Source organism: Myotis nattereri (genome assembly GCF_964212035.1).
Source record: "Myotis nattereri genome assembly, chromosome: 7".
Taxonomy (NCBI): Eukaryota; Metazoa; Chordata; class Mammalia; order Chiroptera; family Vespertilionidae; genus Myotis; species Myotis nattereri.
The window spans coordinates 30,943,427-31,080,055 of record NC_138082.1 but is presented as its reverse complement, the minus strand read 5'-3'; the positions used below and the strand labels follow the sequence as shown (position 1 = coordinate 31,080,055).

The window sequence follows — 136,629 nt, the reverse complement described above, 5'->3', positions numbered from 1 at the left end:
CTGGGGGAGAGCCATGAGTGACTCTTGGGGCACCAGGCCCACTCTGCAATGACTGAGCTGGACACAGGCAGGAAGGGATATGCTGCTTGCCGACTACAGCCCCAGGACCCTTCTCCCTGGGTGGCTGCTCTCCCCACCCTGGAGGTAAGTGGCTGAGGCCACACCATGCGGTTCCCCCAACACCAGACCCCTCTCGGCCCCAACCAGCCCGTTTCAGTGCTTCTGGTCAACCTTATCAAGAAGGGCCATGAGGGAGCTCACCAGCCCCTGCATGCCCCCACCTAACCCCACTCCCTGTAACAACCTCACTATCAGCTCTGGCCTTGCCCTCCGTGGGAATGTGCTGTTAGCTCAAACCTCCTCCACTCTGCACCCCCCCGCCCCCCAACAGTCCAGGGAACATCTTTCTTGACTCCGGCCCTGTGGCCTCTCCTCTCCTCCTGGCACTCACCTCCCTCTGAGGCCCTTCAAGGGGTCCTTGTGTACCCACCAGCCAAGAACAAGGAACAAGCTGTGTCTTCAGAAATCTCTGGCAACTTGGCCCCGACAGGCCCTCCGATGGGAATGGGAACAGGAAGTTTCACGGCAGAAAAAACCCAATCCCCTTTTATTGAGAAAACAGTTAATTCCTCACTCTTTCCCAGGTGACTTTACCCCGAGATACGAGGTGACATCCTTCTGCACCCACCCCAAGGACCCCTGACCCTGGGCAGGGCGGCCCACAAGGGACACGCCCTGCCTTCACAGGAGCAGATGCTGGTCTGTCCGGCCCTGGAGCAGCAGGGTTCTGGCGGGGGCTGTGCCAGGCACCGGGGTGCCCTGGGCGTGGGTCAGGGTGGCCCAGGGAGGAGTTGTCCTGCTGGAATGAGGGAAGGGAGGAACACCGCCATATCCTGAGGCCTGGCGCCTTCCTCCTTCAAATTCTTCATAAATAGAACTTCACAGTGATAGAGGTATGTTCACTTCCAGGGTCAAACCGGCTGGTGTCCACCAGGGAGTCAGACCTCAGTGGGGCCGCAGGAGGGCACGTGGCTGGGGCTGGTTGGGCAGCACCGTGACTTGGGGGGCAGAGCCCTGCGTCAGGGGTGGGGGCTGCTGCCATCCGGAGGTTCTGAGGATTGCTGAGGTAGTCAGAGGGGTAGGTTCTTCCAGGCAGGGGCAGGTCGGGGCATCACAGGACGCAGCCAGGACTGAAGCCACCTGGGAGAAGAGGGGGCTGAACAGCCAACTCCAGGCAGGTCTGGCGGGGAGAGGGTGTGCCCAGGGGGTTCTGAGGCTCTGTCTCCAGGAGACCAAGGAGCACGGAGTGGGTGTGGGGGGACTGTGAGCCTGCACAGGGTTGAGCTTCTCCTGAAAAGGTTGCTTGGGTCCTCAGGGAGACTGAGGCATTTCACAGGAGAAGAACCTTCTGTGAATCAAGAGGGCAGCCACGGAGCCATCAGGGCCTGGCCTCGCCCAGGTACCTGAGCATGGGGTTCCTTCAGATGCCACCACGGCCTCCCACCGGGTCAGAGGGAGTGAGGCAATGAACCCAGTTACGAGGGCTGCCAGCAGCCTCGCTCCCCAGAGGACCTTCTCCAGGCTGGGCCGTTCCAAGCGTTCCTGCGCCCCAGCTCCGCTTTCTGGAGAGTGTCCACACAGGGAGGCCCCCGGCTACCTGTGCCCCCCACACCCAGGAGCACACAAGGCCCAGATCCAGACTCTCCACTGCCCTGCAGGGGACCAAGGCTCCATCCGCCCTGGCATTGCAGCTCCAGCTGATGCTGGTGGTCCGGCCGGGGTCAGAGCACCTGGAGCTTGCGGGAGCAGGTGAGGTTGCCGTGCACCAGCCCCCACATGGCCAGCAGCTCAGAGGGCAGCAGCTTGTGCACGACCAGCATGGAGCGGAAAAAGCAGGGCTCCTTGTTCATGCGGCTGTTGCGGTTCCGCGAGATGCCGAACGTCTTGAAGCCCGCATGGGCCACGGGCCGCACACCCAGCACCTCCAGGCACATGCCCAGGAAGACGTCATCGATGGGGTAAAGCTCCACAGTGTCACAGGCGTGGTGCAGGCGCCGGGCCAGGCCTCCGGCCATCAGGAAGCCGCCTCCACCGGCGTAGGGAGGGTAGCTGGCCTTGCTGTACAGGGCCCCAGGGATGTAGTACTTGTTGTCTTTCTTGCGGATGGGCCGAGCGTGCTGCAGGACGTCACCCACAAACAGGTCTTCCTCTGGCCGCCGGTCAGCCAGAAATTCCAGCAGGTTGGTGGGGTTGACGAAGACATCATCATCGCCCTTAAAGATGAAGCGGACATTGGGACAGAAGATGTCAAGCCACTTGAGAAAGTGGATCTCCTTGAGGGTCAGGTTGAAGAAGCTGTCAAGAAAGTCCCACTGGAGGATGTCGCCATAGAGGCGGTCCTCATAGGCCAGCAGCTGCTGGTAGTGGGCACGCTCCTCCTGCTTGGAGGCTGTGCCCAGCAGGAAGAGGGTGCGCCTGGCACCTTGGCCCCTGCCCACCGACTCCTGCTCCAGGCCCCAGGTCTGGCGGATGGCCTCCCGGCGGTCATGTTGCGTGATGACGGACTTGACGACCACCAGCAGGTAGACGTCACCGTTGCACTTTTCCGGGTGGTTCAGCAGCATGGGGAAGTATCGGCAATGGCGATAGAGCAGAAACTGCTGGAAGTGTGGCTCCAGGCCCTGGAACCAGGACTGGTGGGTCAAGTTGATATTGGCTGAGCAGTTAGTGGTGGCCACGTCCCAGGTCTGAGGGCCCCGTGAGGCCATGAGCACGGGGGAGACCAAATCCTTCGATCTCTTCCAGAAGTCATTGGGGTTCACCAGATGTCCACTTGGTTTCTGGGCCTTCTGTGGCCCTAGAGTGGGTGGTGGGGGTTCTTGCAGAAACTGGCTGGGGGTCAGACTACGCTGGAATACAGCTATGGCCACGAGCAGGGCTAGGGACAGACACACACTCTTGTAGACAATTCTCTTCCTGGAGGTGGGGGGAGGGGGGAAACAGAGAAAAAGATGAATCCCCATGACCCTCGCAGCAGCCCTGGTGTGTAACTATAGTCCCAGATGGGGCAACGGGTCCTGGGTGTGGGTCGGAGGAGGATTCTGCTTCCTCTCCCACCCTGACTTCCCTCCTCCAAGACAAGGAGCCGCACGGCATAGAGCCTAAGAAGAGCACCTGTGGAGCCAGGCTGCCCCGTCACTTACAAGCTAAATGACTTCGACGGGGTTCCCTTAACCTCACCAAACCGTGATTTCTTCTTCCCTGAAACGAGGACAGCGTGGATTGGAGTTCTAGCTAAAGTGCCGGGCAGGGCAGTGTGTGTGCAGTCAGGGATTGGCGGTTCTACAGGGACTCCTCTGGTGGAGACCTTTACCCTGTTCCCCGCCCGCAGCAAGGCACCTCCATCCATCACTTTCAATTTCCTGGGCAGACTCTGTGCACCATTCCGTGACCCATGGGGAGGGGTGGAGGCGGACCTGCTCTCCGCCTGGAAGCTCTATACTATGGGGGGGCTTGGGGGAGCAGGCTCTAATGGGACCGAAGAAGCCCGTCCCTCTTCCCTCCAACCCATGCACCTGACCCAACAAAAATCAGACAGCCCAGGGCATCTAGCCTGACCATCGCCCCCTAAGCCCCTAGTCTGGCCCCCACTTCCCTTAACACCACACTAGGAGAGATGCTATGCTGCCCTGGGAGGGGAGCACATTCGGACCCCCACCTTCCAAGGACCCTGCTTGCCCAGGAACCCTATCCCACCCATTTCAGAAGCAGAAATTAGAGTGCTGCCAGGAAGGCTGGACTCGGCGCCCTCTTTCTTCGGCTCACACTCTGGGGGTGGCCAGGCCACCTGCTCTGGTCTCTCCTGTGGAGACAGGGGTGACACCTTCCCATGTGGTCCCAAGGTTTCCTGTGCCTGGAGTGAAAGGAGGACTGGGTCACCTCAGGTACTGGGTTGGGGGTGTGTGACCTAAGACTGACCCTGGGAGGGTGGAGGAGCAGAGTGCTTGGTTCTCCAGCCCAGGGGGCTTCGAGGAAGCCCCTCAAACCCCAGGAGGGTCACCCCAGGGGAGAGGGATGCGGCAAGGCCCCTCCACCACAGGGCGGTTTCACCTGCACCGTCCCTCGGTTTGTAGGAAAAAGTCCTTCGGGGGAGAGGAGGGGAGGGGGAGGAAGGGAGAAGCGCGCGGGCCGGAGGAAGGCGAGCCATTGGGGGTGGAGGACGAGGGTCGCCCCAGATGCAGGAGGCCCTCGCGGGTAGGGCTGAGCGCACGGGCTCGAAGTCCCCCGCCGCCGACCGGCGGGTCCAGGCGCCGCGCACCGTCGGGCATCTCCGGCCGCCGCCTCGCGAGCCCGTCTGTCCCGGGGAAACTGCTCCCAGCCCCGGGCACCAGCGCGGCATGTCCCCTGCCCGGAGCCGCCGGGCCACTCTGCCGTCCCTTCCCTCCGGCCCCCGGGAGAGGGGAAGCCCGGCGTTCCCGCCCCCCAGCCCGACGGCCCCCGGTCCCCACTCACCCCAGAGACATGGCGGCCCGGGCCGGGGCGGCGGCGGAGTGAGCGCGGGTCGCTGCGCCGGGCTCGCAGCTCGGGGACGGCAGGCGGGGACAGGGCCGGGGCCGCGCCCCCACCCGGACATTTCCCTCCCGGCGGCCGGAGGAGGGGCCGAGAGGGGCGGCGGCCCAGGTGCGTTAACCCCTTCGGCGCCGCCGATCCTCCGTGCCCGCCGCGCGCCCCGCCCGCCACGCTGCGGCCGGGCGAGCATCACCCCCCGTTTCTCGGAGGCGGAACCCGAGGCTGCGGAGCGCGCAGAGTCGCCCGAGGTCACTCGGTCCGACCGTGGGCGGCTGAGTCGGGACTTCGCCCCGGGTATGCGCTTTCCCCCCGTGGAGCTTCCCAGGAGTCGCCAACCCGTCTGGATGCGTGGGAACCTGGACGCCAGCCATCCATCCCTAACCTCCCGCAGCCGGGGCGCCGGGGTCGGGGGCAAGCCCCTCTGGCTCCATTGGACTTTTCCTTGGCGGGAGGCAGAGGCAGACCAGGGCTCGGGACCTTCTCCGCACCCCCAGGCAGCAGCTCCTCCGAGCCTGCGCCCTCCCTCCGCGGGGAGCTCCCCTGCTCCCCTGTCCGCCCCGCTCAGCCGCCTTCTTTTTTCATCCATCAGCAAACATTTCACTCAAAACCTTTTTGTCCCCAAGCCTTTATTACTCTGTTTGTGGGTGTGCCAGGCCCGCTCCTCCTAGGGACGGGCTGCACCGAACAGACTTGGAGGGGCCTTCTTGGCTCCGCCGGGCCTGGAACGATGGGTGGCCCCATCCAGGGGACTTCCAGTATCCTCTCACAGGTAAAACGCCCTCTGCCCTGCTCTCCCAGATGCCTGTGCTAGTCCTGCTCCATGCTGAGGTCCCATCACGGAGCATATGGTAGGACCTTGAAAAATGCGGGTAGAGCTAAGCGGAAGCATTTCACAGTCCAGTAAATAGCAGCTAACATTCATCATGCAGTTAAAACATGCCAAGCACAATTCCAGGCTGCTGCTCAGCTGACTCACGTAACCCTAGCAGCGTATACTATTGTTATTCCCACGTTACAGAGGAGGAAATGGAGGTTCCAAGAGGGGAAGCTCAGTAGGCCGGGTTCCATAATTAATAAGCAAACCCAGGAGGCCGCCTGGCTCCGGAAGCAGGCTCTGGGACCTTGTCTTAGGGGCAGCAATGACAGGGAGCTGCTTTGAAGCTGGGACCCAGGCCCCCGAAGCCCTATGAGCCTTGGACTTAAGGCTCAAGGGCCCTTTGGAGAGGGTGGAAAAATCCAAAGTGCAATAGAATTTTCATGGATGTTGTGAGCTCCAATCAAGGAATGCGAAGGGGCTTCCAGGAGGAATTCCACAGGAAAACCCTGGGACCAGCACCTTCCCACTCATAATCCCACTGACCACTTGTCCCAGGGGCACCAGGGACTTCACTGCCCGGTTTCTGGGTTCTCCCCATTCAACCCCTGCAAGTGTGACCTTGAGGGAGGGATAGGGCCAGGCCTGGCTGGGGACAGCCCACCCTACCTCAGCACTGACCTTTCACCCAGAAGCTGTGGGGTCTCCTCAGGTCCTGGTGAGGGGCAGACACAGCTATTCCCTGGGAAGGGGTTTTGAGCCCAGGTTTGGGGACCAGAGGGGAGAGCTCTGTACTTTTTGGCTCTCACTAGGGCAGTGATGGCGAACCTATGACACACGTGTCAGAGGTGACACGCGAACTCATTTTTTTGGTTGGTTTTTCTTTGTTAAATGGAATTTAAATATATAAAATAAATATCAAAAATATAAATCTTTGTTTTACTATGGTTGCAAATATCAAAAAACTTCTATATGTGACACGGCACCAGAGTTAAGTTAGGGTTTTTCAAAATGCTGACACGCTGAGCTCAAAAGGTTCGCCATCACTGCAGTAGGGGCTGGTGGCCTGTCCCCTTGAGACTCAGTTCCCTGTGAGCACCAGTTACATGAGATACGCAGATCAGCATCTCCTACGTGGTGGCATCGCGGCAGGCTGGCTGCTATTAATATTATTATTGTTAATATTAATAACCCAACCCACAAGGCCAAAGAACCCAACAGGGCTCAGGGAGGTGGTGATGGGGGGAGTCGCCCAAGGTCAACTGGGTGTTTGTCAGTGGAATCCGGTTCATTGAGAGGAACAGTTTGTCATCATGGGTTCATTTCGTCTGTGCCTAGCTGGAACTCAGACTGGGGAATGGATGACAATTAATTACTCAGCCCCTGACAGGGTTGGGGGTGGAGGATGTGCGACAGGGCTAGGCCCAGTCAACTTTCAGTCAGTCTGACCAGCGGCTCCCTTTGGGCAGAGCCCTGGCAGATTCCTGCTGATTGTCTCAAACCACAGCTCGGGTGGTTGAGCAGGGCCAATGGGAAGGGGGAGATCAGTCTGTGGATGGAAACTGTCCCACCCCACAACCCCACTGTGTCTGTTCTGCTCTGAGTGTTTTGTTCTCTCACTGCAGACAGAGGGGTGCATGTGATACCATGTTTCCCCAGTATATTCAGTCGCACCCTCAAAAGCCCTGTGATCAGAGAGCAAAGGAGTGTCCCTCTCTCAGTTCCCCTTTAAAACTCCCCAGTTGCTGAAACCGGTTTGGCTCAGTGGATAGAGCGTCGGCCTGCGGACTGAAAGGTCCCAAGTTCGATTCCGGTCAAGGGCATGTACCTGGCTTGCGGGCACATCCCCGGTGGGGGGTGTGCAGGAGGCAGCTGATCGATGTTTCTCTCTCATCGATGTTTCTAACTATCTCTATCCCTTTCTCTCTGTAAAAAAATCAATAAAATATATTTTAAAAAAAACACAAAAAAAAACCTCCCCAGAGCAGAGCCCACCCCTGACCGGAGCCTGCTGTCAGGGTGGGTGGGGGCATAAGGCACTGTGACAGGCCCATCCTGAGACTAGAGAAGAGAGGTGCTGGGTACAGACCCAGAGTCTAGAGAGAGGTGCCCACTTGTGGACCCGTCTCCAGGGTGCCTGCTTCAGCCACCTCATCCAGCTCACTGGAATCCCATGATGCCCATCAGCTTATTAACCTTCTTTACCAAGACCAGGACTCAGCTTCACCACTCACCAGCGGGCTGACCTTTCCCTGGCTGAGCCGGGACTGAAGGCAGATGGAAGCTACAGAACCAGGAGATCTGGGGGTGTGGGGGGGTAGGGTGGGGATAGGGGGTGGTCTGGTCTATAGCCAAGGAGGGAGGGTGGGGATGGGAGAAGCTAGTTGGGCAGGAGGCAGAAGTTCCAGAGGGTGGTGGTGGTGGAGTAGGTGTCGCTGGGTCCTCTGATCCCCTCAGGTTGAGATTCTGCTTTTGAAAAGGAAACGCAGGGAGGCCTGATGTTGGAGAAGCCCAAGAAGCTCCTCCTCCCTCTCCTTCCCCTGCCCCCTCCCTCTCCTCCTTCCTCTCTTCTCTACACCTCTTTTGCACTTTACTTTCCCTTCCCAACCCCCCTTCCCTCTCCCTCCTCCCCATCCCTGTTCTCACGGCTCTATATCAGCCACCACCCAGGCTCCAGAACCAGTTGGGGCAATCCAGACCCTGCTGGTTCGATGCAATTATAATGAAGTTCACCTGGGACCAAGGACCTGCCTTGCCCTTGGGTGTGGGAGACATCTGATGGGCCAGAGGTTGCTCTTAGTCATTCCTTAACCAGACAATGTGGGGCTGACTTGGGGGAGAGAGAACCAGAAAGCTGGGTGTGAGGAGCCCTGGCACCTTGGAGAGAGACTGCCATCCGCAGAGGCTGGTGCTCAGTGGTGCTGGGCAGTGGCCTCGGTGGAGAGCTGCCCTGAGCAGCAGCCTGCACTCCAGGGCGGCCATGACCAGTGGGTGGGCTACACTTGCACCAGAGGGTCTGTCAACTGGCACCGGAGTGTCAGAAGCCACTCTCTTTAGTGATAAGCATGTCCTTGAAGATGTGTGCCAGGCAAGAAACACTGTACAGGCCCCTCTGCCCGAGCCTGAGCAACTCAGCAGAGCAGTGCCCTGGGCCCAGGACTCTCCCTAGTTGGTCCAGGACACCCCATTCAATGATCTGATTGGAGGGTTAGCCAGCCTTGGACTATTATATCCTTGAATTCGCCCAGAGAGACGCTTTTGGGACAGAGAGTGGGGTTCCCCAGGGCTCCTGGGCAGTGGTGGGAGGTCTGTTTTGTGCTTCTTGCTAATAGGTGCTATAAGTAGGGGAGCATTGATTTCACTGTAATATACCATGTGGCAAGGAGGTGTGGGGTGCGGCCTAGCATTTCCACCCACCTCTGGTCCTTGGAGGCCACCCATATCCACTGCAGAGAACCTGACCCTTTCTGCAGGGCCCCCTGGGAGGGACTGCCCAGGCACAGTGGAGGGGAGAAGGAAGGAGTAAGGTGGTGGTGGGGAGGAGCAGCACTCAAAGGAGGAAAAGGGCCAAGGAGGAGCTAGCAGAGAGGTTCGGGGACGGGGAAGAGCTGGGGGGCAGGGAGGACAGGGTTTTCAAAGCATGGGTGGTCTGGTTTGAAGTCTGGGAGGTGCCCTCACCCAATGGCAGATTGGGTCAAAGAGAAGCCCCCATCACAAGGGGTGAGAGGCTGGGGGGAAGTTAAAAGAGTCTCCCTTCAGGATTTGCATATGAGCAACACAACTGATACACCCTATTGGCAGAGATCCCAAGTGCTCTTCTGTGGGCAAATCCTGATCGAGCCAAGACTGACCCAGCAACCAAGAAGGTGACATTGCCCTAACCAGTAGGATATTTCAAAATAAAAATTGCAGGGCTGCCTGCGGAGAGTCTGTTGGAACCTGGGAGGTTGTATTTTTCCAGTTTCCCAGATGATTCTGATGTACAGGCAGGTTTGGGAAAGACTGGCACCGTGCCCTCCAATTCCAGCTCCCTTGGTCAGCCATGGGCAAGGGCCAGCAGAGGGACACTTCCTCCTGTGAGCCTGGGGAGAGGGACAACAGAATGGGGAGGCAGCTCTGGAGGAAATTGGAGGCAGAGAGGGGGAGAGTTGAGGAATTCACTTTTCCTAGTGAAGCAAGTGGCAGTTGAGGAAGCAGAGGCGTCTAGGTGTTTAAAGAGTGGGAAAGGGTGGGACAGCAAGAGGTGTCAGGGCATTCCTGTACATCCTGGAGACCCAGGCCTGTGGCTGAGGCAGGGTGTCCTGGTGTCTCTGGGTGTGAGTGACAAAAACCCAACTCAAAGTAGCTCAAGCGAAGGAATTTATTTGCTTGTGTGATGGGAAACCCCGGTCCCTTGCTCTCTCTTGTCCTCTCCCCACAACCCACCTCCCTGTACAGTTCACCTACCTGTTTATTTGTTTAAAACAAATTTTTTTAAAACAATTTTTTTTCAATCCTCACATGAGGATATTTCTTTTCATTGATCTTAGAGAGAGAAAGGGAGAGAGAGAGAAGCATTGATGTGAGAGAGAAACATCAATTGGTTGCCCTGACCGAGGATCAAACCTGAAACCAGGGTATGTGCCTTGACTGGGAATTGATCCCGCCACCTTTTGGTGCAGGGGACAATGCTCTAACCGACTGAGCCACACCAGCCAGGGCAGTTCACCCACCTCCTGCCTCTCTCCTGAACCCACAGGCTTCTTCCATGAGGACTAGGAGAAAGGCAGGCTTGCAGATGGCCTCAGGTGTTTATCACTCTATCTTGAGGACCCCAGAAGAAAGGGGTTTTCCCCCTTCCCAACCTCCATATATAAAATTCCAGGGAAGGACTCTTATTGGTCTTGCTTTAGTCTCATGCCCAGACCTGGACCAATGATCATGTCTAGGGGAGTTGGGGTAGTGTGATTGGCCAGGCCTGAGTCATGTGTCTCCTACTGTGGTTGTGTTATCGGTGAAAGTGTAATTCTTGCAATGCTGTGAGGAAAAGAATTTCCTGAGACTTGCATGGGAGGAAGAGTAATATTTATTCAGTGGAAATAAACTCCTGGGTTTCCAATGTTCCATTTCCCTCCCTCCCGCCATGGAAAAAGTCCAAACGTGTCTTCAGCAGGGCCAGAATAAAAGCCGCTGCCCATCGTTTCTGCTCCATATTAAAGTCCAGTCTAGTCCAGCGCCTGCATGTGGAGTCCGCATGGCCATGGGTCATGTGGCTGCTAAGGCCACATGGCTGTGGAGTGAGAACACGTGAATCCACGAATGGGCAAGTTAGGGTCACAGAGCAAGAGAGGGCAAGAGAGAGGAAACTGAAGAGTTAAAAAAGTTATTATTATTTTATTGATTTCAGAGAGGAGGGGAGAGAGAAAGAGAGAAACATCAATGATGAGAGAGAACCATTGATCAGCTGCCTCCTGCATACTCCATGCTGGAGATCAAGCCTGCAACCCGGGCATATGCCATGACCGGGAATTGAACCATGACCTTCTGGTTCATAGGTTGATGCTCAACCACTAAGCCACGTAGCTGGGCTCTTTGGGGGTTTAACCAGGAGCTTCTTCAAACTAACCAATGAACTTTCCACGATTTCACACTTCTGATGGGGTGCACCTTCTAGCCAATCCATTATTCTCCAAGCTAGACTGATAGGCAAGCACCTCCCTTGTGCCACCCGAATTCTACTGCGCACTTGCCTATCTCTGCCTTCTCCCCCCAATAATGCAGTACCTGCGGGGGGGTGGGGGGGAGAGGGAGGGTGCTAGTCCCATTAGAGGAACAATGCTGTGTGAAGCTGTAGCTTCCTGGTGAAGCTTCCCAGGTGACCATGGTTACAATGTCTGACTTTGCTTTCTTGCCTTTATTAATATTAAGTAGCTAATTACAACGATAACAGTTGGGGCAAGGTCCTGGGAGGAGCAGCCCCACATGATCTGCCTGGAAGGGGGCAGATCCCTCAGAGGAAGCAGGGGAGCCCTGCCTGCTTGATTTTAAAATCAATTTTTTAAAAATTTGGAAATAAAGAGAGCAAGGGAAGAGATGCCAGCCAGTCCTCCTGCTCAGCCAAGCCTCTTGGACTCTTAAATCACCCTCCCACACAGACCCTCTGAGACAGAGCCCTGGGAGGAAGAAGAAAGGAGTGGTGGCTGTGTGGGAAACGTCTCCACACGTTTTCCTGACAAGGAGCCCCAGGCTGAGAGGAGCCCCAGGCTAGCTAGTGGAGGGGGGGCTATCTGGCCCCCTTTCTGTGCCTAAGTTCCCACTGGCTGATCTGGGACAGCCAATTCACCCAGGACTTTGAGGTGTGGGAGCCAGTCGGGCAGGGCTGGAGCTGCACATCAGAAAAGAGAAGCCAGGGTTCCAAAGGCCAGGGAACCACGTCTGTGGGCTTGGAGGAAGCTGGGTGGAGAAGCTAGGCAGGAGTGGAAGGAGCGCTCCCCAAGCGCTGCCTTGGACTCACACAGACACACTCTCTCACAGACACACAGAGAGGAGAGACAAACACACACTCACACAGAGCCACACAGGTGTGCAAGTGACACAGACATAGGCCACATAGGCCCAGGCACTTAAATCCATACCCAGGGACAGACATACACACAGACAAGCTCACATTCAGAGACACATACAACACTCAGACACACGTAGGTCAGACACACCCAGACACGTCTACACAGAAGCACGCATATTCAAGGGAGATACACACATACACTCACAGTCATACACACATGCACACAAGAGACATGCACACCCAGTGAGAAGCGCGCACACACACACACACATACACATTTCCAGAGAAATGCACACGCGCACCTAGACACACCCAGAAACACAGATACTCATCACACACACAGACACATCCAGAGAGACAAACACCTTCACACACACACACACACACACACACACACACCCCTACGGCCTTTCCCAGGGGGGAGGGGCTCCTCTCAACCACCAGCTCATCTGCTACTGGTAAAACCCTGCGTGGTGGGCCCTTGGGAACTTGGGAATGGGCTCGGGACCAGGCAGACCCCTATTGCATCCATGAGTGGCCTCTTTGATCTGTTCCTGGTCCTCAAGCCTGTGTCCACCCCTGCTTCCAGGAGCTTTGGGCACTTCCCCACACCCACACCTACCCCCACCCCTATGCTAGCCACCTTGGCTTTCTCCTCCCATTCATCAAGATCCCAGCTTCCTTCTGCTCAAATGCACTCCCCACTTCTAAGTTGAATGAACTCCTGCTCATCTTTCAAAACCCACCTCAAATGTCCCCACCTCTGGAGTAGGTGCTCCCTCCCCTGGCTGGCATCATGTCTGTCCCTCCTCTGCTGGTCCCACCACCCTGCGCACAACCCGGGGGCAGGGACAGGCCTTTCCTCGTTCCTGGCATCACAGGGGAGGGGAGGCGCCGGTGCCTGTCTTTAAATAGCCCAGGGAATGAATTACCAGCATTGGCTGCCTGGAGGAGACCCGGCAGGGAGGAAGGCAGTCTGAACTTGGCCACATTCAGAAGATGACTGGGTGTGCCCACCTCAGGGAGCCTTGGGCGGCCTAGACAGATTTGCAAAGCCCCGGCCCCACCCCCAGAACACGCGTTCAAACTCACACTGACACGCATTCACATGAGGGTGGGCATTGTGCCCCCGCGGCGTCCCGGACAGCTGGGCTGCCCCTCTCTCCCCAGGCCACCAGTGACTCACATCTCCGCCCTCCAGGCGGCTGGCTTGGGCACACACAGCCTCCTTTCAGCCCCTGGGCCTCAAACACTAGCTTAGTCTTCCTTCCCCGTGCCTCCCCCTCCCCGGTGAGCCAGCAGGGCCTCCCAGCCTGGCAGCTTGGCCCACGGGGAGGCCATGCAGAGGCCTCCTTCCTCTGCGGCGCACAGGGCTCCTGTCTCTCGTCACCTGGCTCTTGTCCAAGCCAGCCCTGAATGGCCGCCTTTTCATGGCCCGGAGGCTGGCCAGGTGCATTCTGGGCAGCCCCGCTCCCACCAGTGCCGAGGGACAGCTGTCGCCATGGTGCTGCTACCACCGAGGGGACAGAGCCGCAGGGGCCAGTGAGACTCAGAGTCCCCAGTCCCTCCCCGGCTCTAGTCTAGGGCCTCCTCAGTCCCATAGAGACTCTTCTCACATACCTTTCTGTCTGCTTCCCCACAGGCTCTCGGCAGCCTGGCTAGGTGAGGATTTTATTATTCCCATTTTCTGGAGGAGACAACTGACGCCCAGGGAAAGGTCAGCCCGCTGGTGAGTGGTGAAGCTGAGTCCTGGTCGTGGTAAAGAAGGTTAATAAGCTGATGGGCCTCATGGGACTCCAGTGAGCTGGATGAGGTGGCTGAAGCAGGCACCCTGGAGACGGGTCCACAAGTGGGCACCTCTCTCTAGACTCTGGGTCTGTACCCAGCACCTCTCTTCTCTAGTCTCAGGCTGGGCCTGTCACAGTGCCTTATGCCCCCACCCACCCTGACAGCAGGCTCCGGTCAGGGGTGGGCTCTGCTCTGGGGAGTTTTAAAGAGGAACTGAGAGAGGGACACTCCTTTGCTCTCTGATCACAGGGCCTTTGAGGGTGCGACTGAATATACTGGGGAAACATGGTATCACATGCACCCCTCTGTCTGCAGTGAGAGAACAAAACACTCAGAGCAGAACAGAAACTGAAAGAGCCGGAGCCTGGCTTAGAGGCCCTGAGGTTGGCCAAATAGGGCCCGTCTCAAAAACATGTGCACGGCCTCACCCCTAGGACCTGTGGCTGTGTGAGGTTGTGGCCAAAAGGGGTGCAGATGTAATTAAGGTTACAGACCTTACACTAGGGTGGTGAGCCTGATTGTCCAGGGCCCCAATCTGATCACAAGAGCCCTCGAAAGCAGAGAATCCTCTGTGGCTGGAAGCAGCCGAGGTGCAGCAAAAGGGACAGTTGGAGACATTCCAGGCCTGGGAGGGATTTGATGAGCCTTTACTGGCTCTAAAGTATAGGGACCCACTCATGGCCCAGAGACCAGACGGAGGCCTCTGGGAGGTAAGGGCCACCTCCAGTGATGGCCAGCGAGGACACGGGCCTCAGTCCTGCAATCACACGGAACTGGATTCTGCCCACAGTCCGAGTGAGCGTGGAAGCAGTCTCCCGGGGCCACCCCAGAAGAACACAGCTGGCCAACATCTGAGCTGAACCTTGTAAAATCCTGAGTGGAGAAACTGGCTGAGCCAGCTCGGATGTCTGACCTGCGGAAGTCGGAGAGAATGAATCTGAGTTGTTTCCAGCTGCTAAGTAGGCCCGAGAACTGGTGCCACCTGCTTCTCTTGATTTGGTTACAGGCACCAGTAATTTGTTGTTGGTTTTTGTCATCCACGACCAGAGACCCCCACTGATGCATTGTTTTTATGAGACCTTCATTGTTTCCCAAACAGCCTGCTCTCCTAGGTGGTAGAAGATGAGACACCCAGAAATTGGGGTGGCCACCACCCAACAGGCTGGGGCACAGCAACTGGTGACAGAGGGACAGGCCCTCTGGAACCCGAGCCTTCGAAAGTTTGACGCAGTTCTTCCAGAAGGCTCAGGGGCACTTCCTCACCAAACTGGATCCCTCCCGTCCCCCAAGTAGGGCTGAGGTCCCTGGGGAGAGAGCCATTGCCTGGGGGTCAGGGAGAAGCAACGGGTCCTGTGGTGGCTTGGTCAAATCTTGTGAAGGTTGGCAGGGTCAAAGGACATGGGGGTTCCAGTCCCAGATGTAGGGGTGATGTGTCTGTTCCCTGTGTGGTTAGTGGTGATGGTTTCACAGGTGTCTACATATACCAAGCTTGAGCAGCGTGGACACTGAGACACATACAGTGCACTGTCTGTCAGTGGTGCCTCACCCAAGCTGTTAAAAAGAAGAACAAAAGGATGGCTGTGACACAGGCTCCCTGAGGGACTTTGTGGTTTGTGGGGAAGGCACAGCCAGGAGGCACTCCAGAGTGTGGGGAGCTCAGGAGGGAGCCCTGAATTGAGACCCAAAGCCCTGGGGCTCCGGATGTGGTGGGGCCGCTCATAGAAATGCAGATTCCAGCCCTGGCCAGTTGTTCAGTGGTTAGAGCATCTTCCTGCAGACCAAAGGGTCTCGGGCTCAATTCCCAGCCAAGGGCATGTACCTCCGTTGCAGGTTTGGTCTGTGGCCTTGGTTGGGTGTGCGCGCGAGGCAACCCATCAATATATCTCTCTCACATCAATGTTTCTCTCTCTCTCCACTTCTTCCTCCCTTCTACTCTCTCTCTAAAGATCAATGGAATCCTATCCTTAGATGAGGATTTTTAAAAAAAGAAATGCAGGTTCCAGGCCCCTGCCCTGCCCAGTTGGCTCCTGCACATTTAGGTTTGAGCATGTGTCCCCTGGACAGGACCCTGTGGAGAGCACCCGGGCCTCCTGCCCTCTCGGAGTTTTTTTTTTTTTTTTAATTAAATCTTTATTATACAGATTATTACATTTGTTCCTCTTTTTCCCCCATAACTCCCCTCCTCCCAGTTCCCGCCCCACCCTCTGCCCTCACTCCCCACCCACTGTCCTCATCCATAGGTGCACGAGTTTTGTACAGTCTCTTCCCGCATTCCCTGATTCTATTATAATCCAGTTCATTCTGTTCATCAGATTATTTATTCACTTGATTCTTAGATTCACTTGTTGATAGATGCATATTTGTTGTTCATAATTTGTACCTTTACCTTTCTCTTCTTCCTCTTTTTAAAGGATACCTTTCAGCATTTCATATAATACTGGTTTGGTGGTGATGAACTCCTTTAGCTTTTCCTTATCTGTGAAGCTCTTTATCTGACCTTCCGTTCTGAATGATAGCTTTGCTGGATAACGTAATCTTGGTTGTAGGTTCTTGGCACTCATCACTTTGAATATTTCTTGCCACTCCCTTCTGGCCTGCAAAGTTTCTGTTGAGAAATCAGCTGACAGTCGTATGGGTATTCCCTTGTAGGTAACTGAGTTTCTTTCTCTTGCTGCTTTTAAGATTCTCTCTTTGTCTTTTGGTCTTGGCATTTTAATTATGATGTGTCTTGGTGTGGTCCTCTTTGGATTCCTTTTGTTTGGGGTTCTCTGCGCTTCTTGGACCTGTAAGTCTATTTCTTTCACCAGGTGGGGGAAGTTTTCTGTCATTATTTCTTCAAATAGGTTTTCAATATCTTGCTCTCTCTCATCTTCTGGCACCCCTATAATTCTGATGTCAGTACGCTTGAAGCTGTCCCAGAGGCTCCTTACACTATCTTTGTATTTTCGGATTCTTTTTTCATTTTTGTTTTCCAGTTGGGTGTTTTTTGCTTCTTCGCATTTCAAATCTTTGACTTGATTCTTGCACTCCTCTGGTCTGCTGTTGGGAATCTGTAAAATATTCTTTATTTCAGTCAGTGTATGCTTAATTTCTAGTTGGTCCTTTATCACAACATCGAGGGTCTCATTAGATTTCTTGAGGATCTCACTATATTTATCGGCAGTTTTTAGAAAATTATTGAAAGACCTTAAAAGTGTGATTTTGAGCTCTATATCTTCCATTTCTGACCTTTACGTCCTGTTTCTTTGTCTCCGCATTTTCTTATGTTTTCGTGGTGCACCCCCTAGTGGTCTTTGTGCGCAGTCTTGTTGTAGTTAAGCCTTGATTGTTGTAATACTAGAGGGGATTTGAGCTCCAGACCAAGTGGCTGTGAGAATCAGTTGTGTCTGCAGTGAGAGAACTTCTGTCCTCTGGGGAGGTGCTAATCTAGCCTTTGCCTGAGGCTATCCCACAAATGCCTCTGCGCAGGGCTTGGGCGGGGTGGGTCCCAGGGGATCAACAGGGTGGGCTGAGCGAGCAGTTATGGCTGCTCTCAGTCCCATACCGGGGGCTCTGCCTCTCAGAGTCCCAGCAACCGCTGCAAACCTCGGAGAGAAAGCTGCCTTCGAGTTCCGACTGAAGCCAGACAGTCCCGCTTCTCCTGTTTGAGTCTGGGTCCCTAGAGACTTGCCCAGATCTGGAGCTCAGTGTCTGAGACTCCCTCCCGATTGAAAACGACAACCTGAAAACGACAACCGCGCCCTCCGCCGCCAGCCACCTCCGCACCTTAGTATTTGACTTCAGCACTGCGCCTCCTCTGAGTCTCGGTATGCTATTCTCTTTCCTCCTAGTTGTAGAACTTGCACTCAGCCAGCCTTCCTGTGGTTCTGGATGATGTCTATTCCGTCTTTTAGTTATATTTTTGAAGTGGTTGTTCGAGGCAGCAAACTCCAGTGTTAACCTATGCCGCCATCTTGGTTCTCTCGGAGTTCTGAATCACAGCTTGGTCTTAGCTTGAGGCTGGCTTTAGGGGTGGGCAAACTTTTTGACTCGAGGGCCACAATGGGTTCTTAAACTGGACTCAGAAGAAGGAGCTGCGGCCGTGTTTCCCGACGTTGCCATGTTAACACTGCTGCTGGTGAAGGAGCGGAGGGGAGAGCAAGAGAACCCTCCGCTCTTTTGGCTCCGCGGGCCAGATAGAACAGCCGAACAGGCCGTAGTTTGCCCATGGCTGCTAGACCCAGGATGCCATCTCTCTTCTGAGAGTTCATGGAGCCAGAGGTACCAGGACAGAGAGGGGACTGGGCCAGGAGGCCTCTCCCTGCTCTCTACTGGATTTTCTGGTCACTGGAACATTGGCAGCAGCCCCCACAGATGAGAGAGGAGGGGCTGGACAGAAGTGGGTCAGTGTGGGGATGAGATGAGGGGCAGGAAGGGACAGGGGGGCATTTTAGAGCCAGGGGACCCAGGATTCTAGAGAGTAGGACCCAGGATCTCTCTCTCCTGAACATGGGAGGTCACTGCCAGTGTGGGGAGCCTCTGGTTAAAGATGCTGAAGAATCAACAAAGGAGAGAAAACACCCAGTCCTGGCTTTGATGCTGTAACAGCAGAAGACGACCAGGGTGTGTGTGAGTGAGGCCCAGCCCCTGCCCCTGCTGGAAGACAGCTTGGGAAGAAGGGAGGGCACCAGGGACTCACCCAGGGACCAAAGGGTCAAAGTAGGGAGGAGGGGAGGGGGCCTCCTGGCTCTTGCTCCTCTCTCCTTCCCAGTGCCTATGGCTCCATAAACTCCAGGGTGCAGAGGGGACAGGCCAGAGTGGTCCTAGATGGGGTACAAAGGCAGTCAGGGCATTTCAAGCCCACTGTCCCCCGCCCAGGCTACAGTCCTGGGGCCTCACCTTCTGGCACCAAGCTTTCTTGCATTTCAGCCCTGGGCCAGACCGAGTTTCTGAGAAGTTGTATTTAATGGCAATATGACCTGGAACTTTTTGGTTCAGTTTGCCTGGCCTGCTGCTGCTCCTGCCTTATGGTGACCTTAGAATCCTCCCATGGACCTTGACCCTCACGACTGAGGCTGTGGAGCGGGTCTGGTCCCCCAGGAGACCATGACCGTGGCACTCTGGCATCACCGTCGGTCCTACCGGAGACTCTGCGTGGCCACCATCCCTGCCTCGCTTCCTGCCGACTGGGACGTGGCTACTGGCAGCCAGCATTTTAGTTTCGCCATCTGAGAATGGTGATAGTGTCCCCACTTCACGCCCTGGCACCTTTTAAAGAAAGTGCAGTTGATTACAATATTATATTCGTTTCAGGTGACTCTACTCCCCTTTGGCCCCACTCTTCTTGCCTTTGGCTCAGGCACTATATCCAGGCTCTATCAGCCCGGCCTTCTGCAAATAAACCAGGGTTTCCAGCAAACCCAGGTCGTCATCACTCTGGACTCGTAGGTCACTAGCGAGAGCTGTGACGGCAGCCAGGAGCAGCGCCACTCCCTTCAGCCCGTGGGGCCGGTGTGTTTCCGGGCCACACACAGAGAGAAGTGTGAGCAGCAGCGTGCCAAGTGGGAAGGTGTCCAGGAAGATTCCATTAACCATCTGGTCCTCCATTATCACGCAGCCCAGGGAGAAAGGCTGCAAGTTAGTTCCTGTTAGGTGACAACCCAGAAGTGAAATGATGCTGGCACTTTAGGCCAAAGCCGGAGATCTGCGGACATGTAGAAACAGATGTGGGCAGAGGCTGCCAGAGTAGCTGACGGTCCACTACCCATTCCTCCCTTTGGGCCCACACCATCCCCAGCACAGTCCCTGGCTGCCTCAGACTGCACCTCCTTACACACTCCTGCACACAGCAGATATAAGTGACCTCCAGGACACAAACAATGGTAAATGTAATAAGATAATTGAGTACTTATTACCTTTGTTTTTAATAGAATTAATTTCATTGTAAGTTTATGTAATTTGAGTTTTGGTAATGGCTGTTTAACACCAGAAAGTGTAGTGCCAGCCACAGCTGGCTCAGCACACCTGCTCTGCCCAGGTCCCAGGGAAGGGCCTGGTGGCCCCCAGCTCCCAGGGCTTCTCCAGACCACTGCTCCCTGGCCGTTGCTCCAGCCTCCCTTCTTAGAGCTCATGCCATCAACATGTCCCCTCTTTCTTCTCTAGGACCCCCCACCCCCAGTGCCTTCAGCATCCACTGGCCACCTCAGCTTTTCCTGTGAGTAACTAATTTCTCTCTTCCACTGTCCCCTAAGGTCTTTCACCCAGGACTCTACTTAACAAATATTAATATAGCAAAATCACAACACCCCACACCCCAGCTCAGGGCAGCCCCACGGGATGTTAGTTGGACTAAATGAAGATAGGGAGGTTATGCCCCAGTGGAAAAACCACCTGAAAGATTTGGTTCTGAGAAGTGAGTATGTTCTGAACACCTTCCATGTGGTAGGTTGTTTTGGTCATGCTCCAGTCTTGTCAGTTTCCCTGTATCCTGTCCATCTGTATAGACCTTGGCCTTGGTCATGTGACCTGCTTTGGCCAGTGGGAGAGCAGTAACATGATGTGAGTGGAGACTTGAATAGCACTTGGGCTTGACCTCTCTTATGCAGTGGGGCTCTGAGGCCGCCATGGGCACGAGCCCACACTAGCTTGCTGGAGGATGAGGCCGCCCTGGGCACAAGCCCACGCTAGCTTGCTGGAGGATGAGACCGCCCTGGGCACGAGCCCACGCTAGCTTGCTGGAGGATGAGACCACCATGGGCACGAGCCCACGCTAGCTTGCTGGAGGATGAGAGGCCTCATGGAGAAGAACCCAGGACCCACCAACAGCCACCGCCAGCCACGAGTGAGGCCCTTGCCTGTCCTCTGACCACAGAGGCACGTCTGGGTTCGGCCAAGCCCAACTGCCGATCTGAGCCCAGGCTCCACTGCTGACCCACACAATTATAAAGCTGGTCAATTGTTTTTAGCCACTAAGTTTTGGGGGTAGTTTATGTGCAAAAGTGAACGGAATCACTCCTAGCACAACTTAGCACTGACGGTGTCTGAAGAGGTGAAGATAGGTAGCCCTCCTCCTGACCCCCCACCTATCGGCACACTGGAGGGAGCAGGAAGAGCCCCCAGAGCCAGGCAGGGCAGGAGGCATGGGGAGCATTCACCTTGCACACAAAATGAAAGGGGGTGCCTGCAAACTCAGCAGTCAAGTTAAATATTTTAATGCACTATTAAAAAAAAATCAAATCAGTAAACTCTGGCCGTGGGCTGGCTGCCTATTTTTATAATAAAAGTTTTATTGGAACCGGGGCTTGGATTAGGGTTTGGCAAAACGAGGTAGGGTCATACAGGTGCAGGGTCACATCTTGTTTTTATTTAAAAGTTTAATATTTTATCATGGATTTTTTTTTTATTGCTTAAAGTATTACAAAGGGTATTACATATGTGTCCTCCCCCCCCCCCCCCCCCCTTGACAGTCCCCTAGCCTCCCCTACCCGCCAGTGTCTTATGTCCATTGGTTATGCTTGTATGCATGCATACAAGTCCTTCGGTTGATCTCTTACCCCCCTCCCTCCTGCCCCCCAACCCTCCCCGGCCTTCCCGCTGCAGTTTGACAATCTGTTTGAGGCAGCTCTGCCTCTATATCTATTATTGTTCAAAAGTTTATAATGGTCTCTATTATCCATGAATGACTGAGATCATGTGGTATTTTTCCTTCATTGACTGGCTTATTTCACTTAGCATAATGCTTGTCATGGATTTTTTTGTATCATTCTTATTTATTTGTGCATTTGTTTTTTATTTTTATTTATTTTTTTTAAATATATTTTATTATTTTCTTACAGAGAGGAAGGGAGAGAGAGAGTTAGAAACATCGATGAGAGAGAAATATCGATCAGCTGCCTCCTGCACACCTCCTACTGGGGATGTGCCCGCAACCGAGGTACATGCCCTTGACCGGAATCGAACCTGGGACCTTTCAGTCTGCAGGCCGACGCTCTATCCACTGAGCCAAACCGGTTACGGCTGTGCATTTGTTTTTTATTTAGCTATTTTGATTTGGGCTAAATCCTTCCCAATTTGCTGAGTGACCCCTGGTATCGGACTGGATCTCAAATCTCTACCTGTTATAGTCTCACCCAGGATTATAACAGAAGCTATTTCTGTCTGCTCTGAATGAAGCAAATGAGATCAATCCCTGCTCAGGAGACATTAGGGGCCAGTAGCCGGCCTTCCTGAATGCTGAGGAGTACGTTGCTGATATTTTACAGTCTCCTCTGGCTGTCAGCCTTGGTGGGAGGTGTGTGTCTGTATGAGGACTCTCCGGGTGTGGCTCAGCAGCTGGGCACTATTTACTTTCCCAGAAGAACCAGCCAGCCACACCTATGAGCTCAGTGTAGTTTGACCTAAGTAGGATACTCCCCTCATCTCTAAAAGACAATCTCTTATTTTCTCGAAATGGCCAGACATTTACAAATCAGACTTTAGGTCATCCGAAGGGAGGGAGTAACAGCCTTCACCCCGGGGGGACACTGGGCGGGAAGGATGACTCCCACTCCCTTGGGGCTGCTGGAGTCAGCAGCTCCCACTGGAAGGCGGGGAAAGGCCGTGCCAGTCGGTGGCACCCCAGGAATCTGAGCGGGTGGATTCACTGGGGAGAGCGGGAAAGATGTTTTCCATTGCGTGCAACGGTTCACCACAAAGTGATTCCACTTCCAGGACTCAGTCTGGGCTTTTCCGGTCTGCTCATATCAACAACACCTGAGATAAGCATTTGTGTTTTCTCTTTCTGTCTCCTCAGGTCAAGTCCAAAGTCCAGAGAACGCCTGGAGGGTGGCATTTCTGAGAAGGCAGGAGTGTTCTCCACGGCTTCTTCCCCAGGAAGAGGGGCTCACACATTTCCAGAGACTCGAGATGTGACTGTGGGGCCAGCCACACTACCCCGAAGTTCTATCATGCCCAGCCTGTGCCACTGCCAAGAACTCACGAGATTAACCCAGGGTCCCGACTGCTGACAAGTTTGTAGTCACCTCATGGGTCACCTGGCCTCTTGTCTGCTCCCCCGAGGAGTCAGACGGTCACTGAAAAATGCAATGCTTATCCTTTACTTACGTCCAGTGAGACAACAATGTCCCCACTAAAGGGCCTGGCCAGGGCAGATGGAGAGCCTGGGGGGAACACGTGATTGTATTCACACACACACACACACACACACACACACATACACCATCTAACTACTGACAAATTTATTTCAATATTTCTATTTTAGGAGAGGTCAGACCCTGCTCTTAGCTTGGGTACCATTTCCCATACCCGGCCTTGCTGGCTCTGCAGGGGAATTTCCTTCCTTTGTCCTAATATGTGAGCTCTGATGTCACAGGGCCTTCCCGGTGGGAACCTGTCACTTTGCTAGTAGAACCGCTTGTGGTTCTGGTCTTAGAGGTAAGGAGACAGGCCAACTGGCCAACCCTTGGAGCCTTCAAACGGCGTGTGCAGAAGCACAGGGCTGCTCTGGATCAGCCACCTTCCGAGTCCCAGATGGGAACAAACCTATTCTTACCAGGTTTTAGAAGAGGAGGAGAATATCAAGTCTGCTGGTCAGGCATATGGCTTGGGAATGAATTTCTCTGAGTCTAAATCGCTGCTGTTTCCTTGTAGTTGGTCTGGGTGAGGACAGCCAGTTTCTGCCAAGGCTACGGCCTGGCTCCAGCTGGGTCTCAGGCGCCTCCACACAAGCTCCGAGGTGGACCTGCTCGCTGATCTGACTCATGCTGTCTACCCAGTGATGTGCCTGCGAAGCCCTCTCCTCTGTGTGAGCAGGACGACCAGGGAAGGACGACAGGGCCTCCCCAGCCCTCCTCGTCTGGCTGAGCCAGGAGCAGAAACGGAGCCTGGGTCACGGGGCTGTGGGAGGCCTGCTTTTGGGCTGGCTGGAGAGCGGTCCTCCCCTCAGTTCCCCAAGCTACAGCGGCTCATAGACAACTGTCTCTTCACATCTGTCATCTGCGGATGCTGGCGGGCGGAGCCGGGAAGCTGGCTGGTCCTGCAGAGGCTCGGTGAGCTGGGAAGAAACCAGCCTCACTTCCTGAGAGATTGGCTGCCTGGAGGAGAAAGCCAGAGCGAGCTGCCAGCACCAGTCCGTACAGAGCCCCTCTGTCCCAGACAAGTCCCTCTTTCAACTGACTCTGCGCAAACAAAATAGAGGCCTTCCTCCCGCTCACCTGCTCTGCGGCCGGGGCATGACTTGCTTGGCCACACTCTTTCCTCCCAGGAAGCTGGCTGCAGGCTGCTCGGTGCGGGGGCTCAGTGAGTTTTGCTGGTAAACGCTCATGTGTTTGCTGAGGTCACAGGTCATAAATCTCACTGCTCACTGAGCTCTCCACACCGGCCAGCCCATCAGCTACATGTTGTTCTCACGTAACATCCGTAACCTCCGCAGGGCTCCTGGCTGGGGCAGCCTGGCTGGGCAGGTTAGAGGCCTGCCTGCCTCTCCTGGCCGGGCTGCCCAGCATTGGCTGGTGCTTTCTCTGTGAGGAAGCAGCCTGACCTGCCCCTCGGGTGGGGAGCGGGGCTGGGGCTCTGCGGTGTGTTCCCAGCAGACAGGCTTCCCAGTCGTGGCCCCTGAACCACAGAACCAGTTGGCCAGAGGGCCCAGGGCCATGTCAGGAAGGCTGTGGGGCGGGGAGGGCTGGAGCAGAGCAGTCACAGGAATGAGCGTGTCCTGAGGATGCCTGGCTTTGAGCTGCCTGATATTCTTTTGTTCTGCTCCTTTTCTGTTTTCCCTTATTTTCAGTAAAGCTCTTTAGAAAGGTCCAGGCTCAGTTGGGGAGCTGGGGTGTGTGTGTGTGTGTGTGTGTGTGTGTGTGTGTGTGTGTGCAGTCACTGGCCAAGGCTGGGAGGGAGCAGAGAGAGGGAAACGTGGTCTTTACAGTGAGCACAGGGCAGGAGGGGGGATCCCAGGGACAGTCCCTCAGTCCCTCCCCAGGCCTGTCTTCCAGGAGGCAGGCTGCCTCCCACCAGAGGCAGGTCCGGGTTTCAGGCTGAGCACAGGAAGCCCCGCAGAGCGGGGATCTGATCTCTGAGAGGCGCGGCCTGGAGGGTCTCACTCCATTAGCTTGTGCATGAGCCCCTCAGGCCAAAGGCAGTTTCTTAAATGGAGAGACCAATGCAAAGCAGGTCCTGCGGGCAGGGCCCTTCTCCATGGGAAAGGAGACCCTCACGGGGAGGACTTACTCTGCAGGCCCCTCGTGGAGGACGATGCAGTGGAGGACGCAGTGTAGGTAGGCCGGCTGGCCTGCTGGGGGCCACGTGAGGAGAACTGAGGGGCCAGGGCTGACGCCTTGGCCTTGGGTGGGTTCAGGTCCAGGATCTCCGGGGTACAGGGGGTCCGGGGCTTGCAGGCAAAGGCTGACGAAAATTCCCTAGAACGAAATGTGCAAGCTAGAGTCAAAGTTACTGCTGGTAGGGAGTCTCAGGAGGAAGGACTCCCGCTCTGAACATAGAAGCCAGGCGGGCAGTGCCCTGGATATGGGGAGGGGGTGGGTAGAGCAGGGCACCCAGAGGCTTAAGTCCCTGTCCCCTTGGAGCTCACATTCTAGGGGAGGAGATAATGAAAAGAAATACATGCTCAGGAGGAGATAAGTGGGGAATGGGTAGCCGGGGAGAGAATGAAGTGTGAGGGAAGGTGTGGTTGGCAGAAAAATGGTAGCAAAGATGTCCAGGCCGAATCCCTGGATGTCACATGACAAATGGGAATTGAGATTGCTAATCTGTTGACTTTAAAATAGGGAGTTACCCTGGACTTTTGGGGTGGGCCAAAAACCACAGGGGTACATAAAAGTGGGAGAGAGAAGTCAGGGAAAAGGTATGACCATGGAGAAAGGGACGGAGATGCTGAAGGTGGAGGAGGGGCCACGAGCCAGAGGGGCCACGAGCCAGAGCAGACAGGAGCCAGAACAGGCAGAAAAGAGAATCTCCCTGAGAACTACAGAAAGGAGCCTGTCCTGAGGACATCTTGATTGCAGCCCAGTGAGATCTATCTGGGTCGGGCTTCTAGCCCACAGAACTGTAAGATAATAAATGCGTGGTGTTCAGGTCACTACATCTGTGGCAATTTGTTATAGGAACAACAGAAAGCAAATTTTAGATAGGATGATCAGGGACAGCCTCTCTGAGAAAGTGACCTTAAACGATCCTGTGAGGCAGGCATTATCACCCCATTTTTCAGATGTAGAAACTGAGGCTCCAAGGTCACACACATAACAAGCAGTGGGGAGGCCAAGATCTGAACCCAGTGGGGCCTAAGACCCGGAAGTTCTCCTGACGCCCTCTGGGTCCCAGCCTGATGGACCGGCTGTGCAGACTGTTGGCCAGTCTTGGAATGGAGTCTTCCTTCCCTCCAGCCCACAGCCACCGCCACTCCATGCTGTGAGAGAAGAAGTCTTGGGAGTGGGATCCTGCCTCTGTGACCTCCCAGCTACGTGGCTGGGGTTGGGATACGATTCCCCCACCCAGCCCTTTGCTCTTTGGCTGTCATTGACCTGAATACACGCTCACCTCTTGCTCCCACCTTGAATTCTGCAGCCCTTGTTATCTATGTGCCCATTTTCCTGACTATAACTCTGAAGGCTAGAGTCCCAGGCTGTCACCCAGGGTTGTTGTCACCGTTGAATAAGCAGCTCCCAGCATGCAACAGAGGCTCAGAAACTGCAGGTCCATTTTTCCTACTCTACGTGGACACCTCCGGCTGGGGGCTGCACACAGTTGGCACAGAGCAGGCAGCTGTGGAGCTTGGCAGGTGAGGGTGCCCAGGCCAGAACAGGGAGATGATGACATTTTTACATGCCTCCCTCCCTTTCTATTTTTACATTGAGAATATGTTACTTTAATAATCAGAAAACTTAAATATCTCAAAGTCTCCAAATTCAAATTTAGGAAAAGATTGGCATGAAGACTGCCCATAGTTCAGGCAAGAAATCTTCCACACCAGGCTGAAGAGGAGAGGGGCGATTTAGCCCTACTACGTGTTTTAGACTTTAAGATAATTTTTTCTTTCAAAAGAAAATTTACTTTTATATCATCCTTCATATTATCCCCCGAATATTTCCCACAGCATACCATTCCCACTGGTGCATGTTTTCACAGAGCTGTAGTCACACTTCTATGCTATTCTGTATTACTCCAGTTTGGAGCCTTATTCCATTCTCTCTCCATGGCTCTGAGTAGCCTCTATCATAACTATTTTCATAATTATCTTCAAGGTCCACCATTTCTTACTTCTTTTCAGTCAGGTCAAGTTTCTAAACTTTCTAACTCTCTCTCTCTCTCTCTCTCTCTCTCTCTCTCTCTATATATATATATATATATATATATATATATATATATATATATATATATAAATGTTTCCACCTGGCTATAAGCAAGTCGTGTTCCTGGGCTGAAGAAACTGCAAGAAGGCTAGTTGCTAGGGAGAGGAAGCCGGGTGTTGCTATGTGATGTCATTACCTGGACAGACACTTAGCATATTAGCCTTTTATATATAGATGGCCTGTCGCTAGGGAATGGAAGCTGGGCATTGCCACATGACATCATTACCTGGCGCCACAGCCACTGTTTCTGGACTGGGCTGAGCAGTGGGTTGTATTTTGCCCCATGGGGTCTCAGTAGCATTGGCTGTGATTTGGTGGGCTGCTGCTCTGGGGTGGTGGCGGGGCCTGTGTCCCACTTGGGGGAAGCCAAGTGTTGCTTTGTGGGCACCAGCTCCTGCATTGAGCATCTGCCCCCTGGTAGTCAGTGTGCATCATAGAGACCAGTCAGATGGTGGGAGGGACACTTAGCATATTAGCCTTTTGTATAGATAGATGGTTGTGAGCCTTTTTATCTGATTGATGTACTGTAATTCATTAAGCCTCTTCCCTGACGGTTTGCTTTCCTTTCATTCGTTGCTAATGCGTGTGTGCTAAGAGCTGTGCTGGGTGCTGGGGATGAAAGATCAACCAGGCCCGGTTCCTGCTCCTGGGAGTTCACGGAGCCTGTTTGATCCATGAGCAAAGACTGTAAGACAGTGAGACCAGTTGCATCGCTGATGCTTTCTTACCCACTATTATTTGACTCAAATGAGTTTTTTCCTATTTAGCTATTTTAATCTCAATACTTCTATCATTGTTTTAGCAGTTATTTTTAAGTTGTGGTGATAACCATCATGACCATTTTTAAATGTAGCCCTACTACATTTTAAGAAGAAACAACTGAGAGAAACTATTAAAAGCAACAAGGTGAACACTGGAAGCTATTCCAGGTAGTGGGAATGGCAGAGGGGTAGCCTGAGTTGCCTGGGATGTCCCATCACGTGGTCACAGGCCCGGAACGGTCATCCTGGATCACAGGAGCTAGCTATGCAGACTCAGGATGGCTGGCCAGCTTTGCCAAATGGGGCCTTGAAGCTGATGGGCAGTAATGTCAAGTTTGCAGGGTTGGGGGCAGCTGAAGTGAGCTGGCAAGAAGTAGAGAGAGAGCAGCAGGGCTCAGGACTCTATAATCTCCCCATCCCAGGGCAACCAGAAAAGGGCCCTAGCCTTTAGCTGAGCAATTTGGTAATGTGTATCAAAACCCTTTTGTGTGGGTTAATTTTATGTGTCAACCTGGCTGGGCCATGGCACCCCGATAGTTATTCAAATGTTATTTCTGAATGTTTCTGTGCAGGTGTTTTTGGATGAGATTAAGATTTAACTAAGTGGACTTTATAAATAAAGTAGATTGCCCTCCATAATATGGGTGGGCCTCATCCAATCAGCTGAAGGCCTGAGTAGGAAAAAACTGAACTTCCCTGATCAGGAAGGAATTCTGTCATCAGATGGCCTTTGGACTCGAATTTCAGCTCTTCCCCAAGTCTCCAGCCTGCTGGCCCACCCTGAAAATTTTGGACTTGTCAAGACTCTACAGTTCCTTAAAGTAAATCATGTGAGCCAATGCCTTAAAGCAGTGGTTCTCAACCTGTGGGTCACGACCCCTTTGGCAGTCGAACGACCCTTTCACAGGGGTTGCCTAAGACCCCTAAGTCCTACATATCAGATATTTACATTACGATTCATAACAATAGCAACATTACAGTTATGAAGTAGCAACGAAAATAATTTTATGAAAGAAAAAAAAAAGAAAATAATTTTATGGTTGGGTCACAACATGAAGAACTGTATTTAAAGGGCCAGAAGGTTGAGACCCACTGCCTTAAAGTAAAGCTCTCCTCTCTTTCTCTCTCTATATATACACACATATCCTGTTGGCTCTGTTTCTCTGGAGAACCCTGACTAATACACCTTAAAAGCCAGCCTCAGCTGACTGATGTTTCTCTCATCGATGTTTCTTTCTCTCCTCCCTTCCCCTCTCTCTAAAAAATCAATAATAACATATTTAACCTCAGAGGGAAGGCAAGGGAGGAAGGGGGGGGGGGAAGTAAGAGATAAACTACCATAACTGGTTTGGCTAAGTGAATAGAGCATTGGCCCACTGACTGAAGAGTCCTGGGTTTGATTCTGGTCAAGGGCATGTACCTTGGTTGTGGGCTCAATCCCCATTAGGGGGCGAGCAGGAGGCAGCTGATGTTTCTCATCTGTGTTTCTAACTCTCTAACCCTCTCCCTTATCTCTGTAAAAAATCAATAAAAAAATATTTTAAGAAAAGAGATCAACCAAAGGACTTGTATGCATGCATGTAAGCATAATCAATGGACACAGACAGTAGGGGGGTGAGGGCATGTGCTGGGGCGGGGTGGGGGGGTGGGTGGGGGGGTGGGAGTGGCCGGGGAGAGGTCAATGGGGGAAAAAGGAGACATATGTAATACTTTCAACAAAAAAGAATTTAAATGAAAAAACAATTTTCTAAGAAGCTTTTGCTTCATTGGATTTGACATGTTAAAAAATATATTTAAAAAACAAACAAACAAACAAACACAACAAAAGCCAGCCTCCTCTTTGACCTAGAACATGACCTTTGTTTGGCTGGGTAGTGATGCTGGGGAAAGAGCACCCTCAGACAGGGCTCCCTCTGGCTGCCTCTCCCACTAGCATTGGAGAAAGTGGCCTTCCGCAAAGCACTAGGGAGCCACCCCTTGGCTTGCCAGAGCGTCCCCCCCACCCCCCCAGGTTCTCCACACCACCCTGGGGCTGCTGCAGGAGGGGCAATGTTGTCTGAGGATGCTGGCCACTGTCACTAAACTCTTCAGGAGCGATGGCGGCAGGGCCGTCTGGGGAGGACATGGTGGAACATAGGGGCTGATGGTTGTTGGTAAGGGTCAGCCTGGCTCCCATTCCCTGCAGAATGGTGAGCTCAGCAGCCTGGGCAGCCAGGAAATGGTGATGGTTTGGCGGGAGATGAGGACAGATTAGGGCAGAGCAGAAAAAGCAGGTGGAAAAGAAGTTCAGGACAGCTGTCACCTATGACTTAGAAAAAGTAATTTGCTGCAGGATCACATGGTGCTGGGTACTGGGAAAAATGTAAATTGCAACCTGGGGTGAGTTCTGTGTAAATTGGGAGGGGCCCTGAAGGATAGGTAACTATTAGCTGAGAGGCCCAGCCCCCTTATATGGTCTCTGCTTATCAATAGGAACATGGCGCTGGAAGGAAGAGCAATAAAAGGCCCCTGGAGATACTATTCTGCCTGTGTTTGGAATGCTGCTGAGTCATAATCCCCACACAGAGGATCCCGTGTCCCTGCACTTCTCTGGAACCTCCCTTTGCATTAAGATGCTCAGGGGATGCCTAAGTGGAGTCTGCTCATGGGGTTCATTAGCAGCTGTGGGTCACTGCTTCCGGTATTCCCTTGGGGCTATAACAAAACCCAGAAACATGTGGGGGCTAGGAGCTGGGGGGAGAACACACCAGGACGTAGGAAAACCTCACGGGGTTTCCAACTCTCCCAGCCTAGTTTCTCTGGCCTCCTAGTTTGCATTTCTTTTGGCTGGATGCACCGTGTATGTGTCATCGCGAGCTGCCATATATCCTTTTGGGACAAATATGAGGGGGAAAAGCATATGTGTAGTATGGACGAAAAAAACAAGAGGGGGCCACATGCTAACCTGACTAGTTCAGGGAAAACCTGCAAAGCGGTTGGGCAAACTTAAAGACCTAAAATAACCACAAAGGATGGTCTGAAAATTAAATATTTGACTAAAAGCAGTTTATAGTGGGTAGTCGTGTATAGTGGCTAGTATTTTCCCTGACAAAGATCAACTTCGATTTTACTTAGCCTATTGTCTTTTTGCATCTAAAATAACATACGTGTGAAATGTCTGGGGAACTTGTAACCCCTTTTTCCGGACCCCTCAGGGCACAAAAATGGAACCAGGGCTTTCCCTCATTGTTATTGTTCTCATGTTAACTACCCTGTACCCATGTATGTAAAAGAAGCATATGTCCATCACTTCACTTTTTATCCAATCCCAGAGGTTCCCCTGCTTTGCTTTCTCCTACCTCCCTAATCTATCACCAATGGATTTCATGTAACCCACTTATGTTTTTTCCTTTTGATGGTAATTTATAAAAACAAGGTATGAACTCACCTTTCTCAGGAGCATTATCCCAATCCATTGAGATTCCGCTTCCTGGCAATTGTTGACAGTTGGGCTCAATTAAACTCACAAAATTCTTTACAGATTTGAATTTTTTTTTTTTTTTGAGGAACTGAATTTTTAATTTTATTTAATTTAAATTAGTTTCAATTTAAGAAATTTAACTGGTACAAAATATGTTTCTGTTAAAAGCAACTTCATTGTTTTGGTGTGACATTTCACTTTATTTTTTATTTTTTATTTATTTTATTTTATTTTTTATTATTATTAGTTAAGGTATTACAAATGTGTCCTCATGCCCCCCATTAACCCCCAACCTCCCCCCCACACACACACTCATGCTCCCATCCCCCTGTTGTCCATGTCCATTGGTTTGGCTTATATACATGTATACAAGTCCTTCGGTTGATCTCTTTCCCTTACCCCCGCCCTCCCCTACTTTCCTTCTGGGTGAATTTTTTTTTTTTTTTTAACCTTAACAGTAGACAGATGAAAAAATATCTTCCCTCCTTCTTTTGTAAATGACAAAATACTTGCAGAATAGTCATTTCCTGTCTGTGGCAGGACAGGATCTCTGTTTGATTCTGCTCCCAGCTGAGGACTGGATTCGAGGAGCCATCCCTCCCCTGTCCTCTGACAGCCTGGAGGGAAGGTCTAGGCAAATGCCCCTCCTGCTTCCCTGGGCTCCTGTCTGTGTGCTGTGCCTCGCCAGCGGGACCAGCAGGCAGCAGGGGGGCTGATGGGTGTTGGGCAAGACCCTGTGCCCATCTGGGCAGGGTGGCCCACCACCTTCCCGAGGGGAGAGCGGGAAACCACGCCCTGCACACGCCAGGGACTGGGCTGACAGATTTCCCGGGAGAGCACCTTGGCTCTTCTCAGGATAAATACCTTAAAAAATAAAAGTATTTTTAAGGCCTGGTTCATAGAATCGCTCCTTCCCTAGCTACTCAATGCGAAGGAGTCTAAGAAGCAAAACAGAAAAAAGAAAAGAAAAGGAAAACGTGGCCACAGGAGGGTGGAGCAGGCAGTGGTGTGGGGTCTGAACCTTCACCCCCGGCTTCCCCAGAGGCAATCCCCCTGGGAGACCTGTGTGGAAGCCACGGGGGTGGGGCTGGGGCTGCAAACATTTAAAACCACCTCAGCAAGCCTCTCATTTACCATGTGCCCACACCCACAGCTCTGAGCGGTTACGCAGCACCACCCAGCCAACTCCTCTTCTGGGGCAGGGGTTGTCCTCACCCTAAAGGCAGAGAAAGAGGAGTTGGGGACACTGAGCCTTGCAGAGAGCCACTATCCCCCCTTCCTCCTCCTGATTCACCCAACAAATAAGTTAAGAGCCGGTTCTAGGCCAGGAGAGGAAACACTGGGACAAACACCCTACACGTAGCTTGTCTTGGAGGACGTGGGAGTCGGTCATGGGCTACATGACCACACGGTGGGCTCCGTGGCCCTGGAATTCGGTGGAGTGACTAGAGTTTGTGGCCAGGAGGAAGAGGTGGGCAGCTGGGGTGCCTGGCGCTCAGGAGATGCTGGGTCTGGGGCTCCTCTCCCTGAGGTCTCCTCGGGTCTGAGAGAAGGGGCCTGTGAGACCACCGAAAGGCCCCATCTATATCCCAAGGACCCCGAGTGACCCACAAAGGCCAGCCTGTGCTCCATGGGTGCAGAGTAAGAGAAACGCCCTTTTCTCTGCCTGGAGGGCTTTGACTTGTTTCAGGAAGCTGACATCTGAGCCAAACCATGCCACTGCCTTCCTTCTCCGTTTTCTCCCCTCCATCCCACCCGTCTCCACAGCCAAGTGCTGAGAGTGGACGCTGTCCTCAAGCTGCCCTGAGTCATGCCCCCACCCCCCACCCCCAATTGTGTTCACCTTACAGTTCTCCCGAGTCCCTGGGCGCGTTTATGAGTTTCTTCTTCTGGGCTGATAACGGACAGTTCTCAGGCGCCAGAGCCCCTCTGCTCTGAGGTGAGCAGGCGGGTGGCTGCGTTCCCAGGGATCTCAGCACCTCGCCTCAGGCCCCAGAAAAGTGCTCCTTCTTCCTTCACCAGAGCCTGGGCCTCGGAGAACACCTCCCTTTCCTACCTGGTGGCTTCTCCGCTGCACAGGGCCCAGGGCACCTCCCTCGGGTGGCTGGGGGCCACGGAGGGGGGCAGGCGAGGCTCTCCCTGATGTCTTCCTGGCAGCCACTCCTCTGGCTTGGCGTCCCTGGAGGCTGGGAGAAGGAGAGAGAGCTCAGTGGACTTCTGTTCTGGAACCTCTTGAGGATGCTCTTTACAGGTCTGGGCGGCAAAGCCAAGAAAAGCACGCACCTAGGCCAGCCCCTGGCTGGTCCCTGCAGTTATGAACAGGGACTTGCTTTTTGTGCAGCTGGGACTTTCTAGGCAGCCCCCTCGACAGGCAGTACCTACAGCCGGGGTGCAGCAGCGCGCTCTGGCCCAAACACACGCAGCACAGGGAAGTGCAGGCCTGTCCGCCCCATGGCCTCCCCAGGTTCCCCTCTGCCTCAGCGAAAAGCCGACGACACATGGAATTCCAACAGGAGCCAGAGACACACTGAAAAATTGTTTTTTTCTGAAATTCAAATTCAACTTGGTGTCCTGTATTTTTACTTGGTAAGTCTGGCAGTCCCAGAGGTGGGGTTTTCTTTATTTTGAGCTGCCCCGGACGCCTGTAGGCCTGAATCCCTAATTCCCAGCTGCAGCCTTAAGCTGACCCTCTGCCAGGGACCAGGCCCGGCTCATCCTGCAGACCTCCATGGGGAAGTGACTGCCCAGGAGGTCTCCTCAGAGCCTGGGGACAGGGACCTGGACCCCTTCTTCTCTGGCCCCACTTCCTCTTCTCTTCCTACAGCCCAAGGGGTCCATGTTCGCTGTCAGAGCTCTGCAGCGAAAAGTCTGGATTCACAGCTTCCAATCTTTTCAGTTTTTTAAAAAATCTCTCTGGTACCTCTGTGATATGGCTTCTGCTTTATCTTAAATGTAGAAAGTCTTTCTGGCAGGTCTCCTCAGCCTGCAAGGGCATATCTCTGACTTCCCAAAAAGGACTGTTTCTGGTATGAAACCCAACGGGTGGCTTTATCTACTGGACAGTCTCCACCAAGCACTGGTCCGGAACTGATCCATGCTTCAGTGGCTGGCTTGTCTGTGCTCTCTGCTTAATGGGCTTAGGAGGAGGAACTAAGCTGAACTCTCCCTAGACCCTCTGTGGTTTTGGTTCAGTCACTAGATAGCAGTCACCCTTCCCTCCACTGTCCGCCACACTGTGGAGGCCTCCGGGGTCTCTCAGTCTGTGAGCGCTGGGAGCTGTGGAGAGAAGGGCAGCTGCCTGTGTGTCCCGAGGCTTCCTGGGACAAGCACTGGTTTCCTTTCTGTTCCTCCATCTCAGACAGGGCTGGGCATGTTTAACTCCAGGGCCCACTGACAAGGCATGTGATGCTGATATTCAAGATAGTCCTGGTCATTGGGGAAATGAGAATAACTTCCCTCGGGCCATATTCTTGGCTTTATTCCTTGGGAATGATTTCCTTCCAGCACCTGGGGTGAGTTCTTTGCTTAAAAAGATTGTACTTCCCCCAGCTGGTGTGGCTCAGTGGTTGAGTGTCACTATGAACCAGGAGGTTACGGTTCTATTCCTGATCAGGGAATATGCCTGGGTTGCGGGCTCAACCCAGGAGGCAGCCGATCAATGATCCTCTCCCATCATCCATGTTTCTATCTCTCTCTCCCTTCCTCTCTGAAATCAATAAAAAAAATATGCTGGCCTTGCATTCAGTTGATCAAGCAGTTTGAGGGTCCCACAGGTTTCTTCTCATGAGTTTTACCTTCGTGTTGACTGATGCATAGGTCTGAAGGGGGTGTCCTGAGCAAATGCCCTGCAGGTCACACTGGTGGGTCCCCACTGGGTCCTGGGTGGGGCGTTAATTCCCAGCCGAGTGAAGGCCAGGAGGCCAGACTCCGCAGCAGGTCATGTGAGCAAGGGGACCTGTGGGGAGTGGCTGGGCGAGGCCAGGATGGGACGGGAGACAAGGTGAGCAAGAGCACAGAGAAGCAGGACTGCGTGGGGAGGGCCAGGAGTCAGGTCCGGGAAGGAATGACACAGACAATGGGGTCAGGTGGCCACCCGGCCCTCGGCCTTCTTCGCTCCTTGCTCATCCGCACAGCACTTGTACTGGCGGAGCCCAGCTGCCGCTCACAGCCAGTCTCAAATTAGCATCCCAAGCACGGAAGCCAGGACTGTCTGCCACCCTCCTCACACAGAGGCTGGTGACAAAAGGAAGAGATGGCTGTGGCCAGGCCAGCGGGAAGCCGACACTGGCCTGGGGACATGGGTCCCGGGTGGCTGTGGCTGGGCAAGCCTGAGAGAGGGTAGGAGGAGGCACGAATCTAGACCAGAAACGGAGAAGGTGCCCACTAAGGGACCCAGGGAAAGCCGTTACCTGGGCTTGGCTTCTCCCAGAGAAGAACTGGGGTGAGTAAAAGGAATTTAAAGGGGAGCTGAAGATGCTGGCCCGAGGCTGAGAGCAGCCTGGCAGAGCGGGTGAGCAGAGGTTGGTAGGCCTAGTCCAGGGGTGGGCAAACTTTTTGACTCGAGGGCCACAATGGGTTCTTAAACTGGACCGGTGGGCCGGAACAAAAGCATGGATGGAGTGTTTGTGTGAACTAATATAAACTCAAAGTAAACATCATTACATAAAAGGGTACGGTCTTTTTTTTTTTTAGTTTTATTCATTTCAAACGGACTGGATCCGGCCCGCGGGCCGTAGTTTGCCCACGGCTGGCTTAGTCTCTGGCAGGTGAAGGGCACACAGGTCAGTGTTCTGGAGTCCACCAAGGTGGGAGGGGAGTTGATGGGCAGAGGGGGAGTCTGAGAAAACAGAAGCAGGTGGAGGTTGGGAGACTCAGACTACGGTCTCAGCGTTCAGAAGGGGCTGACAGGTGCACTCACAGCGTGACTTGGGATGCGCAGTTGTTCCTACTCCAGGCCCCCCATCTGGAGGGGCTGCTGAGCAGCTGCTGCCTCCCCAGGGAGAGGCACTGGGGGGCGACTGGTGATTGCCAAGGCCAAGTCCCTGGTGGGTGCCCACTGTCCTCACCTGAGGCACCAGAATTTGCCAGGGCCTTCACGTTGTCAGGGCTAATATTAATTGTTCTTGAAAACAACAATAATGTCAACATTGCCAATCAGATGCCACTCAGCCCTCTGTCTATGATAACCTCCAATGCCGCCTGGCAGGTAACAGCATGTACGTCTTTCCAAAAGATAGGACCACACCTGCAATCAGTGCAAGACAGAGAGCCACCTTGGTGGTCATTTGGTAAAAGTAGGATGTTACTGATAAATAAGTTACCCTAAATGCAACCTTTTGGAGGTCCAGGCCTATGGAACTTGAAACCATTTTTAACTCAACGGCATCAGATCAAATTGGCAAAAATTGTTACACAGCCTAAAACCTCCACCCGGGCAGCAGAAACCTTTGGATACATTGAGCCCAAAGGCGTATTACTGCTTAAAGCTCTAGTAGAACCCAGTAAAGAACAGATGATCAAAGCTGGCAGAGCCTCTAGCACTGCTCACAGCAGGAGACTCTCCCGCCGAGTCCCCGACAGCCTGCTTCCTTTACGCTCTGGGACTGTCTGCTGCTCCGAACCCGGGCTTGGAAGTGTTTGGATCCAATTGTGGGCAGATGATAAAAGTTCTCAGATGTTTCTCATACTGGAATCTGACCTGCTCCTCTGTTGTTTTTCCTATTTGAATGGAGATTAGGGTCTTATCTGGCTTGCTCATATCCTTTTAATTTCCTCTTGAAAATTAAAGAAAATACTTTGTATGTTTCTGATGCAACGCATATATATTTTTTCTGGCATCTGAAAAATACTTTTTAGAAATCAGCAGCCCCAAAGTGTCCCCACGTGCTGCCCGTGTTATTACATGAAGTCGAAACGCAAGGCTCCGAAGCACCAGGCTCGCCGCCCTTGCAGACTGGAAGGTGGGCCTTGGGCGGGGACTGGAGGCAGCCGTTCCTGGCATGCCGGGATGTCTGGGGGGAAACGGGATGGTCTTCCAGCCTGCAGGAAAAATGAAAAACAGCCATCAAAACAGAAAGCCAGGAGATACTGGACTGCTATCTTGTAGCATCACAAACAAATACAGAAAGTGGAAGTACCTGAAATTCTTTTGTTAATTTGCTATTAGCAGATATTAAGCCTTTTTAGGGGTATTGGTAGAAACTTAAGAAGTACCCTTGCCTTGACCATGTTAGCTCTTATACATTTAGTGATACGTAGCTTAGTATCTTTCTAAGACACAATTCTATCTTTTGGCTTTGAGTGACCTGGGGTATGACATTTCAATCAATTTAAGGAACCAATCTTCTGGTTCGTCCTCTAAGGGTGAAATAGATTAGTGAAGGGATGGGTCCAATCCGAAAAGACGTGACATGTCATGTCAGCCATGACAAGTGGAGTTAGGCAAACACAGGAATCTGCCTAGATCAGCGGTTCTCAACCTGTGGGTCGGGACCCCTTTGGCGGTCAAATGACCCTTTCACAGGGGTCGCCTAAATACATCCTGCATATCAGATATTTACATAATGATTCATAACAGTAGCAACATTACAGTTATGAAGTAGCAACAAAAATAATTTTATGGTTGGGGGTCACAACATGAGGAACTATATTAAAGGGTCGCAGCATTAGAAAGGTTGAGAACCACTGGCCTAGATGGTGTAGGTATGGCCTTCTGTCGGCACCTGGTGGGTGAAGGTGTCTGGCAGATACTCATTCATCCAGCAGACATGTATTAGGTGTCTCAGTACACCAGACCCAGGCCAGGTGTGACAGATGTGAGCGAGCAGGGTGCTCCCAGGCCAGCCTGTATGCACAGCACTCACTCCCCTCAGCAAGGAGACACTAGCCACCAGCTCTAGTGAGGGCTGGGGGTGGGGGGTGGGGGCACATCGAAGCAAGCACATGCCCACCTGTCTTAGGAGTGGGCCCCATGAAATAGTTGTTCTTGAATGTCAATTCCAATAGCAAAGACAAGCAGACACTTAACTGTCCTAAGGGGGCACGAAACGCTGTGTGTGTGTGTGTGTGTGCGCGCGCACGCACGGGTGTACGTGTGCCAGTCCTGAACTCTGACCTGGGGCCAAAAGAGGGAGAATTTACCAGATGTAACACCATGAGCAAGGTGAAGAGGCAAATAAATGACTCACGCTGGGTTGTTACAGAAAGATTTAAGCACCATAAGGATTGGCAGCTGCAGGTACAGGGTGTCCTGGGAGTTTCCAGGGCTGGGGGAGGGGGGTGGGCGTCAATAGAGAGGGACCGTGCCGGCCAGGGTTTGACTAGATTTGATCTCTAAAGGAAACAGGAGCCACAGGAATGGCATTCCATGTCCATGGTTGTGGAGCGGGGACCCAGCAGGGAGGTCCCTTAGGAGGCTCTCCTGGGCAGAGGAGCGCGCTCAGGAGGGCAGAGAGAAGGGCAGAGCAGGAGCATGTGGGAAGGAGAGGGCTCTGCGTCCATGGACGGTTCTAGCTCAGTGTCTGGGTAGTGACACCATTCCCTGAAGCAGGGGGCTCAGAGGACTGTGCCTTCACCCAGGAAACCTGAATCAGGGATGCTGCAGGGACAAGTCTGGGCTGAAATTAGAGATGTGGGTGTCAGCAGCATGGAAACCAGACAAGTGGGGCCTGCAGTACATGGCATTTAGGAGGAAGAGGGTGAGAGTGAGGGACCGCCCACAGTGTCAGCGGACATGGAGGGGGAGGGCTGTCAGCAGTGTTCTGGGGTCAGAACAGGAAGGCCACCGTGGCTGAGGCAGCAATAACTTGCTGAAGTCACTACCAGACCACGTGGGGCTGTGAAGGGAGAGGAGGATGGGCCAGGGAAGTCACCAGAGAGGTGAGGGAGGCAGGGAGATAGCAGTGGCAGTTGGAGGTGAGTTTGAAGAGGGAGCAAAAGAGGCATTAAATGATGGAGCAAAGATCGGACAGTGATGGGAGGAGAAGGAATTCTAGAATCCATGGAGGAGGGAGGCTTGGATCAGAAAAAAACAGGCCAAGGGGGAGGCACGCATCTGACGCTGGGCTGAGGAAGTGTCCCGGATTGCACAGGGACCATTGTATTTGTTTTTATTTTCAACCTTTCTTTTCATGATTATAAAACCAGTGTTTATCATGAAAAGATTAGGAGAAAATATAGAATCTATAATGTTCTGCCCTCCAAATACCTAGACATTTTTGACATCTTTTAAAAAAGGCAGATACAGCCCTAGCCAGTTTGGCTCAGTGGATAGAGCATCGGCCCGCAGACTGAAGGGGCCCAGGTTCCATTCCAGTCAAGGGCATGTACCTCGGTGGCAGGCTCTTCCCGGCTCAGGCCCTGGTCAGGGCGCTTACAGGAGGCAACCAATCAATGTGTTTCTCTCACATTTATGTTTTTCTCTCTCTTCCACTCTTTCTAAAAGATCAGTGGAAAAATATCCTCAGAGGAGGATTAACAACAACAAAAGCAAATACATACCCCCAAAAAACACACACAAAAACTCGGGATCACTGTGAGTGGCCAGTAGGCTAGATCCACACTATTTTTAATTTGCTTTATCATTTCCTAATATATTATGAGGCTCTTCCCATGCATTAAATATTCTTCTAAAACATCATTTTTCAATACTGTTTTGTGTGAATATATAATTTATGTAATCAGCCTCCAACTTTGGCCATTTAGATTATTTTTCATTTTAAAAATAACTAGAGGCCCGATGCACAAAATTCGTGCAAGAGTAGGCCTTTGCAGCCGCAGTGGCTGCCTGGATCCCTCCCTCCCAGATGCATTGGCTGCCTCGTCCGGAAGGTCCTTGGGTCTAATTAGCATATTACGCTTTTATTATTATAGATGTGGCAATAAATACCTTTGTATATATCTCTGTAAAATTCTGACTTCTCAGTATAAAATCCTAGAAGTGGGGTTACTGACTCCAAAAGTACTAGTATTTTGAATGCATACAAAGCACAGTATCAGAGTGCCCCCAAGGTCACTGAGATTCTCGATCTGTCTATGCTCTGGCGGCACTGGGTTCTTGGGGGTGCTGGTGTGTGTGGAGAGTTATATTACTTTTTAAAGAGGCCGACTTAAAGCTCCCGAACGTCCTTTCTGCCACCCCTGCGCCCCGCCACCCCCTCCGACCACACCACATCGGCCAGTTCTCTCCCCTCTAGGCGCTGCTGAGAGCAGGAATCCCATCTCATTTACTGGTGCACCCCCAGCAATCAGCACACCATCTGCACCGAGTGACATGCATGGAGGGTGGTGATGGGCAATTGCTTTGCTATAGTGGGAAGGCCCACTGTTTCAGGAAAATGAGGTTTCTCATTCCTTGCAGGGACCATATCCACCAATCATGGGACAGCCACATGTGCCCCCAGGTATGGAACATGTCTTTTCTTTCTCTCCTGGCTCATAGGTTGATGCTCAACCCACTGAGCCATGCTGACTGGGGCAGGATAAATGCTTTTCAATAGAAACATTTTATTTTGATGTTATAAACATACATCTTACATTGCAGTTTAAGAAAATAAATCCTTTTAGCCCATACTTACACTGGGTACCCATTCCTGTGGCCGCTGGGGGTGACGGGCCTGCGCAGGGGCTCGTCGCCGCCCCACTGCACACCAGCTGGCCCCTTCCGCCTCGTCTTCCCTGTGTTGGTCATGATCTGGTGGAAGGAAAGAGAAAAAGGGGCTGGAGAAAGCATCTTGAAAGCTGACCTAGAAGTAGAACTTACTATACTTAATTCATCAATTTATAGTAGTACGAGGCTTTGCAAATAAAAGAGGATAGATCATGCCATAGATTATTCAAATTTTCTCCTTGTGTTTGCGTATTACACCATTTAGTAATATAAATTAAAAAAAATCAAACCATAAAAAAAAGGAGACAAGCCCTAGCTAGTTTGGCTCAGGGGATAGAGCGTCAGCCTGCAGACTGAAAGGTCCTGGGTTCGATTCCGGTCAAGGGCACAGGCCTGGGTTGCAGGCTTGATCCCCAGTAGGGGGCTACAGGAAGCAGTCAATCAATGGTTCTCTCTCATCATTGATTTTTCTAACTCTCCCTCTCCCTTTCTCTCTGAAATCGATAAACAAAATATTTCTTTTTTAAAAAGGAGACAAAAATAGTTGAATATAGTAATGTCACATCTCTGGAGAGGACCAGCTTTTGAAAGCAAGAAGGGAAAAAAAGACAGATTTACTTTCATGAAAAATTAACGTTTCCACCCTGGCCGGTGTTCTAAGTGGTTAGAGTGCTGTCCCTCCCCAAGGGTTGTGGGTTCAATTCTGGCTCCAGTCGGGGGGAGTGCGGGAGGCAACCACAGCAACAACAAATTTAACATTTCCAAATATAGAGTATATTAAAGATAAGCAACAGACTAAGAAGAAATATTTGCAGCAAATTTAAGTGATTAAAGGTTAAAATTTTCATCAGATAAGGAACTCTTATAGATAAATGGGCAAAGAATTCAAACAGCCAAGGCACAAAACAGAAAATATCACCATAAAATAGAAAAATAATCAATCTTACAAATGAGAAGTGAAGAAATAAAATGAAGTCACCATAGTCAAGCTGCTAAATTACTAAAATCAAGTAAGTCGAGGCCTGAGGAAATGATTCTATTCTTGCTTTAACTAGTCTGGGAACTTGAACTTTGGAACTTGCCAGTCCCGTGTCAATGCCTGGATATAGAACATACCCAGATAACCTTCAGAAGGACCGAGGAAGAATGTGTGAGTACCCAGACCACCTGACATCCAGTTTCCAGACCATGGTCATCTAGAGAATTATCATCTCTGACCAATTCAGAGGCTAAGAATGCAGAACTGATTCTTTCCAAGAATGTACTTGTTGCTGTAAGAGCCCTCAGCTTTTCTTTCTTCTTTGGAACACTGGGTATTGCCTAGTTGTGTTTCTGGTTTGCATACCCTAAGACCCTTGAATAAATCTTTATTATTTATTTCTAGCAGTAGCCTCCTGACTCTTTTTGAGTTTTTCAACACAACTAATTAGAAACTACAATTTTAGCCTTGGCCAGGTGGCTCAGTTGGTCCAAAGGGTCCTGGGTTCAATTCCGGTCAAGGGCATGTACCTTGGTTGCAGGCTCCTCCTAGCCTGGGTCCTGGTCAGGCAGGAGGCAACCAATCAACGTGTCTCTCTCACATTGATGTTTCTCTCTGTCTTTCCCTCTCCCACTCTCTCTAGAAAAATCAATGGAAAAATATCCTCGGGTGAGGATTAACAAAAAACAAAATGTAAGTGGCTGGAAATCTGAGATAACTCTTTTTTTTTATAATTTTTTTTTAATTAAATCTTTATTGTTCAGATTATTACATTTGTTCCTCTTCCCCCCCCCCCGCCCCCCATAACTCCCCTCCTCCCAGTTCCCGCCCCACCCTCCGCTCTCACTCCCCACCCACTGTCCTCTTCCACAGGTGCACGATTTTTGTCCAGTCACTTTCCGCATCTCCCACACCCCTTTCCCCCCCCAAGAATAGTCAGTCCATTCCCTTTCTATGTCCCTGATTCTATTATGATCACCAGATTATTTATTCACTTGATTCTTAGATTCACTTGTTGATAGATGCATATTTGTTGTTCATAATTTGTACCTTTACCTTTTTCTTCTTCTTCCTCTTCTTAAAGGATACCTTTCAGCATTTCATATAATACTGGTTTGGTGGTGATGAACTCCTTTAGCTTTTCCTTATCTGTGAAGCTCTTTATCTGACCTTCCATTCTGAATGATAGCTTTGCTGGATAAAGTAATCTTGGTTGTAGGTTCTTGGTATTCATCACTTTGAATATTTCTTGCCACTCCCTTCTGGCCTGCAAAGTTTCTGTTGAGAAATCAGCTGACAGTCGTATGGGTATTCCCTTGTAGGTAACTGGGTTTCTTTCTCTTGCTGCTTTTAAGATTCTCTCTTTGTCTTTTGCTCTTGGCATTTTAATTATGATGTGTCTTGGTGTGGTCCTCTTTGGATTCCTTTTGTTTGGGGTTCTCTGCGCTTCCTGGACTTGTAAGTCTATTTCTTTCACCAGGTGGGGGAAGTTTTCTGTCATTATTTCTTCAAATAGGTTTTCAATATCTTGCTCTCTCTCATCTTCTGGCACCCCTATAATTCTGATGTTGGTACGCTTGAAGCTGTCCCAGAGGCTCTTTACACTATCTTTGTATTTTCGGATTCTTTTTTCATTTTGCTTTTCCAGTTGGGTGTTTTTTGCTTCTTTGTGTTTTGAATCTTTGACTTGATTCTTGCGCTCCTCTGGTCTGCTGTTGGGTGTCTGTATAATATTCTTTATTTCAGTCAGTGTATGCTTAATTTCTAGTTGGTTCTTTATCATAACATCGAGGGTCTCATTAGATTTCTTGAGGATCTCACTACGTTTATCGGCGGTCTCACCAGTCTTTTCGAGGGCCTTACTAAGTTTATCGGCAGCTTCTAGACAGTTCTTGAGAGACCTTAAAAGTGTGGTTTTGAGCTCTATATCTTCCATTTCTGACATTTGCGTCCTGTTTCTTTGTCTCCGCATTTTTTTATCTTTTCTTGGTGCACCCCCTAGTGGTCTTTGTGCGCAGTCTTGTAGTTAAGCCTTGATTGTTGTTGGTAATACCAGGGGTGATTTGACCTCCAGGCTAACTGGCTATGAGAGTGTCTGCAGCGGGAGAGCTTCTGTGCTGGAGCTCTAGGGCGGTGCTAATCTAGCCTTTGCCTGAGGCTATCCGGCAAATGGCGCTGCGCAGGGCTTGGGCGGGGCGGGTCCCTGGGGATCTACAGGGCAGGCCGGAGCGAGCAGTTATGGCTGCTCTCAGTTCCGTCCCTAGGGGCTCTGCCTCTCAGAGTCCCAGAAACTGCTGCAAACCTCGGAGAGAAAGCTGCCTTCGAGTTCTGACCAGAGCCAGACAGTCCCGCTTCTCCTGTTTGAGTCTGGGTCCCTAGAGACTCGCCAGGATCTGGAGCTCAGAGTCTGAAACTCCCTCCCGATTGAAAACAACAACCGCGCCCTCCGCCGCCAGCCGCTCTGCGCTCGCACTCCGCACCTGAGTATTTCACTTCAGCACTGCGCCTCCTCTGAGTCTGGGTATGATATTCTCTTTCCTCCTAGTTGTAGAATTTCCACTCAGCCAGCCTTCCTGTGGTTCTGGATGATGTCTGTTCTGTCCTTTAGTTATATCTCTGAAGTGGTTGTTCGAGGCAGCAATCTCCGGTGTTAACCTATGCCGCCATCTTGGTTTCTCTCTTCAAATCTGAGATAACTCTTTTGGAAAGCAGTTTGGCATTTTATATCAAGAGTCGTAAAAATGTCCATATCCTTGGGTGTCAATCATAGTGAAAGAATCCCAAATATGAAAAATGTTAAATAAATAAAGTTGCTTTACAAAATTATTATAGAGTGAAACTGAAACAATCTAACTGTCCAGTCATAGGGGAATAATTAAGTAAAACATGGCATGTTCATTTGAAATATTATATAGCCATTTACACTGATAAATACTAGTTATAAAGAAAATGTTCATTTAAAACATTAAATAGCCGAAACCGGTTTGGCTCAGTGGATAGAGCGTCGGCCTGCGGACTGAAAGGTCCTAGGTTCGATTCCGGTCAAGGGCATGTACCTGGGTTGCGGGCACATCCCCAGTAGGAGATGTGCAGGAGGCGGCTGATCGATGTTTCTCTCTCATCGATGTTTCTAACTCTCTATCTCTCTCCCTTCCTCTCTGTAAAAAATCAATAAAATATATAAAAACAAAACAAAACAAAAAAAAACCCAAAATAAAACATTAAATAAAAGTCAAGTTATAATACTGCATATAAATGATGCTTTTGATTATGTTAAAAGTATGAAAAAAGTCTGGAGGGATTTAGTCAAAGACACTAAATGACTGCAGTGGCTATGTGGGATAGCAGAACCAAGAGTAATTTTTCTAAGTGTTCCGTAATATGGTTATATTATGTTATTAATTTAGTTGTTCAAAAAAGAAATCACTGAAAAACTGGTGAAATCTGAATAAAGTCTGTGGATGCTCCAACACCAATTTCCTGGTTTGACAAGTGCTGCAGTTACATAAGGTACTGGGGAAACTGGGTGAGGGGGCATGCGACCTCTCTGCGTGACTTTTTCAACTTCCTGTGAATTTACGATTATTTCAAAGAAAAAAGTTTAAATTTTTTAAAAATTGGAATTATATCTGTGATTTCTTGATTTTTACTGACAAGTTATTTGGGTTTATCTACAACTATTTGAGTGAAGGAAAAGAAAAAGGGTCACTTTCTGATGGAAAGCACAATAGGCCTCACCTGTGTTGGGGGACAGCCACCAGCTCGGGCAGTGGGCAGCAGGCAGGCTGGGCCTAGACCTGCACTGGTAAGGGAAGGGAAAAAGACAGGAGAGAGAAGGTGGGAGGGAGGCCTCTACCCTCTTGGAGGAAATGGAACATAATTAAGCTTTCCAAATAAGAACTAAAATGTAGTTTTGTTTTCCTTTATATCACTTGTGAAATTCGCAAGAGAGCGGTTTGAACTGCAATCACTTGATACTTGGTCCACTCTGACCTCCCTGTCACACTGCCCCCACCTAGGATCTAGGCCTCACCACAGAGCAGGCCCCTTACGTCCAGTTCTCGGCGGTACTTTAGGACCTTTCATGCCTTCTCTTCCCCCCGTTTTGCCAGTAAGAACACTTGGGTCTTTCCACACAGAGCTGAGGGGGCTAAGTCTGAAGCTCCTGGGAAAGGGAGAGAGTGAATACGTGGGTTCCTTCAAGTCTGTTGCCAGCCCTCTGCCTCCTTCTCTCCCCTCCACTGTCCTTTGGAGCTTGACCCACCCTCTTCCTCCAGGAGGAGAGAAAACATATCACTGATATTTGAGTGTTTCAGCCTTTGGAAAACCCAGGCAGCCAAACCAAGTCCTTAAAATGTCACAGACCTAAGAAATAATTTATGGTGTGTGGTATCTGTCCTCTTCAGTGGGTTAGGAAACCGAGTCTGGTGTGTGGGACAGAATGGTCTGGTTTATTATCAAGGTACCAGAGGAAAGGTCCTTGGTGAAGAGGGTTCAGTGTGCAGGGCCCAGGACCTCTCATGTGGCATGCCTGGGGTCTCAGAGCAGCCACTGTTTCCTAGTTATCTACAACCTGCTGACCTTGCAGGGGGAGCCGCGGTGTGGCCCATGCGATTTCTGGGACCCTCAGCTGCAAAGGAGCCTTTCTGAGCTGGAAAGATCTTAAACAGTATCTGGTCCAACAACCTGCTGTCTACACAGAGGTCCACAGAAATGCTCAGGGGTTGCTGGGAGAGAAAAGAGAAAGGGTTCCTGACTATCCAGAGGAACTCAGCTCTCTGTCACAGATGGAGAGTGTATTTGAAAGAACAAAATCTGCCTCTAAAAGTTCTGCTGCTTAAAAAAATTTAACCACAATTTAAAAAATGCAGCTCATGATTTAGCTGCATGTAATTTATTTACTAGTAAAAGATGGTCAACACATGCCAATTTAGGTGAAAGATATATTTTTCCATTTACTAGTTTTTGAGTACTGATGAATCACTTAAAGAAATTATGACATATTATAAAGTATAGAGTATAAATGTAGATACTTAAAAATACTCACCGTCCCAGACTCCCTTGCAGCTAGGGGCCATGTGACCCAGTTCTGACCAGTAAAATATATGTGGATGTCACCAGATGGAGCATCGGGAAAAGCACGTGAGGGGGTGGGTTTGGCTGGCCTGCATGTTTGGCCTTCTCCCCGACTTTATCATGAATTTAAACCTAGAGCTGCATCCATCATCTCATGACCAAGAAGCTCAAGCACATGGATGAAGGGCTGACGCACAGGGCAGAACTACCACAGGGCTAATGGAATTAAAGCTTCCAGGCCCCAGAGGGGGCCCTAGTAATGTGTTTTTGTTTGGGCATATGTTTTTGCAAAATTTGCAGAAGTAGGATATTTGTAATCACTTAATACTGCTGTTTTCTCCTACTCAGACTTTCCTTCTAACAGACAAGACATGTGAAAATTAAGAAGCTGGACAGGTAGATAATTACTACCAAGCATGGGCAGACCTTCAGATATTATGAAGGTCCCTGGCGTGTGCCCTTTAGTTATATTCTAATCCCTCTTCTATTCACCAACAGGTCTACTTGTGACAGGCAGCTAGGGCCACCGTGCACTTCAGGGCCACTGGAAACACACTGGCTAACATGGAACTTCTCATAAACACAGTATCGTAACAGAATAGACCAAACCCTCATATGTTATGGCAAACATTCACGCCATCAATGGTCCATCTCTCCTTTCTACTTCAGGACCCCCAGCCCCTTCACGTGGTACTTACTCCCAAGTACTCCGTGGTCAGGAGCTTCTCGCCTGAGAGTTCTCCGAGCTGGGGCTGGATCAGTTCGTCTTTGTCCAGATCGGCTTCCATGGTGTCATGGTCCTCCTGTTTCAAAAGAGACACAGGGTGAATGCTCTGGACCCCTGCCGCAAGTTCCAGTGGGCAGCTGCCACAAAATGAGAAGGCCTTAGCCCAACCACAGCAATGCGTGGGTCGGCCTTCTGCTCATGCCTCTCCATGAAGACAAACAGGAGAATGCCAGTCCACCTCTTTAGGAGGCTGGGTGCCTGTTAAACACGTCCACAGCCACAGCTGAGAAGAGGTTCAATAAGATGCTCAACCTCAACGGTCTTGAATGTATCAATGTTAACATCCTGGTTGTGGCATTACACTATAGTTTTGCAAGCTGTTACCATTGGATGGAACTAGATAAAAGGTTCATAGGATTGTTCTGTAGTATTTTTAACAATTGCATGAGAATCTACAATGATCTCAAAATAAAAGTTCCAACTGTAGCCGAAACCGGTTTGGCTCAGTGGATAGAGCGTCGGCTTGCGGACTGAAAGGTCCCAGGTTCGATTCCGGTCAAGGGCATGTACCTGGGTTACGGGCACATCCCCAATAGGAGGTGTGCGGGAGGCAGCTGATCGATGTTTCTCTCTCATCGATGTTTCTAACTCTCTATCTCTCTCCCTTCCTCTCTGTAAAAAATCAATAAAATATATTAAAAAAAAAAGTTCCAACTGTAAAAAGAGAGGAGTTAAAACAAAATAGCATCTATGAGCTGGTACACATCTGTGTGTAATCAAATGCCAGCTGAGCAGCAGCCATAGTAACGGGGGCCCTGTAGTCCTTTCCCACCCCCCCGCCAGGACTTGGGCGATTGCACTGTCCTTTGCAGGTTAAATGATAAAGATCAGTATAAAACAGACCAGACCGTCGTCTGACCCGGGTACTGACCAAGGAAGGACGGAGTCCATATGAATTCAGGGAGCTGGCCTGCTGTGGAAGCGGGAAAGGGGGATGGGTGGGCCTGCGAGGAAGCTGGCAGTCCAATCTGGGGGTGGGGAGGGGCTTGTAGAGGGGGTGCCCCAGGTCATCACGCCCTGGTGACCATGGCTCCTGAGATCATCTAACCAATCCTTCCCCTAATTCCTGTCCACTCAACACCCTGTAATTTGGTTCCTCTAAACTTGCCAACAGGAAGAGAAAGCTCTATTCTGCAAACATGAGTACCCTGTTTTATTTTCAAATGAATTTCCAGTCGTTCTGGATGCTCCAGGCTTTTGTGAATTTGATTTACCTGAGTCAGTTTCCAAGGAATCTGAAAGCTCAAATTCCCAGGAGGACTGCCTCTGGGTAGGGCTGTTGGGAGGGAGGGAGTGGGGTGGGTGCAGGCCTATCTCTCCAGGCTCATTTTAGGACACAGATAGCGCCATCTGCCACTGCTAGACAGTGTCACCCAGGATGGGCCGTCTGAAGAAAGGGGGATTTGACTTATTCTAAGTGGTCCCCAAAGGCAGAGCAGAGCCAGCAGGCTCCAGAGCCTTCTCTGTCAGGTAGCCTGTCTCACTGGTGGGAGGGGCCGTGAGGACTCCCACCAGCACACACTAGAGAGCATTTAAATGGTGCCCTCGTATAGAACCATCGAGGAACCTGCTTTCCATTCCAATAGCGCCTTCCATCCTAACTCTTACGACTACGGTGTGGATCCTTCCATCATTATTTTGTTTGATGTGGAAAACAAGCCTGAGATAGTGACAACTCCATGGTGACAGCCTGGCCTGGGGCTTGGGGCAGCCCCTTTCTGCCCAGGTCTTTTTGGCTTGGCCACTTGGGGCCTGCAGAAATGCCTGTTTCCGAGGAGGCCCAAGCAGACTCGCCAGGTCATCTGAGGCCCGAGGGTACCCAGTGCCTGGTCCAGGTTGAGCTCAAGGGCCAGAGAGTGTGAAGAGGAGGGCCACAGCAGCTTTCTGGAGTTCACAGTCTCATCCCGCTCTCTTCCCGTCCCATCTAATCACAGAGAATCCACTCCGATCCACCCTGGAACACCAGGTTCAGGGGCGATCTAATGAGTCAGAATGGGTCCTGACTCAGTCGCCATAGCCAGGGCAGAGCTTTCTCCTGCTGTGGCTTCACCTGAGTAGGCAGCTCAGCCAAGTGTAGCTACTCACCATCCTGAAATTTCAGTCGGGGACCCTCAGAGGTAATGCCATCTGTGAGGCCCGGCCTGGGGTCAGCACTGGGACAGCGAGGGGAGATTTACACCGTGGCCTCGGCTCGGAGTTCAGTTTACTAAAACACCAACACCTCAGTCATCAAATAGTGTGTGCAACACTTGATTATTTCAGGAAAAGGACTGCTCCTTGTGAACAAAAGCGTGGGCTCTGTGGTCAGAGTGAGGGCAGTGGAGTCGTGTTTCAGCTCTTTTCCAGGGAACGAAGCTTTGGAGGCACGGGTTGGGAATGGGCATATGAAGCGCGATTTCACAGAGGGATTGGTGATATGCCACTTCCCTGCCAGGATGGAATGTGAAACGTTAAGAAACAAAGCAAACGTCCACATTCCATTTCAATGGAAAATAAATGGTCAATGGCTAACCTCGGTCACCACCGGCCAAGTATTTCTTTACCCTGGACAACAAGTACATGTGTGAGACATTCACTTGCCGATCAACCTACACTCATACAAACTAGTGACCGCAATGAAAGCTCGATGTGTTAACTTGCTCAAAAAACAAGTTCTAAGAGATTTGTTAAGATATTTATTTTTAATTAAAACAAGTTGAAATTTTTCTCATTAAAAGTAGCATATAGTTAAGTTTTTTTTTGTAATTGATAGGCCTTTCCTAACCTCCAACACACAGGACAAGGTCCGCGCTTGGTCCCTAATATACAACCCTTCACTAGAAGTTGACTCGAGTTGCAGCTACTGTGTAAGTGTGGGCACCCCAGCCACCCACTCACCACCGTCTCTTTACTGGCAAAACACGGGCAAATACCATTGGTGCTTTCAAGAACATCATGTTAATGTTAAACGCATAAATGTAAGAACACGGACATGAAAACCGTTTTTCAGTTGGTAGTTCTTGGTTAAGACAGTTTTGCTCCGAGGCTCTAACTTGGAAGCCAGGGCTCTTGTCAGCGCCTGGGTTTCCCATCCATCCATCAAGGGCACCTTGCCGACTCCTTTAAAATCATGGCTTATATTCTCTGATCCTGAAAAGGCATATACTGTATAGACGTAAACAAGTCACTGTCGTCATCTTTCTAGGAAACGCTAACACTGGTGAAAAGGAAAAGGAGGCATCGCCAGGGCTCCCGAGACTTGACGAGCCACAGTAAACTGAGCTGAGCCAGTGGAGCTGGAAAGTGCAATTGAACAAAGAGACGCAAGAGCTGAATTCAATACTATTCAATCTAATTCCCAGCCCCTCTGGGAAACTATGCGGGAGGGAGGTTCGGGAAGGTGAGGAAACCGGGAGGCGCGGTGGGAAGGGTAAGCAGAGAGCTGACCAAGAGCGATGCCCGCTGTGGCAGGCACTTTTGCCAACAGGATCAGAACCACTGAGGATGTATGAGAACTTTCTGCAATGGGCAAACCTAGGACACATTCAGTGACAATTACTGCTCAAGCATTCCATCTGGGAGAGAGGCAGCTACTTCCCAGTCCTTCCCCAGTTTCCGTGGGAAGGATTCTGCTCCCCTCACTCAAGTGCAGGCAGCTGAGGGTGGCGATGCCCCAGGGCCAGAGCCCATGTGAAAACAGCCACATCGCTAACTTTTCCGAGCTGCTCTTGAAATGCCAAACGAAACATATTTCGCAATCCACTTAGTGAAGGAAGGAGGTGAGGAATAAGAAAATGCTTCAAGAATAAACGCCTCCTCAGGGTGGGGTTTTAAATACCATTGTTGGAAGGAATTTTACTAAAATTACTGGCCTTTATGTGCTCGAGCAGCGGGCATCAGATTACTGAAGGCAGAGCTTAGGGGTAACTGATTACTTCAAGAAATTAAGAATGCCTCATAAGAAAGGCGCTTGAGGTGAGAGGAATTTAGGTGCTCTAATGCGAAGCTTCCCTGTGGCAGCTCGGTGATCTTATGACACAAGATGCTTAACTGGAGGCCTTAGATACATAATACTCCAGACTAACCAGATTCTAAGCAATTGGCCTGAAAATAAAAGTAAGGTTAACCACTAAATGCATTTGAAAACTCAGATTCTTACAGATATAATGAGGAGAGCAGAATGTATTCAAGTGGCTTTACATATGACAAAAGTATCCAGTGTGTTTTCCACTTGAAATAATTATAAGACTGCTACCAACAGTTTAAATTTGAGACACCTTAGAACACTGCATTGTAAATCTCACTCTTTGTAAAAATAACAGAAAAACACTCCGCATGGGAGAGAAAGGGTGGACAAGGTGACTGGACAGGCAGCGTAGTCAACATAGTTTCCCTAGAGCAGTGGTTCTCAACCTGTGGGTCGCGACCCCTTTGGGGGTCGAACAACCCTTTCACAGGGGTCGCCTAAGACCATCCTGCATATCAGATATTTACATTACGATTCATAACAGTAGCAACATTACAGTTATGAAGTAGCAATGAAAATAATTTTATGGTTGGGGGTCACAACATGAGGAACGGTATTTAAAGGGCCAGAAGGTTGAGAACCACTGCCCTAGTGGAATGGACCCTTTCCTTCCTTTTGTGCTTTTTCCTGGTGTGTGTGTGTGTGTGTGTGTGTGTGTGTGTTTGTGTGTGTGTGAAGCACGTCCTGAATCCTCAAGGACACACCGTGATGCCTGGAAGTTGTTTGGGACAGCAACTTCCCCATTCACAAAACACACCCAGGTAATGATGGCTGGTCTAACTACCAGTCCCATTTAGGAAATAACCACATAACAGAAACCAGAGAAACCCCAAGATCTTTACTTCTTTGATTCTTCTAACCCATTGCTTACCTGCTCAATTTGCTTGCTTAAATGTTTTCTGAGGTCTAAGTGAAACAGCAAGATATATGGTGATAATGGCAAAACGCTCTGTGAAAAGCCACACGTTAAAATATGTAATACACAGACTTGGAAGCTCAATAGGACAGGAAGTGAAAGACAGTAGGAAGCTTTTGTGGGACAAAGAGAGGAAGCAACCATCATCACACCGGCAAGAGGACTTGTGGCTGCTTCTAAACAGGGGTCCTGAGTGTGCTCAGTTGATGGGGGGCGGGGGAGGGCTCAGGGGAAGAACAGACTCAGGGACTAAGTGTGCCCCTAACCCTAAGAGAAGTAGGGGGGTGGGGCTAGACAAGAAACCACCAGCCAGAACTGCACACACACCCCTGACACAATGTCAGCAAGAATGTCATAAGAAAAGACTATTATTCAATAAACCACTATGTTCAGAAATAAGGTTTAGATGAACCTCGACATCTTCACAGAATCTATATGAAGCAGATTTGAAAAGTGAGAATTTGTCAGTGTTTTTCAAGTTGCTGGGGAAGAGTAGGAATATGAATTTGGTTTTCTTACAGGCTGGCTGTTACCGCAGTCTGCACTGGGAACAGCCTCCCTCCCCTCCTCTTACCCACAGAGGGTGTCTGACCTCTCTTCTCCCTGCTTTCCACCTTCAGCTCCACCCCGGCCACTGCCAGCCCTGGCTCCAGCTCCGGCCAGGCAGCACACATGGGGCCTCGACTCCAGCAGACCTCGGCCTGCATCCGTCTAGACCAGTGGTCGGCAAACTCATTAGTCAACAGAGCCAAATATCAACAGTACAACGATTGAAATTTCTTTTGAGAGCCAAATTTTTTAAACTTAAACTATATAGGTAGGTACATTGTTATTAACTTAATTAGGGTACTCCTAAGCTGGCCTTTGCTAAAAACGTCCTCAATCTGATTGAGGTACGTTCGTTGAGGTCGACCCCTTCCAACTCTCCCATCCACACTCGTCTTGCACACTTGTTTCGTCTATCTCCTTTCTGAAAACCGACTTCTGCGCATGGGCCACGAAGTTTCAATCGCACTGTACGTGTGTGCCCGCACGTGGTATTTTGTGGAAGAGCCACACTCAAGGGGCCAAAGAGCCGCATGTGGCTCGCGAGCCGTGGTTTGCCGACCACCGGTCTAGACCACCCCTTGGTTGTGATGATGATGTTAAAACTCAGTGCTAACACACACCGAGTCTGTTTCATCACAATCACCCGATGAAGTGGGTACAGAGAAGCTCCTGTGCTGCCCTTTCTGTTCCCTGTCACCTTGGACTTGGCAGGAGGGCACAGCACACATGATCAAATGCACACACGACACACAAGACAAGACTCCGTAGGCTTCAGTAAGCTGACCTGCCACAGAGATGTCTCTCAGGGATCAAGACAGCGTCCAGCCCCGGCGTTAGCGCCCAGCCCGGGGGCCGGGGTGAGACCTGTCCGCATGGCTCTGGAGGAAGGAGGAAGAGAGAACCACTACGTGGACAGAAGGGAAGGAAAGGAAACCGTCATTTCTTGGTGTCCATTATTTGCCACAGATTAACTCACTGATTTCACAATTCTGTAATGAGGATTTATTTTTATAGATGAAGGAACAGAGTAACATGAAAGGAAATACAAAGGTAGCTGGGGTCTCACCAAGTGGGGTTTGGATGCTGCCTTTAGCAACTTATTTTTTTTTTAAACATATTTTATTGGTTTTTCACAATATAAGAATTTATTCTTATAAATGTTTTTCTCTTATTTTGAGGTCTAAGTGAAACAGCAAGATATATGGTGATAATGGCAAAATGCTCTGTGAAAAGCCACACGTTAAAATATGTAATACACAGACTTGGAGGCTCAATAGGATGGGAAGTGAAAGACAGTAGGAAGCTTTTGTGGGACAAAGAGAGGAAGCAACCATCATCACACCGGCATGATGTGGGACAGAGAGCTAGAAACATCGATGAGAGAGAAACATCGATCAGCTGCCTCCTGCACACTCTACTTGGGGATGTGCCCGCAACCAAGGTACATGCCCTTGACCGGAATCGAACCTGGGACCCTTCAGTCCGCAGGCCGACGCTGTATCCACTGAGCCAAACCGGTTAGGGCTAGCAACTTATTTTTTAGTATTTAAAAATATTTTTATTGATTTCAGAGAGGAAGTGAGAGGGAGAAAGAGATAGAAACATTAATGATGAGAGAGAATCATTGATCAGCTGCCTCCTGCATGCCCCCTACTGGGAATGGAGCCTGCAACCCTGGCATGTGCCCTGACTGGGAATCGATCCACAACCTCCTGGTTCAACCACTGAGCCACACCAGCCGGGCAGCAACTTAATTTTATTAGGTGATGAGGGGCATAGAAATGTCTTATAAAGGATCATGTGAAAGTGTATGCAAATGGATCAGCCACTTTGGGGAGCAATCTGGCAGTATCTAGTAAAGATGAGACCCTTGTGCCCCCTGACTCAGCAATTCCAGGTCTAGCTGTGAACCTCAGAGAAGCGCTCACACGTGTGCACAAGGAAACAGGGACGGGAGCCTCTGTCCCTCAGAAAGGAAGGGACAAATGCAGTGGTTCTGTCTTACAATGGAACACCACACAGTGCTTAATGGATGAACTCGGCAGCATGTATTGGTACGAGTAAACCTCTAACATGTAATGTTGAATGAAGAAAGCAAGCTGGTAGTGAACTGTACAGTATTGTGCCACCTGTGTAAAATTAAAAACCACAAAGTGTATATTGTTTACAGAAACAAAGATATTATAAAAGCCCAGAATTGTCCGTAGAATTTACACTAACTTCAGGACAGCAGTAATTCTGGGAAGGGGAGGATGGCAGGAGGAGGAAGGAACAGGTCCCCACCTGTTCTATTACCTTCTGGAATGTTGACAATGTTCCCCAATTTAGAAATGAAGTGTTCATGTCCCTGTATGACCTGAGCTTTAGGAAGAGCCACATGCAGGACAAGCTGGGGAGGGAACAGACTGAGGCTGGGCAATCAGTAGAGGGGAGACGAGGCAGAAGCCAGCAGGTGGAGTAGAAAAAGAAATGAAGAGGAAGAGGAAAGTGACCCTCAGAATGATGAGCCAGAGTCTGGAGGGAGAAGGAACAACCACAGATCGCTTAATCGTCTACAGAAGCGAGCCTGGGGTGATAGGCAGTTGACTAGCCTCAGTGTTGGTTCACGCCCACATGAGATTTACATCTGTTTGTTGAACATGTGTCAAGGGTGTTAGACTGAGCTGAGCGCTGCTCTCGTTCATGGCAGTTAGGAATTGGCCCATTTAGAGAAACCAAGGCTTGTACATGGCAGAGTCAGGACCCAACTAGGGACCCTGATTCAAACGCTGCCTCAGCCTAGAAATCATGAGATCCACAGGCCACCTAATCCCAGTGCCTCAAAGCTCAGTTCAAGTACAGGAGTGACAAGGGCCACTCGTGACTTCCTGAATTCACCTGGCAGTTTTATTTTTCATTGTGAAAATCGGCACTCTGAGTGATCACTTAACGTCACTTTTCAGTTAATAACTTCTAACAGCTTCTCTCCTCTCTCAGAATAAGGCCCTATCCTTCCCAGGGCTCCAGGTGACCTGACCTTAGTGACTATCTCTGATTCCATGTCCTATTCCCACTTCTTGCTGTTCCTAGAATTCCTCCAAAATGCGTCTACCTCATGGCCTTGACCTGTGCTGCTCCCACTGTCCACCATGCAGCCCACTCCCTCACGCCCTCCTCCTTTACTGCTCTGCAGGGCACATGTCACCATTTGACACATATTCCTATTGGCTTATTTGTGTGAGGTCTGCTTTCTCCTAACAGAATATCTATGTTGCTTATTGCTATATCCCTAGATAGAGTGTCAGGCCTAGAACAGTGCTGACAGCTTCTGGCAATAGGAACATGAGGAGTCAATTCCCCTCTACAGAAATCTAGTGCGACCAATTCATTAAAAACCACCATTTCAGGGCAATGGACGATGACCACTGACAGAGAACAGCTTGAGAAGTGTTTGCTCACTGGGGAAGAGCTATTAAAATTAGGCAAGAAGGTGCATTCATGGTCCCTGTGCCTGGGCGAGTTCCCACCTATTTCAGGCAGGAAAACCCACAGCTGTGCCGGTTGAAGGCGTGGACTTGGTGGAGGACAAGCAGCAGAGCAACTGGAAATGGGGGGGAGGGTTGTCTCTGGAAGCAAGACCAGTGGAAGGACTGAGATGATAAAACCCCTGAGATGATAAAGCCCCTGACAGGCTGCTAATGTGCAGAGAACTCCAGGGAGCCCTGAGAAATGAAAAGCTTGGGGAAACTTGCAAATTTTCTGTGATTTTCATTATATTCCCCAACCTCCACAGTTTAAGTGGCAGAGGTGGAAACCTTATTGGCTTGAGGTATGTAAATACAATCTCTGCCCAGATCTCTCCACAGTGAAACTATGTGGAGAGACCAGAAGGGCAGGGAGATAATAAGCAGAGATACCCGGGCTGCATACCACAGTGGAGAGAAGTGCACAGACCAGGCAAGCTAACTGCGTGCTGAACAAAACAGCAGAATACAACATAACCCAGAGTCACTACAACATCAGCGGCTATGCTACTATGCCTGCTTTCCAAACAAAGGCATCACTAGACATGGTCAAGAAACAGAAGTGTGATCCATACTCAGGAAAAATAAAGCAGCAAGTAGAACTAGTTTTGAGTGGGCCCAGACAAGCACTTCAAAGCACCTATTATCAAAATATTTAAAGAATTAAAGAGAAATGTGCTCCAGAGTTAACAGAAAATATACTAAAAATGAGTGAGAAACAGGAAATCTCAGTGGGGAAATGGACACTCTAAAAGGGAACCAAATGGGGATTTGAGAGCTGAGAGAACAATAACGGAAATGAAATTTCAGTGGATGTTGCTCAGTGGTGGATAGGAGATGCCAGAAGCATCAGTTAATGGGAAGAAGATCAACAGGAAGTAATGGGCTCAAAGAACATAGAGAAGAAACATGAAGAAAAATGAAGAAAGCTTCTAAGAGCTGTACTCAATATTGAGTATTCTAATATGTGTGTAATTGGATTTCAAGGAGAAGAGAGAGAGAAAGGGACCAAAAAAAATACTTGAATAAATGGTAAACACTTCCCAAATTTGGTGAAAAACTGTAACTTTCAGACCAAAGAAACTAAATGAACCCTAAAAAGGATAAATACAAAGAAAACCACACCTAGGCACATCAAATTGCTGGGAGCCAGAGATAAGGAGAAAATCTTAAGTAACAAGAGAAAAACAACTCATCACATACAGAGAAACAATGATAAATGACAAATAATAGCTGGATTCTCCTCAGAAACAATGGATAGAATGACATATTCAAAGTGTTAGGGAAAAACCTGTTGACCAAGGGGTCTAACTCCAGTGAAAGTTATTCTTTAAAAATGCAGGTGAAATAGAGACAGTCCCAGATTTTTGGGGGGTTTGTTTTGTTAATCCTCACCCAAGGATATTTTTTCCATTTATTTTTCAGAGAGTGGAAGGGAGGGAGGGAGAGAGGGAGGAAGAGAGATAGAGAGATAGAGAGAGAGAGAGAGAGAGAGAGAGAAAGAGAGAGAGAAACATTGATGTGAGAGAGACAATTGATGGTTGCTTCCCACCTGCACCCTGACTGGGGCTGGGGATCAAACCTGCAATCCAGGTATGTGCCCTTGACCAGAATCAAATGGAAAAATATCCTTGGGTGAGGATTTAAAAAAAAAATTAACATAAAAGAAGGCAGGAAGAATAGAGGAACAAACACATGATAAACCGAAATCAGATGGCAAATAGCAAGATTAAACATTACACTAAATGTTAGATTTTTATCTCACATCATACACAAACATTAACTAAAAATGATCCTAGATCTAAATTAAAAGCTAATGCTAAAAAACTTAGAGAGAAAGATAGAGCAAGTCTCTGCAATGCTGATTTAGGCCGGTGGCCATCAACTGGGTATGCTTCTGCCTCCCAGGGGACATTCAGCAATGTCTGGAACACTTGGTTTTCACAACTTTGGAGTGGGGTGGATAACACTGGCGTCTACGGGGTGGAGGCCATCCCACAATGCACAGGACAGCCCTACCACGAAGAATTATCTGGTCAAAATGACAACAGTGCCCAAGCTGATAAACTCTGGGTTGAGCCAAGGTAGAATGCACTTAAGTATAAGGATTTATCAAATAGGTCAAAACTAGAAATCTACATGCCTCACTACAAAAAGGTACTATTATTCCAAAAATCTGTGATAATAGGGAAAAGCCATGAACTGCTTTGGTATTTACAAAAAATTAGATAAGAAAAGGTTTACTGTAGAGCATTGGTCAACCATTTCAGCATGTTTCCATGGAAACAGATGTTGGACAAGAAGGTGTGTAGCCAGCACCGGTTTGGCTCAGTGGATGGAGCGTCGGCTTGCGGACTGAGGGGTCCCGGGTTCGATTCCGGTCAAGGGCATGTGCCTAGGTTGCGGGCACATCCCCAGTAGGGGGTGTGCGGGAGGCAGCTGATCGATGTTTCTCTCTCATCGATGTTTCTGACTCTCTATCCCTCTCCCTTCCTCTCTGTCAAAAATCAATAAAATATATTAAAAAAAAAAAAAAAGGTGTGTAAATGCCTGAGAATCATCAGGTGTCTCTGAGCCTTACCTTGTTTTGAGCCCTCGGACGTCTATCCCCATAGAAACCAGTGGAAATGAGGGCAGTTCATCCCAGCCAAGGTCTGACAGCACAGGAGCCATGTTATGGAAATAAATGAATTTAGAGCGAGGAAAAAGGCAAAAGCTTTCATTGGGAACACTTTTTTATGGACTTGGTTAAATAATGGAAAGGCCCAGCAAGTGATGCAGACAATTAGGTAATGGAATTAAAAGTGTGTCCGCACCGTGCCAAGCAAGCTGACCACTGTGGGGCCCAGCAGAGCAGTTCATGGAGAGCTGCTTGCCGCTGGCTCTTGAACGTTAATCCTCACCAACCTGAAGCAGCGTCAGGCGGGTCAGCCGTCCCACAGGTCATGTAGGAAGGTGGCCGAGGAGAAAGGAGGCACGGCCCAAGCACTCCACAATGGCAAGGGCACTTGAGGGAAGCCTGCTCAGAAACCAGCTGGCTCTAGGTCCCACCACCTTCTGTTTCAGCCAGATAACAGCATGTGCCCTCAGTTCATAAAATCAAGTTTCACCCTACACATGTCATGCACCCCACCCCAAGCCCGTGTTCCCCATTTTTATTAAAGGCATCACCACCATCCCATCTATCTGGGGTCCAAGGTTCCAACCTTCAGTGCCTAATGATGTGCCTGTTTTGCCCTCCCATTCCTGCCGGTTTTGCCCTCCAGGAGCCTCTGCCAGCGGCCAAGGCTAACCTCACTCCCACTGAGTATGCAGCAGAAGGGAGGGCAGGTGCACAGGCTCGCACACCTGCCAGGGTTTGAATCTTAGTTCCACCAATTTTTGCCCCTGTCACAAGTTTCTGAACCTCCCTAAACTTTGGTTTCTTGTCCATAAAATAGGGCAAGAAACAGACCCCACTGGGCGGAGGGGCATGAGGAATAAATGAAAGGAAGCTCGTTAAGCTCCTGGCCCCGGCCTGCACATAGCAAGCTAAGGATTCCTAAGCTTCCTGGGTCTGCAGTTACGTGAACACTGACACCAGATGAATCTCCCTAAGGCACAGTTGTGTTCGCAGCCCTCAGTGGTTCTCCATTTCTGCAGCCTGGCTCCAGATCACCATTCTAGCCTTGCCTGCCACCCTGCACTCTGTGTGCCCCAAGCTGAGGCCAAGGTGAACCGTCCTTGGTTGGTGTCAGGCCCATGCTCCCAGCTCATGGCATTCCTTGGCTGGGATGCCCACTCTCTCTTATTTGCTATGTGTTTTGTTTTGTTTTTTAATCCACACCTAAGGATATGTTTACTTATTTTAGAGAGAGAGGGACGGAGAGAGAGAGAAGCATCGATGTGGGAGAAAAACACTCATCAGTTGCCTTTCATACATGCCCCAACCGAGGATGGAACCACAACCTGGGCATGTGCCCTGACAGGGAATCAAACCTACCATCTTTCGGTGTATAGGACGATACTCCATCCAACTGAGCCAACTGGCCAGGGCAGCTATGTTTTGTGTGGTTTTTGTTTGTTTGTTTGTTTTTTAACGAAGTGCTCTTATTTATTTTTTATCTTTTAATATATTTTTTATTGATTTCAGAGAGGACGGGAGAGGCAGACAGAGATAGAAACATCAATGATGAGAGAGTACTGATTGGCTAACTCCTGCATGCCTCCTACTGGGGATTGAACCTACAACCTGGGCATGTGCCCTGACTGGGAATTGAACCATGACCTCCTACTTCATAGGTCGACACTCAACCATTGAGCAACACTGGCCAGGCAGGGCTGCTATGTTTTTAAATAAAAGTTCCTTTTGAAAGACTTTGGTTTTTATCAGTTGGGGTGAGTATGAAGGGGATCAATGACCCAGATGATCAGATATGAGTATGGCAGTAATTGTCCCTGCCTGGACCCCAGCAGCGGCAATGGTGGGATGGAGGAAGCAGGAAAATCACAGGGAAGGTCTGAGACCACACAAGGTCCCTGAGCTCCTTCATGCTTGCAGTCCACTTCAGGGAGAAAGGGGAGGTGAGGCTGAAATTTTGGGAGGGCCGGGCTCGTAGCCTCCTGGGTTAACCGTCTTTTTTTTTCTCTGTTCTAATGCTCTGACCTCTGGGGCCTTCCTGACCCTGGAAGGACCACCTCTCCCAGAGCTAGCCAGCTCCTGGAAATAGTAAACCACTCACTTGGGAGCACACCTTTCAAATGCAAACCAACCAATCCAGAGCCACACCCAACCACCAGACTCACACTCTGGGCCATTATCCACCTGCCCTCATCACCCAGGCCAGAGACCAGACAACCAGAGACAGCCCTTCTTGCCCAGAGCCCACTGAAACCATTTGAACGAGTCAGTCTTAAATCAGCTCCCCTGTCTCGCCCATTCCTTCCCACAGAAACCACGACAAAGGCCGTTGGCCACATGGCCCTGGTGCTCCCGTGCAGTCCCCAGGACGTGGCACGCCCTTGCCTCTTGGGGACTGTAACAAACGAGCTCTTCAAAGCCGATTGTCTTCTGATCTGTTAGCCTTACTGAACCTCAGATTTTCTTCTAATACACTGTACTTTACAATGCCCGAGGCTACATGCTCATCGAGTGCTTCTCTCTGGCACCCATGCTCCCACCAGAGCCAGAGCAAAAGGGGATGCCAGGTGCAGGGACACTGGTACTTAGCGTGGTTCTCTGCAGCCAGGCAGGGGGACCTAAAGCTGACGACAGCGCCGATGTATGAGCGATGATGATATAATCACCGTGACAGCAATAATGGAGCTAACATTCACCAAGGGCTTACAATGGCCCAGGAACCATGCCAAGTGCTTTGATGTTAATTATCCTCAGTGAAGCCAGATTCAGTTCTACTGCCTGAGGCTGCCTTTTCTTTGGATACTGGGGGCCTTGTATTGGTAAATGCAGAGAGCATCATATTAAGTTTTACCTTGAAAAGGAGTGACATGGAATTTTTTTTTAAAGGAACAGGACCGAGCCCTGGCCAGGTGGCTCAGCTGGTTGGAGCATCATCCTGTACACGAAAAAAAAAAAAAAAAAAAAAAAAGTTGGCAGTTCAATTCCCCATTGGGGTACATACTTAGGTTGTGGGTGTGAACCACTGGGGAACATACGGGAGGCAACCAATCGATGTTTCTCTCACACTGATGTTTCTTTCTCTCTCTCTAAAAAAGAAAAAGTCAATAAAAACATATCCTTGGTGAGAATTTAAAAAGAAAAAAAGGAACAAGACCCAATTTTCTGCTTTCTACACTGATGCTTTAGGAAATACGGTTAAGAGGAAGGCCTAGCCTTCCTGTGTCACAGTCAACCACACAGAAGGGTCACTAGGTCTGAGTTTACTTGGGGGGGGGGGGGGGCGGGGGGTCAGTGGCAGACGCACCCACCAGCATCCTCCTCCTCCTGGCACCTGACCAGCTTCCTCTCCTCAGAGTATGTACATAGGACACTGGACCAGGTGGAAGGGGTGGAGGCAGAAGAACTGATAAGACAAACACAGAGACACCCCCCCCAAAAAACTATTCCAGCTCCTAGGAAAAGATGAAAAACTGTATCTATTTTATGAAGAGAAACTTTTAATGTCCAAACTCATAAACATTGTATACAACAAAACTGTAAGCCAATGGTTCTCAAAGTGTGGTCTGGGGAAACTCTGGAGGTCTCAAGACCTGTTCAGGGGTCTATAAAGTCTAAACTATGTTCACAATAGTATATTATTATTATACTAGAGGCCCCGTGCACGTGCATGAATTCATGCATGGGTGGGGTCCCTCGGCTTGGCTGGTGATCGGGGCCAATTGGGGCCGTCTAGCCCAGTCCGGGGTGGGGAGGGACCGCGGGAGGTTGGCAGACTGTAGGAGGTTGGCTGTGGGAGTGCACTGACCACCAGGAGGCAGCTCCTGCATTGAGCGTCTGCCCCCTGGTGGTCAGTGCACATCATAGTGACCAGTCGACCAGTTGTTTGGTCAACTGGTCATAATGGTCGCTTAAGCTTTTATATACACTGAGTGGCCAGATTATTATGACCACCTGACCTTTGTAGGCAAATTAGCTATAATTTCGCGCTGAAGTTGCTAGAGGGCCAGATCATTATAAACGTCTGAATAGCACAACATACCTAAGTATCGTTGCTGATCAAGTTCATCCTGTCATGTTGATGGCGTATCCCAATGGAGATGGCTTCTTCCAACAAGACAATGCGCCATGCCACGGTGCTCGTATTGTGCAGGAGTGGTTTCAAGAACATGAGGGAGACTTTACCTTGCTCAGGTGGCCCCCACAATCGCCAGATCTCAATCCAATTGAGCATTTGTGGGACGAAGTTAAAAGAGCCATCAGGCAGCTGGTTCCACAACCATCAAATCTCACAGAACTGGACAGTGCTATTCATTAGGCCTGGTGTCAGATTCCTCGCATCACCTTTCAACATCTCGTGGAGTCAATGCCAAGAAGAATCGCCACGGTATTGAAGACAAAAGGTGGCCCAACGAAGTATTGATGGGGTGGTCATAATACTCTGGCCTGTCATAATAATCTGGCCACTCAGTGTATATAGATATCATATACAATAGATGTATGTATTTATTATAATATATACAGATGTATATATTTGTTATAATATATACATAAAATAATGTTATTTTAATGTAATAAGATTTGTCTTTTTCACTCTCCTATCTACTGAGGTTTTCTGGAGGCTATGTGACCAGTGGTGCTATGACCCCTATAGCTAATGTAATGTATGCTTCAGTATCCCTGTTTTCTGATTTTCATAGCTAAGTTTGTTCTCAATAATTCTACTGTGCTTTTCCTGGCCATCTTTAGTTATATCTACTATAACTGCTATGCTTCATTATCACCCAACAAATCATTATTTTGAAATCTTGAAGTTTTCCTTTTTTCTATGCAGAAATAGGCTAGAAGTATACTTATTGTTATATTTTACAATAGTATTTTTATAATCAAAACAAACTTTTCTGAGTTTTTAAAATATCTCTAAAACTGTTACTATTTAGAAATTTAAGACTCATGTGGCCCTGGCTGATGTGGCTCAGTTGGTTGGAACTATGCACTGAAGGATCACGGGTTTGATTCCCAGTCAAGGCACATACCCAGGTTGCAGGTTTGATACCCTGATTGATGTTTCTCTCTCACATTGATGTGTCTGTCTGTCTGTCTCTCTCTCTCTCTCTCTCTCTCTCTCTCTCTCTTTCTCCTTTCCTTTCCTTTCTCTCTAGAATCAATAAAAAACATATCCTCGAGTGAGGATTATAAAAAATTAAGACTCATTCATTCTAAAATAAAAGATAAAAGACAAGAAAATTTGTTCATAATACCTTTTTCCTATGGTTTTAAGACTGGATCACTGGCTTATAAAAGGGAGAGCAGAGGACTTGCTTTCTTTTTTCCTTTTTTAAAATATATTCTATTGATTTTTTACAGAGAGGAAGGGAGAGGGATAGAGAGTTAAAAACATTGATGAGAGAGAAACATCGTTCAGCTGCCTCCTGCACACCTCCCACTGGGGATGTGCCTGCAACCAAGGTACATGCCCTTGACCAGAATCGAACCTGGGACCTTTCAGTCCGCAGGCCGACACTCTATCCACTGAGCCAAACCAGTTAGGGCAGGAGTTGCTTTCTTAACCTAAAGCTGCATCACTGATAGAAAGATGCTGAGAAAGTGAAACTGACTCATCAGAAAGTTCTGTGACTTAGGAGGGGAGGAAGCTGTCCCAAGGGCGAAACTGCAGATAAAAGACAGAAATATGATGGACACTATCTTTCCCTGTTTTATAAATGTCAATAATTTACCTTATTGTGTCTTATTAACAGAAAACATTAGAATAGTTTCACATGCCAGTGATGATGAGGTATGATTTTGAGACCAATTAGTAAGAGTTTAAAGAAAAAGAATTTGGATATTTTAAACATAGATGTTTATATTTATTATAATTATACAAATTATAGATGTTTTCTTTAAAAGTAAAAAACTGAAAATGTTTTCAAACTAGATTTAAAAGCTACGGAAGCTGCATACAGGAACTCTCTCCATTATTATTTTTTCTACATAACTAAAAGTTTGTCCCCTCACAAAAAATATTTAAAAAACAAAGCTACTGAAGAACCTGGAAGGGTAAGTTATTGTACTGACTTGGTTGGAGAAATATACACCATGGCCTTGTACAGCTGATGTTGCTGATGCCTGCTGGACGGGAAGCTGGAAAAGAATTACAGCATGCTCCTTTCCAATAAAACAGTAGCTTGTTGAATAAAGATTAAGCTGCAAACATAACTGTTGAATTAGTATCTCATTTGCAGAATTATGTCTGGACTTGCTATTTGCCTTGCATTCATCCAGTGTCAACAGTAACTCCTCATCAAAGATCTTTTCTGGAAATGCTTGGCAACAAAACACAAGTGGTGTTGGCTGAAATACTTAACGTATTGAACACTTTTATTGACTTTCACAGTTTATCCTGGAACAGCTGCCCTGACATCTGCACCGATGGTGCAAAAGCAATGAAGGTAAAACCACTGGTGTGTGAGTATTGATTAGGCAAACCCCGTATAGTCACTGTATTGTCCACTGCCACCAGGTAGGTAGACAAGTGACAGGTAAAGATGACAGACAGATGATAGGGAGATGACGGACAGTTTCGTTTAACAATGTCCTTGATGAAACAGCTGGAATTAACGTATTTAATGAATCCCGGCTCTCGGGGCCCTCTGTGTAGCAGGGGCTGCATGTGATGGTTCTCCAGAGGAAACGCGTTTGTGAGGTTACCTGAGCTGCCAGCTGAATGAGGTGCTTTTTTCAAGGAGTACCATTTTTACTGGAAAGAATGACAAACTGGTTCCTCAGACTTGGGTATTTGGCAGACATTTCTTCAGAAATTAATGGGGGAGCCTGTCACTTCAAGGAGAACAATGGATGGTATCTATTATCAATAATAAAATTTGAAATGCCAAGAGAAAATAATTAAAAAACACTTGTATCTGCGACTGTGAGCTGGATAGTTTCCCAATGCCTAAAGACTAACAAATGGTATTAAATAATAACGTTTCTTCAAAGCACTAGATGAGATGTGCTTGACCCCTTAAGTCGTACTTGTCATCTGTCCATGATCTTGTATATCCTGTCCCAGCTCATCTAATGATTGTTTCACTTCTCAGAAGAATGGGTCTGGAGTTTGTGGGCCAAGAGAGTATAAGAAGCAACTTAGGAAATACTGAAAACATCTGCCCTGACACCATCGTCTCTCCCTTCTCCTGCCCTGAATGTTCAGCCCCTCCCTCTCTACTGGATCCTTCCCACCCGCACTGAAACATGCTCAGGGCTCCCTCAGTGAAACAAAACAAAAATGCCCTGTTTAGCTGCCGTCTACCTCTCCGCTTGCTCACAGCCAGGTCTGTGGAAAGAGCTGTATGTCCTTATCAGCTCCATTCTCTCATTTCCTCGTGCTCCTCAACCACTCAGTTTGGCCTTTGCCCCATCGGTCTGCTCCGCAAATGACCTCTGGTCCAGTGGGAAGCCCTTCTCACTTCCCACTTCCGCTGATCAGGCCTCTCTTCACCTCTCACCCACACGTCCTCCCTACGCCCCCGGTAGTGTCTGGGGTCAACAAAGAGGGCGGAACTTCCACAACTTTCTGCTATATCTACACTAATAAAAGAGAAAAATGGTAATTGGCATACGGCGATACCGTTTTCATTGGCTAATCAGGGCTATATGCAAATTAACTGCCAACTAAGATTGGCAGTTAACTGCCAACAAGATGGCGGCTAATTTGCATATGTAGGCACAATGCAGGGAGGCGAAAGGGAAAGCAGGAAGAAGCCCCTGCCACTGACAGTGATCGGAAACCCAGGGGGGAGCTAAGAGCCGCCTTTGCCCTGCCCCCCAGCCATGATCGGAGAATCAGGCGCCTTTGCCGCCCTGGCCAGTGATAGCAGGAAGTAGGGGTGGAGCCAGCGATGGGAGCTGGGCACGGTCGAAGCTGGCAGTCCCAGGAGCTAGGGGTCCCTTGCCTGGGCCTAAAGCGAAGCCCACGATCGCGGCGCCCCCCGCTGCCACTGCAGGTCCCCACTGCCTGGGCCGGACGCCTAGGCTAGAGGTGTTAGGCCTGGGCCGGGGCGGAGCCTGCAACCGCGGGGAGCTGGGGGTCCCCTGCCCAGGCCTGACACCTCTGCCAGAGGCCTCAGGCCTGGTCAAGGGGCCGATCCAGTGATTGGTGATCGGAGGGTGATGAGGGTCAACTCCTCTAGCTGAGGCATCAGGCCTGGGTGGGGGGCGGAGCCGGGGATTGGGGGGATATGATGGTCCCCTTGCCCAGGCCTGAAGCCTGGGTCAGAGGCGTCAGGCTTGGGCGGGGGGTGGAGCAAGCGATCAGAGGGAGATGGGGGTCCCCTGCCCAGGCATGATTCCTGGTCCAGAGGCCTCAGGCCTGGGCGGGGGCCAGAGCCAGTGATCGGGGGGAGATGGGGGTCCCCTGTCCAAGCCTGACACCTCTGGCGGAGGCGTCAGGCCTGGGCAAGGGGCCGATCAGGCGATCGGAGGGTGATGGGGGTCAACGCCTGAGGGCTCCCAGTATGTGAGAGGGGGCAGGCTGGGCTGAGGGACACCCCCCCCCACCCAGTGCACGAATTCCGTGCACCGGGCCCCTAGTGGACATATAAGCACATATATAATTCAGAAGGATGTGTGTTTTATATGTTTATTTTTTTCTGAAATAGAACCACACTGTGCACATTACTTTGCAATTTCCTTTTTCCATCTGACATTATATCTTGGACAGTCTACAAGGCATAAAAAAACATTTCTAGATCCACCTTTAAATTTTTTACATACACAGATGTATGTATGTCAGTCATAACTACCAAGTAAGTGTTAACCATCAGAACACATTGTTCCATTTTCATAAATTAGACAGAAAACCTTAGGTTTTGCATCCGGGGTCTGTTGGGTGTGTCTGGTGGACAGGACCCCTGCTGAAGCTGTAAGTGCAGGGGTTTCAGCTCAATGCGAGGTGAAGGGAGCACGACTTCCCCGACGCCGGCCCGTCCCACAGCCACTGTATCTTGGGAGGCACAAAGCAACCAACTGAAAACAATGGCTCCACTATCTTTCTGTGTTTTACATTAAAGGATACTTTATTAAATATTACATTAAAGGATACTTTACATTTCTGAGCAAGATGACATTTGACTCTAAGGCTCTGAAAGTCACTTTGCTGTCTCCTGCAAAGTTGTCACCTTGGGAGTGACAGCCACATTCCAACAACAGTGCTACTTGCTCAAGTGATTTTTGGGAAATTTCCTTTAGTCTAAGCATCTCTCACTTTCTAAATTTTAAAGGCAATTTTAAAAGTAACACCTGCCCTCGGTGGAAGCGGAGCAGAGCAGGTCACCTCACTAACGCTCTGCAGCGAATGGTCAGGGAGGGAGAGTCCAGGATCTGCTGACCTGATTCATCACAGAGTAGAGTTGGCCCCAAACGCCAAATCCTTTCCTTATCATCTTCCATCTAAACTTCTAGGGCCCTAGCCAGTTTGGCTCAGTGGATAGAGCGCCGGCCTGTGGACTGAAGGGTCCTGGGTTTGATTCCAGTCAAGGGCACATGCCCGGGTTGCAGGCTCGATCCCCAGTGGGGCGTGCAGGAGGCAGCTGATCAATGATTCTCTCATCATTGATGTTTCTATCTCTCTCTCTCTCCCTTCCTCTCTGATATCAATAAAAATATTTTTAAAAAACTGCAAAGTTCCAAAAAGCCCAGAAAATGAAAAGATCTCTATATTCCTTCATTTATAGTAGACTATAATTGCTTTCACAGAGAAATTTCCAAAAGTTGAATTTCTGTCAACGAGAACAGTTGAACCAAATGAATTTTCCCTTGCAATACAAAAATAAAGGGGTTAATAGCAACAAAACAGAAAAAAAACCCCAAAGGGGTAACACAGGAAGGGAAAAACAGATCTTGAGAGGAACTTTGGGACACGATGGCAACAAGTTATTGAAATTAAATAAGATATTAACTCAAAATATAATTTAACACAGCACTGAAGGGCCAGGCACAGAGGTGGTGTCTTATCACGTCTTATCACAGGGCCGAGAAGCCTGGGTCAGGGAGCTGGCTTGGCAAAGGTGGCCTGTTTTTGGAAGGTTAGTAGGCTAAGATGGATTTTTACATTTTTAAATATTTGAAAAAAAAATTAGTGACATATAAGTCATACAAAATTCAAATTTTACTATCTACAAATAAAGTTTTATGGGAACACAGTCACAGCCATCCAGTTCTGTATTGTTGATCGCTACTTTGAGTGGTTGCAACAGAGACCCTGTGGCCTGCAAAGCCTAAAATATTCACTATCTTCCTCTTTACAGAAAAAGTGTGCTGATCCCTGTTCTAAACCAGATTTTACTGCCATTATCTCTCTGGTGCCTGCAGCTGGCCCCCTGCCCCCTCGGCCCACCTTTGCAGAGGAAGGGCCTGGAGGAGGTGCTGGCCTGGATGTGGGCTGAGGTCCAGAACTGTGCTTGCCCCCCAAGCCGAGCGAGCCAGAACACTCACTGGTGCCACCTGCAGCCTGTGAAGAAAATGGCCTGAGGAGGGACCTACACTTGCAGGTCTCACTCAGCACAGCTGTCCTCCCTGCTGAGGGCTCTTAAATGAACTATCTCCCCATCGGATGACATCAATGGACAGAAACTTGGCTTTTACAAACCTTTTAAACTGAAAGACGCAACTCCAAATAAAAAGGCACCTCCCAGCCTTCACTCCCCACAAAACAGAAAGAACACAGACCGTTTAGTGCTACAGAGAGCTAGGGAGGACACCGGTACGTTTTTTCTAGGTCTGAAGGGAAACCCGTGAGAAGGCATGCCATCTGAAAACGCCTCTCCAGCTGATGAGCCACCGTTCTCTGTACCACTTCACGAGACACACCCACTACTTCTGAACCCTCGCGCTCTAAAACAACAGGTAAGCTGGTTTTTCACATCTGAGAAAACCCAGATCAAAAGAATGCAAAAGAACCCAGTAAACTGGTTAGTACTGCCAGCTCTGAACCACACCCTGTACTTGCACACTACGGATTCTCACCGTGAGCCTCATGCCCAACGTTCCCACCATGGAAGGCAGGTGGAGGCCCCTTCACAGCAAAAAACTCCTGTTGAAGAATTATCTTTCAACCTCCCAGAAATCCCTAGTGCCACCGGGTGTGGCATCCCCGTGCCGGTGGCAGGACGCACACCTTCCATGCGGCAGACAGACTTCAGACATGGCCCCACCAGTTCCCCCCGAACCTCCTGCTGGTTCCCCCCGAACCTCCTGCTGGTGAAGTCTAACTGCCGGCCCACACCCTGGGCTGGTCATGGGATACACCCTGAGCAGAGGCCGCAGAAGTGATGCTCTGAGACTGCTGAGCCCAGAAGAGGATCAGAAGTTGCCACTTCTTCCCTCTTGGAGCCCAGCGGCCGACTGATAAGGAAGTCCAGGCTAGACCCCGGAGTGATCAGAGGCCCCGTGGAGAGAGGCCCTGGAGGGTGCGTGGCCAGCTTGGACACAGAAAGCAGCAGCCACATTCCACCCCGAGCAAGACCAGCAGAAAACCCTCCAGCTGAACTCCAGCCAACCTACAGAACCGTGAGAAAGGCAGCAGGGAGAAAAACCACCTTTTCCGGACTAACTTTTCAAGGCAAGGAAGGGACTCAGAATAGTCTGACACAAGTTTCCTATGGGTGTGAAGAGCCTCCAACTTACCTCATCATCTTCATCTTCATCATCATCAGATTCAAGAACACCATCCGGGAACTCTTCTATAAAGAAAAAAATCCATGAGTGACTGTGAACACAGTTGGGAGCCTTGGTCAACAAAATCCTGGGGCTCTGCAGAGACCTGTAAACACCCTAGTGAGAGTAAGTTACATCAAAGCAATCATGTTCCTGGTACCATTTCAGCCATAGTTTGATTTTAAATATATCTCTCCATTTTTACCAGAACACACTAGTAGTTGCATGAGAAAAAGTAAAAGCCAACACACAATTTCAGGGGCATTCAGGGGAGAGTAAGCCAGTATTATTGCTAGGCCTTGTGCTGGATCCTGCCACACATGTTATTTCACTCAATTCTAATGAAGATTTTGTCGCCTCTTATCCCCATTTTATAGCAACTGGAGACACAGAGAGGATAAGGGACTTGTTTATGGACACATTCCCAGTAAGTCACAGAGTTGAGATTCAAACTGATTCTAATTTTTAAACCCCATGATGTTTCCACCTTCCGCAAAGGGCCTGCAAGCAAGTGGCTTTCAAAATGGAGGTGCTGCGATGTTCATCAATGACAAACCTTTCTTTTCAAATATGGAAAAGCCTTAAAAAAAGGGAGAGAATCTTAGACATTTCATGAGGCCACAGGCTAATCCAGGGGGCGTGGTCATGGCAGGTCGGGTTCCTGAAGGCTCTTGGGGTTCACTTCTAGATCTTGAAAGACTTTACAAAGGAGGAATACATTAGTAGGGCAGTGGAGTCACAGAAAGAATAAGCCTCTGTTTCTTTGTCTGTAAAATGGGTATGAGAGCACCTACTTCCTAGGATTGTCGGGAGGGTCTTACACACGCCAGAACTAAACCACCTGGCCCAGGGCCAGGTCCACAGCAGGCATTACATAGAACTTAGTTACCTTCCCTCCATGAAGCCTTCCTCAATCCCTCACTGAGCAGTCGCCAGTGTCTCCCCTGAACACACTCGGCATTTATCTACACCCTGGTCATGATCACCACTTTTGGACAATCCATGTTTACTAACGATAGCTGCTGACTTGTCTGGGATCCTCCTCACCCACTGTGCTGGACAGTGAGTCCCTGGGAACAGCGCCCTGACTTACTCATCTGTGTCCCTCTGCACCTTCCTCATTATCACTCCTTTCTTGAACAGATGACATGAAAGTAAAGAATGCCTGAAAGAGGACAGGAAGTCAAACAGGAAGGAGGAGGAAAGAAGGAACCAAAGGCTATTACTCTTGAAGAGACGGGTGACAGATTCACCCTAACTAATCAAGCCCCAAGCCATTTCCTAGGAGGGAATATGTAGAAACCTCGGGACAGCCCTCATTCTAAAGGGAAGGCCCACTGACTTAGCTGGCCCGCGGCCAGCAGGACACACCTGTGGGGCCTGCATGCCTCCGCGCCTCTCGGGCCGAGCTGTCGTCATGGAATCTGTTTAGTCAGAAAGCCACTCTGCGGACAGGAGGCTGCTGTCACTCTGAAGCGTAATTACCTGACTATTCCCCACCGGCCCCTGGGCAGCATGACCGAACTCCACCTTCCCCAAAGGGCCTGCAAGCAAGCGGCTTTCAAATGGAGGTGACAACCCTTTCTTTTCAAACATGGAAATGCCTTTAAAAAAAGGAGCTTAGACATTTCATGAGGCCACAGGCTGCTCCAGCCATATTCCCATCCCTGAGCCGACTGGTTCAGACTCATCCTATCTCAGAGCCACCCAGTCCTGGGAACTGAAGTGCTTAGAGACCTCGGCTTTCCTCTCTGGAGGGAGGGAACGGGAGCCCTGCCCCACACTGTTCCCGGCTGTGGCTCCCCAGTAACTACCAGGGCATGGCTCCGCAGCTGCCAGTACCCTTCCTTCCCTGAGAGCCGTGACCGGTCAGGCCTTCGTGTCCTCTCTTCAGGGACCGGCCAGTATCTGCTCCCCTAGCTGAGGGCTGGGTTACCCCTTAGGCCTCACCAGAGTAGTCCTTCCCGACCTGTGGGTTAGGCTCCAACATATGCTGGAATCTCCGTACTTGAAAATCTTCAAACTCTATTGGGAAAACAGCGCTGGAGGACTGAGAGGGACCTGAAAGTCTGAAAACCCCATCACAGGTTCTTACGTTCACTCAGCTGAAACGAGGCCATGCCACCGTGCGGATCTTACAGCAGCGAGCTGCTGCTGCCCCCCCTCTGCTGTCAGTTCGCCCCTGAGGAGGAAGCCGCTGGACAGACGCCCTCCAGCTCCCCCTCCTCCAGGTCCATCACGCAGCTGGTGGTTCACTTGTTAGGCCCGTGGTTGGCAAGCTGCGGCTCGCGAGCCACATGCGGCTCTTTGGCCCCTTGAGTGTGGCTCTTCCTAAGCCTTAGGAGTACCCTAATTAAGTTAATAACAATGTACCTATCTATATAGTTTAAGTTTAAAAAATTTGGCTCTCAAAAGAAATTTTTGCCGACCACTGTGTTAGGGCATTTGCGCTTGTCAGTCTGGCCTCCATCCAAACGCTCACCGACTTTCTAATCTAAATTGTGTCAGAGTAGCAGACTCCTGCGGAATCATCTCTGGGCCCTGCCATTGTCCTTTGGGTACAGAATAACTTAGGTGCTTGAGATAAAAGGGAAATACTTCAGATTGTCTCTATTTAAACTGGAACTTACTGAGTTAAGCAGGTATTTCCCAAGCTTTTCCTGAACACACAAGGTTACACAGCCCAGCTCTGCCCAGATAACTTCTTGCCAAAGCACATCCCGTATACCGACCCCTCCCAGCTCACATTCTTCAGCAAACTGGTTCGAGTGCCAGTTTTATGGAAGGAAAAGAGATGTTTTCTAGCCAGAGATGGAGAGGGAGGGGCCCACCCTGCTTCTTGGCTGCCAGGGAGGTGGGAAGGCTGACCAGGAAATGGAGGTGGTGAGTGTCGGTAAAACTGCAACGCAGTCGGCCCTGAAGGGGAGTCCCGACAGCAGGACCCTGCAGCTGCAGAGGAGCCTGGCCCGGGAGGGAGCCTCAGCGGGGCGGTGACCCTGGAGAAGACAGGGAACAGCTTTCCCCGGCCATTCGCCACCTTCCCCAGCTGGGGCTGCTACCCACAGAAGGTTAGGGAGCAGCCTCAGCCGGGACTGAGGGTAAGGTTTTCTTTCACTTAATTTTTTTTAATCTGTCCACCCAGCAGAATGGTGGCCCAAAGTCAGAATCGAAGTCGTTGCAGAAAATAAAGTCCTATTCCTGTCCGCCTGGATTTGGGATGAATTGTACTTGCTCTGTGAAAACCAGAGGAAGGTGTTCAGGTGGAAATGGGCCCCGGCCTGGGGGAGCCGAGCTCTCAGACTCCTGGCTGCTGCCTCGCTGCCTCCTGTCTGTCAGGAGCCCCGTGAGGCCCTCCTATGCCTCCCCCGTTTCCGAGACAGGGATTCGCCACTTTGGCTGCGTTTGGAATCACCTGGAAGCTTTAAACACGGTTCGCAGCTGGGCCCCCAGAGATTCTGGTTTAAGTGGGGTGGGGGCTGCCCTGTGCAGCCAGGCTGTGCACCGGGAGCTGGAGGAACCACCTGCACGCTTCTTCCAAGAAAGGGCATCTGGCATCCCTCTGCCTGGCTTCGGCCAAGCTGCTGACTTGGGATCAGAGCAGAGATGGAGAGATTCCGTGTTTCACCTTGTTCGTGTGCTGAACAGATTTGTGCACTTGGATTCTCAATGATGGGGACGTTTGGAGTCAAGGAAGGATAGGTAGAGAGACATAAGTGACGTGTTTGGCCCCTAGGTGCTGGCAGTGCAGGTGCCCCTGGCACATGTACAAGTCAGGATGAGGGTGTCGGCAATCCACAGAAAGCACTGTTTCCCCCCACCACCCCAGTCCCATCCAGGGCATCCCTCACCAGCTTTTCTGCTCATTATGGGATGTGGGTTGTCATGGTAATGGAGGAAGCTGGATAGAAAGGAGATCACATCCTCCCATGCTCTCAATGGCAACATAACTTTTCCTGGAGTGGATGAGTGCATGTGAAAGGAGGATCACGTTTTCGACCATGGCGCTGGGAAGATCGGCATCTGTCTTCATTATTTACCTGAGGACTTGGGGAAGCCACTCTTTGGAGGTGGGGGAAGGATTAGGAGAGACCCACATAAAGGGAACTTACAGGTAGAGAGGGGTTTTGTTGACTATCAGCCTAAAGTGTGATAAGTGATTGTTGATTTGGGAAAATGAGGCCTTGACTACATGGGTGAACTTTTGTTTCAACCAGGTAGTCCAAGATATGACAAGCCCTCTCATATCTTTCTGGCACATGTGAAAGATTAAAAAGATAGCTTATAGATTCTTGCATCAAACGGACCTGAATTAAGCTGCTTGATGATGAATTCGATCTGGCGGATCATTTCAGCGTTGCCTTCTTTCATGAAGCAGCGAAGGATGTCTTCCATTCCCTAAGGACATTGGAGAGATAACTGTTAACATGTCGTAGTTTCAGCTAATCCCCCCCAAACACTTCCTTCTCTATGCACAAAGAAAAGTCCTCAGCTCAGCACTAAAAATTCTGTTTGTTCTTTTTATAATGCACAGTGAAATTATTTCCTTTTTGGTTGATTATCTGATCCAATTACAACACATTTAGTCAAAAAACAAAAAACAACGGTCATACAACTTTACTGCATAAATATTTCCTTTAGTTTGGCAATATGTTGTTGTTGTTGTTGTTTTTTGGGGGGAAGGAGGGTCTTTCCTGTGTTTTCCTTAAATTTACACACTGCCTTCTAGATTTTAGGGCCAAAGTTGGTCTTTGAAAAGTATAATCTATGCTCAGGGAAATAAATGAACAAATAGGACCTTTTTTAAAGCAGTTATTCTGTTTGTATCAAAAGAATTATAAAGTCACTACATTATGTACTACTTTATTACAAAATACTGACATCATAGCTTTCAATACTAACAGAATTTCAGGGAAATGTAGAGCTAAGTGTCTATTTCCTCCTCTTCTTTCCTTGCATGATGTGAATGAGTATGTGTGGCTGGACCTGACAAAGCTTTCTCACCACGAGGGAAGTGAGTATCTAATAATGAACTCAAAAGAGGAAGCAGAGTCCAGAGGTGCAGGCAAAGAAATGGATCTAGGAACATGTGGACCCTGGTCAAGCTGTGCCTGAAACCTATGCCTAGACTGTCCAGTTATATGAGCTAACAAGTTCCCTTCTCATGCAGGCCAGGTTGGAATCCATAGCTCTAGAACTGAATTAAAGAAGTGCCAAGAGTAGCTTTAAACACGGTAATTCCCATCATGTAAAGCAGAGCATTAGTCCTGGCTAGGTATCTAAGTGGTTAGAGCATTGTCCTGATGTGCCAAGGTTGTGGGGTTGAACCAGGGCACATACAAGAAGCAACCAATGAATGCATAAATAAGTGGGACAACAAATCGATGTTTCTCTCTCTTTCCCCTGTCCTCTCTCTAAATCAATAAATAAAATAAAAAATAAAGCAGAGCATCATCTCCTTCTAGAGAGGTTAAATCTGGATTGTCATCCTAGCTCCCCCCGAGTTAACTGTGTGACCTCGGTCACGTTACGTAACCTCTCTCAAGTACAAAGTGAGGACAGCAACTGGAGCAAACGTGAGCGCTTTACAGATCACGCATATCATCGGGTGCTGGATTTGTAGGCGTATACATCCGTCAAAGGTACTAACTGTACATGCAGGGCCTGTGAATCTCACTGTTTGTGAATTAAGCCTCAAAATACAGTGTCTAGTCCAGCCGTGGGCAAACTACGGCCTGCGGGCCGGATCCGGCCCGTTTGAAATGAATAAAACTATTGAAAAAAAAGACCGTACCCTTTTATGTAATGATGTTTACTTTGAATTTATATTAGTTCACACAAACACTCCATCCATGCTTTTGGGGGTCGAACGACCCTTTCACAGGGGTCACCTAAGACCATCGGAAAACACATATATAATTACATATTGTTGTTTTGTTTTTTTTAAAAATATATTTTATTGATTTTTTACAGAGAGGAAGGGAGAGAGATAGAGAGCTAGAAACGTCGATGAGAGAGAAACATCGATCAGCTGCCTCCTGCACACTTCCCACTGGGGATGTGCCCGCAACCCAGGTACATGCCCTTGACCGGAATCGAACCGGGACCCTTCAGTCCGCAGGCCGACGCTCTATCCACTGAGCCAAACCGGTTTCGGCTACATATTGTTTTTGTGATTAATCACTATGCTTTAATTTTGTTCAATTTGTAACAATGAAGTTGGGGTCACCACAACATGAGGAACTGTATTATAGGGTCGCGGCATTAGGAAGGTTGAGAACCACTGCTCTAGAATGTCTGCAGATTCAGGGAGTTTTGATTGTACCAATTCTCAGGCTGCCACAATTCCTCCGGGAATCCTGCAGGTGAATCTGAGTGATGGTTTCTCCATCTCACCATTTTCCTATTAAGCTTCGGCTACTACGAAATCCATAAGCATCCCCCAATCCCAAATTTACACGAGTCATTTAAATTTAAAAAAGAATGTCGACAACTTTCCAAAAATAAACCTGCTGGAAACTTTCTAACACTGTGGTTCTTAATCATTGAAGGGATCCCTTGAGAGTCTGATAAAAGCTACAGACTCTCATCAAAAAACTGCAAAGATAGGGTGTCCCAGAAAAATGTATACTCACACTTTGAATAATGATAAAGGCTGTGTTTATTCAAATACATTTCATTTTAAAAATTGAACTACTGGCTGTTAAAGCGTGTGTACATTCTGGGGGACACCCTGTATGTGTCTAGTGTACAATTCTGGGAGTTCATAAACTGCCCAAGAACCCTCCAGGGGCTGGTCCAGGAAGCCCTTGCTCTCACAGTGACGGGGCACTGACGGAAGCGGACATGTGTCTCAGAGTGTTCCTTACCATCGCTCTCGCTTCCTCACGGATGGACGGGACAGAGAGGATGCTGTACAGTGCTCCATTCACGTATGGCTGTATCTTTAAGGGGAGAAAAAGCAGTCACTTGTAAGTTCTCCTATACTAGACAACGCAATTACCAAACAGCACACTGAGACACTGGCTGATGAGGACGGAGTGTCTCCAAATGACAGATGTTCCCCACCTGCATGTCCCAGTGACAGCTGTAACAAAGAGTCCAGAACCCACCATCGGTTATCCGGGGTGGCAACTCAGGAGTCATCACCGACTCCTCTCTCTTTTCACTCTCCTTTGTGGAGTCCCCACTCTGTCTTTGATAGGAACTCCTTTCCCATCCGCATGCTACTGTCCTTGTTCAGACAAATGTCCATGACCTAGGCTACACCAAGCTCCAAATGAGTCTCTACCTTTGATTCGCACCCTTTAGTCCAACTGTCACATCACTGCCCAAATCCCCGCTCTCCCTACCTCGGACACTGGCCACAGTCCACCTGGGCCGTCTCACCTCCTTAGTGCGCACGCAGGACCCTTCGGGTTTGGCCTCTATCCCCTCCCTCCCTGCCGCCGTGAAGTGCACACTGCAGAGTCCACACTGTAGGGGACGCCCGCACCATGCTGAGACATGCCTTGTGCCTGGGCCCCGGTTCTAACAGTTCACTTTGCTGGGTGCACTCCCCACTGCAAAGCTGTGACTCCTCCTTTCACACCAGCTCAGACATGTCAGAGGGAGCACTTCCTGAGCTCCCGGTGGAGGCTCTGCTCTGCCCCTCACGTGCCTCCACCACTGACTGGAGTCGGTGTCGTTGAGATTTATACTTGTTTCTCCCGTCTCACTCAAAGAGGTGCACTTCACAGGTGGCAGCGAGGTGGAGGCAACCAAAGTGGACAGCCCTGGGGAGCAGGCAGCCCTGGGGAGCGGGCAGCCCTGGGGAGTGGGCAGCCCTGGGGAGCGGGCAGGGAAAGTGGGAGGGCTGCAAATGGAAGCCCATACTGCAGTAGTGAGAGCTGTTCATCACAGAGATGTGCACAGAGCAACACAGAAAGGTCCTGAAAATGCAGGGAAAATGTAAGGAAAGTAATGAGATCTAGAGTGCAACACTACTTATATAAAATAAATACACATAATATTAATGCATTTTCAGACTACCTACATGTCCGCAGACACAGGTTAATCACAACAGAGGAATGTCAACATGGGGGGAATGAAGTGCCATGGAAGACAAGGAGAAAAGTAACCCTTAGGGGCAGCTGGCACAGGCCGGTGCTGGTGGTGTGCCCATGAGGGAGGTGTGCTGGGGAGACTTCCTGCTCCTGAGTCTAGAATTCAGAAATTATGAAAGCTCTGAAGTAGCTTATGCAAATATTCCAGAAGGGAGAGTGTGGTAACTGTCCCCGGCCAGCCCACCCGAGCCCTTGTGGCTGAGTACCTCGTGGTTTTCATGGCCCAGCAGATCCGAAAGAACTTTCAGTACGAGGCCCGCCACTGAGGCGCACATGTTCTTCCCTTAAGAAAACAAAACAAAACAAACATGACGTGTCTAAACTCAGAAGCACAAGGCCAGTCAGACTTGAATACAAATCTCGGCTCCTCTGCTTATGAGCTGTGTGAACTTGGGTGAGTCACTTCACCGATCTGGGCCCAGTTCCCTCCTCTGGGACCCGTAGATCATTGCTATCCACCTCAAAGGGTGGCGTGGAGTGAAGTACAGGAATAGGCTACACTCCTGTGCTCAGCAAATGGGGTTATTGTCCTTCAGGCAGAGCACGAGCTCTTCACCACAGTGAAATTCTGCCTCACACAGACCATCACCATCAAAATCAAACAGGTCATCAAACACTCCCTGCCGGGAGGCCAGTGGCAGCAAGAAAAGCTGACCGTGAACTAGGAACGGTTTAACGCTGTGACTCGGGCACAGGCTCATTCGGAAACGGAAGGTTGAAGTGGTCATTGACTCGGTCAGCAGCACTGGGCTTCCGATGACAAAGCATCCAAGGGGGAAGGCGCTGCTAACAAACCGCCCTGAGCCCCCTCCACGTAACCTGCCAACACTGGGCTACGCAGGCTGAGCTCAGCCACAGGCTGGCCTTGGCCCCTCTTCTAAGGAAGCGTCTTTCACCACAGGGAACACATCACTTACATGGGGCGGAGCCTGTGGAAAAGCTAACATCATTACCTTTATTGATCAAGTACGTGAATGACTTGTGATTAAGGGCAGGCAACAGGCTCGGCCATCAGTTTAATCCTGTACAATCTTGGGAACATACTTCTCTGCCTTCAGACAGAAGGGATTCTAATTCTTAACCTCCTACCTTTGAGTAATGCAACGAAGATGAAGAAAAACATGAACTAATTTAATTCCCTCTTAATGCTGGTGCTACATACATATATCGCATATGGGTGGTTATATTTATGGGAATTTATATATATCTATACACATTCTTTCCAAGGCCAGACTGGTATTTTGGCTTTAGGGATTCACAGCTTGATACCCAGTTGGAAATGCTTTACACTCCTCCTGTCTCCTGTTTTCTACGAGGGAGACTAGAGGAAGCCATGCCAGGTTCATGGGTCATCGGATTCAAGGGTCAGGACCTCTCCCCTCCCGCACACTGGAGCCTGGAGCTGGGGCCCGGGCTGGGAGGCTGTGAGACCTGCACTCCGGAGGCAGAGGTTCATGAGCAGAGCCACCGAGTACTCCAGCGTGTAGTCGGACAGGCAATCGGGCTCCTTCAGAATGTCGATCAGCCAGAAGATGAGGCCATCCTGAATCATGGCTGTCTGCAGCGGGCGCCTGGGAGGAAACAGCCCACAGGTCAATTCAAGTTGGCGAGAAACTTCATACAGGAGGACATAGCAACAGGAAGGCATGTCAGAGAAGACCAAGTGCACGAGATACTGATGCGGAGGAATATTTCACTGTCAGACCCATACAACTGAATCAACAAATTCTTTACCTTTCACGGGTAGATTAAGAGTTTAAAGAAATACAGTGGGGCCTTGACTTACGAGTGTTCCGACTAACAAGTTTTTCGAGATACGAGCCGTCTCTTGGCCGATTTTTTGCTTTGAGTTGCGAGCTAAAATTCAGGTTACGAGCCAGCTTCAGATACCCCACCGCTAGTTGGCGCAGCGAACGTCACAGTGAACGCCACAACCTCAGCCCAGCATCACGTGTCTCACTCGTTCACAACTGATTTGACATACACTCGAGTAATTTGAGTTACGAGCTTTGTCACGGAACGAATTATACTCGTAAGTCAAGGCCCAACTGTATAAGGCAGTAAGGAGGCCTCCTACTTTGAACGTTTCCTTTCCAATATTTAAAATATTTATTGATAGCTTTTGGTCTACTTAACCCGAGAAGTAGAGCCATAGAAATAGTTCACTGACAAACAAATATTTACTAAACTCTAGTCTATTATCATTTAGCTTAGGCATTTTGCTCTGTGAAAAAAATAAAGAAAACATAAAAGAAGCAAAAAACCAGCTCAATACCATTTTGATTCAGAGCTCTACAGAGTAAGGTTGACTTAATGACCTGGATAATACAATTTACACAGAACTGTATTCCCCCCAAAGTCCAGGTGTCACAGCTTAGAAAATGCAGTGCCTCGTCGGAATGTGCAATGGTGCCTGTCAGCACACAGGCCTTAGAACTGACAACACTGAGCCTGATACCACCACCAGCAGTCATCTGAATTCTCTGAAAATCAAAGCAGCGCTGTGCACCTCCTGAGGGACAGACAGGTCATGGTGAGTCTGCCTGCGGACGGCACCTGCTCGTGCTGGTCTTCGCACCCACCAGTGACCTTTAGTAGCACACAGTGAGGATGCACCCTCTTGGTGAGCCTAACTACTTTCTACCTTCATTGTCGAGACCCTGGAAACATTAGCACGTTTCCAAAACAGAAAGCTTAAATGACTGTTTGGAGGAAAAGGAAAAATTGGCAGTAAATATTTGCATTACCAGGCGGAAGTATTTCTTCACCTTATCTTAGCTGTTATTTAACTAAGCTATTGAATTTCTAAAAATTTTCCAGCCAGCTATTATCTTTTTAAACAAACAGAAATGAAGTGTTTATGTGATTTGAGGAAGTAATAACTCTGGAGATTATTCACAGTTCTTTTCCATTCATAGAGTTAGGATAAGAAATTTTCATTGACAGGAACCTGGCAAATAGCAAGAGCTGACCACCTGCCACTCTTTCCCACCAAGCATACGTACACGTAGAATGTCACTTGGCAGCCTGGCAGGTCACCCACACTGATGGGAAGGAAGTGTGTTCAGAAGAGCGCTGACCATCAGGAAAGGTTGAGGACTCAAGGTACTAGAATTTTTAATAAAGTCAAAGAGAAGGCAAGCTGGTCATGAGGGACTGTGGATGCTGGAAGAATCAGCATAGGACCCAGCAATTCCACTCCTAGATACCTACCCAGGAGGAATGAAAGCATGGCCACACAAAGACCTGTATGCGCCCTAGCCGGTTTGCTCAGTGGATAGTGTCGGCCTGTGGACTGAAGGGTCCTGAGTTTGATTCCAGTCAAGGGCACATGCCCAGATTGTGGGTTCAATCCCCAGTAGGGGGTGTGCAGGAGGCAGCTGATCAATGATCCTCTCTCACCATTGATGTTTCTATCTCTCTCTCCCTCTCCCTTCCTCTCTGAAAGCAATAATAAAAAAAAAAAAACACATAAAAAGACCTGTATGGAAAGTTCACAGGGGCATCATGCATAATAGCCAAAAAGTGGAAAGAACCCGAATATCCACTGAGGAATGCGGTCTCTCCACATAATGGAATGCCATTCAGCAATATAAAGGAACAAAGCACTGACACATGCTGTACAACATGGATGAACCTCCAAAACACCGTGCTAAGTGGAAGAAGCCAGTCACAGAGGAGCCACCTTGTCTGATTCCAGTTAATCAAACATCCAGCACAGGGAGGTCTACGGGAAGTAGAGTCGTGAGCACCTGGGCTCGGGGTCGGACTGAGGAGTGACTGTGAACAGGCAAGAAGCTCCTTCTGTGGTGATGGGAATGTTCTAAAATCAGACTGTGGTGATGGCTGTACAACTCTGTAATATACCAAAAATCACTGAACTGTACACTTAAAATATACCCCTGGCTAAAGAAGGGGTGTCTGACTTTAAATTTCTAATGGGAAGCAGTTCCAAGTCACAGCAGGGTCAGGGCTGAGACTCCAGGGTATTTCTGGAGCCGCCTTGCCCACCCGCTGTGACTGTTCATCGTGGGACACGGACTGTCACCACCGGAAGGCTGAGGCTCTGTGAGGCTGAGGCACAACCATGCTCACTAGGAGGCTACAATAGCTCTTTTAAATCATCTTCCTCCATCAGATTCGCGGTGAGCTTTCTAGCTCTATCTCAGTCACCGAACCTGCCCTAGGTGTTAGCTGAAAAATGTCATCTGCCTTTGGGGTGTCCTCGTGACCTGCTGCGCGGTCAGCACCTGAGGCTGAACTTCTGCAAGGCCCCGAGCACATTCTCCCGGGTGACGACGTCCTTGTCTTCCTCCTTCAGCCTCTCCTCCAGCATCTGCAGCACCTTCGTGCTCTGGGCAAGGTAGAGGCGACCTAGTAACACAATCAGAGATGAACACGTAAAAGAGGGAAGACTGCTCTTGTGTTAAGCTCATGCTCCAAAACCACTTTCTATGAAACCTTTGTATTTAGCACATGCAGAGCTTGTATAATTTTAGATTCTAAAAAACTTATCTATAAAAATAAAAGCGTATATGCTAATTAGACCAGATGTCCTTCCGTACAACCTTCCGGATGAAGCTGTGGCTGCGAGGGAAGCCTGAGTTCTGGGTGCCAGAGGGAAGCTGGTGCCGGCAGCCAGGGGAAGGAAGGCCTACTCTTGCACAAATTTTGTGCATCAGGCCTCTAGTTAACACATCTTTCTTCTGAAAAATTGGTTTTAGTCAATCAACTATCTAGTAATAGAAAACCCCTTCTTGTAATCTAAACCTAATTTCCAACTATGTCCTTGTGGGGAGCGTTGTCCTTTATTCACCTGAAATCTTGAACCCGAATGTCAGAATGAGGAGAACAGGGAAGGAAACCTGTGGGTCATAAACCCATTAGCAATGCTTCCTGGCCACACCCCTTGCTCCTTCTGGACGTGCCCAGAGAGGTTGGGGATCAGACCTGGAACCCTAGAGTAGGGCTTGAATCACTAGCCTGTTGTGGGCTTGTGGCTTGATACAAATGATAATTTTGGAAATAAGTTTCAACAGTATTATATAAGTGGTCCCTGCACATACCCTGGCTTATGATAACTGTTTGCTAAACAGATGAAAACTGTACAAATAAGTGAAGGGACAAGTTTTTGGAGCATCATATAGCCATCATTTGAAACTCTCTTTATTCACTCTAATAAGAGCTCAAATTAAACCTGGAAGACAACGACACTTTGTAAAATCATTTGAATTCAGTCACACTGGCATGTTATCTTTGGAGCTTTTAAATCTTCTATTCTTTTGCAGGAAATGATGCAATTATTGGGATCAGCTTTAATTGTGTCACCAGCCTTAATGTACTGACATAGAAAATTATAGAAAATGTATTATCTATTCTATATCTGAAGGCAATCCAAAATGTACAGTTATAAAACAGAAGGCTTATAAAATAAAGCCAGAACGTTTACAAAAGAAACTCCAAAAATCAAAATTTTCTCTGGCATAAACTATAGCAATATGACAACATCTAATTTTCACAAAAAACCTTCGATGTATTAAACAGGCATAAATTGAGGAAACATACATCATCTCTAAAAAACTTGGAGAAGAACGTCCATTTTTAAAGGGAAAAAAATGCATGAATAAGGCCTAGCTCTTCTCTTCGAAGAAAAGCTGGCATCTCACCTTCTGCCAGGGACGCGATGGCGTTGATGAGCCTGGCCATGTACTGGCGCACCACGTGGCTCCTCCCGTGCAGCAGCTGCAGCACGCTGCTCTGCGGGGAGCAGAGGGGCAAGGATGAGGGAGTCAAAGACCGGGAGAGACCAGCGTGGCTCCTCCGGGGGCGCTGTTGTCCTCCTCTGCACAAACTTATTACAAGTGAGATAAACAGACTAAAGCCAAACAGTTCGTCAGGAAATCTTTTTTTAAAAAAATATATTCCATTGATTTTTTACAGAGAGGAAGGGAGAGAGATAGAGAGTCAGAAACATCAATGAGAGAGAAACATTGATCAGCTGCCTCCTGCACATCTCCCACTGGGGATATGCCCACAACCCAGGTACATGCCCTTGACCGGAATCGAACCTGGGACCTTTCAGTCCGCAGGCCGACGCTCTATCCACTGAGCAAAACCGGTTTCAGCTCGTCAGGAAATCTTGATGGCCAACTGATTTGTCCTGAGATTTGATGAATATCAGTCATTCAAACTTTTAAATTAAAAGAATTATATGATGGGTACTCGACTTATCAGGGTGATCACTTCCAAAGTTATATAAATGTCTAATCACTATGTTATACACCTGAAACTAATATAATACCATATGTCAACTGTAATTGAAAAATGAAAAACTTATTTTTAAAAAAAGAATTACTTATACAAAGCATTAGAACAGTTACTAACACAAAGGCAGCAATACGGGATGGCTAATGTTTTTCCAGGTTAGGATGACAGATCCAACACACACTTCTATTTTGCTCCCTGAAGCCACAGTATAACTATAGTAAATGGATTTTAAATAATGACACTAATTCTCAGGATCAGAGAGAACAGCAAAAGAAATTATAACAACACAATTTTGAAAGTGGGAATACAGATGGAAACAGACTTAGTAGACTCAAGAATGCTATGTGGGCAATGAGGAGGTAACCTCACATTACTTAATCCTCAAAGGCTCAAGACGTGAGAAAAATCAGAATGAATGAATGAAAGCTGTTAAAGAAGCAGCTCATGCTGCTCCTCCACTACTGTCCTCCTCTCACCAGAGGTCGGGGTGCTCTCTTGTTATGGTAACAAGGGTCTCTGGATGGGGGACACCAGGCCCAGGTGAGCAGGGCTTCTATGCCAAAATGGAGGGTCTAAAGAGCCAACCCCAGGCCTCTCCCCCTACCTGGCTCCCAGAACCCTGGCAACCAGAACTTACCCTTTAGGAGGGAGATCAGAAAACTCTTCTTGGAGGAAAATGCCTGGCCCAAAGGAAAGAACTACAGGTCCTGAAATCAGCGGCCCCTGGCACATGGCCCACCTGGCTCGCCCCCAGTGGGGGTCTCCGTCTACAGTGCCTACCTTCATACTCAGAATATCCAATAGGCTTTTCAGTCCTCCACTCTAAACATTAGGAGATAACCAAGGTCTACCAGAAGTCCAAGTTTCTAACATGGAAAATAGGACCAAGATAAACAGGGGGAGGGGGTTAGTGGAGCAAACTTGGAAGAAATGAGACTAGGCAGGGATAAAAAAACTAAAAATAAACAAAAAGATGTCGCTAATAATACTTAGAGATATCAGAAGCCAATTGTATCTACGAAACAACAGAATGCTATAAAAAAGAAAATGAAAAATCAACAAAATGGTTGGAAAATAAAGATGAAAAAATCTCCCAGAAAGTGGACTTAAAAAAAAAAAAAGGAAAATATGAGAGAGAAGATAAGAAAATTAGAGAACCAGTTCAAGAGGAGGTCCGACATGCAGAGAGAGAGACAGAGAACAAAGGGACTCACCTACAAAGTAAGTCAGGAAAGTTCCCAGAACTGAAGCGGTCAGACTGAAAGGGCTCGCCGAGCTCCCCAGTGAACCAAAGTACACCGCGGGAAAGGTATGGAACAGGGGGTGGGGCAGAGGTCTGCAACTGGTTCATCTCACTCCAGGTCCGACATTTCCCCACTAGAACAAGCTGGTCCAGAGCTATATACAAATACGGTGCTGGACACATTTTAAGGCAGGCCAGGTGAAAAAAACACTAAATTTGCACGCTGGCCGGTGGCTCCGTTAGTTGGAGCGTTATCCCATACACCAAAAAGCTATGAGTTTGATTCCTGGTCAGGGCACATACCTAGGTTGCAGGTTCGACCCCTGGTTGGGGCACGTACAAAAGGCAACCGATCCATGTTTCTCTCTCACATTATGTTCTCTCTCTTCCTCACCCTTCCTCTCTCTGTAAAAAAATCAATAAAAACATATCCTCCAAAATAAAAAAGAAAGAAGAAACACTGAATTTGCTTACCTACCTTGCCGCTCATAAGTCATGCTGAGTTTTCAGGGCTCAAGATAAACTAGGTTGAGGGAAAGACTTGGGAATTTGAGAAAAGGAAAAATGGCAGAACAGAGCTCCAGAGTTGAACCCAGCAGTTCTAACTTGTTAGGACTCTTTATCGGACGTGAAGAGAGGGTCGACACCCAGGGTGAAGAGCAGAGCTACGGAGCTGAGGCTGACATACAGTCACCAGGTTGAAAACATGCGGAAATGGACGTCTCCCCAGCTGCTAGGACCAATCCCGAGGAACGAAGGCCCTGCTGGGCCCCGGCCCATCGCTCACCCACCTGGCTATGGCCCTGGCAGTCCAAGAGGTCATTGCTGATGTAGGCCTGCAGCACAGTCTCCCTCTGCTCCCCGGGATGGGATGTGGTCAAGCGCTGGAACAAAGACAAGCAAAAGTAACACGTCTGACTGTGGAGGAATGTCCGCAGAGTGGGTATGTTTTAAACAGCAGCCCCAGGAACTAAACATTTAACTAAACAGAATAAGTATCATCTTGCAGAGCGAGGTAAGCAACCAACCTATCCACTGATAAGAAATTATGATGTACTTTTAAGCGGATGACATGGGGGGTGTAGGAGTTAACCTACACATATGAAATTTTCAGGGAAGTGGAAATGCCTGGATTGTGCATGCACAGATAAGGGAGAGCTCACCAAAGCCTTGGAGAGGGTTTTTTTTTGCTTTTTTGCAGGAAGGGGCTCAAGAGTTGGCCTCTGAAGGGTGAGCAGACTGTCAGCCAGCACAGGGGATGTGAGTGTGGTGGGGAGAGTGTGGGCCAGCTCAGGGCGTTGGGGAAGTACAGGGGCGGGCACAGGGGAAGTTGTAGAGGGCTCAGAATGAACACCATGCCAACAAAATAGGTTTTATCCTATTGGGATTGACTCAGCAATACTCGGTGTGTGTGTGTGTGTGTGTGTGTGTGTGTGTAGGGGTGGCTGGGTAGAATTTTGTAGAGTCTGAAAAGCCTAAGTCAGTGGTTCTCAACCTTCTGGCCCTTTAAATACAGTTCCTCATGTTGTGACCCAACCATAAAATTATTTTCGTTGCTACTTCATAACTATAATGTTGCTACTGTTATGAATCGTAAATATCTGATATGCAGGATGGTCTTAGGCGACACCTGTGAAAGGGTCGTTCGACCACCAAAGGAGTCGCGACCCACAGGTTGAGAACCGCTGGCCTAAGTTGTGCTGTTTTAAGTTAGAATTTCCTTACTGCCTGTAGGGCTAGAAGGAAAATGGAGCACGGGAGCGTGGGAAATGGTGTGTGCTTGTGCACACAGGCGTGGACCAGCATGAGTTAGGATATAAGAAAACCACATGACTGCCGTGAGCAAACGCCCTTACTTTTGCAGGAAAATCTTGCTAGGTGAAGATCCCTGAGACGGCAGGCCCTGCTCTGGCTGAGGACAAGCTGCCGTGTAAAGGACAAGGGTTGGGGGAAGAGGTCGGGAAGAGCCGCGGAGCCCCCAGAACTGAAAGGCGGAGGCTGGTGTGGCTGACAGACTGGACCAGCATAGCCAAGGAGGGAGGCCCTACCGGGGAGAGGACTAGATTAAAGGAGGGGATGCCAGGCGTGTCCCTTCTGCCCAGTTCACTGAGGTCAGGCCTGGGGCACTGGGTGGGGGTGAGGGGCACGGGGCTGGAGTGGAGATGCTGGAGGGGGGCACAGACAAAACTGTAAGACAAGACACCTGTTTATTTTTTCTGGAACATCCTGTCTCACCAAGAGGCTCAGGAGCACCGACTGATCGGAAGAGCCAAAGACAAGATGAGTTTGCTCGCCTGAGTGGAGAGGCAAACATCGGGGCAGGGATGGCCACCAGAGAGGACTCACGCCGCCACAGCCATCTGGTCAGCTGTCGCAACATCCGAGCAGACATCGCGACTGACCCAGGGTTCTTCCTGCTGCTCTGGGGCCTCCTCGGAGCACTCCAGACCTTGTCCCAGGAAGCACGCAGGCCTCGGACATGCAAGAGAGGAGACCTTTCTCTATCCAGATGGGGAAATTGCTCAAAGGCACACTGATGCCGAGGCACCCTGAAACTCGGGGGTCCGTGAAGGAGTCTGACATTATTCCAGGTGAGTTAGAATGCATCGTCCAGTTCAGGAGCTAACCAGTGTTGGCTTAGACCTACAGTTCTCAAAGTGTAGTCTGGGGAACCCAGGGTTCCGAAGCCCTTCTGGGGAGTCTACATGGTCACCATTGTTTCCATAATACTGCTAAGCGAAATGCTGTGACTTGTTTTCACTCGGTCTCTCAGAGGCTATGTGAAGTGTTACTGTGACAAATCGAACGCAGGAGCATATATGAGAATCCATGTCCACGAAGCCAGACATAAAAGAAATCCGCAAGAATATAAAACAATGCTGCTCTTCTAATTTTTTTTTTGCTTTGGAAGATATATTTTTTAAAATAGGTTGCTATATTCTGGGTTTATCATTGTTCATCTTAAATAAATTGATAAATATACATTTTATAATTTCTCAGTTTTAATTTCTAACACTGTAAATATTGGTAGATAAAATTCACGTAAACTAAAGCTCCTTGGGGTCCTGAATAATTTCTGAGAGAGTAAAGGGGTCTGAGAGCAAAGAGCTTGAGGACCCCTGCCTTACCCATGATCGGTGTGAAGAAAGGGGAAAGCAGCAACAAGTTAGACTCTATTTTCCCTTACAGACATGGTAGTAGTTCTCACGCTGATGCCTGCTTGGGTGGCCGGTGGACACGGGGGGCTTTGTGGACATGCACTGTGCGAACCAGGCGGTGCTCGGACACGCCAACCCACCAGCTGTCAGTGTGACTCGACCAGGAAAGGGCCGGGTGACAGGAAGTCCCCTGGGCCTAGACACTGCTTGTGTGAGACGGCCTTGGGAAGGCAATGGCCACAGCAAGGCCAATGTAGGAGTTTTAAAGAGAGGCCAGGCTATCTTCAGAAGCTGTTTCACTTTAGCTCGGTGTCAGCAGACAGCAGGAAGGAAGGTCTTTAGTAGATGGATTAAAAGATGCGAGCAAGGTAGCAGCCCGGCAAACCAGCACAGTCTTTTTCTCAGCTTCGCGGGAGAGGTACGTACCCAGCGCAGAGCCTGCAGCAAGAAAGCTTTCAAGCGGTCGCTCCCCACAATCAAATCCCTCTTCAGTTTCTCATAATCCAAGGAGGGCAGCAGTGGGACATCCTTCAGTTTCCTACTCGGCAGCACAAGTTCAAAGAGAAAGAAGAGGGCAAAGGGGATGTTCGACACACAAGCCTGGTGCGGGCCGGAGCGGCAGACACCCCCCCTCCCCCCATGACAACGCAATAGATCTGGACAGAAACGCTCAGGCTCACACAAAGCTATCCTGTGGCCCCTCCTCACAGGACATAAAATTTAGACATTGTAACACTCTGTTGACTGCCTTGTGACAGTAAATTAAATCGATTTCTAGAGAATATGACAGAAACTATTTAACAAGCTTTTCCATTTGAGGTTACCTCACCAAAATAAATACAATTAACATTAAATGACACTCTGGCTTAACACTATTACTTATAATTACTGGTATTTCCTTTACCCTCCACATCTTCAGATGAGCATTTATTAAAGTTACTTTGAATTCCAGTTTTACCGACAGCTGTTCCACAATAACAATTTCTAAGAGCAATTACTCACATGGGTGCCAAGGAGGCTCTTAACATGGTTGAAGCCTGGGAGGGTGGGGGCGAGGAAACAGAAAAGAACAGACCGTGTTACACACTGATGGCCGAGCACTGACCCTAAATTACTGTAACAGCACAAGATCTACAGATCTGCCAAGTTCCTGGTCTACCAGGATTCTCCAACCAAAATCATGTGTTTTAAAAATTCGCCCAAGGCGAAGTTAATCAATACACTACTAATGCATTTCCCAAGCCACCCACCCCTTGGTTTAGGGCTACTCCACTCCCAGGAACAATCTATAAAAATACCAGGTGGGTTCTCCCGACCAAACTCCCCGGGGCACGGAAGCTGCCAGGTGCAAGACAGCAGAGAGCACGAAGCCATCAGAGTCATTTCATTACCTTGTTTTCTTCTTTATTAAAATGTTATCTTTGAATATAAAAAGAACACATTGCACTTCGTACCAAGTCAAACACTATAGAAGTGTTTACAGAAATATAGAGGTGTTGCCAAAACCGGTTTGGCTCAGTGGATAGAGCGTCGGCCTGCGGACTAAAAGGTCCCAGGTTCGATTCCGGTCAAGGGCATGTACCTGGGTTGCGGGCACTTCCCCGGTGGGGGATGTGCAGGAGGCAGCTGATCGATGTTTCTCTCTCATCGATGTTTCTAACTATCTCTCTCTCTTCCTCTCTGTAAAAAATCAATAAAATATATTTTAAAAAAAAAGAAAAGAAATATAGAGGTGTTTGTAGAAAAAAAAAAATAATCCCCTCCCATCCCCCTCCCCTGTAATCCAAATCATCGCCCGCTTTGTGGGCATTCGCACTGCGTGTCCCCACTCCCTTTTGGTCACTACAGGCAATGCTATACTAAACATACACTAAAATAGAAATAAATAACCCAGTGCTGTGGGTGGCACTTGTATGAACCGACTCAAACCAAATAGAAAAGGTATTTTGAGAGAATGGAACACAGACTGCACTGGTATTACATAATGCTAGGGAATGGTGCTTATTGTATCAGACATTGTGGTTATACTCTGGCTTGTTTTTTAAAGCCCTTCTCTGTTGGAGAAAGACTGAATTCTCTGCAGGTGAAATGATATGTTAGCAATAGGTTTTAAAGAACTCCAGGAAAAAAATGAAGCAGAGGCACAGAGAGGAAATCTCAGCCTGATGTCAGATGGTCGCCATCCACGCTTCTCATGTTGACCTATGACAATCACTCCTGTGTCTTTCTCTTTCCGTGGACACTGGTCCTACAGCGGCTAGAGGTTCAGCACCCTCGTGTCCCCAGCACCTGGAACAGTGCTTGGACAAACAGGCACTCAACCGACATGCGCTGGGTGAGTGAACGAACAGAGACTGACTTCCGCAGCGGGCACTCCAGAAACCTGGACTGGTTTCTCCACTGGTTTACCTGTTGCTTCGCCGCAGGATTTACAAAGCAGGCAGGTTCCCACCTGGGAGTCACCACACCCTGCTTTTAAATGGCTCATGATTATATACGTTTTTTATCTTTTTAACTCTTGATTTTTTTATTTTATTTTTTAATAAAAAGACAGCAGGGGAACAGCAAAGGCAGGTCACCTGGCAAGCGCCCTCAGGGGAATGTTTACTTAGGGGAGGCTAAAGATCAGGGGCGGGGGGGGAACACATGAGGAAACGTGCCTTAGCCATGGGGCTGGGACTGAAGAGCAACGGAAGGAAGCGGAGAACCAGAGGAACATCCCACCCCATGGGGAAGGGAGGTTGCTACGCCAACACTGTAATGAGAAGGGGGACTCGCACAACACGAAATGCAGGGTTCCTCATGCAGGAGGGGCGGCTGGCACAGAAAACTGCGAGTGAGATTTGGAAATGGAGCTAAGTAGGTGGAGAGTGGGTGAGCGTCCAAATGTGCTCCCAAGCTCCACAGAAGCTTCTCGGGCAGGAGCCTCTCGGGCTCATCGAGGGCACCTGCTTCAGGGACCTGCGGGCAAGGTGCAAACACAGGGCTAATAAGAGAAAGACAGAGCAAGATGCAGCAACACCCGCATGCGGGAAGTGCCAGGGCTGGGGTGCTGGAGCTCATGCAGTTTCTGGGCCTGAGCTGAGCCAGGGGGCCAGATGGGCATCGGATGAGGGAAGGCCGTGGCCTCCATGCTGAGCATTTTGGACCTGATGGGAAGGGCCTCGAATGATTCCCAGGGGTTCCCGGAGTATCATTCACGAAACAGGAAACACAGTGGGGAGAGACCACTTGTTTGAAGAAAAAGATGAGCTCGGATTTAGACGGAGACAATGTGACATGCCTGTCAATAACGGGGAGAAGGCACAGAGAGACTGGGCTTGGAGATCGGGGAAAGGGCTGAGCTAATGGCAGTCGCTCTCTGCCAATTACTTCCTACCACCTGGTTGAGATCAAAGGTGTTCAAGTCCTCAGGTCACCAAGGTCAGTACAGGTACGGGACAGCGTAGTGTATGAGGTGTAGCAGGGAGAGGGAGCCAGGTGTGCAACCCCTGGTTGACATACAGAGCTCAGGCCCAGAAACACTGCCTCGAAATGCAGTGGTGATGTGGGCAGCGGGCAGGCACCTGGCTAAGACTTAGGAAAGCCACATAAGGGAGAACCCAAGGACTGAAGAGGCTGGCCTTCAAGCCAAAGTCCTGGTCCCCACAACGGAAGCTTCAGGAAGAATCCTGAACAACTACACTAGGCTGTCCTGGAAGAGGCCGCCCCCACCTCCTCCAGCCCCTGCTGGGATTTATTGCTAACCAAGGTGGCTGATCGCGGAAGTAGATGCCTTCTAAGATTCACATGCACTGGGCCTTTAATGTATTTAATGCTATCACACCTGGAAGTATCTTAACTTGTATTTCCAGTGAGGTCTACCTGCAGTTGTTGAAGAAAGGAAGAGTTAATTCCCAAATGGGCCCTTTTCCCCAGATGCATTAAAATGGAAACTCCCCCACCCAATGAATCCACAAACCCAGAAGTGCCATTCGGTGGGATTCACCCAGGGGGCTAAACTCAGATTTTCACCTTCAGACTGTTTCTGCATTCGAGCTTGCCAAGTGCAAATAAGGGGCTAATAAGAGAAGGACAGAGCAAGATGCTCTCATATGCTTTTGCAGCATACAAAGGTGCACGTTGCATCACTAGGAACAGCAAACAATTAAAAAGCTGCCTAAACGTCTGCTAGAATAATGGTTAAATGTGCTATACTGTTCCCAGTTAAAACTCTAGGAGGCAAGGGAAATGCAAACACGCTAAGAGGAAATGGAAGATTTAAAAGGCACTGGTAAGAGACAGCTGCAGAACGCTATGTGCAATAAAACCTTAATTATATGTAATTTCTAAAGGTCTGGAAGGGTGCCGATGAAACGCGGTCAGCAGGGTTACTGAGGGCGGAGGGTGAGATGGGGCGAGTGCGAGGAAGGGAAGGGGTTTGTGTGTGGCTCCATGTATTACTGCATCGTTCCATTTCCCAGCGGACACGTACTCAGGTATTACCTGCGGCATCTCAGAAAACGGAGGCTGTGTCCTGAGGAAGGAGTTTCCCTCTTACTCCTGTCACTGGCCGACCTCAGATGATTGGTGAGGATGACCAGATGACCAGCCTGAGGTCAGGCCAGTGGCAGGCAGTCACACTGGGAGAGGCCTGGTCTCAAAAAAATCACCCCGTCCTCACCAGTCCTCCTGGGGGCACCTGGAGCTGCCTGCCAGCTCGGATACCGCGAGCGGACTTCTGAACACAGTTAGCTGGGCATGAACTAGGCGGAATGGAAACATTTCTTCCCACGCGTGCATTTCCGCCATAGGGCCTCCACCGGTGCGACCCTCACCCTGCCTGCCCGGCCCCCTCATTCTGGGCAATGAGGCCGCTCAGAGAGCACAAGGCAGCTCTGCTCCCGGGGGTGGTGGTGGTGGTAAGAGGCTTGGCCAGAGCTGTGCATGACTAGGTGGGTACATTTCTTTAAATCCAGGGTTCAAAAGTAGGGGACCACCAGTTTCCTGGATTTACCTAAATTCCATAGATAAACCTCTGAAGAACTTTATAAGGCATGTCCACGTGCTGGAGATGTATGTGTCTCTTAAGATAACCAATCAGTGGGCTAAGAATGCAGGACTGACTTCTCAAATGGTGCTTTTTAAAACTCCCAACTTTTCTTTCTTCTTTGGAACACACTGCGTAGTCCCTAGTTATTTTTTTCAATTTGCAAATCCTAAGACCCTTGAATAAAACGTCATCATTTTTAATTAAAAAAAAAAAAAAGGAACCCTGGCCAGTTTGGCTCAGTGGATAGAGTGTCAGCCTGCGGACTGAAGGGTCCCAGGTTCGATTCCAGTCAAAGGCACATGCCTGGGTTGTGGACTCCATCCCCAGTGGGGGTGTGCAGGAGGCAGCCAATCGATGATTCTCTCACATCACTGATGTTTCTATCTCTCTCTCCGTCTCCTTTCCTCTCTGAGATCAATAAAAATATATTTTTTTAAAAGGGAAACCCACCTGCCTACCAATAAAATCCATATTACCCAATATAAGTTTTATAAGTATTGACAAAGATATTTTTGGCTACTTTCTCTTGATTCTTTTGTCCTATTTTTCAATTGGTGCAGAACTCAGTGGGAAAGATACTATTTTCTGAGCCCTTTTGAATTTTCAGCAGTGAACGAGGTTGCAGAAGGACAGGTTTTTAACAGCCAGATTCAGAAGCCGGTACCAAATGCACTGAACTTGATAGAGGTTAGCAGTTTTCTGATGGGCCCCGCCAAGCCCCTTTTCAGAGCGCACTGAAGCAGAACACTCAAGGTTGCCCCGCACCCAAGGAGATGCTGACCAAGACTTGGTATAAAAGAGGCTGGTCTGTGCCCGCCTACTGGTCTTGAAATTGATGAAACTATTTGGACCTAGAGTAGAATTTATTCCCTTAAAATAAAAAGCAACCTTCTCCTTCATCCTAAATCCTGTCAGTTCAGTCACTAGACAGCCCATCTAAATAAACTGCTCCCTGAGTTTCTCTTCACACACTGTAAATCTGATGTGTGACAACTTCAGCCATGCCCAATCAACTACTATGTCCTCTGATACTTTTACCATGACTCATATCTACCTTTTATCTTGCAGATAAATTACTAGGAACAATAAAAGATTGTTTGCGGCTTTTATTGCCTGTTTAAGTGAGTGGCTCAGTAAAATGAAAACGGCTATGAGCCTCGGTAAACAGAGCTCTTCCTCTCTCCCCGGGCTTCTCAGGCTGTGGCTCTGTGCCTTCGTGGCTCCTAACAGGAAGGAGGGCAGGACTAGGTCTGGACACATGGTGTTAGCTTCTAAAGGGAAAAAGTGACAGCTATGCTGTGCCCCTCTCCCTTTAAACTGCTCCTTATTAACATGACAGCAGTTTTAAACAAGCTGGTGTATCACGCACTCCACCACCAGAAAATGGAAATACGGCATTCCTGCATATGCGATAGGATGGGATTCTATACCACAAACCTGGAATTAATGAATAAATGGAAGGCAGGGAAGAAAGGAGTGGTCCTGTCAGACACAGACCTGCTAGGCTCATGACTGCTAAGCAGCCATCCCTCTTGGTAAACACACTGCTCCACACTGACTTCATCGTACGTGGGCACTGAAGTCCACCCGGCCGGGCTCGGGGATGTGGCTTGAAGCCCCTCGTCCTGGAGGGCCCCTTTCCTGAAAACTGGAGAGATCTGTGTGCTTTCCTGGCATTTAAAAACTGGCCACTCTCTAAGCCTAGTGCATGCACAAATCCCATGGCCACATCCTGAAGCACAGATCTGCAGCTCTGAACACCACGTGTCCATGTGAGGCACAGATCTGCAGCTCTGAACACCATGTGTCCATGTGAAGCACAGATCTGCAGCTCTGAACACCATGTGTCCATGTGAGGCACAGATCGGCAGCTCTGAACACCATGTGTCCATGTGAAGCACAGATCAGCAGCTCTGAACACCACGTGTCCATGTGGGGCACAGATCTGCAGCTCTGAACACCATGTGTCCATGTGAGGCACAGATCTGCAGCTCTGAACACCACGTGTCCATGTGGGGCACAGATCTGCAGCTCTGAACACCACGTGTCCATGTGAGGCACAGATCTGCAGCTCTGAACACCAGGTGTCCATGTGAGGCACAGATCTGCAGCTCTGAACACCAAGTGTCCATGTGAGGCACAGATCTGCAGCTCTGAACACCATGTGTCCATGTGAGGCACAGATCTGCAGCTCTGAACACCAGGTGTCCATGTGAGGCACAGATCTGCAGCTCTGAACACCAAGTGTCCATGTGAGGCACAGATCTGCAGCTCTGAACACCATGTGTCCATGTGAGGCACAGATCTGCAGCTCTGAACACCAGGTGTCCATGTGAGGCACAGATCTGCAGCTCTGAACACCAGGTGTCCATGTGAGGCACAGATCTGCAGCTCTGAACACCACGTGTCCATGTGAGGCACAGATCTGCAGCTCTGAACACCACGTGTCCATGTGAGGCACAGACCTGCAGCTCTGAACACCACGTGTCCATGTGAGGCACAGATCTGCAGCTCTGAACACCACGTGTCCATGTGAGGCACAGATCTACAGCTCTGAACACCACGTGTCCATGTGAGGCACAGATCTGCAGCTCTGAACACCACGTGTCCATGTGAGGCACAGATCTGCAGCTCTGAACACCATGTGTCCATGTGAGGTGCCATTTCCCCACGCACCCGGGGGAATATGGTCAAGGACACTGCTCTTCACCACGTTACCACATCCTTTCTATGAAGATCCACAAAAGGAATGACCCTCAGGTCTTGGCACCAGAATAGCCATTTGTTCGACCTCCTGTCTTCTCTTTAAAATGTCTTTAAATTACAATGGTAATACACCTACTTGGAAGAAGTTCACGGTCTACAGGGCACCTAGGAACTTCAGTGATGCTGAAATAGTCTATTTGGGAACTTGTGGCGGCATTCACGTTACTGTTGTGCTTTCTAGGCTGCTTAGATGCAGCAAACAGTGGATAATAAATATTAAACTATTTTCTCTTCATTGTAAGTAAATCACATAACTGCTCACATGTCCCTTTTTGCACAAGCCCTGAGAGCCAAATATGCCTCTCTCCAGGTGTACAGCAACTTATGACATGTATTTTTGTCCTAGCGTAGCCCTGGCTTACTTTTATTATTCCTACCTTTATTTTCCTTTACCCACAATTTATTTCCCCCCAGCATTATTGAGATACCGACGTATAACATTGTAAATTTCAGGTGTACAGTGTGATGATCTGATACATGTCTACATTGTGAAATGATTACCACCATACGGTTAGTTAACACGTCCATCACCTCACACAGGTACCCTTTATTTCTTGTGGTGAGAACACTTAAGATCTACTCTCTTAGCAACTTTCAAGTATATAATACAGTACTGCTAACCATAGTCACCATGCTGTACGTTAGAGACCCAGGACTTACACATCTTAAAAACAGAGGTTTTACCCTTTGACCAACAGCTCCCATTTTCCCCACCACTCAGCCCAGGAAACCACCAGTCTACTTTCTGTTCCTATGAGTTTTAACCACAACTTCTTTACTTTCATTTTCTGTTTTTTCATGTCTCATATTTGTGTTTTTTAATGTTATAATAGCTGCTTCAAACCTACTTGAGAATGAGGTAGGGAATATTTTATTATTATTATTATTATTATTATTATTTTAAATCATTTTTCATTTTTCAATTATAGTTGACACTACAATATTAGTTTCAGGTATACACTCCAGTAATTATATAACTTACTAAGTGATTATCCCAATGACTCTTGTACCCATCTGACACCATACATAGATATTAGATTATTATTTTTTTTGTTGAAAGTATTACATATGTCCTCCTTTTTCATCTTTGTTTTTTTAAATTTATTTTTGTTTTTTTTAAATCTTTATTGTTTTCTTTAAAATATATTTTTATTGATTTCAGAGAGGAAGGGAGAGGGAGAGAGAGATAGAAGCAACAATGATGAGCGAGAATCATTGATCAACTGCCTCCTGCACACCCCCTACTGGGGATTGAGCCCATAACCCGGGCATGTGCCCTTGACCGGAATCGAACCCAGGACCTTTCAGTCCGCAGGCCAATGCTCTATCCACTGAGCCAAACCAGCTAGGACTAAATCTTTATTGTTGAAAGTATTACATATGTCCCCCTTTTATCCCCCCATTGATACCTTCCAGCCTGCCCCTACCCCCCACCCCAGGCCTTCACCACCCTATTGTCTGTGTCCACGGGTTATGCATATATGCATACAAGTTCTTTGGTTGATTAGTTCCCGCCCACCCACCATCCCCCACCTTCTCTCCGAGAATAATTTATTATCATTATTATTATTTTTGTTGTTATTAATCCTCACCCGGGGATATTTTTTCCATTGCTTTTTAGACAGTGGAAGGGAAGGATAGAGGGAGAGAAACATCAATGTGAGAGAGAGACATCAATTGGTTTCCTCCCGCATGCAACCAGTCTGGGGCTGGGAATTGAGCCTGTTACCCTTCGTTACGTGGGCCAATGATCTAACCATTGCACCATCAGCCAAGTTGGGAATAAATTTTTTTTAATACTACAAAAGGCCCTAGTATGTTTATAAAGACCCCAATATTAATGGACAAACCCTTAATTAAAAGTCATGAGCCGAGACCGGTTTGGCTCAGTGGATAGAGCGTCGGCCTGCGGACTGAAGGGTCCCAGGTTCGATTCCGGTCAAGGGCATGTGCCTGGGTTGCGGGCATATCCCCAGTGGGAGATGTGCAGGAGGCATCTGATCGATGTTTCTCTCTCATCGATGTTTCTAACTCTCTATCTCTCTCCCTTTCTCTCTGTAAAAAATCAATAAAATATATTAAAAAAAAAAAAAAAAGTCATGGCTCTGACCCATGGGGGTGCCTCAGGATCCCCTGGCACCTCCTTCCTAATCCAATGCACCTGGCTGTACCCACTCAACCCCTGGACAGGCAGCAGGGTGGTGTGAGCTCCAGGGACCTGGGTTCATGAACTTTGAAAACTTCCCCAGGAGATGCTAGAGGACTTGCTCCTCTGGTTAGGAGGACACGACAGCACCTACGTAGTACTTGGCGTGGGATGCAAACCCAAATCTAATCATGAGGAAACGTCAAACACAAAAGGAGAAAGGTTCTATTTTCAAAAGGGGAAAGGACTATATTCTCCTAAAATCTCAATTTCATTTAAGTCAAAAAAGACCACGGAAACGTTCAGAGTAAAGAAGGCTAAGAGATGTGGCAGCAATGCATGGCCCTGGACTTCCAATCGGGAGAAAGCTACAAAGGACATGCATGGCTCAGCTCACACCACTGAAAAATGCAGATTAGAGAAGAATACTGAATCAATACTAAATTTACTGAAGTTGATAATCACATGTTATACAGGACAGTATCCCTATTAAGAAATATTCTCTGCACTGAAGAATTTAGGAATTAAGGGCCATGGTACATGCAGTTTGTCCTCAACTGGTTCAGAAAACAGATTGGGTAGAGACAGAAAGTAAACAAACCAACGGATAAACTGCCAGCAGCTGAATCTGGGTGAAGGCTACACAAAGTGTCCTTTGTGCAATTTTTGCTACTTTTCTGTGTTGGCAATTATTCCAAGTAAAACGTTAAAAAGAAAACTCCTGCTCTAGGTCATACAACTTCCAATATTTTCCCCTCGTTGGTACCGCGCTCGGCACCCACAAGCAGCGCCACTGGGCCGAGCAGAACACGCCTCTCCCCAGGGGGGCGTCTTCCAACTGCTCACTCCTTTAAAACAGCTTTCTCCTCCTCCCGGGCATTTACAGACCCCAACGTCAGCTGAGGCACAGCCTCTGAATGTTATTTTCTCCTGCTCTTTCAGTTTTTTAGCTACATTATCTTTTTAATATATTTTTTATTGATTTCAGAGAGGAAGGGAGAGGGAGAGACAGAAACATCAATGATGAGAGAGAATCATTGATCAGCTGCCTCCTGCAAACCCCACTAAGGATCAAGCCTGCAACCGGGCATATGCCCTTGACCAGGAATCAAACCATGACCTCCTGTTTCATAGGTTGATGCTCAACCACGGAGCCATGCCAGTGGGACTAGTTACAATATTTGGGGGCGGGGGGTGGGGGGGGGCAGATCAGGGGCACAGAGCCTCACCGTCCCGGGCCTCGTGAAGTCCACGCTGTGGGCCAGGCTCTGCCGCATCTGGTTACTGAAGAGGCGGATGCAGACGCTCTGCAGGTACTCAGGAGTGATCTGCAGAGAGACATGAGTTTGGCTGGTGAAAGGATGAGACCCACCCAGAGACAGCGGAGGCGGCCAGGCAGTCACAGCTGTCTCTTGCGAGCTTCTTTAAGGGCCAGAGAGGAAATTTTGCTTTAACTCAGGAGCTCTCAGTAGTTAAAGCACCACCAATGTCCTTCTAAATGTCAAAAACACTGCACACTTTTCAGTTCTAGGTTTCTAGAGTTTTCTGTGGCTTAGCGACTTTGGATCCACCCCTTACTCCTGATACTGTTTCCTGCTTGTTTAAAAATATACGTTTTTATTGACTTCAGAGAGAGGGAGGGAGAGGGAGAGATAGAAACATCAATGAGAGAGCAACATCGACTGGCTACCTCCTGAACGCCCCCTACTGGGGGCTGAGCCCACAACCCAGGCATGTGCTCTTGACCAGAATCGAACCCGGGACCCTTCAGATGGCGGGCTGAATTGTGCCAAATTCAGTGGACTCTCTGTCTATGGAGCCAAACCAGCAAGGGCAAGAAAAGTATATTTTTTAAAAGTATATATTTTTAAAAGTATATAAAAATGTTTAATTTCGAGATTAAAAATGACAGCGGAGTAGGAGGATGCTGCACGGACATGCTCCCAGGAACAAGCTGGAATTACAACTGAAATACAGAAAGGCTTCCTGAATAATCAATGGAAAACTCACAGGAGAGGATCCTGATATCCAAAGACCAAAGGTGGAGATCACATAGAGATGGATCATTTTTCCTGAATAATTGGTGTTTATTGCATGTAACATTATCATATTTAAAATCTTGCCGAAACCGGTTTGGCTCAGTGGATAGAGCGTCGGCCTGCGGACTGAAAGGTCCCGGGTTCGATTCCGGTCAAGGGCATGTACCTGGGTTGCGGGCACATCCCCAGGGGGTGTGCAGGAGGCAGCTGATCGATGTTTCTCTCTCATTGATGTTTCTAACTCTCTATCTCTCTCCCTTCCTCTCTGTAAGAAATCAATAAAATATATTTAAAAAAAAATAAAAATAAAAATAAAATAAAATCTTTTGTCTTGAAATATTAATGTTTACTGCAAGTAACATTATTACATTTAAGATCATTTTTCTTGAAATATTAAGGTTTATTGCATGTAACATTAGCATATTTAAAATCGTTTTTCTTGATATTAATGTTTACTGCATGTAACATTATTATATTTAAAATCGTTTTTCTTGAAATATTAAGGTTTATTGCATGTAACATTATTATATTTAAAATGGTTTTTCTTGAAATTAAAAAAAAAATGAGGAAAAAAATGTTTAATTTCATGTGTCATCAATATAATGCATATTTAAATCCTGAGATGCTATTTCTCATGGATCAAATTTACAAAATATAAAAACTTTACTGATAATGCCCAAGGTTGACAAGGGTATAAGAGAATGAACTGTCTCAGTGGAATCAGATTAGCACAGCCTCCTTGAAGGACCTTAGCATAGGTTTCAACCTAGTAAATCAACTATAAAAAATGCAACACAGGCTCCTACGCAAGGATATCTCCCACTATACTTATAATTTATAAAAGTGAAAACCTGGAAACAACCTAAATGTCGAATAGCCTAGCTACTAGAGGGGAGGCACTGTGAAGAGTATTTTATGACATCATGAACACATGACTGAATATTAAGGTGGATTGAAAACCATGTGAACTAGAGTCCATTTTTGTAAAACATGTATATAAATATTGAAAAAAGCATGGACTGTTAAGTAAAACTGGGGCAATCCGAATGAGAGCAATGGATTGTATCAGTGCTAACACCCTAGTTGAGACATTGTGTTACACTTTTTTAAAATGTTACAATTGGGGAAACTGTACAAGGACTCTGTCTACATTATTTCTTAAAATTGCATGTGAACCTCCAATTACATCCATTTAAAAATGTTTTATTTCCACAAAGAGATTTTATTATGCTAGTTTTATTAAGTACAACACTAGAGTTACTCCCACTAAAATCAGGAATAGACAAAGATACCCATGATCACGTTATTTAAAAATGTCCCACAGTCTTAGCCATAATATGCTAAGAAGGAAACAAGATATATAATGAAAAAAGCAGGAGAGAAACCAAGATGGCGGCATAGGTAAACACCGGAGATTGCTGCCTCGCACAACCACTTCAAAAATACAACTAAAAGACGGAACGGACATCACCCCGAACCACAGGAAGGCTGGCTGAGTGGAAATTCTACAACTAGAAGGAAAGAGAAAAGCACACTGAGACTCAGAGGAGGTGCGGTGAGGAAGTAAAATACAAAGGTGCGGAGGTGCATGCGGAGAGGGCTGGCGGCTGAGGTTACGATTGTCTTTTTTAATCGGGAGGGAGTCTCAGGCTCTGAGCTCCAGTTCCAGGCGAATCTCTGGGGACCCAGACTCATACGGGAGAAACGGGACTGTCTGGCATCGGTTGGAACTTGAGGGCAGCTTTCTCTCGGAGGCACACGCAGCGATTGCCGGGGCCTCTGAGGACAGGACTGAGAGCAGCCATACTGCTCGCTCCGCCCGCCCTGTTGATCCCCTGGGACCCTGCCCTGCCCAAGCTGTGCATGGAGGCTTTTGCATATGAAAGGCCTGGCCCTTTGTAATCTGAAAATTACCTAACAAACTGCAGCTGCCCAAGGCCCCAGGGCAACTCGCATTGCTTTACAGCTGGCTTCTGCAGGGTAGCCTCAGGCAGAGGCTAGATTAGCACCTCCTTAAATCCAAGAGCCAGTGTACCCAGTGGTCAGAGTGGGACCATCCAATTATAACTCCGCAGATCCATAAGGGACACACTCAGGGGGCAGACTCAGTGAGCACCAAAGCCCCATTGAAGCAAGTCTTGCCCCATAAGGGTGTCTTCAGCACAGAAGTTCTCCCACCGTAGACACAGCTGATTCTCACAGCCAATTGGCCTGGAGGTCAAATCCCCCCAGTGTTACCTACAACAATCAGGGCTTAACTACAAAAGACTGTGCACACAGCCCACAAGGGGGTGCACCAAGAGTGTCTACCTCAGGTAATTGGGGAGGCTGAGCCACCGGGCCCTAGAGGACACTTAGCACAGAAAACCACTGTATCAACATAGGGAAGCATAAAAAATGCCGAGACAAAGAAACAGGACACAAATGACAGAAATGAAGGAAAGCAAGCTACTGGATATAGAGTTCAAAACCACACTTTTAAGGTTTTTCAAGAACTTTCTAGAAAGCGTCGATAAATGTAGTGAGATCCTCAAGAAATCTAGTGAGACCCTCGATGTTGTGATAAAGGACCAACTAGAAATTAAGCATACACTGACTGAAATAAAGAATATTATACAGACTCCCAACAGCAGACCAGAGGAGCGCAAGAATCAAGTCAAAGATTTGAAATACGAAGAAGCAAAAAACACCCAACCAGAAAAGCAAAATGAAAAAAGAATCCAAAAACACGAAGATAGTGTAAGGAGCCTCTGGGACAGCTTCAAGCACACCAACATCCGAATTATGGGGGTGCCAGAAGAAGAGAGAGAGCAAGATATTGAAAACCTATTTGAAGAAATAATGACAGAAAACTTCCCCTACCTGGTGAAAGAAATAGACTTACAAGTCCAGGAAGCGCAGAGAACCCCAAACAAAAGGAATCCAAAGAGGACCACACCAAGACACATCATAATTAAAATGCCAAGACCAAAAGACAAAGAGAGAATCTTAAAAGCAGCAAGAGAAAGAAAGTCAGTTTCCTACAAGGGAATACCCATACGACTGTCAGCTGATTTCTCAACAGAAACTTTGCAGGCCAGAAGGGAGTGGCAAGAAATATTCAAAGTGATGAATACCAAGAACCTACAACCAAGATTACTTTATCCAGCAAAGCTATCATTCAGAATTGAAGGTCAGATGAAGAGCTTCACAGATAAGGAAAAGCTAAAGGAGTTCATCACCACCAAACCAGTATTATATGAAATGCTGAAAGTTATCCTTTAAGAGGAAGAAGAAGAAAAAGGTAAAGATACAAATTATGAACAACAAATACACATCTATCAACAAGTGACTCTAAAAATCAAGTGAATAAATAATCTGATGAACAGAATAAGCTGGTGATTATAATAGAATCAGGAGCATAGAAAGGGAATGGACTGACTATTCTTGGGGGGGAAAGGGGTGTGGGAATGCGGGAAGAGACTGGACAAAAATCGTGCACCTATGGATGAGGACAGTGGGTGGGGAGTGAGGGCGGAGGGTGGGGTGGGAACTGGGAGGAGGGGAGTTATGGGGGGGGGGGAAAGAGGAACAAATGTAATAATCTGAACAATAAAGAATTAAAAAAAAAAAGCAAAACAGAAATATTATTTGAAGATTATATGACTACTAACCTAGAGCACGGGAGAATCAATCAAAAAATCTATCAGGCCCTAACCAGTTGGCCCAGTGGATAGAGCGTTGGCCTGTGGACTGAAAGGTCCCAGGTTCGATTCCAGTCAAGGGCATGTACCTTGGTTGCGGGCACATCCCCAGTTGGGGGTGTGCAGGAGGCAGCTGATCAATGTTTCTCTCTCATCGATGTTTCTAACTCTCTATCCCTCTCCCTTCCTCTCTGTAAAAAATCAATAAAATATATAAAAAAAATAATCTATCAGATTAACAGAGCTCAGAAAAGGTAACTGGATCCAAAATCAACATGTGAAAATCTATAGATTTTCTATCTACTAGAAGGGCACCACCCTCTTACTTTTATGCCACTACATAATCTTCTTCTGTTGCCATTTTATTCTGTACTGATATTAAGAATCAGGTAGAGAAATAAAGACATGGGCAATAACGTCTCAGGAAAAATGTATAAAATGCTGCAAGCAGCATGATAAACAGCATAGCACGTCAGCTTGGTCTCCTGAGTGCACTTTGGCTTTGTGAAACAGAGAGGCAAGGTCGTGTCTGGGAGTGGCCAGGAATCGCCTATCAACATGGTTCGTGCCCGTACATCTTTATGTTGAAAAGACATGAACCGCTGGGGATCTTCCTTACCATCTTGCCACTGACCGTGGCCTCCAGAGAATCCACCAGCTCTGCCGTGACTCCAATGAGGTTGTGGTAGTCCGCCTGGATCTTATTGTACCGTTTCAGGTATGTCATTGACCTACGCTCAGCTTCTAGCAGCTGCTGGTGGAGCTGCTGCAACATTTCTAGGAAGACATTTATATGTATATTAAAACAAAATAAAATAAAAAATTAAAAACCCCTGCAAAATAAAAAGCATTTCTCTCAAGGAAATACCATGCCTACTATCATATTTTGCTATAACAATGACCTTCACACTATTTGCGTCTAACACTTTGCTTCTATTTCATGCCACATTTAGTAACGAAGTGCTTTGCAATCACTGATTTTTTATTTTTTGTCTCTGGTAGTTCACCTAAATCATCTCTGGTTTTCCTAACATAATCTTTCTCCTGGACCGAACCCCACACAATTTCTTTTAGTTCTTCTCTTTATATACAAGAAACAAATTCAACATTTCATTCTATAGTCAGCTTGCAAAATGGCTGAACCAAACTTGTGTCTTTTTCTCTGTGAGGTTGTTTTCGGGACAATTCATAATCGCAGGGCAGTTCTTCATTTTAAGTAAAGGTTAGGTTTGCTTGACTGATGCTGAAGAAAACTAGAATCTAGAAGATTCCAGGTGCTCATTCTGCCACTTTTTTGTTTTGTTTTTTAATCCTCATCTGAGTATATGTTTTTATTGAATTTAGAGAGAGAAGAAGGAGAGGGAGAGAGAAACAACTATGTGAGAGAGAGACATTGACTGACTGCCTCACACATGTACAATGACCAGAAATCAAACTCGCAACCTAGGTATGTGCCCTGACCAGGAATCGAACCCTTGACCTTTTTTAGTGCTCCAACCGACACCAGCCAGGGCTCATTGTGCCAGCTTCTTTTATTTTTCTTAAATATATTTTATTGATTTTTTACAGAGAGGAAGGGAAAGGGATAGAGCAGTGATGGCGAACCTATGACACGTGTGTCAGATGTGACACGTGAACTCATTTTTTTGGTTGATTTTTCTTTGTTAAATGGCATTTAAATATATAAAATAAATATCAAAAATATAAATCTTTGTTTTACTATGGTTGCAAATATAAAAAAATTTCTATATGTGACACGGCACCAGAGTTAAGTTAGGGTTTTTCAAAATGCTGACACGCCGAGCTCAAAAGGTTCGCCATCACTGGGATAGAGAGTTAGAAACATCAATGAGAGAGAAACATCGATCAGCTGCCTCCTGCACACTCCCTGCGGGGGATGTGCCCGCAACCAAGGTACATGCCCTTGACCAGAATTGAACCTGGACCCTTCAGTCCGCAGGCTGACGCTCTATCCACTGAGCCAAACCGGTTAGGGCTGTGCCAGTTTCCTAAAGCATAAACCAGTCACTAAGAGCAGGCAGACTTAGAAGGTTCTAGGCTTCCTTCTTAGAATCACCCCAAGTCCTTCCCATGGGCAGTACTCGCTGGCCATGCCACCCTGGGCACAGTTGGAACAAGCGACTCTTCAGCAGTGCCCACACTCCTATGCCCCACCACACTCCTCCCCTTCCCTGGAATGCTACATTTTGGATAGAAAAAACCTAAGTTAACTCACTATTGTCCCAATCCAGCCTCTGTGTAATATTTAAAGTATTTTAGAACACAGTTCATGTATACAGAGAGAGATTTTAAAATTATAAAGACCAGCGCTCAAATCCCTACTCTCACTTTCCTGCTGGATAAACTGAGGCAAGATATTTAACTTCTCTGGTCTCATTTCTTAAAGATATAAAATGGGGGAAATGATAATCAAAGGTTATTGTGAGGATTAAATGAACAAATACATTCAAAGTGCCTAGCACAATGTTAGCCTATAGCACATGATCAATAAATGGTAGCTGTTATTATTATTTCCTTTCATGGGAAGGGCCAAATATTTTCTAAATGTATTTCTATAACTTGAAAAAGTGGCAGAAGGTTACACCCTACAGCAGTGGCCTGCAAACTTGAAATACATCAGAATCATCCAGAAACAAAGATGATCAAGCCTCACCTCCAGAGACTGCTTTTGTGCTCCTGGGAGGGGGCCGAGTATCTATTCAGTCAACAAACTCCCCCATGGCTCTGGCACATGCTAACATTCCAGCCACTGTTATCCGTTCCTCCTAACTTGTGTCTTAAACACCTATGAGGATCACCCATGTTCAAACTGTATTTCAAAAGCTTTTACTTTTTATTGATGTGCAGAAATATTTTAACACTTAAAACCCAAAATATCACATAATAATGAACAATTATTATTACTATCATTATTTAGCACCCATCAAATCTGAGTAGCGAAAGATAACTTTGAAAGGCCACCTAGCACAAACTTACGTTCAGTACTTGAACTTCTGGAGGAATCCCTGGAGGTCTTTTATCAAACTTCTCCTTAAATATTACCAGAGAGAGGGAGTCACTACCTTCTCCCTATACTGAGTACTAGAAAAGCTTTTTCATACGTACAAAATCCAAAATTACATAAACTGGAACTTCCAACAATGAAAATTTTACAGGATACTGATAATCCCATTTTGTAGTAATAAGTTTAGGGAGTATCTGAACTCTCTCATCACATACCAAGTGGCAGATACTGAATGAAGTGCCGAAACCCATTAGCTGGGTCAAATGACCTCTCAAACATCGATGTCATCAAAGTAGTCCCTCTGTAAAAGGGACGCACTAAGAACTCTTCCCCTTGAAACTCACTGTACAATGAATGTAAATGTAAGAGATTATTTATGGACCTTTTGCCTTAGAAACCCAGAGCTGGAATTTGTGACAACTTCAAAGTGTGGTACACTGATGGAAAAGAGATCTAACTGCCCACAGACTTCAGGAAGAAGGCAGTTGGGCTGACACATTTATGACCATTTCAAATACACCATTTAGCAAAACAGCCTGCTGTCCAGAGCCATCACCTTGCAGACACCTTCGCTGCTGACAAACAGGACCTGAACATTACTGTAAGCTGTTTGAGTTGCAGGACAAAACACCAACTTTACTTCTGAGCATTAAACAGAATTTTGACTCTTTTATCCCATCAAACATTTTATGAGACAAGGAAATCTAAGCCAACGCGCCTTGCAATGTGAGAGCTCAACTTGTAATGGAGATGTCTTATTCCATGTTATTTTAATGAAACTGGCTTAGCCATGCTTGTAAAATTTATTGAGATTCTTCATATTTCAAAAGTCCGAAGAGCTGCATTCTGAGTTTTAAACAAGTGCTGAGCACACTGAACCAACGCCCGTTAAGGGCACAGAAAGTTTTCTGTTGCTCCCCTGAGCAATGAACCAGTAACAAAAGTGGTGGTGGTGGTCTTCCCCAGTCAGTCGAGCTTCCCCTTGCTAACATTCCTCCTTCGTTTGAGGGCACTGCTTTTTTAATTTTTAAAAGATAGATGAGATTTCATTTTAGAGTTCTCTTAGCTGTTCAAGACAAAATGATAATTTTAAAATATGGAACTGTTGCCCTGGCCGGGTTGCTCAGTGGTTAAAGTGTCGGCCGTGGACCGAAAGGTAGAGGGTTCAATTTCCAGTCAAGGGCACGTACCTCAGTTGCAGGTTCAATCCCCAGCCAATCGGGGCTGAGTGGGAGGCAACCAATTGGTATGTTTCTCTCTCTCTCCGTCTGTCCCCCTCCCTTCCACTTTCTCTAAAAATCAATGGAAAAAATACTCTCGCTCCCTGGGTGAGGATTAAAAACACACACACAAAAAAACCCACACCTAAGTCTAGAATTAAATTGGAGGCATGTCTGTGCCTTAAGGTCAATGCAACTACAGTTTTGGGAGGAGGGGACAAAGAGGTGACCACTGGCTGTCTTGACCTTGGGCCTGTCCCTGGTGCAAATGCTCTGCAGAGCTAGTCTCTAATCTGCACAGCAATACTGCATTTCGGGATGTATTCGGCCACAGAACACACTGTGCCAGACTCAATTTTGCTTGGCTATCCTAAGAAAACTCAATTAAAATAAAATTAAAGAAGGCTCAAAAAAACCCTGGTCTCCTTGCTGAAATTACAAATGAAAGATCTGTACAAAAACACAGGTTCTTCTATTTGTACTCCCCTCCCATGTTTATTTTGCCTGCAAAACTGGGCCACTTTTCAGAGACATAACTGTTCCCAGCAGAAAGCTAGCCTCAAATACTGCAGGGTATGCTGGGGTGTCAGGGGCTGGAGAAACTCAGGAATCGGGGCGCAGTTTCTCACCACCTCCCTCCCCTAGTGCCAGGGCATCCAAAGAACTAATCTGAATAGGGACTGAGCAGCCTGAGTGCAGGGCCGAGGCAGTTCTCTGGGACCCGTGAGGTGGGGCGATGGTTTTAGAATATGACTGCAAAGTCTTTGACACTCCTGCCCATCAGGAGGTGAGGTGTAATTCCCCTTCCCTGAATGTGGACTGAACATAGGAGTCCAATTCTAAGGAAGAGAATGCAGCAGAAATGGCACTGAGTTACTTCAGAGGCTGGGTTAGAAAGGGTGACACAGCTTCCATTGGTTCTCTCTGGGGACATTCATCCTGGAAACCCAGCCACCAGGCCCTGAGGAAGCCCAGGCCACCTGGAGTCCATGTAGGTGTTCCAGTCAAGGGGTCTGCTGAGACCCCAGCCGACAGCCAACACCAGCCAGCAGATGTGTGCACGTGGTGAGGACGCCTTGGCCATGGCTCCACCAGCTCCATCTACACCCACGAGACATTCCAAGGGAGAACTGCCTAACTGAGGCCAGTTCCCAGACCACACAAGACGATAATAATAAAAAATGATGTTGTTGTTTCATGCCTGAGGTGGTTTGCGAGGCAGCAACAGCAGTAGAAACAGTGGGGCAAAGGAACGTTTCCAGGCACTGCAGGGCAAGACCTGAGTGCCCAGCCCAATTGACGATTCCAGCTGTGAGGTGAGAAAGCTGCACGGGAGCCGCCCAGCCAGGGCCCGGGAACTGCACCAACACTGCAGGGAGCAGGCCTGAGGAGCTGGGATGGGCTGGAGGGGCTTGTCCTCGGACATAACTGTGCTGGGTGCACAGCCCCTTGAGAAGCTCTAAGGCTGCAGCCTGGCCACCCGGGGACCATCCCATGGGGACCCCAGGAGGCCACATCTGTACCCTGCTCCTCGGTGCTCAGGCACAGGACTGTGGCTCCTCCATGAAAGGTAAGTGGGGTCTGTCCCCTCTGAGGCCTAAGGGGGGCAGCACACCTGGCAGAACCAGAATTCGGAACTGCTGGGCTGGGGATCTGCATGGTTGCCAAGCATAAAAAAAACCAAACATCTAAACTCTTCTCATCTGAAGCCGCAAAAGCATCACTCACTTGTCAACTCCCTGGAAAGCAAAGAGCTAACTCGTTGATCAATATTTCCTTTCTTTAGAAAACGTCAACTTTCTAAAGAGAAACAGGAAGAACAATGGCAGGAAGTTCTGAAATCCTCAGCTGTGAGGAGGGAAATGTGCTGCTCCATGTGGTAAGACTCCACCTGCTGGAACTGAGGATGATGCCGTCTATCCTGACCCAAGGCCTGAAGCACATCACATACTTTCAGCACAAACATTTAAGCAGTTTCTATAATGTAGCATCGAAGACAAACTCAGGCAAAGAACCCAACTCTGGCCAATTTCATGATAGCCTTTCTCACCTTCCTGAAAAGTGAACAGTTCCAGTAAACATGACTAATCATGGAAAAACATCATTTCACGCTAAAAAATTAAGACTGGAATTCCTACCTTGAAGGTAAAAAATGGAAATGCTTTATAAGAATGGGTGCTCCACATTGCTATTAGACTAGTTCAAGGCGAAATCTGAAAGATACTAAAACGATCCCTCCCCACCCTGCCAGGCTGTCTTCTAACTGCGGCTGCAGTTACAGGCACAGCGCTTGGATTTGCTTCATTTCTCCAAGTCTTAGTTACCTGACATGCAAGACGAAGCTAAAAACACCAGCCTTCTTGAAAAGTGGGCCGCGAGGAATCTCAGATACAAATAATTGCAAAGCACTTCATAAATATTTAGACTTTTAAAAACCTCATTCTATTCTCCAAGTCTTTGGAATTCTCTCCATCTCACTACTTAAAACTTGAGTTGGCCAAGTTGTTATTTAAAACTTTTTAATCTACATGGCATGGTTTACCTTTGTGACTTTGTCCATTCTCCTTCTGGAATGAGAAAGCAGTTCAGGAAAATGGGCACTCAGGATGCAGTCCTCGGGGTGCCCCACCTCAGCATGGTGGGGAGGATTCTCAGCGCGGCGAAGGCCACTTCTTAATGCTGCTACAAACAGCTAAGATGGTGACTGGCTTCTCATCACTTGGGCGACTCGCTCTCAAATAAACCCTCTTCTCTCCATGTCAATTGGCTCCATGTGCATCCAAGTCGTACACTATTTCAACAACCCCCTAACTGGCCTCCTTACCCCCTTCAAAAGACCTTCCCCATTGCTACCAAAACGTTCTACTAAACGTGCAAATCTGAATTCAGACCCTTTAACTGTAACTTCAGTGCTAAAGCTCTATCCTAGGGAAATTGGGATTGGGGTGAAAACAGCACAGCCAGTGTTGCTCAGTGGTTGAGCGTTAATCTATGAACCAGGAGGTCAATGGTTCCATTCTTGGTCAGGGCAAATCCCCGGGCTGTGGGCTCGATCCCCAAGGTGAGGCATGTGGGAGACGGCCGATCAATGATTCTCTCTCATCATTGATGTTTCTATTTCTCTCTCCCTCTCCTTTCCTCTCTGAAATCAATTTTTTTTTAAAGTCCCAATTAGAATAACAAGTTATATGGTCACGTAACCCATGTGCCAGGGCTTTAAGGCCTTAAAAATGGTTGAGCAATCGTCTACAAGGGGACAGTTATTCCAAGGAGTTCTTTTCAAAAAGACAGGCTTTTTTTCCCCTACTAACACAGCTTCTAGCACATGACATAAAAATAAGACCCTAGCCCTAGCTGGTTGTGCTCAGTGGATAGAGCGTCAGCCTGAGGACTGAAGGGTCCCGGGTTCGATTCCGGTCAGGGTACATGCCTGGGTTGTGGGCTCGATCCCCAGTAGGAGCTGTGCAGGAGGCAACCGATCAATGATTCTCATCATTGATGTTTCTGTCTCTCTCTCCCTCTCTGAAATCAATAAACATATATATATTGGTCCTGGTCAGGGCATGTGCAGGAGGCAGCCAATCGATGCGTTTCTCTCACATCGATGTTTCTCTCTGTCTTTCCCTCTCTTCCACTCTAAAAAAAAAAGACCCTACCCAGCCTCAGAGACCCAATGCCACAGAAGTCAACCCTTTATGGGCCTCGGCACACCCTCCCATTACTAATTCATTCACCCCATGCATGTGAAAGTGGTCTCATCAATTATCCCTGTTTGTGAGGCAGTCTAAGCCAGCAAGCCACTCTACCACCACGGCGGGCTCCACCGGCTTTGAAAGGATACATATAACATTAAAAGCTTTGGCGTGTTACTGGCTTTAAAAATTAAATCTAGAAACTTTTCCAACTTCAACTTCAATTCTGGACTCCAAGAATCCTAAAGAAAAAAAAAAAAGGAAAATAAAATAAAAGCTAGGTCACTAAATGCCAACAGCATCGTCAAGTTGTGGCCTTCAGGGTTAAATAAGCTAGATGTTTTGGCAATAGTGTGGTGACTAAAACACAGGTTTTAGGACAACTGACCAATTCATTTACAACAGATTCAAGTACCCACAGCAGGAAGGAAAAACAGCGTTCTTTCACAAACAGGGGAAAAATAACCCTGTACATGATTTGAATATTTCATGTGATTTAAACACAAGCATGACAAGTAACCTTATTAGATTGATTACCCACAAGAATTCAGTACAGTTGAGGCATACGTGGCCCTGGCAGGCACACACAATGACCACTGAGTTACCTAAGGCCTCCCAAAGAAAGGCACTCGCTTCCATAACCCTCATGTAGGTAAGGAGGAAAGACAGTATCTCATGCACTCCATCATGTCAGGAGTTACGATATATTTTTAGTTTGATTTGTCCCTTAAAAATAAATTATTTCTCTCAAGTAATGCTCAGTGAGAAGAAAAAAATAACTTTAGTGAAAGAAAAAGGTGTCGTAAGCAACAATCTTTCTCAGGGCAATTTTCCTCATAGCCTTTATATAAAAATATCTACCACCCAAACTAACAAGTTCCACCAAAATGAAGCTGTATCACTGAAATTTCCTATCCACTGACCCGCGCTCCTGCCCGGCCCACAGACCTTCCGCCCTCCCCACTTGCTTTCCTCCAGCTCCGTAATCTCACCCAAGCCCCCTGCCCCACCCAGTCAGTCATCCGGTGTGTTACCTGACTTTCAAAACTTACTGCCAGATAAGCAGAAAAGTCTTGTATTTAAAATAGATTTCATAATTCCCTGACGCAGCATAACTATTTATAATGTGTGTGTGTGTTATGGCTTGAAGTGTGTCCCAATCTCAGAATGTGAGGTCATTGGGGACGGGGTAGCTGCAGACGTAATTAGTTAGGATGAGGACGTATTGGAGAGGGTGGGCTCCTAATCCAACATGAATGGTGTCCTTATAAGAAAAAGGAAATTGAAATGGTATAAATACAGATGTAACAGGAGAATAAAGGGAGAACCTGGCTATGCTGATGATCTGAAAAAAAAAAAAAAAAAAAAAAAGGAAATTTCAGACAGACACAGAGAGAAGATAGCACGTAAGGACAGATCAGAGGCTGGAATTATGCTGCCATGAACCAAGCAACACTTGAACCTTCCGGAGCTGAAGCGGCAAGGAGAGACCTTCCCCTGGAGGCCTCGCAGGGAGTCCAGCCCTGCCGCAGACACCTGGACTTCAGACCTCTGGCCTCCTACACTGTGAGGCAGTCAGTCTCTGCTGTTTTAAGACACCTCGTCTGTGGTCCTCTGTTCGGGCAGACGCAGGAAACTAACACAATGTTAGGCTCTCTGTGCTCAATCTACAGAAAAGAATCCCAGGAAAGGACTGCTATGTTGGCCAGCATAAACCAAGACATTAAAAAACAAAACAAAACAAAACAGAACATCTGTGTGTCCCTAGACACACTGTAGTGAAATTAGTCTTAAAGGCCAATGAAAAAGACAGATCACCTAAAAGTAGCAGCAATCAGACTGATGGCCAAATTCAAAATAGCAATAATGGGAGACGAAATGATACCTTCAATGTTCTAAAAGAACGTAACTGTAAACCTACTATCCTGAATTTGAGAATGCAGTCAAGACATTTGCAGACAAACAAGAACTGAAAGGAGTCCACAACCAAGGGGGATTTTAAAGGAATGTTCTTAAGATGGAGCAGAAAATGAGCCCAGAAGGAAAGTCCTTAACCTTCCTTGAGGTAGCAAGCAAAATATGGGCAAAGGTAAGGGTAAAGCCATGCACACACTGATTGCATAAAATAGCAGAAAAGTCTAATTTGTGGGGTTAAACTAAATAACTAAAATATTTGACAATAATAGCACATAAATTGAAAAGGGGATGGATGAGGTTAACACATTCTCGGAACCTTGTAAGGTCAGAAAGAAAATAAAGACATTAACTTTAGATTTTATTATGCATACACACTAAAGTATCTATGATGACCATTACAAGAACATATGTAGGGAGTAGCAAAAAGAAAAAGAAAAGGAATGAAACGACTCCATGAATACTGATGGTCTCTCAATTCCTGACTGCCAGCTTCACCTCACCCTTACTTAGCTGAGCGGTAGCCATGCTGCTATGTCATAATTTTCACAAACTGAAGTCTTCACTGTGAGAAAATCTACCATCCTTGTCAAGTTTACCACCTTCTTAACCCTTCTATCTCAACCTTCTAGGAGAAGAAAGTGGTAAAACTAAATTTGGACTGACCAAAAACAAAACAAACAAGCACAGAATTCAATGTAGGCTACTTTACAATAAGCCTGCTTTGGTGAATCAGTCAGCCTCTGGTTTAGCAGCTACTACTAAAGAGGGAGAAAGTTGTTTTACTGAATCATAACAGAATAGGAAACTGAAATGCACTGGGTTCAGGAGAATTGCATCCAATGGCAGAGGAGTAAGCTCCATATAGATTCTTTTTATTTTTTTAAATATATTTTTATTGATTTCAGAGAGGAAGGGAGAGAGAGATAGAAACATCAATGATGAGAGAGAATAATTAATTGGCTGCCTCCTGCACGACCCCTACTGGGGACTGAGCCCACTACCTGGGTATGTGCCCTTGACTGGAATCGAGCCTGGGATTTCAGTCCACAGGCCGACGCTCCATCCACTGAGCCAAACCAGCTAGGGCTCCATATAGATTCTTGGAAACAGTATAAGATCTTTAGATAAAGCAATCTACATCAAAAGAGTTCAGGCTCAAAATACATTTCAATAAACTTCTGTGGGACATATTCATTTTAGTAAGTCAACAAAAATTACTGTAACAGGTAAATCTTATTAAATAAATATTATGCTGAAATTTTAACTAAAATAAAGTATAACAATTAAAAGATCACCCTCTGCCCTGCCCCCACGCATTGCCCGCCTCTGCCTCACAGGCCCTGCCCTCCGGCCCACCCCATGCCTGGCCCCGCCCCACCAAAAATTCAAAGAGCAATAGGCAGGCCCTGGCCAGGTAGCTCAGTTGGTTAGAGTGCCGTCCGACATGCTCCAAGGTTGTGGGTTCAGTCCTGGATCAGGGCACATAAAAAAGCAACCAATGAATGCACAAGTAAGTGGAACAACATATCTTTCTCTCTCTCTCTGTCTATCAATCAATAAAAAAAAATGTTTTAAAGACCTATAGGTAAGCCCTAGCCAGTTTGGCTCAGTGGATAGAGCGTTGGCCTGCAGACTGAAGGGTCCCAGGTTCGATTCCGGTGAAGGGCACATGCCCAGGTTGCTGGCTCAATCCCCAGTAGGGGGCGTGCAGGAGGCAGCCAATCAATGATTCTCTCTCATCATTGATGTTTCTATCTCTCTCTCCCTCTTCCTTCCTCTCTGAAATCAATAAAAATATATTTTATAAAAAAATGCCTAGCCCTGACTGTTTTGGCTCAGTGGATAGAGCATTGGCCTGCGGACTGAAGGGTCCCAGGTTCGATTCCCGTCAAGGGCATGTACCTTGGTTGCGGGCACATCCCCAGTAGGGGGTGTGTAGGAGGCAGCTGATCGATGTTTCTCTCTCTCATCTATGTTTCTAACTCTCTATCCCTCTCCCTTCCTCTCTGTAAAAAATCAATAAAATATATATTTTTTTAAAATGCCTATAAGTAAATAGTCTGATGGAAATAATAGTACAAATCAGGTAACCAAATATACACCAAATAAGTGAGAATTTTAATACAAATTAAAATACATAACCAAGCACTGGCTGAGTAGCTCAGTTCATTTCAGCGTCATCCCAAAACGCCAAAGTTGCAAGTTTGATTCCTGGTCAGGGCACCTACAAGACGCAACCAATGAATGCATAAATACATGGAACAACAAATTGATGTTTCCCTCTCTCTCTCTCTGCTCTCTAAAATCAATTAAAAAATATATATGACCAGCAATTATGTAAAGTACTCTAGGTCTTTTTCAGGCTACTGTCAATGTAATTGAATTATCCATCCAATACTGAAAAAGTATACACAGAATGATTTAAGAGATTAGTATATTAAAAATATTTATGTTGGTCTGTATTAGCAAGTTGTGGTGCAACCAAAAAAATCACACTTTATGGCACAAGAAAGTTTGTTAAACCAAATTATCTGAGTGTTCTTAAACTGCAGCATAAGCAAACACGAGCTTTTACAGCATCTTTCAGAAGCCACCAGCGTGAACAAGGTGAAGCCACATGCTGCCAGGACTGACGGGCTCAGAGGCTGTCACTTACCTGGAAGAGCTCTTTAAAGGATGGGTGCACCATAGGGTTTGGAACAAACGGCAGCGCATAGAAAGGGAGGAACTCTGTGGTCTGGCTCAGAGCTGCCCCTTTGCTCTCCAGGTAGGTTTTGAAATAAGAAATCCTTTCATCCAGTTCCTCTTTGTCCTATGAGGAAGGGAAGATGCTTGCTTGAGGTCCCTGCTTGACGCCAGCCCGCCCAGCCCACCGTCCACCCCAGCCTCTCTCTCCAGCCTTGGCGCTGGCAGCCTCCCCAGCCAGCCTGGCAAGTGCACTGTCTCCAGTCATTGTGACAGTGCCCGCAATTTCACCCCTTCATGAAACTGTCAGGAATATCAGAGAACAGACACATGTTCAATATACGGCCTTTTACTTGATTACCATTTTCTCACATCCTTATGATGCATCATAAACATCATTTCAATGGCAGGACAAAACCTCATCTTGTGGGTCTGTCATGATTTAACCAATTCCCCATTATTAGATATATACACAGTTTCCACATTTCTGAGATCATAAATATTTGTGTGCATTTCCATGATTCCCTTAGGAGAGAATCAGGGCAGGTCTTTTGAAAAGACCTTTTGAAAAGGTGAATAGTTTTTTGAAACAAGTTTCCACATCTCACTCCTTTCCTTCATTAAGGTAACTGAGCACTGACCTTGCCTGCCTCACTAATTCCACACGAAATCCAAGGCAGGTCCTTCCCAGGGTTTCCCTCTCCTCCTGCGCCTCCAGCCTTGAATTTGGCACTTTCCTTCCCAGACACCCTGGCCTCACCAGTTACTCCCCTCACAGCCTGTTCTAATCAAAGCATCTCACTGCACCTATCATGTTTATTTATTTTTTTAATCTTATATCAATGGGAAGATTAGAAAACAGAAATAAATACAAAGAAAATGAGAATCTCCCATGATGGTACCCACACGAGTGCTATGAGTAGCCTTCCAAGAATGGCCGCTACAATGTTTGGTAGGGCTGCTCCCTCCATCACTGACCCCTCCTTTGGCCCCTGACAGTTTAACAATTTAACACAGGTCCTCAGGGCGGCAGGTGGTGCATGGAGAAGCCACTAACCAAGTGCACGTGGTCACACGTCAGTGCGGCCCTGCTCCTTTCACTGGCTCTGCGCTGGGAAGCTCACCGCCACGGCAGCCTCAAAGCCTTCTCCTCTCTGCAGGTCTCCAGCCCACCCTCCCCCGGGAAAGACTTCGGAAGCTAAACTCAACTTATCACTCAACGAACGGACTTGCACAAACAGGCATACCATTTTTCTACTGTTAATGCTTAAACTTCTCTTCGAATATATATATGGTCTAATATGTGGTCTACATATGTGTTCTTAGACAGACATGCATGTTTGCTGAGTTTTCAAAAACTTGAGGCATTCAGGAGAACAATGCAGCTTTCATCACAGAAGCTGTTAACTCTCTATGTAAATTAGAAAATAAGCTGCTGCCCTGGCCGGCGTGCCGCTCAGCAGTGAGAGCGTGGGCCCATGCACCGAAGGGTCACGGGTTTGGTTTCTGATCAAGGACACATACCTAGGTTGCAGGTTCAATCCCCAGCCCAGGTTGGGGTGCGTATGGGAAGCAACCATCAATGTGTCTCTCTCACGTAAATGTGTGTCTCTCTGTCTCTCTCCCTCTCCCTCCCTCCCTCCCACCCACTTGCTCTAAAAAATAAAATAAAATAAAAAATCAATGGAAAAAATCCTCTAGTGAGGATTAACAAAAAAAAAAGAAAAAAGAAGAAGAAACTGCTGGGAATGAGGTAGAAAATTATTCATCAGGACACAAGACACCTACCCCTCAGCACTAAGAGAAAGTGGCCATGAAACTAAATTAATGCTCATTAGGAAACATAACAGCTATCATTCTCCCTTAACACATTATTTGGACCAAACGCATCACAAGGGGAACGTACAGGTCTCCGCACGGAGCGTTTCAGAGGATAGATGGCAAAATGGATGTGAAGGTAGAATTCCAACCTCTGGGCAAAGGAGTCACCATCTCGGATGGAGCTGGGAATGTGCTCTTCCCACAAATCGAAGAACACCTTCTGGGCTCCGTTGTCAAACGCAGCAATGAGGTCCTTCTGTGGAGAAGACATCAGACGGGAGCCCAAGCATAGGGTGTCCTTTCTCCTGACACCCAAATTCTCACAGCCCTCCCAATGCCTCAGAGACCCCGGACTCCAGGTTTCAGTGTGGGGAAAGCAAGTCTCCTTTTCAAAGGTAAGGGGCAGAAAACTGAGACCCAGGGCTCCAAGCTCCGTAGCTGAGATTCCTGCAGACCAACCCTGGCTTCCCACCCCTTTGCAGTATCCAATCCGGGCTTTATAAGAACCCGAAGTGACATTTAAGGCCTGAGATGGAAGGATTCAGGCAGAGGCCAAAGACTTGTGGCCAAGAACGCACAGGCACATAAATACAGCGAAGGTGCCCAACAGATGAACAGAGGCCAGGCTGAGGGCCCAGGTGGGCCCCAGCGCAACGATCCTCCTGCATCCGGAGCTTGCCGGCAGCAGTGCCAAGTCCCCGGGCGCAGGAGCTCACACGCTGACCCCGTCGAACCCAGGCCTGGAGGCGGCACTGCTGTCTGCCCTGTTGAAGCATGTGGCGCAGTGGGAAGCGGTCACCCACACAGAGACTGGGCACTCCAGGTACAGACTCGGGCTGGAGATGGAGGAAGGAGCCAGGCCAATCCCATTCCAACCTCAGAGCTCGAGCCTGACTATGCAGGGCACCGACAGCTTCCCAACTCACCACCCAAGGAGAAAGGAGGTGGCGATTAGCACGTCACCTGCCTCACAAGAGGAATGATCACAAATACCTGCTGCACAGGCTTTCGGAGTCAGGTACACGGCAGAAGCGAAAGACCTTCCCAACAGTCCCAGTCAGTGCGGCAGCAGCTCAGTGGCCAGGTGCCTGAGCCCCACCTGGAGCTCCCCGGGCCCCATCGACGATGCCCCGCGCCAGGCCATGGGAGTCAGGGACCAGGATCAGACAGGCAGTAGGCAGTGGCTGTGGCCTAACTTCCAGCTACTCAGTGGGCCTCTCAAAACAAGTCTCAAAATTTTCTTGGAAGTGGGTGCATTGAGACCAATAAATTAATTGAAATAATAAAATCATGCAAAGCTGAAATATGCTGCTCAGGAAGCAGTATCTTCTCGTCACTGGGTGTAGTCAAGGTGAACTCACCCAGAATGCTATGAATGGTAAGGAGGCATCAAATAATGGCTGAAACAAGGGACTTTACGGTTCTCTCTACCCCTCAGGTCTGCCCTTCGCAACCCACTCGTATTCACAGAGCGGCTCCGGCCTTCCTGGACAGGAAGCTGTCCTGTCCGTGTGCCCTGCTCCCTCCTCCAGCCTCCCCAAGCTAGAGCGCCAGCACTGTGAGGGCAAGGGTTTTGTTTTGTTTTCTTCACCACTGTGTCCCTGGCACCTGGAATTAACAACCTCAAACTCCTCAGGATGGGCATCACATTTGTCTCAGTTTCTAAGCATTGCAAGGTTTCCTCTTTTACTCTTCCCAAGAAATGTATGTGAAAGGTCTTGTGTCACCACCCACTTCTCAGGAAGGGTACAGAGATGTGAAGATGACACTACTAATTCACCCCTAACACCTGAGAAGTCTGAAAGCCACTCTGACCAGGTCCCCTGAAGAGATTCCAACATCCTCAAACCGTAGCATTCTTTACAAGTTGGGAGCATTTTGATTATCAACAGAAATTTTTAAAAAAGTAAAATGTTACCTGGATTATCGATGATTTGGAGTCCCTTAAAGAGCTACCTGCTGTTTTGGGTAATGCTTTTCCCTTCGTTTTGCATTCTTTTGAAAATGTTTTCAAGGTGTCTTCAAATTCAGCAAAATCTAAATACTATAAAGAGAGACCACAAACATACATATAGTTCTCTGTTTTAACATCAACAAAGTAACTGCCTTTGACGTAACTGTACCAGTTCAATATTATCACCAGTTTCTAATGGGGTTAAGGGACTGTCATTTTTGGGAGAATCTGGGATCCAGCTTAGAATTTACTTATCCATACATACACTAAAAGCCTACAAAGACAGTGACACAGAAAATGCTTCTTTACAGAAAATAAGTTGGCTTTCAGGAGGAAAATGTGAGCTCCATGATTCATTGTAATGATTAATAGGAAATAAACCATGTTTGCAGCAGTTGGAAAAAGTAAGTGATGGGCGGACGGCCTGATGGCTCTGGGTCAGGTATGTCTCTGGGAATTTGTGACTTGAAACAGAGGGATGAGAAATAATGCCCGTCCCTAAGAGAAGCCACGAGAAGATGGGCCGTGCCATCAGTGGCCTTCGAGCAGAGCACTGCTGACCCTGACGCCCCAGCCCTGCATTCCGCACCACGGCCCACTGCCGCTCGTGACCCTCCACCCGCCTCCCTTTGTCAGTCACACCTTTCTGTTTCCACCTCTCCTAACTGTGACCATTTCCCCAGGCCTGTCCCCAACCCTCTGCTGTGTGAAGAATTTATTCATGCATCGATACCTAAAGAACCTTATTAAGTTTTCTGTTCTTAAAAAGCTCAAATGAAGGATGACTCCTCAAGCTGATTTGGGTATAGACAGTTTGTGCCCTGCTGCTTCTTTCTCTTTCAGACGTGCATGCATTTAGATAGCTGCCATTCACATATAAGACTTCGCGGGCTCTGAATATTTTATGTTGAAATAGTTTTATTATTAAAGTATCTACAGATACTAAAAAAAAAAAAAAGAAAAGAATGTATTCATAGTCATGCCAACAAATCCCAAAGCTGCATCTCTAGGTGGACACCTCGTCCTTGCTCCACTGCCGCACCTCTCGGTGCCTAGTGGGCAGTTGGATCACACAGTAAAGCAGCAGCGACTGTTTCTTTAGCAGCAACTATGTGCCAGCCCCACATGAAAAGCAGCAGAGAACACCAGAAAGCATAAGGCGTGGGTCCTACCCTTCAAAAGCCTTCAGTGTGGGACACCGAAATGTCCATCAATAGGCATCAGGGAAGGAGTTACGATGCAGCCACTCAATGAAATGCTCTACAGCATTAAGAAATGTGTGGGCCGCCGAAACCGGTCTGACTCAGTGGATAGAGCGTCGGCTTGCGGACTGAAGGGTCCAGGGTTCGATTCCGGTCAGGGGCATGTACCTTGGTTGCGGGCACATCCCCTGTGGGAGGTGTGCAGGAGGCAGCTGATCGATGTTTTTAACTCTCTATCCCTCTCCCTTCCTCTCTGTAAAAAAATTAAAATATATTAAAAAAGAAAAAAAAGAAATGTGAGGACCACAGGGAGATGTTCAGGCTATGTGACTGTTAACGGACAAATGACAAGCTACATGAACAATGTGTGTGGGACCATCCCATTTTGTGAAACAAATTACAGGCATGTGAATATATTTTGAATACTCATAGGAAGAAGTCTGGGAAGATAATACTCTAAATCATTAGCCATGGTCACTGAAGAAGCGGAGAGAGAAAATTCAATGTTTATACTTTCAGGCTGTTTGAATCTGTTACCATAACTATGTGTTGCTTTTATAATTTTCTTTAAAAGATTTCTAGAAAGCAGCTTTAAGATTTCAGTTTAGTCAGTTATGAAAACAAAGTGGAAACACAGGGAAAATTTTGTCATGGAAAATAGATAACTGGGATGTAATGACAGAAGAGACAGGGCAAGGCACGAGAGAACCTGCGCGTTGTAAATGCAAGCTTTACAGGTTTCGCGGGCTTTTTCTGCAGTATAACATACCTACCTCTTTCACTAGTCCAAGTAATTCGGATTCATGAGCCAGGATATCCCCCATATTGAAAGGTTACTGTTAATTCTCACAGCAAAAATCTCTACAAGGCAAAAATATTAAACAAAGGCTTTCATTCTAGCCGTCTGTGAAATCACGGAAAGGTGGCTGTGGTGTGCAGGATAATGGTCCCCAGAGACGTCCACGTCTTTATCCCAGGACGCTGCCAATCTGTCATATCACCAGGCAAGGGGGATTAAGGCTTCCGATGACACTACGGTTGCCAAACATAACCTTACAATAGGGAGAGTATCCCTGGCCAGGTGGCTTAGCTGGTTGGTGCATTGTCCGTACACCAAAAGGTTGCAGTTTCGATTCCTAGTCAGGGCACATACCTAGGTGGCAGGTTTGATCCCTCAGGGTATCGACGGGAGGCAATTGATCACTGTTTCTCACGTCAATGTCTCAATCTCTCTCTCTCTCTCTCTCTCTCTAATCAATAAAAATATATCCTCAGGCCCTAACCGATTTGGCTCAGTGGATAGAGCGCCGGCCTGCGGACTGAAGGGTCCCAGGTTCAATTCCGGTCAAGGGCATGTACCTGGGTTGTGGGCACATCCCCAGTAGGGGAAGTGCAGGAGGCAGCTGATCGATGTTTCTAACTCTCTATCCCTCTCCCTTCCCGCTGTAAAAAAAAAAAATCAATAAAATATATTAAAATATATATATATATCTCCCCTCAGGTGAAAACTTAAAAAATTATTTTAAAAAAACAGAAAGAGTAGCTTCTTTCCCTTGTAAGCACAGGGATCCTTACAAGGGAAAGAGGGAAGCAAGAGGGTCAGTGCCAAAGACCCAGCCAGCCATTTGCCGGCCTTATAAGTGGAGGAGGGGCCAGGAGCCACGGAATGCAGGAAGCTTCTAGAGGAAGCTGGAAAAGGCAAGGAAGAGATTCTCCCCTGGAGTATCCAGAAGGGAACAAGCCCTACAAACATCTTGATTTTAGTCCAGTGAGACCCATTTCAGACTCCTGACCTCCAGAATGGTAAGATAATAAACCTGTGTTGTTTGAAGCCATTACGTTTATGGTAATTTATTACAGCAGCACTAGGAAATGGGATAGCTAAAGTCAAAAGTAATTTCTTTCTTCTATGTAATGAGTAATAGTAATTCTTTCTACACTTAAAATGAATGTGGACAAGGACTAGAGGATGGTGTAAATGAGAAAGTCAAAGACTGCTGGTGAGACTGTGGAAGATTGTTTTTCTTAGAGTTTTCTAATGTGCTAAAATGTGGTATGCAATTCAAATAGTCAAGACCACAAAGTATATTTAGAACAGAATAGAATTTAATGATAAGGTCAATTTATCTACTTTAAGGAAGGAATTAGAATTAATCTGATGTAAATGAACCCAGTCACTATCCCTCCCTCTGCTCCCAAGTGAAAATATTAAACATTGACAAAAAGTCTGCACAATTTTCCGTTTTCTCCAACTTCCATGTCTGAGTTAGGTTAATCAGAGTGAGGTTTTCCCAGAAGACGGGAAAGCAAAAACAAGCATAACAGTGATGGAGCATTGAAGCTAAAAAGGGGAGGGAGGTACATAAGCCAGACAAAAAGTAATGGGACCAAAGACCTGCTTAAGGAACACTTAAAGTGAGCTTTAAAGAGAGACGGTGGTGGTCAGAGAGGGGGATGGGTGCTTGCAATAAAAATTTTGGAGGTGGTGCATGACCACACCGTAGGTAGATGAGGATGATGGAGGGAAAGATGCCTTGTGTGGCCAGGATGTTGAAATAAAAATGAGGTTGAGGTCTGGCCAGTGTGGCTCAGTTGGGTGAGCATCATCCCAAGCATTGAAAGGTTGCCAGTTTGATTCCTGGTCAGAGCTTGATCCCTGGTAGGGGAGGCAAGGCAGCCTATTGACATTTTGCTCTCACATCAATCTCAACCTCAATCTCTCTCTCTCTCTCTCTCTCTCTCTCTCTCTCTCTCTCTCTCTCTCTCTCTCTCTCTCGTAAACAAATGAATGAATAAGTAGAATGAGGACAAGGAGGTGGAGAAACAGTGAGTCAGGAGCTACCATCTCCAAGGAAAACAACTGTGCCTCTGATAGGTGACTGCCTCCAGGAGTGGGGGCAAAGTGGTAAAGCCCATGGCATATACTTCAGAGGACAGGGGTGGTGATCTGGAAGTAGCATTGAGGAGCAGAAAGAACCTGGGCCGCACCTGCCGCCTCCAGGCCTGCCAGATTCATAAGGTGTGAGGAGAAACACAGCCCCTGTTTGAGGACCATCCACCCCACCCCTCCAGCCTTTCTCTGGACCCGTCCTTTTCCCAACTCCCTTCTACCACTGGCCCATGTTAGGCCCGGCCAATAGTGAACTCCCAGTCACTGTCCCGTACAGCATGCTCTTTCTAAGCCCTCTGATTGATGCCCCACCTCATAGGCAAACTCAACTCATCACACTAACTTCATCCAGACTTGACCTCCTTTAGAAGTCTTCCATGAGCCCCTCCCCTTCCTTCCCCATCAAGGCTCTCTCCTCTGGGGTGCTTCTGTACCCTACATCTATTTCTATTGTTATACTCATCACCCTGTTTACCAAGGCAGGAAGGTGTATTTAATTTCTGTATCTGCAGAACCTAACAGAGTGCCTCATAGGCATGATAGGCACCCAAGATGTTTGACGAATAAATGATGCCCAAGCAGAGGGAACAGCATTTTTGAAGTTCCCAGAACAAGAAAACTTTGTTATTTTTTGAGAATTCAAGTTCCTTCCTCCCTCAGGGCCTTTGCACATACTGTTCTCCTTGCCTGCTAACACTTGCCCCATCTCCTGCTTCACCTGGCAAACCCCTCTACTTAATAAATACTTAATAAGCAATTTGTGATCATCATTCAAATAGGATTCTGTTGTGATTTTCTATCAGTGAAGGTGAGCCACTCACTATTGGGTATTCTATTACTCTGACATCCTTAGAAATTACAGAATTTTCCTCTAAACCTGTCTATCACAATAGGTTCATTTATTGAGGATTTAATGTATGCCAGACAATGTGCAAAAAAAGCGCGTTACATTTAATTTTCACAATACACCTGACAGGGCAATATGTCTTACATTCTCCTTTTGCAGGTGAGGCAACAGAAACTCAGGGAGGCTGTGGTGCTCCCAGTAACTCAGCTAGCAAGTGGGAAAGTGGGAATTTAAATCCAGACCAACATTAACCACTGCACACTATTATCCAAAATGTGCACCACCTGAATCCGAATCACCTGGGATGCTTGTGCGAATGGAGGTTCCTAGAACCACCCTGATCTCACTGAACATCACGGCAGGCACGACGCCCCAAACTGTCTTAAACAAGCTCTCCGGATGATCTTTATGCACATGCAAGCTTGAGAACCACTGCTCTGCTTCATGCAGAAACTGGAGAAAACTTCTTCACTTTTGAGGGCTGCAGTGGCAGCTTCTGAATTCCTATATAATAAACTGGGTTTGTGACTAAGGGTAAGACTGTGGGATGTGTCTGGAAGAAGAATTTGCACAGTAAGCATCCTGTTTTTGCTTAGAGTGAAGGAAATCTGGACTTCACGGGGTGCCTGGGAACGGTGGTTAGCTGATGGAGATAACGGAGGGGGTGAATCTAGAAGTCCCAGGCCACCCGCTCGCACCGCCACTACGATCTGAAGGGACCCCCGCCAACGGCGGCCCCACCCCAGCCACGATCGGGGACTACTGGCGGGAAGCAGCTGGGCCTGTCCTCGGCCCACGCCGCGGGGAGAGCCCCGGACCGCAGAGGGGAGCGGAGGCAGCTACAGCGGCTGCCGAGCTGGCACGTCGGGAGTTCTCTCTGGGGCGAGCGCTCAGCACAACCGCGGCCCTCGGGTCCCACCGCTGCTCCTCCCTCCCGGGGCGGGGGACTCGGGGGTGGCCCGGCCCCACCCGGGTCGTGCTTACCTGGGGCTCTGCCGCGGGCACCCGCGCCCGCCCCGCCGGGCCACCAACTCTCCAGCCGTCGCCCCGGCAACCGCCGCCGCCTGCTCAGCGTCACGTGGGGGGGCGCAGCCAATCACGGGCGCGGCGGGCGCGGCGCACACTGGGAGGAAAGGCGGGAGCTTTGGGAATGCCGGAGGCGGCTTTCCTGGGGCGGAAGTGAAGCGAAGTTGCCGCTGGGGGTCGCGGGCTGCGTGTCGGTGTCTCGGGTCCGACCCTCCACCACGGCCGTTCGTTCATGTCCCGCAGGGGGCCCGGGCTCTGTTCCCAGCTCTGGGGATGAGCCCGAACACGCTCAGGCTCTACCCTCAGGAGCTGGTTGTGTCACCGGGAAAACGGAACTCGCAAGAGAAGATCCGCTGTCAGTGTTCGCGGAAAAAGATGGGATTCGTGATTTTCATTTTACTGGAGTGACCCGGGACCGCCTTAGGACATGTCGCCCGAGATCTGCTTAAAGCTCCAGGCACGAGGGGTCCACTCCACTTCAGCAGGTTCCAGGGATTTTTGGAGAAACTTTCCCCACCCTCCCTACCACACACACACACACACACACACACACACACACACACACACACACGAAATTTGTTTTTTAGAAATAAAACTGGAGCCCTGGCCGGGTGGCTCAGTTGGTTGGGGTATTGTCCTGTACACCAGAAGGTTGCAGGTTCGATGGTCGTATAAGAGACGCAACCAATCCATGTTTCTTTCTGACATCGTGTTTCTTTCTCCCCCTCCCCTCTAAAATCAATAAACATATCCTCTGGGGCGGATATATATATATATTTATATCCGGAATGCAAATCCTCCTTGCAGTGGTGCTCTTGAACTGAAGTTGCCCAGCCCTGGCTGGAGGCTGGGAGGTGGCTGGAGATGGAGAAATCCTTCTCTTCCAGACATTGGGCTGTATGGTGGGCGCCTCTGTCTTCCCATCTCCCTGCATCCAAGAGGGTGAGGCGGGGAGAGGGCATGTGAAGGCAGGGGAGCCTGCCTTTGGAGAAGCCCTGAGACAGTCTGGGGCCACCATCTGCCCAGCCACCAGTCCCCCCAGCCCCCGCTTCCCTGTGCTCTTTTGAGATTGTCTTCAAAGAAAAACTGTATTTAGCAGGAAATGACATCCTCTCCAGGTAACATGTATTGAAAATAATCTTTCTGTTCATAGTAATAAAAATTAAATTGATTGTCAACTCATTGTGTGGCTGGGATTGTCAGAAAAAATACAGGACACCCAGTTAAATTTTAATTTCAAATACGTTTTTAGTATAAATATATCCCAAATATGACCTTGTTATTATTATTATTGCCTATACAGGACATTATATTAGCGAAATATGGTGACTCTGTGTGTGCCAAGCATTATGATAAGTGAATTACACAAATTTTTTAAATTGATTTGAGAGAGAGAGAAAAAACACACATCCATTTATTGTTCCACTTATGCATTCATTGGTTGATTATGCCCTGACCCAGGGATCAACTTGCAACTTTGGTGCATCCAGATGATGCTCTAACCAACTGAGCTACCCGGCCGTGACAGATTATTTTAATTCTCACACCACATCCATATATAATGTGGATAATGTTTTCACAGCTTCACAGATTAGGCGTTGTACTTTACCAGAGCCCTGTGCTCGTGATAAACCATAATGGTTAAAAAAACTCCCTCCACCCCTTTTTGTTCTGGGAAGCAGTTTACCAAAAAGAACTACCTTTCCTTATGTGACTTGGATGAGGCTCACTGCCCATGGAGTGTTAAGACTTAACCTATTTAACCTGGTGTGAGTACAAAGAATACCTTTGTCACAAAGGCAAAACAGCTTAGGACTGAAGCTTCACCTGGCACTACCCAGGATGGCTCTGCTCTGTATGTTCCATGAGTTCCGAGCAGTACACTGAACCCGCTGCCTAATCTTCCCAATGCTTAAGACTTGCCAAGCATCCCGTTGGCCCTAAATGGGTTGTTCTTGTTTGACCACTCCAGTTTTCCCAAGCGGCCAGAGGGCCCAAGATGACTTTCTATTTAGTTTAATTATGAAAATTTCAAACACAGGCAAAAGGAGACTCATGTAATGAATCCACATAAATCCATCTCTCAAATTCTAGAATTATCAAGATATTGCTGCTGGGGAAAACTTGATACCAAATTCAGTCTTGGAATATGCAGAACACTTCGGGGGAACTAACCAGCCTTGCACTGGACATCAAAGCAACGGACTGAGCTCTGCATTCAAGAAAGGACACAGCTGAGACTTCTGCAGCCCACCGCCCGCGGTGGGCCCCTGCCCTTGAACTCCTTAGGGGTTGGAAGCCATGCATCCCTGTAGCACGCTACACAGCTCTTGAATGAGGTCATCTTTGCAGCTGTAGGAGGCAACTAAATGCCTGGCAGCTGAGACAAAAGCAGACGAAGAGGGTACAAATCCCCAACGAGGGGGGAGCTGGTAAACGGTAACCCCTGAGTTGGATGAGGGGGTGAAGCCCTCAGAGGCTGACCTGCTCCAACAAACCTGGCAGCCAGCTGGACTGAACTTGTCTTGGAGCTCCTGCAGGGGGCGCCCAGACCAAGAACATGTCTCGGAGCGAGCGCAGGCTCTGGATTTAATCAGCAGGTTGAACAAGCAGCCTACTGAAATACAAAGCACCAAGCTGAAAAATGAGCTACTGCAAGACACTGCTTAGGGAAAGAAAAAAAAATTCCTTCCAGGAAAGTTGTGTTTTGCCCCAAACTCATGATGTGTGAGGGCTGCAGATCCACCTTTCTTCCTGGCCCAGAGTCTACAATAGAGGTGGAGGAAGTGGGTGTTGGTGTGTCTCACAGGCTGCTTGATTTCTTGGAAGGAGAGCACACCCTGCTGGGAACACAACCCTCAAGGGAGCCGTCAGGGAGCAGGAACACAGGGAGGCCTGAAAGGGGGGGAGGCCAGATTTCCACCTGGGCCATGAGTGCTGTCCTTTGCCTTGTCCCAGAGATGTGAGTCACATCACAGCCCCCAGTAGTTCTGGGGTCCGGAGGAGGTTGACAAAAAAGACCCAGGCCTTAAAATGCACTTCCCAGGGAGCCATCTGGATCCAAGATGTCTCAAGGGAGGTACACTTCTGCTGGGCTCTCATCAGGGGTGTTCCCAGATACAGACACTTCAGATTTTTTGAGGAATATCACTAGTTTCCAAACAAGTGTAAAACACACATTGTGGGGCACGCGAGGTGAGCAAAGAGGATGGATGGCACGTTGGCCTGAACTGGAAGAGCAGATGCTAAAGTGGCTGAATTTGGGTGGTTTCCTGATAGGTCTGCACACCTGGAGGACCAGCTAACATGGTACACACAGAACATCCTGAGTTATGGGCTGTCCCTGTCTTTTGCAGGGAATGTTTCAGGTGAGATTTCCGGAGCCACTAACCATGCCCGCCCTGGCCTCCTTGTCCCGGCCTAAGAGCCAGTCCTACCTACTTGCCCCAGACCAACGTCACACGATCATTTATTGCGCTCATGGTGAAGCCTATGATGTGAGAGAGGGTGTGAGACAAAGTGATAACTCGGTTACCAAATAAATATCGGATTAATCGTAACAATAAAACGAGTACTTCATGCTGATAAAAAGTGCACATAGTTCCGTGAAAGCTCCCTCTTTACCCTTCTGCCCACCAGTAATGCAAGGCCCAGGGGCTCCTGCACCTGGGACCAACGCTAAGATGTAGCGCTCCGTTCACCCCTGGGTGAAGCCTTTCACTACCGGACACACGAAACCAAAAGTGAAACTATGGGCGGTGAGGAGAGGGTTCGGCAGGTCGCTGAGCCTTTCCTAGCGGGTCCCCAGCGGCCGCGGAGCCACCTGGGGCCTTAGGCCCGCCCGTTCTCAGACCTGCGCAGGCATTAAGTCTGGAGGTGCGGGCAGCCTCCTGGCGGTTGGGGCGGGCGCTCCAAGTGTGGGGCCCGCTGAGCGGAAGGTCTGGGGCGAGCGCCAGGAGCCTCCGGGCCCGCGGCCCGCCACCGGGACAGATCGGGCCACGGGCGGGCGCCCCGCGGGGCATAAATCTCTCCGCCGAGCAGCGGGCCCTGCCGCGCGAGGAAGCCGCCCAGACGCGCCGGCTGGCTCGGGGCCGGGGCCGCCGCGGCCGCCCCCCCAGGACGGAGCGAATGCGGGGCCGCGGAGCGTCCACCCAGCGACCTGAGTCTTGGGCGCGGGGCCCACAGAGGGCCCTCCATCCTGGGAACAATGGGATCAGCCGTGGTCTGGCGTACGGTCTTAAGGCACCAGCCATCCCAACCGGACCTGGGCCCGCCCGGCGGAAATTTGGCTTCGGCTTGGCCCCAGCCCCCCCCTCTCCCCCGCCCCCCGCAGCGATCTCTTCCAGGAACCCGGACTTTGGAGGTGCCAGCCCTACGGTCAGAGCGCGGACAGGTTCCCAGAAACAGCACGCGCTCTGGAGCGGAGCCCGTCCCCACCCGGCGGCCTGGGCATCTCCGTTTTCCTCCCATCACTGGACCCCAGGCAACACCCCACCCCCACCCCGCACACCCCGCCCCGCACACCCCGCCTCCGCACACCCCGCCTCCGCGCCCCAGCTCCGACCCTGGGAAGGATGAAAGCGGAAAAACACGCAGCTGCCTCGGGCACAGCCGCCCAGCCTGCCCTCCGCCTTCCCTTTCGTGGGGCCCCTGCCCTTTGCTTCCCTCCCGCCTCAACTCCTACAAAGTCAGCCCGGGACTCCTCCGCAGCCAGGACAGAAACCCGGCTCCACACGGCTAAACTCCAGGGGCTTTGTCGGTGCACATCACAGGGAAGTCAGAGGTGGAGCCGCCGAGTCAGACGGAGCTGGAGGGGGACCCCAGCGATGGGCCTGGGCTCTCGGCGCCTCCGCCTCTCTTCTCTGGACTCTGCGTGGGACTGAGCCTGAAAAGCAGTTCTCACTGCGGCTCGGCCTGTACCGTGTGAGCCCAGAGCAGGGTGTGCACAGAGCTAGGCCCCTGGGAGGTTCGCCCTGGAGTCTGGGGATCCCATGTCTGATTCCAGCGCTTCCGGAGGAGGCTGCACCCTGCCCTTGGCTTTTTAAAACACCCCTGCGTGCAGGGGATGAAGTCCCTTTGCTGAGTGTGTTCAAGCTCGTTGCTTGCTTGACCAAGTCATCAGGAGTCTGTACTCCACAGGCTTCTTGCGGGCAGAGCAGGTTCCATTCCAGAGAGGAGGAGAGGAGGAGGGACACGGACATGTGCCCCAGCCTCCAGCTTTGCGACCCCCTCCTACCTCCCGCTTGGAGTCAGGGGAGTGGCCTCCTTCTCCTGTGACTCCATGCCTGGACCAGGTCGCAGAAGGGCCTGCCAAGACCGGGGGTAGGAGGCGGAGGTGGGGGTGGGGGTGGGGGGCGGAGGTGCTGAAGCCGGCAGAGATGTTGGAACAGCGTTCCCTGTAGCAACTCTTGTCCTGGCTCAGATGTTTCTGGTAGATAAAGTTGTCACCCCTTCCCCTGAGTATTTGCAGCCCTACTTTGAGAAGGTCCAGGAAAAATGAGTCTAGGAAAACAAGAAGATAAAAGGAGCATGAGTCCTGACACGGGGCACCAGGCCAGCCCTGCACTAACTACCCAACGCTTTGCTGAGCCGAGGGAAACAAACATCTGTCTTATTTAAGCTGCTATCACCTTGGTTGTTCAGAGACCTGTGACCAAACCTAATTCAGACTAATACGGCCCCTCAGAACCGCTCATGCCGTCTGCACATTTTTCTGTGGGAGGATTCTTGGGTGGGGGCCTTTGAAGGGGGAGCTGAGTTCTCTTTATAGATGGGCACAGGGTGAAAAACAAGAGAGAGGACCCGGTTGCTGGAGCCTGAGGGGGAGGAGCAGCTGACATCTGTCTGGATGAGCCACATGTCTGCTGAGCAGCACTTCCTGTGCTGAGCACTCTGGTTTTAGAGGACTGAGCATCCAGTGATGTGTCCATGAGGCAGAGCCTAGGACAGGGTCCGGGGAGCATCAGGAGGCTGGACCTGGCCCTCCGGGAAGGTGGGGGTGCTGAGTGACCCACTGCTGCAACCGGGGTGCCCCTGGATAGTGGTGCACTATGGTGACCCTGCCCCCAAAGTGTCCAGGTCTTGGTCTGGACACCAAGGCCTTGTGTCTCAGCTGCCTGGGTCTGGAAGGCCAGGTCTCAGACCAGGCCAACTGTGGCCACACAACCACCCAGCCAGGCCTTTTGCCATCTCCACCGGAAGCGCCAAACCCAGAACATGGACCTGGGGGAAAGGCCAAAACAAGGGACAGTTTTCCGTCCCTGCCCTTCATCCTGGTGTCAGGAACCTTCGGCGCTCTGGCGTGTCCTGACTCAATAGAACCTCTGCACTATGGAAATGTGTGGACAGGCAATGTTCCTTTCTTGCACTTGAAAGTCTGACCTGCTCTTGATCTGATCAGGGACCCCTCAGGGGCATGGGGCATAGTCAAGCCCAAGTGTGGGAGGGGCCCTCTCTTGGGTGGCTGCTTGGCTCCCAGCCTCCGAAGCCCCACCCACTGCCCTCAGGGCAACCGTGAGAGCTGCAGGCGCCAGCGAGGGGAGCCCATTCATTTTCTCTGCCTGCTCAGCCCTCACATGGTCTTATAGGGTAGAGGCGGCCAACAGCCAAGGCCAGGCCCGCTGGGGGAACCGGTAGGGAGGCCTCAGAGGGGCTCTCCAGTGAGGCTGCCTGGCCACCCTGGATGCTGAGTCTCTTATCTTCCCAGACTCCCCCTTTAATAGCATGTTTTGTAATATCTTCTCTTCTATCATAAAATGAAGTTCCCAGATAACATAGCCTACTCACCCACATAATTTCAAAAAGAATCATATAATGCCCTAATTGTAATAGAAACGAAAGGAAAGCAACTTGTTATAAAATAATATATATTTCCATATAAGTGGTTGGCTAACTACCCAGGAGACAAAAAGAAGTCTGGCGCACGTGCCTTAGGCCGTTGCTGAGCCTGGTGCAGGTGTGCTGTGGTGGCGACTGAGTAGCTCAAAATGATGAGCAGCTCCCCAGCCACACTCGAGGATGTCCAGTGTGGCAGGCTCCCACCAGGAATGCCAATTGAGTTCCCCAATCATTGTGGAAACCCACAATACCCCACCAGTGTGTGAAATGCCTGGCTCCCAGGGATAGTTGCCCCACCCTGAGAACCTGTGCTCCAGGCTATGGGAGTGGAGCAGACACGAATGTGAGTTGACCAGGTCCAGCCCCAGGAGCTAATAAGTGGTGTGGGAAGAGGCACAGGACGCAGAAAGGACAAACAGGTACAGTCCGCAACCACCACTCGCTGCCTCTGACTTTGCTCCCTCCCCTAGTGGACATGGATGGACATGGCACCATCAGCGTCCAGCCGGAAGCTTGATATCCCTTCCTTCAATTAGACATTTTCATAACCAAGTTGGGTTAATTAGGCCTAAAATTTCTCTCAAATCCATGTTCATCTTCTTCTCTTCATTGCTTCCTCCTCCTCCTTTGCTCAAGCCTCATTTCCCTAGTAGGTGATTGCAATGATTTCCTCACCCTGACTCCCCTCTTTCATGCCCCCCTATTTAATCACCTCATCTTTCCCCCTGGTGAACCCCGTATGTGAGTCTGCTAGAGTTGCCATAACAAAATACCACAGGCCTTGTGGTTTAGTTTAATCTCCTCTTCTTGTAAGGGCACCAGTCATTTCAGGTTAGGGCCCACCCATATGATTTCATTTTAACTTAAATACCTCTTGCAAGGTCCTTTCCCACATCAGTCATATTCTGAGGTACTGGAGGTTAGGACTTCAACATGTTAATTTTGAGGGGACACAGTTCAGCCCATGACACCCCTCTGCAACGGCTCCTCTTTTGGTATCAAATTCAACTCTAGGCAGCTTGCGTTTTAATTAAGCAAAGAAGAGAACTTACGGCTCCTGGAACTTCACAGTCTGGAGGCAGAGGCACAGCTGGACCTGGGGCTCACAGGATGCCATGTGGATCTGCCTATAGTTCAGGTTCTTATGGGTTGGAGCAACATTCAGGCTTCACGTGGGGGAGACTCAGCTTGAGGCCACGTCAGAAGTGGAAGAGAGAGTGGTTCTCAGTAGCTAGAACCAATGACCCAGAATTGGGTCCCATTGCCTCGGATTGGCCTGACTTAGGCCGGGTGCTCTTCCTAGAACCAATCACGGTGGCCTTGGGATGGAGTGTAGAAACTCCATTCTGGGCTGAGCTAGGAGGTCATCAGTTCCCTCAGGGAGCAATGAAAGTACAGACGTCATTTACCAGAAGGAATGCAAATGGTGGCGGGGCTAAAGCATTATGGAAGTTCTCTAGAGAATGGGTGAATAAATGGATGGATGAGCTTTTCTTAGATCTTCTCTAATGTGGTATAGATGTATGAGTTAAATCTAGTCATCTATAGATTTGATTCCCCAGTTTGCTCTGGTCCCATTGGCTTTCTCCTGAGATGCAATGCTTGTCCATATTTTTCATTAGCATCAGTCCACTGCCAGAGCATGGCTTTGTCTTGAACTTGTGATTAGAGAATGCTGAGGGACTGAGCACTGACTAAGCAGCTCTGTTAGTGGCTGGATTCGGACTGTCATTGACTCCTTGCCCACATTAAAAAGAAATACATTTCTAAACCACAAAATATATGTCAGTGAGCCTATTTTCCCCATAAAGACCATTAAAATTACAAATGTATGTTGATCAAATTATTTTAAGAAAAATGAAATTATTTTTTCCTGGGCCTCTGCTATGTTGGCTCCAGCAGGTGCTTTGTCTGCTGATGGGAATTCTGGCCCGGCTGTCCTCGCTTGACCCGGGAGCCATGGTCCTCTTGCTTCTGCTTGCTGATGGCTGAGGTGTTACTGGGGGAAGTGAACGCAGTTCCCCTTACAGCGCTTTGGAGAGGCTGAGG

At 48.6% G+C, this 136,629-nt stretch overlaps 2 protein-coding genes across 2 annotated transcripts; both read right to left on the bottom strand.

Annotated features, from left to right (window-relative positions):
- Positions 1 to 587: 587 nt before the first annotated feature.
- On the bottom strand, positions 588 to 4,523 carry B3GNT7 (UDP-GlcNAc:betaGal beta-1,3-N-acetylglucosaminyltransferase 7; the record flags this gene model as incomplete). Its single annotated transcript, XM_081096008.1, has 2 exons — positions 588 to 2,976; positions 4,513 to 4,523. The coding sequence occupies 2 exons, from the start codon at positions 4,521 to 4,523 to the stop codon at positions 1,782 to 1,784; spliced, it is 1,206 nt and encodes a 401-aa protein (XP_080952134.1). The 3' UTR covers positions 588 to 1,781.
- An 18,385-nt stretch (positions 4,524 to 22,908) lies between these two features.
- ARMC9 (armadillo repeat containing 9) lies at positions 22,909 to 123,841 on the bottom strand. Its single transcript, XM_081095157.1, has 24 exons — positions 123,754 to 123,841; positions 121,743 to 121,868; positions 119,910 to 120,080; positions 117,975 to 118,130; positions 113,551 to 113,643; positions 112,252 to 112,276; positions 106,084 to 106,241; positions 100,972 to 101,070; positions 90,801 to 90,835; positions 90,225 to 90,336; positions 87,432 to 87,524; positions 84,797 to 84,887; positions 83,381 to 83,504; positions 80,562 to 80,701; positions 79,337 to 79,413; positions 77,895 to 77,969; positions 75,333 to 75,423; positions 70,999 to 71,054; positions 47,634 to 47,738; positions 40,849 to 40,964; positions 37,176 to 37,312; positions 33,330 to 33,459; positions 24,918 to 25,105; positions 22,909 to 23,785 (listed from the first exon to the last, which is right to left on the bottom strand). Exons 1-24 carry the CDS (start codon positions 123,802 to 123,804, stop codon positions 23,763 to 23,765), a joined length of 2,472 nt encoding a protein of 823 aa, XP_080951283.1. The 5' UTR covers positions 123,805 to 123,841; the 3' UTR covers positions 22,909 to 23,762.
- Between the last annotated feature and the right edge of the window lie 12,788 nt (positions 123,842 to 136,629).

What these genes read in the sequence shown, in the direction of transcription:
- ARMC9 (XM_081095157.1), bottom strand. Translation starts at nt 123,804, where the DNA reads ATGGGGGATATCCTGGCTCATGAATCCGAATTACTTGGACTAGTGAAA. An exon ending in CAAAGCTTTTAATGTTATAT is followed by an intron (nt 112,277 to 113,550) that starts GTATCCTTTCAA and finishes TTCTCATTCCAG; the next exon opens with AAGGAGAATGGACAAAGTCA. An exon ending in ATGAAGATGAAGATGATGAG is followed by an intron (nt 47,739 to 70,998) that starts GTAAGTTGGAGG and finishes CTTTTGAAACAG; the next exon opens with GAGGACCATGACACCATGGA.